This window comes from Podarcis vaucheri (assembly GCF_965113315.1).
Source record: "Podarcis vaucheri genome assembly, chromosome: 2".
In the NCBI taxonomy this organism is placed as follows: Eukaryota; Metazoa; Chordata; class Lepidosauria; order Squamata; family Lacertidae; genus Podarcis; species Podarcis vaucheri.
This window is the reverse complement of record NC_138760.1, coordinates 5,629,836-5,772,199: the sequence shown is the minus strand read 5'-3', so window position 1 is coordinate 5,772,199 and position 142,364 is coordinate 5,629,836. Positions and strand designations below refer to the sequence as shown.

At 46.4% G+C, this 142,364-nt stretch overlaps 4 protein-coding genes across 5 annotated transcripts; 3 read left to right on the top strand and 1 right to left on the bottom strand.

Annotated features, from left to right (window-relative positions):
• Positions 1–1,102: 1,102 nt before the first annotated feature.
• On the bottom strand, positions 1,103–20,568 carry PRKAG1 (protein kinase AMP-activated non-catalytic subunit gamma 1). Of its 2 annotated transcripts, none has more exons than XM_082206153.1 (12): positions 20,438–20,568; positions 14,594–14,642; positions 12,329–12,438; positions 12,010–12,091; positions 11,842–11,900; positions 11,185–11,230; positions 10,189–10,243; positions 7,831–7,957; positions 7,493–7,658; positions 5,523–5,560; positions 4,319–4,465; positions 1,103–2,537 (listed from the first exon to the last, which is right to left on the bottom strand). In XM_082206153.1, exons 1-12 carry the CDS (start codon positions 20,444–20,446, stop codon positions 2,433–2,435), a joined length of 993 nt encoding a protein of 330 aa, XP_082062279.1. In that variant the 5' UTR covers positions 20,447–20,568; the 3' UTR covers positions 1,103–2,432. The 2 variants fall into 2 exon arrangements, with proteins under 2 accessions (XP_082062279.1, XP_082062280.1); XM_082206154.1 differs by having other exon boundaries at positions 12,329–12,435.
• A 2,615-nt stretch (positions 20,569–23,183) lies between these two features.
• INPP1 (inositol polyphosphate-1-phosphatase) lies at positions 23,184–38,026 on the top strand. Its single transcript, XM_082205998.1, has 6 exons — positions 23,184–24,223; positions 26,412–26,618; positions 28,077–28,137; positions 28,634–28,834; positions 31,757–31,931; positions 33,633–38,026. The coding sequence occupies exons 2-6, from the start codon at positions 26,415–26,417 to the stop codon at positions 34,126–34,128; spliced, it is 1,137 nt and encodes a 378-aa protein (XP_082062124.1). The 5' UTR covers positions 23,184–24,223; positions 26,412–26,414; the 3' UTR covers positions 34,129–38,026.
• Positions 38,027–50,366: 12,340 nt separating this feature from the next.
• Positions 50,367–113,885, top strand: ESYT1 (extended synaptotagmin 1). Its single transcript, XM_082205469.1, has 31 exons — positions 50,367–50,774; positions 79,823–79,864; positions 79,972–80,106; positions 81,557–81,630; positions 82,366–82,438; positions 83,064–83,153; positions 84,292–84,347; positions 84,834–84,957; positions 85,044–85,220; positions 85,432–85,514; positions 86,077–86,125; positions 86,432–86,521; positions 87,222–87,314; positions 88,751–88,822; positions 89,837–89,923; positions 90,006–90,155; positions 90,886–91,038; positions 92,069–92,245; positions 93,780–93,862; positions 95,445–95,493; positions 95,582–95,671; positions 96,920–97,015; positions 98,351–98,422; positions 100,052–100,138; positions 102,225–102,368; positions 103,213–103,376; positions 105,879–105,977; positions 107,414–107,545; positions 108,251–108,353; positions 108,442–108,491; positions 111,439–113,885. The coding sequence occupies exons 1-31, from the start codon at positions 50,424–50,426 to the stop codon at positions 111,470–111,472; spliced, it is 3,279 nt and encodes a 1,092-aa protein (XP_082061595.1). The 5' UTR covers positions 50,367–50,423; the 3' UTR covers positions 111,473–113,885.
• Positions 113,886–121,261: 7,376 nt separating this feature from the next.
• Positions 121,262–139,295, top strand: LOC309524397 (myosin light polypeptide 6-like). Its single transcript, XM_082209035.1, has 8 exons — positions 121,262–121,400; positions 121,568–121,772; positions 130,310–130,337; positions 132,391–132,534; positions 133,475–133,648; positions 136,214–136,291; positions 138,037–138,075; positions 138,974–139,295. Exons 2-7 carry the CDS (start codon positions 121,587–121,589, stop codon positions 138,063–138,065), a joined length of 639 nt encoding a protein of 212 aa, XP_082065161.1. The 5' UTR covers positions 121,262–121,400; positions 121,568–121,586; the 3' UTR covers positions 138,066–138,075; positions 138,974–139,295.
• The last annotated feature ends 3,069 nt before the right edge of the window (positions 139,296–142,364 follow it).

Here is a 142,364-nt window from a genome sequence, read left to right as displayed (position 1 = left end):
GGTGGAATCTCCTACTTTGGAGGTCTTTAAGCAGAGGCTTGACAACCATATGTCAGGAGTGCTCTGATGGTGTTTCCTGCTTGGCAGGGGGTTGGACTCAATGGCCCTTGTGGTCTCTTCCAACTCTATGATTCTATGTAACCAGTCAGTCCTGGTGCAGTTTCTGTCCCTCTCAAGGGTTTCCAAGTGTTGCAGCCTCTCTTTCAAGTCTGTTTGCTCAAGGCCAGGCAAAGTGAGCTTCCTGGGAGATTTGTGTAGCTGGAGATCTATGCCAGTGCTGTAGTAGATATCAAGGTGGTCTGCATTTCAGGGGATCCCCATCATGTCCACCATCAAATTGTGTGAGAAGTGCAGGACCACATCCAGCCCCCTGGGTGTTCCCAGACACGCTGTTGTGGCCCGAGGCGCATGTCTTCATCTCCACCCCCTCCCACAATGACACCTACTGGGACCACTAGTGCTTCTTCACCAACGTTGACTTTGAGGATGGCTGGTGCATGTGGAACACCACAAAGGACCTCCTGAAGGGGCTGCCCATCCCAGGGGTCAAGGTGTATTGCATCTATGACATGGGTTACCAGCTCTGGAAAGCTACAACGACCACTTCCCCTACGAGGACCCCATCAACTACAATGCACTTTGCATAGCAATATACATTTTAGAGAAGCAAATTAATAAAATGTCCTGGGCATGGCAAAAAGAGGCTGGGATGGGGGAAGAGAGAATATAGGTCAGGCTGCTGGATCTCAAAACTATCCACAAACCCCCATTGCCTCTGCTGCTTTGTGTGGGAGAAGGAAGGTAGGTTGATATTTTTAGAGTGAGGCAGCTGAAAGGGCCACAAATGGTTATTTATTCTTAACTGCATACAGAGAGGCGCTTGTGGGATTTTCTGTCTCCAGTGCCAAAGTAACCTAACTGACCTTGGGTATTTGGGAAGAGGGTCACCTCAGGCAACATACTGCCTTGGTCTAGCCCTGGGTGTTTCCCGCTTAACTCAACCCTAGAACTGGAGTCACCGGAATCAGGAAAGAGTTTTCATCCCTTGTGGGAAAATATTTGTTGTTTGCGATGGTTCATTTGCTCTTAAGACAACACAAACTGAAATAGGATACCTCAATTTTTTAATAAGTACAGAATCTCAATAAAACAAATAGTAGTTGACATCACACAAAGGGAAGGGCCCCGGAAGGATCCCCCGCATGGACCTGAAATCATTTTTAAAAGTTCCAAGTTGAGGCAGAGCACGGAGAACGAGCGCTGCCCCCCTCCCAGCCAAAGAAAACAGGAAGTGTGGACGGAGCGTCAGAACCGTGGCTTTACAAAAATACATGTTGTACAATTTACATGGGGAGCAGTTGTAGGAATGTACAAAGAGGTGAGTTTTATGGCAAGAAAAATACTCTTGTGCAGTGGAGGGACAAGGCAACTGCCTCTGGTTTGGTAAGGAAGAATTACGTGCCGATTCTCAAAAGCACTCATGTTTCTGCCTCAAAAGGAGAGCTTGAATGAATATGCCTATGGACAACCACATTTCTCTCTGCCAGAGCACAGATACAGAGTCCTATCATTGCTAAGTTGACAGGCAGGACTGATAGGCAATATATTCAAGACCAAGGTGAGCAGGAGCTACTGAGGCTGTCCCAAAACAGATCAGCAGGAATTCAGGCACTCTGGACAGCCAACGGCCACCGCAGGCTCATCACAAGGACCTGGGAAGTGGTTTTCAGCTCCTGCGAAGATCTCGTTTGCGCCATTCAGGAACTTACGGAATGGGGCTTGGTTCTGCTGCTGGGAAGGACAGAGCAGGGGATGGCAACTCTGAAACAGAAACTACCCCCTCAACCTGTGCAAAGACTAGGAGGGAAAGAGTATTGCTTGGTGGAAGTGACAAAGTGGCACTAGGATGGAGACTTCCCACCTACAATTCCCTTCTGTGCCCGTATGGCATGCAGAGATACAGGGGTTATGCAAACACACAGTTCGCCCCCTCAAGAGTTGCCATGGCTTATGCTGCCCACCAGGCACCTGCAGAGGTCCACCTCCTGAGTGTGTGTTTGGGCTTTTGAGATGGCCCCTTCCCCATGTATCTCCTTTGCAGTCGTCCCAGGAAGCCTGTTTCCCTTTTCTTCCCCTCCAAGCGTGGCAAGTACAGCCCACCTGAGCCTGCAGCCGGAGGGGCCCCCTCGATACACTTAGCTCAAGGGAACAAGCAAGCCAGGGGGCTCCTTTGCAACCAAAACGGGGAAGGAGGAGACACACAGCCTGGTGAGGTGGGAAAGACCATGGGAAGTACCCACAGAGGGTTGGTTGATGACTGGGCTGGCCGCATAGCCTGCTCTGGGCTTCAGCTGGTTGGCCAGAAGGGCGATGCAGAAGGGACAGCTGCTCCACGCTTCAGGTTCACGGTGGGGGGCTCAGCCCTCCTGCAGTCAGGGCTTCTGACCGCCAGGCAGGACCAGGGCCTGCAGAATATCCGAGAGGGACACGATCCCCTTCACCACATTGCTTTCATCCACCACAACCAGCCGATGAACCTGTGGGTTAGCAGAAAAGGCCTGTGAGGACTTGCTTGACACAGCCAAGATTTAGGGGTGGTAGTGATTTAGAGAGCCAGGTTGGTTTAGAGAGCATTGGGACTGGGAGCCGGGTCCAAATCCTCATGCAGCCATGAACTTCACCAAGTGACACTGGGCCAGTCGTCTAACCTCCCTCACAGGGCTGTTGTGGGGGCAAAATACAGAGGGGAGACACTGTATACTGACCTGAGCTCCTTGCAGGAAAAAGTGAGGTGTGAATGTGGTAAATTAATACATAAGTACAAAATTTGTATCTATTTGTCCCCAAGTCTATATGAAAAAGAAATTTGGTGTTTTGGTACTCGTCCTCTTCCCTTGCAAATATTCCCTCATGCTATTCAAAGCCTTCCAAGTTTCTCCATGGAAATGAGAATCCCATCCTTCAGTGATAAGCAACCTTTTACATAGCAGCTTTGTGGTTAAGCAGCAAGTCATGGGCACCGTTGGTTCCTTGTCAAGTCTGAATAAGGTTGTATAAAGTGTGGACTTCACTAGCTGACAAATGCTGTTCTGAAGTCATCCTCACATCCCAGGTTTCAGGCAAGGCTCTTCCACAAAAAAGCCCCACTGGCCAACTTTTCCTCGTATTCAGTTGTCAGATTATGTGCGCACCAAATTTCAGCTGTTGTAGAAGCACCTTCATTTAACTACTTCCACAAAGAAACCAAAATAACTATTTCAATTTCATCATTACCTTTTCCAGGAGGTGGGGAAATCAACCCAGACAAAATCTGGTACTTATGGGTACCCTGAGTTACCCTGTATTACCATTGAAGTTCCCCGACTGTAGGAGTGGGGGATCTTTAGTCCCTACAACTCCCATCAGCCCTAGAAAACTGGGCTCACAGCCAGGGATGGTGGGAGTTGTAGTCCAACAACATATGGAGGCCCAGAAGTTCCCCACAGCTGCCTTATTGAAACAGAGTGGCCAAGGAGCAGTTGGAGAGGAAGGGCTTGTTGGAAGTGTTGTGCCACAACTCAGCTTGCACCGGAGGCTGATGTGTCTGTATGGGAACGAGGTGGCAGAGAGAGGAACCTCCAAGTTTCCTAGACTGTTGTCCTTGCTGACCTAACCTGTGCTGACCTTCCATCAGGTGCTAGACTTGATACTCAATTCCCACCTCCTCCGTTGTCCTCAACTTGGGAGAGGAGACACCTTTTGTGTCTCTCCTGTGAAGATGTAAGAGCAAGCATGGCTCAAGGAATCTCCACCGCAGCTAGAAAGAACAGTATCTTTCCTATCCAACATATATTCCCTGTAATAAATGTTGCTTTCTTATTTTCCTAAACTCAAGACTGTCTCGGTGTGATCATATTCAGGGTAAAGTGTGCTCCTCCCATCGGGATTCAATACAGGCAACTCCCCATTTATGCACATTCAATGCACGTGCAAACGCGTATCACTGTAAACTCGGAAGCTATATGAAAAGGGGCAAAATCAGCCCAAAAAGAGTGTGAAAATGGCAGAAAACAGCGCCCATGAGCCTTTGCAAGTGTGCAATCCCAGGAGCCCTTTGAGGCCTGTGGAGAGTTGGAGTCTGAGCAAGGAGGCTTGGAGGCAGCAACTGTAGTGTTTGCAGGTTTTTTCAACCGTGTTCCCAATATACGTGATTTCACTTAAACACACGGTGCCTCGGAACCTAATCCCACTGTAAAATGGGGAGTTGCCTCTATTAAGTTCAACTTTGCTGAGCGCTTTAACTCCAGATAGGGAGTTACCAACTCCAGATAGGGATTACCTCGGCCTCCACCAACCGGTTGATTATTGTCTCCAGAGTCTCATGCTTGTAACACTTCAGCACACCCTCAAAGTACTGTGAGCGATGCTGCAATGCCTTGGTCACCGTCACATCCAGGTTGTTGTACGTTTTCTCTGCTGCCAGGTTCTAGTCACAGAGAAGACAGACAAGGTGAGGAGATCTGGCGGCATACTTGACCTTCATGCGACTCCCAAAGTCTGTTCTCCCCACGTCCATGTGCACCCTGGGCTGCAAGAATGTGGGAGAATGTTTCTCCCCACTCTGTGAAATTTGAATCTGCATGGTGTGCTTCCATGCTAGGGCTGCTTGCAGTGCATTTACAGAAGATAAGACAGAAAGACCAGAGGCACATTCCTTGCAACGATACAGGATCATTCTTTCATCAGTGCTCTGTGATGCCAACACAAGTTAGACCCTGTTGTTTCAGCAGCCAGCAGCTGCATTGCAGAATGTCAACAAAAGTAAATTTCCACAGGCGATTTACGGGAGTGAGCCGAGTCATGTTCCATGGAGGAAAGGGGTAATGAAGAGGTGGGACTCCAAGGTCACAAAGACCACATTCACACCCTACATTTAAAGTACTGCAATGCCACTTTAACTGGTCATAGCTTCCCCCAAATAATTCTGGGAGCTGCAGTTTGTCTCCTAGCAACTCCCAGCACCCTTAATGAATTATAGCTCCCAGAATTCTTTGGGAGAAGCTATAACTGCTTAAGGTGATCCCATAGTAACTTAAATGTGTGATGTTAATGTGGTCTAAGCCAGCATGAGCCAAGGAAACATTACTCTGAGGAAAGCGCCACCAACCAAATCCTATTGGCTACTAGCCCACATCACCAGCACTTTCTCTGCTGTGGGAAACGGAGGCTTCCTGGCCCCTTTAACATCCAGAGCTTAAAACCACACCAGTTTTGCAGGTATGCCTAACACCCAAATGGAGCCCCGTGAAAAATATTTGGGGAGAGAAAGGGCCTGCAAGCAAAGCAAAATGTACTCCCATGCATAGAAACATAGAATTGCAGAGTTGAAAGGGACCCACGGGTCATCTAGTCCAACCCTCTGCAATGCAAGAATCTTTTTGCCCACCGCAGGGCTCAAACCCACGACCCTGAGATTAAGAGTCTCATGCTCTACTGACTGAGCTATCCCAGCTGCATTCATCAAAGACTGGGGAGATACTTACAATGACATCAAACTTGGAGTAAATGTCTACAACCCGGCCTGAAAGACAGAGACAGGAGTTTTGAGAGGTGATCTCAATATTTTACTCGCTTCCCTCCCCTGATATCGTATGTTGTTCATATCTCTGCTGCAATGACTGTATTGGCTGCACTACCCACCACAATTTGGAGTGCAATGCATTACAAGCAAAAAGCAGGTGTGTTAGAAAACGCTGCTTATAGGATCAATGGCTGGAGGTGGTTCCGAGAAGAATAGCAACCCACACAGGGGGAAAACACTCTTAGGTCACTAGCCAATTAGAACTTGGCAGAGGAAGAAATTCTTTTCTGACCCCACACATAGCAGCCAGATCCTGAACGTGAACAGTTATTATTTCATGGGTGCAAACCCTGACCTTTCAACAAACAAAGAAAAATGAGCACGTAAAGCATTCTATAATCATTTTTAAAAAATAAACCAAACTAAATAAACAGCCAAGAGAAACCACACATATAGTTTTATAAAACACCAGTACAGAATCTTCCTAAAATAATTTCCTAAGCTCCATAAATCCATATAATTTCCAAAAATACAGGTTTCCAAGCAAATTTTCTTCCTTTATTTAATTATTATAAAAGGTATTTAATTATAATAATAATTATACTATAGTACTATAACATTACAATAATTATAATTATAATTATAATATAAAAAATAAATTATAATTGTATTATAAAAAGGTATTTAATTATTATAAAATGTATCTTCCCTCTGCTTATAATGTACACCAGTTATTCCGCATAGCTGATATACATGGGTTTGAGCTAATCCTTTCTTTATTAAATTGTGTACCACACCATAAGATATTCTTTAAACTTGCTAAAATATTAATCTGTTCTAAGACCAATAACTTGTCGGGATAGAACCACATTCTCAGGTGAGCAATTATAGCCTCTTCATAATATATTGTAATAGGTGGAACGGCTATCTCTCCATTTTTATTCCTCTGAGTTTTTATGGCTACTGTTTTCATTTGCCAAATAAAATCCTTAAAGCTCTTTTGCTAGTTATCAAGAATTTCAAGAAGAACTCTTATTGGTAAATTCAATAGTATGAATATAACTTTCGGTAGGATTACCATATTTAGAACCATGGTTTTCTTTAGCCAAGGTGTATTCCACTGTGACCAGCAGTTCAATTCACTTTTAACTTCAAGTATCAACTTTTAATGATTGTATTTAGATGGATTCTTTAGATCTTGTGTTATCTATCTACCCAGGTATCTGAAAAAGTGTGCATGCACACAAAAGCTCATACCAATAACAAACTTAGTTGGTCTCTAAGGTGCTACTGGAAGGATTTTTTAAATTTTGTTTTGTCTACGGTAGACCAACATGGCTGTATCTACCCAGACATTTGACTGGGGAATCTTTCCAAGGTATTTTAGATCACTTTGTAATTACAGTGGTGCCTCGCAAGACGAAAAGAATCTGTTCTGTGATTCTCTTCGTCTAGCGGTTTTTTCGTCTTGCGAAGCAAGCCCATTGACGGATTAGCGGATTAGTGCTATTAGCGCTATTAGCGGCTTATCTGCTGATCGGATCAGCTGATAAGCGGCTTAGCGGCTTAGAAAAAGGGGGGGAAGGAAAAAAAACCAGCAGGAACTCGCAAGACATTGTCGTCTTGCGAAGCAAGCCCATAGGAAATTCGTTTTGCGAAGCACCTCCAAAACGGAAAACTCTTTCGTCTAGTGAGTTTTCCATCTTGCGAGGCATTCGTCTTGCGGGGCACCACTGTATATCGTTGGGAAAGTTGTTCAAGTGAAAAGGCTTTAACTTATCCAGTTCTTATTTTTAACATAATGCAGCTTCATGTTCACACTGCTCTTTCCAAGAGACTGATTTAAAATATAACCCACTGATAGACACGAAATGCTTGAACCTTAACTGTCTACAATGGCTGAGCGCCACTCACTGCAGAGATGCACCTTACCTGACTCATCCACCACAGGCAATGCAGAAACCCGCTGTTGTACAAAGATGCCCAGAGCCACATAAACAGGGGTGTTGGTATGGACCATGGCAATATTTTCGTAGGTGCCAATCTTCAGCTCCTCGATGCTTTTGGACATGAATTCTGGCTTGGGAAACTCTGCAATCTGCAGGATAAGAAGATACAGTTTCTTATAGCAACCTGGAACTCTGTGGACAAAAAGGAACAAGATGGCACCTCACAGCTATGCCAAACAGCTCCAGGGCAGAGGGACGGGTGAGGAATGCAGCAACGCCAGCCGTAAATATTCGAGCTGGCCTGCGCCAGGGGTCACTCACAAACAGCTTGAGGAACTTGAGGATGCGCTTGTGGGTCAGGATGTACAGCGTGTTCCCAGAGTCAGGGTCGATGACAGGCAGGCGGTGGATCTTGTTCCGGATCAAGGAGGTGACTGCATCATACAGGCTGGAAGTCACAAGTTTGGGGGAAGCATATCACAGGTGAGAAGCAACAAGGGCACTCAGGAGCCTGGCTCCACAAGGGATGTGTCAAAAGCTCAGGGAGAGGGAGAGAAAGAGAAAGAGAAAGAGAAAGAGAAAGAGGAGGTGCATCTGGGGTTCTTGGAGGACAGGCAATGACTTCTGGGTTTTGCTCTATTTAATTGATGGTCCAACCTATCCCAAGGAGAAGACAGAGGGAGAAGGAAGACACCAGTGAGAGCTGGGAAGGAAGGCTGCCACAAGTGAGAGGTGTAGCTACTATTTATCTTGCTAAGTGACTTTGAGACTTTTGTATATAAGTGACTAACAGACATAATAAATACTAATACTTAAAGAATAGCACCACCATCTGAGGCATGTAAGTGAATTGTGGTGAACCACAGTGGAATGACAATTACTGTACTCACAACTGTTCATTTGATATGTTGTAATCCATTTTGGGCAACATTTTGTGGGAAAGTCACTCACAAACAGATGATGAAAATCAGTTGCATCTACTGTATGTAACACTAATGTCTCACAACAAATGAAACATCTGTAGAAAACACAACTTGGAAAAGAGACAATGCACATACTTTTGTAAACTAAGAAATCTTTAATAAAAAACATTTTTTTAAAAATCGGTTGCATATTGGGGGGAACCCATCTCACAATTCCTTCCTCTTGACTGGGAAAGATGACAGGATGGGAATCCAAGGAGTCCCAGGAACATAATAATGAGTTAATATCATTATCTCATAGACCTTATGGGGGGCCTAGAACAGGAATAGCCTAATTCTCTATTCTCTGGGGCTGCTCTAGTTTCCAGACAGCGGCCAGGGAGGGAGGAGGGCAAAAGTGTATTTTGTCACACACAGAAAATCCATACAGGTTGCCAGGTTTCTAAAGGAACTTGGCGGAACTACAGCAGGGATGTGGAAACTGTGGCTCTGGATGCCCAACTCCCCTCAGGAATTATGGGAGTTGTAGTCCAACAACACCGGGAGTACTCAAGGTTCCCCACCCCTGCAGAAAGGGCTTTCTTTCATGCAGCAACGCATGGGATCAAGCACAGCTGTGACATTACAGAGAAAAATCAAAGAGAGAGGTGTTACACTGAAGTGCAGCCCCTCCTTCTCTCTTGTACGTATCGCTGTGAGTAAATAGTTTACCACACCTCAACTGAAATTTGGTGGGGCCACCAGGGTTCAAATAAAAATTGCTCAGAGGTAGCCTGCGGGCCGCTAGCTGCCCATCTATGCCATAAAGCAAGTTCACCATCTTTCAGCCTCAGTTACTCATCTGTAACGCAGCAGTAATAGTCACCTCCTTTTAACAGGACTATTGTGAGAGGAACTCTAATAAAGACTGTAGATTGGTGATATCCACTCAAAAGCATTTAAATGAAGTATCTGTGTATTCTGTAATTTATCCTTGTCTCTTAAGGGACCATTCTTTTCAGCTTGTAAATAATTTTGTAGACTTAAGGTGCAGGGCAGAAAGCTTTCTAGGGAAGAACTATGTAGAATCCCACTATTGTCTAGCCTTCCCTAAAAATGGTCCCCTTGTTTCTAAATTTCTCCTCATAACCAAGCGAGCTAGAAACTTGGTTCATAAAAGAGAAGCTGAGGTTCTCAGGGTGCCAATATTGCATGTGGATGCATATAGTACCCACATGGCTCATAGTGTATGGGGTTGTATCCATTGAGGTTGCCTGGTTTGCACAAGGGCTTCCCCCTAACCAGTGGAATTTCTGCTCCTTCTACAACCCCATGCGCACACACACAAATTATGTGGGGAGAAGAGGGGAAGGGGAAGTTGCATTGCACAAGGGGATGTCCTTCCACCAATAGGAGAGCTTTGCTAGATACAAGACAAAGCCCTCTCTTTATGCATTTAGCTTGGCACCAGTCACCTGCTTTTCTGTGGGTGCTTTCATCACAGGACTTGTGGCCTGAGCAACTCAGGAGGTACTGGGGAAGAGAGGAGATCAGAATGTGTTTGTGCAGAGGACCACTAAGGCACAGGAGGCAAAATCACTACAGTCCAGGGGCAAGAGATGACTGAGGAATCCACTGACCGGTGGCGGCTTTGGCAGGGCAAAATGAGGAGGCTGCTAGATGGGGCGATGGTAGAAAGCAAGAACTTGGCAATACTTTTTTTTAAAAAATGCAGACACAGTTTAGCCCCCAACCACATATTGGCAGAGCTTCTTACCTGGCACTAGGTGAAATGCAGACCAGGGGCTTGAAGGAGTCCTGCAGGTAGACTTCTGCATGTGGGAGAGAAAGTCTCAGTTATGCAATGGAACCAAAGTGTTGGGAGGTAGCAGAGGAAACACAGATACTGCGTTATCCTCAGGGTCCCGTCCAACTCTACATTTCTATGATTCTATGCCATAGCTGTCAACTTACAGATTTGAAAATAAGGGACCAGCAGCCAAAATAAGGGACCTGCAGCCTCACCTGTTCCAGGCACTCCAGTCTTCCTGTCCTCCTGCAGTCTGGTCAAACTCATGCTGGTAGCTTTGAGAACACTGTCCAACCAACTTTGTGACCAGATGTTCAACTGAATAGAATCTGAATCACATGCACCACAAGGCCTATGCAGCCTCAACTTAAGATGGCTCCCCGGCCTGGCTTTGCACTGCAAAGTTTGCAGCAGCACGTGCAACAAAATGGCGTCCAGCATTCAAAAAACCCCTCAGCTTGCATTAACTAGCCACACACAAGGCATGCAAGCTCCACCCCCCCCAGTCGTTCTTAGACTTCTTATTGGGTGAGCAACACAGTCAAGCAACACAGTTGGAGCCTCCCTCCTCCCTGGCCGACAGGGAGGGAGGGAGAGGAGCTGCTTCCGTTGAAATTTAAGGGACATCATTTAAGGGACATTTAAGGTACATCCATCAATAAGGGACAGCAGCAGGACATGGCGCTGGAATAAGGGACTGTCCCTTCAAATAAGGGACACTTGACAGCTATGTTCTATGCATGGGGAGCAAGAGAAACCTACAGCTCCTCCTGCTGGCCAGGGGAAGGAGGGCATGAATTGGAAACCATGGAGGAAGAAAAGCGCTTTGCCAAATGCATAGCAACTCCTTCTCCACCATGGCTGGATACACTCGACACACATTCTTCTGGTTCTAATTCTTCCCCTCCAGAAGTGCTCCGTATTGTATTTGCCCCACATCCTCACCCTCCTCCTCCTCCTCACCTCGCCATGTTTCGATCTTGTGCTCCTCCAGCTCATAGATCTGCACCTGCAGACACCAGAAACAGAGCAGATCCTCAGTGCAACGGAAGCCACCTCTGGCCTTTGGGCCACCTCTGGAAGTGTTGGGAGCTCCAGCTTGCTTTGGGAACTCGGGGTGGAATTTAAGATCCCAGCTATGGAAGAAGTCGTTCCCCCACCAGTATCAGAGGCAGGACCCAGCTGACTAGAGCTCTGGACTCCAGAGAGTAACATCAGTGTCCACAATGAGTGAAGAGCTTATTGCTGCTGTGTCTTTTTTCTTTTCTTTTTACTGAATGTATTATTTTTAGATTTGTTACGCTCTGTTTTGTACTGCTAACCATCCTGGAACTGACTGGAGCATAGAAATTATTGAACAGAAAAGAAAAACACCCCTGAGACCAAAACTAAAGTCCATCTCCAAAACTCACCCTCTCTAATCTGTATGTTTCCACTCACTCATTGCAGAGGAAAACTTTCAGAAGTCCTAGGGGCTAGAAACTTGTTCTTGGGAAACTCAAAGTAGTCAATGGTAGCTGACAATTCTGTATTAAAGACCACTTTCCAGACAAAATCATCTCAGTATATACTGGCTTTTTTTAACATAGAAGGGGATGATATTGCCCAAAATGTACTTACCATGGCTGATTTGTAATAGCGATGAAGGATGTTGATGAAATCCGTGATTGTGAGCATTCCTATACGGCAGAGAAAAGGGAGGGAAGAGTTCAGCTTAAGCAGTCAACTGGGGGTGGGCAAGAACGCAAAAGATATCTGCCTTGTGTGCTTCAGAGGAGATACACTTACCTACAAAGCTTTGTGTTTTGCTGTCCCAGAGGGGGGCGGCTCTCACACCATTAGTCACCAGCGCAAAGAAGGCTTTCTTGACCTGAAGGTCAAACAAAAAAGTACAGTCACACAGCAGGGCCAATTCAACCACTTGATTCCGTTATTGGAAGCCAGCTCAAAGACTCTGTCCCACTTACGCAGAAACCCTGCTCTTGTCTGTGGGTGTCCCCACTTTGTGGCCAACTGTTAGGAAGGAATGAGGCTTCAGCCAGGAATCTTGGAAGCTTGCTAGAGGCGCCTCCTCCTCTGCCCTCTGGAAGAACATGGTGCTACCCACCTGCAGAGAAGTGTCGAAGACCACAAGCTTGGAGCTCGTTGGAATGAGGTCGTAGCAGCGATGCGATTTCATGAAACATGTGTAGATGCCGCTGCCGGAATCCTCATCTGCTGCGGAAACAAGCACAAGGGGCCTATGAGTGCAGACTGCCAAAAGGCTCTTCGCCTCTCAAAAGGGAACACAAGGCAAAGAAGGAGCATGAGATTTGGAGTTTTCTATGGTGAAGCAGTGGAAGTCTGCAGAGCAGGAGTTCCCATTCATCCAAGGGTTAGAATGGGGAACTTCAAGCTCTTTTATGTCTAATTCTTATTTATTTTTTTGTATATCCTCATTGCTTTACAGAATAATATAAGCTGGTTGTGGGGAAGAAGAGCGAGCCCTGCCTCCAGGAGCTTACAATAGAACAGTAATGATATTATTCTCAGGACTAAATCCGCCATGCATTAAAACACCCATGGAAATCAAGCAAATCTGCTTTTCTTTGTATAGCCTTTTACACCTTCCATTCTGCTGTTTCTACCCACCAAGGAATTAGTCAGAGCACCCATGACTTCTTCCAACCACCCCGTCCTGGTTCAGGCCTTTCTCCTGAGTTTCCCAGCTTATCTCCACAGCCATTCAATATCATTTGCTTTCAAAAACTGGAGCTAGAGATTCTCAGGATGCTGAGGCCACACTACCACTAAGCAGGAGGCTCAAGGCCTACCCTGGGAAGGAAAGCGTCTTAAAGAGACGAGAAGCTATGAGCCTAAAAAGGGGTAGTGGCCATTCCTGGAAAGGCAGCAATTGCATCCTTTACTTCTGCTCTGAATTGCTCAGACAGCCACTTTGGGTGGGAAAATGATATTTTGGCTTGTTCTGGAGAGAAAGACGGTGATGAAGAAACCCTGGACATTTGGTGAAGTGGCAATGCCAGGCTCAATGGCCTAGAGCAGAAGGGCTGGACCACAGCTCCCATCACTGCTGACCATTAGCTATGCTAGCAAAGGCTGATGAGAGCTGGAGTCCCAGGGCCACAGGTTCCCCCTGCCTGGTCTAGAGTGACCCACTCTGAGGATTGAGGAGTAAGCTTGAGGGGTGTAAAGGTAAAGGGACCCCTGACCATTAGGTCCAGTCGTGACCAACTCTGGGGTTGCGGCACTCATCTCACTTTATTGGCTGAGGGAGCCGGCGTACAGCTTCCGGGTCATGTGGCCAGCATGACTAAGCCGCTTCTGGCAAACCAGAGCAGCGCACAGAAACACCGTTTACCTTCCCGCTGGAGTGGTACCTATTTATCTACTTGCACTTTGACGTGCTTTTGAACTGCTAGGTTGGCAGGAGCTGGGACCAAGCAACGGGAGCTCACCCCGTCGCGGGGATTCGAACCGCCAACCTTCTGATCGGCAAGTCCTAGGCTCTGTGCTTTAACCCACAGCACCACCTGCGTAGGAAGGCATATATAAAAAATGTCAAACTTCAGTAAGTCTCAGAGTGCGAAAACACATGACAATGAGTCAGCCTATGGCCAAGGGCAAGTGTCCACAGACCACTATCATACCAGCGACAAGTGATCCCAAGCCAAAGGAATGCCCAACAGCCTTATCCACCCTTTCACTGGGCCTGGGACTCATGTGCACGGTGGTTTGGGAAGAAAAAAATTGCAGTGAGTCTTTCCCTTCATTCCTTTTCGTAGTCAAGCCTCTGTGCAAGTGAGATACAACTCCACTTCTCCAGGCCTTACAATCATAGAGTTGGAGGGCACACAAAGATAATCAAGTCCAACCCCCTGCAATGCAGGAATCTTTTGCCTTACTGACAAACCTGAGATTAAGAGTCTCATGCTCTCGTACCAACTGAGCTATCCCTGAAGGCACAAAGGAGCACCTAAGACTTGGGAGTGAAGTCTTTTCCTGCTGTTTCTTATTTTCTCCCCGCCCCACCCACCCAAACATGAATGAGGGAAATCCCCGACTTCCCCCCCAAGACCTTTAAGGATGCCAGAAGACTTGTGGATGGTGATGGCAAGGAAAAATGGAGGCTGGTTTGTAAGCCAAGCAAATATTGGTGGAGCCATATTGGTGGGAGTTAGAATCCCTTAGGAAAACTTTAGCGATCTAATAGGGCCTGTGAGCCTCCTATCATCCAGAAGGGTCTTGCTGACTGAAAGGTGAACAGTGCTCTCCAAAGGCACATTTCAAGCACCATATCTTCATAATGTCATCACACGCATAGACCATCCTCTGCTCAGCACCCCAGAGCATCCTCCCAAGGTGTGACACTCACCTTCTGACGAGGGCAGGCTTTTCTCCAGTCCACTCTCAGGAACAGTGGCCTGCAAAGAATAAAACACAGAGAAATAGGAGATCAGGGGTGATTAGCTACAACTCCTCCAGCATCCTGCAGCTGCCAACATGGACAATGGTCAGGGATTATAGGAGGTGTAGCTGAATGTCACCTGGAGAGCCACAGCTTCCTCAAATCTGAGCTAAGGGAAGATTGATTGATTGATTGGTTGGTTGGTTGGTTGGTTGGTTGACTGACTCACACACACAAAGACAGACGCATGCAAGAGAGACGCTTGACTGCAACTATTGTATGAACAGTTCAGAAAGGAAAGAAACAAGGGTCTTGGGCATCCAGGCTACCGGGATTTGAATGGGTTCATATTCCTCTTCAGCCATGAAGCTCACCTTGTCGCAATTACTCAGCCTAGTTACTTCACAGTATGATTAGGATGATGCAAGGAAGAAAACTTGTGTCCACACAGATACAGCCCATGCACACACAAAAGTGCACAAAGCACGTGGTGGCACATCAGGAAGACATCCCTCAGAGAGCGCTTGGGTGCGTGAAGGGGGAGGACATTCTCATTTTTTATGTCCAGGATGCAACTATGCATCCCATAGCTGACCCCGAACAAGACTGCTGGCAGTCCCTTTGCTGTCCAATTAAGACTTCCAGTTCAGAAGACCCACCTCCTTCAAGTCAGGGAATGTGAGCACAGCATGGGGAAATGCTGACAATTGCACTTCTTGCAGGCTCCTTCCCAGCAGCTGGAAGGGTGGAACTGTGCCCTTGGTGACTCCTGTCCCCTCTCCCACGAAAACCTCATTATGTTCCCACAACGGTCAGCATAGTTTCCAGGGCATGACAAACCCCAGCTGTCGACTTCCAAGCTGGGAAGGAAGCTGCCACCATTCAAAACCTGCCCGGAGACCCTGGTCATGTTAAAATAGGAAAGGTCTCCACGGCAAAGGGAAGTGTGGCCAAGCCTCACCTGAGCAACAAAACCTGTACAGTACAATTTAAAGCTGAACTCCGGGCCAAGATTCTTGCTGCAGTCCAACCAGGAGTCTGCCTACAGAAAGACGTCTTTCTACCTCACACACAAAACGGTGTTTACAGGAGAAAATGTAAGCCGAAGATAACCAGAAAAGCAGGCTTCCTAAGCAGATTGCACTGGTTGAAACCAAAACCAGCAAACATCTTGCTGCAGGTGACAAGGAGGTGTTCTGAGATGAATTTGCGCTGAACAAAATTATTTCAGAAATGTGAAGTGTGCAAAATTCTTCCATGTTCTCAGTCTTAAGGACTGCAAGTAAATCAAAGAAAATCCAGATTGTTGAACACACAAAAGTTCTCAAGAAGCGTGACTTTCACAGCAGCATTCAAGCTTCATGACAGTTTTATTAACATACATTCTGCAGGATGTGGGTGATCAGCCTGTAGCCTTCAGTACAGACATGGGAACTCCAGAACAATTCTACATGGCCTCTGGCACCCGATTAAACGTTAATCAAGAGACCTCCAGGCATAGGGCAGTATATAAATTCAATAAATCATCATCATCATGGCATGTGAAAACATCTGCACATAGCCTCTCATGTAAGGATGTGGGGGGAAATATTTCTAAGAAAGAGAAGGTTTCCACAGGGTAAGTTTGTCTTTCCATTCTGCATACCGTATTTTTCACTCTATAAGACGCACCAGACCATAAGACGCACCTAGTTTTTGGAGGAGGAAAACAAGAAAAAAATATTCTGAATCTCAGAAGCCAGAACAGCAAGAGGGATCGCTGCGCAGTGAAAGCAGAAATCCCTCTTGCTGTTCTGGCTTCTGGAATAGCTGCGCAGCCTGCATTCGCTCCATAAGACGCACACACATTTCCCCTTACTTTTGAGGAGGGAAAAAGTGAGTCTTATAGAGCAAAAAATACGGTAATTGAAGCTGCTCCAGAAACCTACTGAAGGGCAAGATACTACAGGAAGGAAGTAGCTGGAGGAACGGCTTATGGTTTCAATTGTCTGTCTCTACACAAATGCACAGAGTATGGGAAACAAGTAAGATTAATTGAGTTTTTAATACAGGATGGCAAATACGACCTGGTAGACATTACTGAAACCTGGTGCGATGAGACTGGAATGTAGGAATTGAGGGATATAACCTGTTCAAAAGGAATAGACCAAATAGGAAGGGAGGGAAAGTAAAGGATATGTAAAGGATGTGTACACTTGTGAAGCACGATTTCTGTTCTCATCCTGAAGCAAAGTTCTTAACCCGAGGTACTATTTCTGGGTTAGGAGAGTCTGTAACCTGAAGCATATAGAACCTGAAGCGTATGGAACCCGAGGTACCACTGTAGTGAAGTTTTTAATATTTGAATGTTTCACTGTGTTTTTATATTATTATATTTAGTTGGAAGCTGATCAAAGTGGCTGGGCAACCCAGGCAGGACATTATTATTTTTATTTTTATTATTACTACTACTACCACCAAGTTCATGCTCCTTGTAACTATAATTCCTTGAATGTCAGTTGCCATCACCTTTATAATTTTAAAAAGGATTATTACTTTTTTGTTGTTGTTTCATGTCTCATTTAAAAATATAATTTGCACTACAGAAGCCTCCATATACTTGCACATACTCCCAACTCAGGCACATATGTGCAGGGATTCTTTAACTACAGTCTCTGTATGAGTGTCTATCTGTACATAAACCCAGCATTTAGCTTCAACACACACTCTGGCTTCAAACACTACAGGCAGACAATCTCACATAGCGTAAGCAATACAGATAAATATCTGCATTTAAAAGAAAACTGTTCTGCTGCAACCCAGCACTTCCCCGTATATACATAGCCTGCAAACCTATTGAGGCATCATCACCCATGTGTGCTAGCTCTCTTTGCTTGCCAGTGTCCAGAACTGGTGGGCTGTCACTCCTGCTGTAGTTCCACACCAGTTTGTGCGTCATGCAGGAGGCACCATTGGGGGATATAAATAAGAATTGGGATTAGACTAGGGAAGGTCACGGGCTCAGTGGCAAGAAGCCTCTGCTCACATGTAGCAAACAGCAACGGAATCAGAGAGGAGACGGGCTCTCATGAGCATAGATAATTGGATTTAAAGGCAGCTGGATAAACTGCCCTCCTCATGGACTCTGAAAACTGTAGACTTTTCAGAGAACTTGAACATTTGCTGTTACAGTAAAGGCTTCTGCCCACAATTTCACCAGTTGGTACAGAAAACAAGCTGAACAGGCTTTATAGCTTCCTATTCCTGGCCACGCCTGAGCACACCAATAACAATTTCTACCATGCCATTGTTTCTCCCACAGCCTCCACAACACAGGAAAGAGGCACCCGGCAGCCAGGATTTTTGAAAAAAATTAAGCCAGCTGAACAGGGCAGAGGCAACATTTCAAATTCCTTCCAGGGGCGCAAAGCTTTGGCAAATTATCAGGTTAGATCAAATGCTTCCAGTGAGATACACCGCGACTTAAAGATTTATTAGTAACGCTTCAAGTGAGAATATCACAAGACCTCCAAGGACAACAGACTGATACTTACAAAGCAAAACAAAAAGGGGCATGTTATTATGCTCCAATACCAATAAGTATTCTTCTTCCTGGGATTCTGAATGCAACCCAAACTTGAACCACTCTCCTTTTTATATTTAATTTTTACTTTTAACTAAATTGTATTTTCTTTCTCCAATTCCTTAGTTCTTACATGATACAGAATTCCATGTTTTTTATTTAATGAAAAGAAATATTAAAAAGAAAAATTGAGGTGGATTAAAAAAGATTCTTCTGGCATAATAATGCCTCATAACTATTTTTACAAAAGAATGTTAATGGCATATTGCATTATGCTTGTTGCACTGAAGCATCGCAATGAATAGAACACACATTACCTTGAAAGGAGGATAAGTACAGAGGCAGAGCAGATATTTCATGATGCTGCAACATGCTAGGCCACATCGCACCACATACTCATGTTTACGCAGAAGTAAATCTCATGGAGTTAATCTAACTGTGCAAAGGACTGTGACCTTTGCCTGCCCCACGTTCCCTCCAGGAGGAATCAGAAGACACTGCTGCTGTGCATCCCATCAGTGCACACAGTTCTCAGAGGTTAAGGCTGTATTCGCAGAGAAGTTACTTTTACTGACAGCAGTTGCTGCCAAGGCAAATGGCTTCTTTGCGGTCACAGTGGATGGGAATCAGCTCTGGCTCTGCCTCCTTTTCATTCCCAAAGAGGGAAGGAGGTGGCTAAGTTAACTTGCAATCCTATACCCAGTTAAAATAAGTGGGGTTTTTCATTGTGGTCCAAGGTATCCTTAAGGAGAAGATATGCAACAGAGATCCAGATCAGCAAATGTACTTGAGGAGTTAATTGCATCTTAAAGCTTTTCAAATCAGTCACAGAAATAGCTGCTAGCGTCTTTATGTGCCCCCAATATCCCAGACATTCTTTTACACCCCTATAGATCTGTCTTAGGGACGCGGGTGGCGCTGTGGGTTAAAGCCTCAGCGCCTAGGGCTTGCCGATCGAAAGGTCGGCGGTTCGAATCCCCACGGCGGGGTGCGCTCCCGCTGCTCGGTCCCAGCGCCTGCCAACCTAGCAGTTCGAAAGCACCCCCGGGTGCAAGTAGATAAATAGGTACCGCTTACCAGCGGGAAGGTAAACGGCGTTCCGTGTGCTGCGCTGGCTCGCCAGATGCAGCTTTGTCACGCTGGCCACGTGACCCGGAAGTGTCTCCGGACAGCGCTGGCCCCCGGCCAATAGAGTGAGATGGGCGCACAAACCCCAGAGTCTGTCAAGACTGGCCCGTTCGGGCAGGGGTACCTTTACCTTTACCTTAGATCTGTCTTAAGCATGAATAGTTACAAGCAGGCTGCAGTAACATTTGCACTGACAACCAAGAACAAGTTACTGTCACTCCACCTCAGCCCAACCATTTACAATTTCGGGATAGCAGCCAACTTATCTTTAGTGTCATCACGCAGGTGCAGGTTACTAAGATAAGTCACATGGAGCTTTCTGCACACTCTAAAAGTGCTACACAAAAGCAGCAATTACACACAATCTATACACACACATATACACATATATAATATATACATGTGCTCACTCGACCATTTTGATCAGCCTATATGGTACTACTACAGGTGCCACGTAATACCCATTCTGCACTTGTAAGAACCGGACCATTTCGTAATATGGCAGCTACGGAACTCCCAGCCTATTGAGAGCTCAAGCAGGCGCCACCACTGTACTCTGGAAAGACCCAGCACCTGCTGAAACCTCTCCTGTTTAGACAAGCCGACCCAGATGCTTAGGAAATTGAAGTGATTGTAATCTGTTCTAGTCTTTTAACTTCTGCTTGTTTTAGGAGGGTCACGAACCTTTCTCGATTTCACTGTTTTATCTTTTTGTGAACTGCTTTGAGGCTTGATTTGGTTTTTTCACAATCAAGCAGCGCATAAATTTTACGAAATAAAGCAGACGGAGACATACAGCCACAGGTATTGACACCACACACACCATCTAGCCCTGATTTGATAGCTCAGTCGGTAGAGCGCGAAACTCTTAAATATCCGGGTCCTGGGTTCGAGTTCCGCGCTGGGCAAAAGGGGTTGCACCAGACGACCCTCGAAGTCCCTTCCAACTCAGCCATGATTCTGTAGCCTCGCTTAAAAGACCCCCCACCCAATGAAGTCCCTGCCGGGCGGCCCCCAGAGCTCTCTCTTGAGGGTGGGGAAAGGGAGGCGCAGCAGGAAACCTCCCTCCGAGGAGCCGAGCGAGCACGAGACGGAAACTCCCGAGCCCCGCTGCCACTTACCGCCTCCATGATCCCCGCCGCTGCCCCCAGAGAAGGGGCGGCAGCTCCCGCTCCAGTTACCGCCCAAGCATAAACCTGAGCGTCCGCCTTGACGCATCACTGCCCTCACTTCCGCCAGAACGCGGCGTCACGTGAACGGAAGCGGAAGGAACGAAAAGAAAAGGGCGCCGCTCCACGTCCGGCCGTAAAAATAAGGCGGTTTCCGCGCCCGCCCGCCCGCCTCCTACCTCTATGGCTCCACCCACCAAACCTGGGTACAAATCTTACTCGAGGCGCAGAAGTCTAAGGGGATCCTCACGGTCATCTAGTCCAACCCCCTGCAATGCTAGCAGTTAACTGCTGGGCCACACAGGCTTGCGGCTTCTCTGAAGGTAATAATTAACAGCAACATCAGTTGTCCTCACCACACAAAATAAGACCCAAGTTAGAAAAAGAATAAACTCCTGGCTTCTAAATTCTCCCTTGATGTTTCCACTATTTCCTGTGGGCAGCTGCCTCCAGGGGGGAATGGTGCCAAAAGTAACCCGGAAGCCCCCACTTCCTGATTTTAATCTAATTAAAACCGTGAAATCTAATCTAAAACGGGTTAAAATCACCTCAGTTTCCTAAGCATCTGAGTTGTGACTTTCACTGTGTCAACCACCCAAGGGATCAGGAGGCGGCTGTGGCCATCCAGATGTTGTTGGACTACCAGCTCCCTGGGGCCAGTGAGCACTTGGACATTCCCTGTTCTAGCCCAATTGTATCCCCTAATTTGGTCCTTGTAGCCCAAAACACCCGAAGAGCACCAGTTTCAGAGAAGGATGTCTTACAGTTGCACAGCATCCAGTCTTTATTAAAACATCCACTCTAGGGCTGCAATCCGAATCCAATTTGCCTGGGAGTAAACTCAGTTTATTTTTTTTTTATGAGATATTTATTAAATTTTCACAAATTATATAAACAAACACAACAATTCAAACAAACACACATACAAGAAAAAACAAGCATAATTTCAAATCCTTATTTTCTTAAAACTTACTTCCCCGACCTCCTCGTACCTTCCCTTTCTGCATTCCAATTTCAAATATTCAGTTCAGCAAATCCTCACCCTTACTTTTATATAATTATTAACTTTCTTTTCTTTTAACTTAATCTTTACAGCTGTAATCCATTTAATTTCTAAAACCGCATCATTCTAGCACTCATTAATTTTACAATATTTCTTAAGATAGTTCTTGAATTTCTTCCAATCTTCTTCCGCCGTCTCCTTTCCCTGGTCTCAGATTCTGCCAGTCATTTCTGCCAGTCCCATGTAGTCTATCACCTTCATCTGCCATTCTTCCAAGGTGGGTAGATCCTGTGTCTTCCAATACTTTGCGATGAGTATTCTTGCTGCTGTCGTAGCATACATAAAGAATGTTCTGTCTTTCTTTGGCACCAATTGGCCGACAATGCCCAAGAGAAAGGCCTCTGGTTTCTTAAGGAAGGTATATTTAAATACCTTTTTCATTTCATTATATATCATTTCCCAGAAAGCCTTAATCTTTGGGCATGTCCACCAAAGGTGAAAAAAGTACCTTCAGTTTCTTTACATTTCCAACATTTATTATCAGACAAGTGGTAAATTTTTGCAAGCTTGACTGGAGTCATGTACCACCTATAAATCATTTTCATAATATTTTCCTTTAAGGCATTACATGTTCCCAGTCAGCAAACATAATGTTATGACCAATATCTTGTGCCCACTTTATCATAGCTGATTTCACTGTTTCATCTGGGAGTAAACTCAGTTTAATTCAATAGCGCTTACTTCTGAGCAGGCATGGTTCGCGTTGTGCTACAGGTTAGCAGATTTACCATATGTAACTTCCAAAGCAAATTATAGGTTTTCCCCCTGTAAAAATGCTAAGGAATAAAAGTGACATCATCCCACACCCATATGAAATCACGGCTAATTATAGACTAAAGCCTAACCCTGCTTGCCTGGGAGTAATTTTGAATAGATGTTGTTAAAAAAGGTTCAAATTTCCATTAAGCCATGAAGCTCACTTGGTGGCCTTGTGCCAGACACTATCTTTCAGAAAAAATTAGAGAACCACATATGCCACCTTGAGCGCCTTAATTAGTAAATAAACCTTAATTCTTCATTCAGACTGTATTGGCCGCTCTAAACTGATAAAGGATCTGTGAACTGCCAAATAAGGAACTAGGATATCACATACACAGCCCAACAAGAAGACGGCATACGAATCAATCTGGCTTACCTGACCCAACAAGCCCCCCCCCCCCGCAAACAAACCCCACTGCAGCCAACCACAGACAACTAACCACACCCTGCCCCCTAATACCTCTCACTACCAAGGAAATGTAGTATACCATGGGTAGGCAAACTAAGGCCTGGGGGCCGGATGTGGCCCAATCGCCTTCTGAATCCAGCCCGCGGACAGTCCAGGAATCAGTGTGTTTTTACAGGAGTAGAATGTGTGCTTTTATTTAAAATGCATCTCTGGGTTATTTGTGGGGCATAGGAATTGGTTCATAATTCCCCCAAAAAATGTATTCCGGCCCTCCACAAGGTCTGAGGGAGTGGGGACCGGCCCATGACTGAAAATGTTTGCTGACCCCTGTAGTATACGAATAGAAAGAGAACATACCCAGTTGATGCTGACACAAAACCCCACATGTACACTATACAAAAGAATATAAGCCTCAACACCCTACCCCTCTTCTCCCCCCCTTCTCCCCCAACCTTATAATGTACTCAACACTAATATCTCACAACAAATGTAACTGGTTTTTAAGAAAGACTGTACAACCAGAAAAAAGAGACAAGGCATGTACTTTCGTAAACCAAGAAAATCTTTAATTTTTTTTTTTTTAAGGAACTAGGAAACAACTCACCATTTTGACTATGTACCTACAGAATATGTTTTTCTACAGCAGTAAATAAAACTACAACCAATCTGGGTTTAGGATATTCTAGCTAAAGTTCAAACCAAAGCTGATGTTGTTTTTAGGATAAAATCATAAACATAATCACTGGGAGTAGGAAGTGAACCCCACTGAGTGGGACTTAATTCTGGTAATCCATGTGTAGGGTTGCACTGTCACTTTTTCTACAGCACCTGGAAATTTTAGGAATAATATACCAAGAACTTTTGCTTGGCATGCAGTGACTTCTGGGCAGGGATGAGCCCTGGCACTACTTCTGCTAGAAGTTAATACTTACCTGCGACAAAGTCCACTGAACTCAGTGTGACTACTGTATAGGATTGTACTACAATGCTGCCTGCATCTCTTTGCATAATGTATTTACTCAGGGGTTGTATTCTATTTCACACAGTGGGGCTTTCTTCTCTAGACGAATGTGCACGGGAATGGGCTACGTGCCAGTAATTTGCAAATGGTATGCTGAATGAATGAATGAATGAATTCAGTTATCAAAGACTCGCTTGATCCCCAAGTTGATGGCACCGTGTCTCGGTATGATTTCCTGCTCTTGCCTTGCCTCTTCCCCCATCAGCCCTGCAAAGCCCTTTTCGGTGTCAGGGTGAAGGATGCCTTCGGGGAGATTAAAACCGCGCGCCGGCTCAATTTAGGAGCGCCGCGTCGCCTGAGGTTTCCCCGCCCCTGCGAGGGCCGAGCACACAATCACATGTGTCAGGTCGGTCGGGGCAGAGTTGGGCAGCCGCCTCCTGGCCCGGCAGGCGTGGACTCCAGGAGCTGCGAGCTGCGATCCAGCCGGCGGCGGTTCCTCCCCTGGAGCAGGCGCTCGAGCTGCGCGGAGCCCTCGCCGGGAGACAGGTGAGGAGCGCGGAAAGATGCGCCGCGGGGCTTGCCTTCGATCCGCGGGCTCCCCCCTCGATTTGGCCCGGTTCCTCCAGGTCTGCCCCTCTCCTGGCTCCGGAGCGGGTGCCTCGCCCGGCCCGGCCGGGGAACGGAAACTGGCGCGGGGCGCGGCAGCGGGCGGAACACCGAGCGGCTTCTCATCCGGCGGCGAAGGTGTTAATTTCCGTGACGTGGCACGGCGGGGGGTCTTGGGGTCGGGGGGCTTCTTTGGGGTCCCGCGGGGGTGTGGATCCCCCCCCCGCGCGCCCCAGTCATAATAAGCGAAGTGGGATGGTGCTGAATAGGAAGGTCGACATTTAGAACACCTCGCCCTGGGCACATGGTTTACATGGGCTATGAAATAGGTAGTCAAGGCTGCTTTAAAAGTTCTAAAGTCGATGTGGGGAACCTTTGGTCCGCAAAATGTTGCGGAACTACAATTCCCATCACCCCTTTTCATTGACTGTTCTTGCAAGGGCTGATGGGGGTTGTAGTTTGGCAACCTCTGGAGGGCCAGAGGTTTCTCGCTATTGTGCTAGGAGAGAGGGTCTGGCAGTTCATAGGAAAGGACTTCCAACTCCACGGTTTCCTGCTCCATTTCTCCCACCCTCTGACCCCCGTTTCCTCCTTCTGTGTTTCTCTGTCTCCTGTGGCTGTGGACTGTGGCTGTGGACAAGAATATTGCCAAGGGTTTACTCCGGAATGTTCCTAGTGTTCTTCTCCTAGCTACCTAATATTTGGCATTATATCTTTTTATGTTGGGGTTGCAACTGAGAAATAATCATAGCAAGAGAGGTGTGCCAGGATACTGGACGCTGTTGGCACAAGGCATCTGTAGCACAGAGGTGCTAATTGCAAGAAACACCAGTGAAAGGACTTTTAAGAGCTCATAAAAATGCAAAGTGCTATGCTTCCATCCATTATTCTTATCAGATGATAGAAGCCTGGGCAAAATCCCAGAGATTTTGTTGGTCGTTCACTCTAGCACTGTTCTCAGAGATGGGAAGGAGCACTATGTCTTCCTTCTGTTTACATCTCTAACTCCCTTTGGTAGGAAGTACATGTTCCTTCCTTTAGTGCTGTGCAGTGCATGCTTTCTCAGAAGTTGAGTAAACATGCATAGGGTCGCACTGTTAATCTTTCTCTCTGTCCCTCCATTTTCAATAGGTAGCACTGTATTTTTCTGGGTTTATTCTCTTCAGGCTGGCTAGCTAACTGAGTTAAAAGGTAAAGGGACCCCTGACCATTAGATCCAGTCGTGTCCGACTCTGGGGTTGCGGCGCTTATCTCACTTTATTGGCCGAGGGAGCTGGCGTACAGCTTCCGGGTCATGTGGCTAGCATGACTAAGCCGCTTCTAGCGAACCAGGGCAGCACACGGAAACGCGGTTTACCTTCCTGCTGGAGCAGTACCTTTTTATCTGCTTGCACTTTGACGTGCTTTCAAACTGAGCTAACTGAGTTACACTGGAGCAATTAAACAGCAACACAGAATTCCCCCACCCACCCAAAAAAAAAGGCTCCTTACTGGTCTGTACATAGGTGACTTTGCAATCCTATGCCTTTTTACTTGGCGCAAAGTCACCCTTGTTCCATAGGGCTTGCTCCCCAGGAGTATAGGATTGCAGCTGTACTTGTTCATATTTTAATCCTTTCTATGGGCTGCATACAAGGTTCTTCTCCCCATCCCTCCTTATCCTTCACAACAATCTTGCCATCTCATTAGTAGGTGGTGCGGACAGCTTGGTGCCTGACTGAGGATTTGATCCTGGGCCTCCGTGGTCCAATACTCTAACCACAGTACCATGCTGGCTTCCAGTACACTCCAAGCGATGGCACAGTAACCTAGGAATCTTGCCTCCTGCCAGTGGCATAGTGTGGGGGTGCAGGGGGGGGCGGCCGCACCGGGCGCAACATCTGGGGGTTAGGGTTAGGGTGCGCAAATCCACGGGTTAGGGGGCGCAAATTACTTGCCTTGCCCCGGGTGCTGACAACCCACGCTACGCCACTGCGTCCTGCACCACTGCCCCTTTCTCTCCGGGCTTCTCCAGGCACTGTAACCAATCAGAGAGGATGGGGTTTAGGATGAAGGAATGTGACTCTTGTGCCTGCCTCTTGAATTTGCATTCACGGTTGCTTCTGCCTTCCTCCTTCCCCTGCCCCAGACCATGGCAGCTCTTCTGAAGAGCCTTCTTGCGGCATCGGAGAAGGCAGCCTGCATTGCCCAGCTGTGCCGCCAAGAGGAGGCACTCTTCAGCTTGCTCATTGAGGAGAAGAGAGGGGCGGACAAGAACAAGAAGTTCCTGCAGGACTTCAAGACTTTGGCCGACGTGCTGATCCAAGAGGTCATCAAGCATGATGTGGGGCAAAAGGTATCTGCTGCGGGGAAGGGGCCCCATCACTGTAGGATACGTAAAGAAGGGTTTATATAGCAATCGCAGGCCAGAGCTAGGGGAAATGTAGAAGGGGGAAAGCTGATAGCGGCTGCTGCACTTATCCTAAATTGGAAGCAGGACCTGGGATTGAGCTGGAACCATAAGACTATCGGAAGCTGCCTTATACTGAGTCAGTCCATCGCACCATCTAACTCAGCATTGCCCACACTGGCTGGCCTCGGTTCCCATGAGCTTGAGACAGGCTCCTGTTCCAGGCCTGCCAGGAAAAGCCAGAGATTGCACCTGGGACCTTCTGCATGTGAAGGAGATGGGCTGTCGCTGACCTACGGCCCTTTGCAGTGGCTAAGCCACCCTGCTCCCAATGGTTGTGAAAGTGGGAACAACCTGGTGCCTTCATCCTTCACCTGTTGGAATAATAACAGCTCACATCTATAAAGTGTCATATATTGCATGGTCTTTGCATAATTTGCCCAGCAATCCTCAAAATTACTCTGTAAGGCTACCTTACGAAGGTAGGCCATCATTACTATCCGCAAATTAGATCGAGAGAACATTGGCTTGCCTAAGAGTTGTGCGGTGCAGAGTGTTAGACTAGGACCTGGGAGACCAGGGCTCAGATCCATGAATCTCCTTGGGTGACCTTGCACCAGTTTTCCTGTGTCAGCCTATCCCACTTCACAGAGTCACTGTGAGGATAAAATGGGGAGAGAGAGAACCAAGTACGCCTGCTTGAGCTCTTTGGAGGAAAGGCAGGATATAAAGATAATAATAAAACAATGTCATCAAATGGGGGAGGGAATTTTTTAGGCCATAACTCAGTTTATTAGACACATGGGAGTGCCTGTAGAGAGGATTCTTTCCCTGGGGTTAAGGGAAGAATTAGATCTAGCCACAAGCCTGTGTGTGTGGTTGCCCAACCTACTAAGGACATTACAGAACGCAGACATGTCAGAGCAGGACCAGCCATTCAAATAGTGCTAGTGCATTCAGGAGAAAAGTCTAGGTTATTATTACTATTTTAAATACTCCATTCCGTCAACACAGACACACACCAATTACGAACTTAAAACATAAAAGCCCTAAAGGGTTAAAGAGCTAAAAACACATATGAGAAAATCAACTTGAAAATGAATTACAAATTGTTCAAAATTCTGTCATAAAATGAACATAATTTATGTTCAGTTCACCTGACAATTATGGAAGCTGCTCTCACGTGCAGTTTAGAGATATTTGTCCTAATTCCATGAACATCATTAAACCGAACTAATTCATTCCAAGCACTGATGCACAGTTGTCCCTTTCTGATCCAGTGGGAACTGGGGATGATGGGGCAGAAAGACCAAAATAACCTTCTCTTAGACCTGACTCATCAGTGTGACTAAGCCACTCTCTCTTCTTCCTTTCCCCTTCCTTCTCCATTGTTGGCGCTACCAGTTTCCAGAATTACAAGATCATATCCGTGGTGAGGAGTCCAACAAATTTGAAAATGGCCTCGGTGAGTGATGGCGTCCTTAAGTGGCAGGGAGAGGGCAAATTTTTATTAATTGCTCTATCAAACTGCTGGTTCTCTTTCTCAGCTTTATCTTAATTGGAATCATTGGCTGAGCCATCATCTTCTGTTGCTGCAGACTCTGATGTACTTTATGCTTGAAATTAGACTCCCTTTTCTATTCCTAAAGTCAGTTCTCCCAACTCCAGGTCCCTTTTGTTGCCCGCGAAAGACTTTTCTGAACCGCACTTGACCTTTTTTATTGGCTACTGTTCTTCTAGGCTTATATTTTTCAAATCTACAGTTTCCCCAACAACTAGTCATCTGAGGAACCCCTGTGCATTACCGCTTGTAGTCTCTCTGGGATGTGTTTAGATCAGGGTTCGGCAACCTAAGGCCCAGGGGCCACAAGCAGCCCATGGGAGTCGTTTTACCAGCCCGCAAGCCGCCCTCCAAGGAAAAGCCCTCCAGCATACTAAATTTTGTTTTTTTGAACTTCTAGGGGAGACGGTGGTGGTTCAGGTTTGCCCCACACAACAAGAAACTGCTGCCCTGTTGGAAAAAGTCCTTGACCGGAAGCAAGCAGCAGCCGAGCTGCTGGCTGCAGCTATTCATCAGGAAGTGGTGCTTTCAGACCCAGCGCTGGATGATGTGGCTGTGACTATCTCCACAGAGAGCATGGCTGTGTGGATTGATCCCATAGGTAAGCCATGCGTCAAGGGTGGATTTTGGATTGAGCACTCGATGGGGTCGGGAAATAAGAGTTTGGGCTCGGTTGGGCAAGGGGATCTTCCTCCCAGAGGATTTCTGCTTGCTTGCTTGCTTGAATGTATCTCCGTGAGGGTGTTTTATTTTTAGGGGGTTGGTGGTAAGTTGCTTTGAGTTGCCTTGGGCAAAAAACTCAACCAATAAATAATAACAACAACAACAACACAGAGCCGTAGCTAGTGGGGATCTAGCCAAGGTTTCTGCCCTGGATGAAGCTTCCAGAGGGGCACCGTTGAGGCCCCTAGCCTCCCAGTACGTCTGGGCTTCAGCTGGAGAGAAAGATGAAAAAGAGCATGGCATCCACAAGCTCCTTCCCCTTTCTCCATGAAGCTGAAGAAGGCTTATTTACAACACAATTTCAGGGAGAGGGAGAGTTGGAAAATCTGGAGAGACTGATTGGCTCTCCCCAGTGAAGCAGAAGATAGAATCCCCTGTGGATTTGCTAGTGTGAGAAAGAAATTCTGGAGGGGCAGAAAACTGAGGAAGAGAATCAGTTGGACTAGATGATTCTTAGGTGCCTTCCAACTCTACAATTCTATGATTCTATGATCCCTGAACTTTGAATGTTTTTCAATAGCTAACGTTGAGTCATTTTCAGACTGTACATGATCTACACACAGGAAAGTAAGGTGTGTGAGAGCATTTTTCCTGCCAGAGGCAAGCGCTGGTCAGCCTCGCTGCGTTAGGATTGTAATGGAAGGGCGCTTTCTACTTTAGACTTGCAAAAAGCATTTCTTCACCTTACCTGGAACCTAAATTGACTACAAAATTATCATTTCCTAAAATGAGTAATCAAACAAAAATAAAATTGAAAGGAATCTTGTTGATGCTTGGGAGTAAATTTACACGTCAAAACTTGAAAGGGTTTGCACAGAACCAAGAGGAGGGGTGGGTGGCAAAAAGCCTAAAATGGGGGGGGGGAATATTTTTTTAAAGGAAACCAGAGGGTCTTGGCTGATCTTATGGAAATGCAAACTTTTAATATGACCAAATAAATCCAATTCAAAACCTGACTTCAGATAGACAATTACTGCACAAGGAAGTTCTACTTTTGACAAACAATTTGCTTTTACTGGAAAGGATGCTCGTTTTCCCTTTGGCCATACAGTCATAATACCTCTTAGGATTCCTTTGAATTCAAATAATACATTGCCTACTTTTTATGCCCTTTACGAATAAATGTGTTGAGGGGTGGGTGTGTTTGCATGTATGTGTATGTATGTACACAAACACACATCCAGGGGGTTGGGTGCCAAATGGGGTCTTTGACCCAATTTAAGAAAGCCTAGTTTCGGTCCTGAACAACAACAGCAACAACAATAATGTAAGACAGGAAAGGGATAGCCAACATCAAGTTCTCAAGGCATTCTTGGACTGCAGCTCCCATCAGCCCCTGCCAGCATGGCCAGTTACTGGAAATGATGGCAGATCCTGACATTCAGAAGGTGGCTCGTTGGCTACCTCTCAAATAGGAGTTACTTTTACACTAAATCAGACTATTGGTTTGTCCAGTCACTGTGTGCTCTGATGGAAGTGCTCTGATGGCAGGCATCTTTTTCTGCTGCCTCAGGTCATTTGCCCAGTTCTGCCTCTGCTCCCACCCCTGGCTTACGGCCCTCGGAAGGGAATGCTGGAGGTTCCTCAGTCCTGGAGATCCCAGGGCTTGAACCTTGGAGGTCCCATAGGTGAAGCACGTGCTCTCTTGCTGTGCTGCAGTTGTTGGGACAGGGAGCCCAGGCGATACAGCTTCTACTATTCTCCCTCTCTGGGGACTACTAGCTTTTGGCGAAAGTTAGCGGAGATCCATTCAGCCACCTCCAGCTCCCTTCTCACGGCCTTATGCCACCAGGCCCAAGTACCATATTTGTCCTCCTAGCCCAGTACTGTCTTCTTCAGCCTCTGCCAACCCTGGTTCTCTCCAGATGTTTTGAACTACCACTCCCATCATCCTCCACCAGCATGGCTGTTCTGATTGAAACGGATGGAAGCTTTACTCCGAAGCAGCTGGGTGATGCACCAGGTTGGCAGTGGCTGCTCTGCTCTGACTAAAAGTGGCTCTCCATACATGCATACAAACACACCCACCCCTCAACACATTTATTCGTCAAGGGCATAAAAAGTAGGCAATATATTATTTGAATTCAAAGGAATCCTAAAGGAGAATGTTAGCCGCTTTGAGACTCCTTCGGGTAATGATAAAGCGGGATATCAAATCCAAACTCCTCCTTTTCTTCTCTCCAGGGTCTCGGGCCCTTAAAAATCAATCAATCAATCAATTTTGTTAGAGTTTATAGAGAAAAATACAAAACTTAATATCAAATATCTTTTTAACCCAACATTAGTCTAAACAAGATAAAAATGTAGTGGAAAAGGACAAAAAAGAAAAAAGAGAGGGAGAGAGAGAGATAGGGAAAAGCTTTAAAAAGCTGTAAAAAACAGGTCTTTCCTTCACCTGCTTCCTCCTTTTTTACCTCCCTAGCTGGAAATGCTAAGGAATGAACCTGGGACCTTCTGCCTGCAAAGTCTGGGCTCCAGACACAGAGAAAGCTGCCCGACACTTGGGCGAGACCCTTAGTCCATCTCACCCAGTGTTGTCTGCATTGGCCGGCAGTGATTCTCCAGGGTTCCAGAAGTGGTCTCTCCAGGCCTACGTTAAGATGCTTGGGATTGAACTTGGTACCTTCTGCAAACCCTCAGTGCTCTGCCACTGAGCTAGGGACCTTCCGCCATGAAGGGGGCCTTCTGCTGCCCATTTAAAAAATGGCAATTCTGCCGTGAGGAGGAGCTCTCTGAGCCTTACTCTGAACTTTCTTCAACAGACTTGGAACTGGCGATCTCACGGCTTCTCTCTCCTCAGATTCCACCAATCAGTACATCCGTGGGCGTGGAGATGTCCTGCCTGTGGATGGCATCTACCCCTCAGGGCTGCGCTCGGCGCTGGTGCTGATAGGCGTATACAACCGTCACTCAGGCGAGCCTGTCCTGGGCATCATCAATGAGCCCTTCTTCCAGGAAAAGCTACCAGCACGCAGGTAACAGCACCACCACAGGGCACTCTTCCACAGGTGGGCTAGCCCATTGGGTACCCATTGAGTGCACGCGGATGGAAGAGGCTTGACCCAGACTCACTACTGTGAAGCTTCGCTTTAATCCATGTTTCATCTAGCGAAGTTGTTGCTTTTCAATTCCACTGCTCAAGTTGGGAGGCTTGGCATCAGGGCCGTCTTTACCCTGGGGGTGCTGAATTCTGGGGGGTGCCAGGCACCCGCCGCTGAAGCCGCCTAAGCTCTTAACTATCTACCTGTTATGAAATAACATTTTCAAAGCCAGCCGCTGCTGCCGCCTCCACCCTGGCCGCTTTCTCCTCCCCGGAGTCCCACCCTGCGCGGAGAGGCGTTGCTCTCGCCCACCATTGGTTCGATTACTGCATCCCTCTTCTTCTCCTTCCTCCTCCTGGGGAGCTTTTAAAAGCCCCTGGGCGTGAAGCTGCGTGCCTTTGTGGAGCTCGGGCACTCGGTTCGTGAGGGACAACAGCAGCGAGACTCAGAAGAGCAGGATGCCACCGCTGCCGCCATGGCCTCACCTGCAACCACGGAGAAGTATATCTTGGGGGTAGATGTGGACAGCACTAAATTTGGGGGCACTGGGCGGATCTTTGCACCCTGGCGGCACATACAGTGGTGCCTCGCAAGACAAAAAGAATCCGTTCTGTGATTCTCTTCGTCTAGCGGTTTTTTCGTCTTGCAAAGCAAGCCCATTGACGGATTAGCGGCTTTTAGCGGCTTATCTGCTGATCGGATCAGCTGATAAGCGGATTAGCGGCTTAGAAAAGGGGGGGGGGAGAAAAAAAACCAGCAGGAACTCGCAAGACATTGTCGTCTTGCGAAGCAAGCCCATAGGAAATTCGTTTTGCGAAGCACCTCCAAAACAGAAAACTCTTTCGTCTAGCGAGTTTTCCATCTTACGAGGCATTCGTCTTGCGGGGCACCACTGTATTCTAAAGACAGCCCTGCTCGGCATTATCAGCTGATCTAGCCCATGTCTGCATATGAACCCCTCTCAAGCCAGGTGTGTGTCTCAGGGATAGAGCGCATCTTATGCAGCAGCAGGTCCAGATGCCATCCCCAGCATCACTTGCCTGAAACTCTGGAGAACCCCTGCCCATCAGTGGGGACAATCCTAATCTAGATGGACTGAGTGTCTATCTTGGTATAAAATTGCTTCCTGCGTTCTTAATGCATGCCGACCGCACCCGTGCAGACACATCTTGCAACATGCAAGGAGTGTACAGTGCCTCATCACTCACAAAAACTCCAGCTCTCAGTCTGGCTATAAAAAATACCCTGCTGAGCTGATTCCAGGGCATTTTGTCCCATCCCTTAGAATAATAGAACCGTTGAATTTTAGAGTTGGAATGTACTCTGAGCTCATCTAGCCCAACCCCCTGCTCAAGACAGGGTCTAAAGGGCATCCTTGGTCGTCCTCTTATCCCAGGCCTCCATCCCAGTTGTGTTTTTCTTTTCTAGCAATTTGTCTGCTGCAGCCTCTCACTTTGGCTTTCCACTCACACAGCACTGATGACCACCTCATCCGTCTTCCTTGCATCAAGGTTCTTGTTGGGGATGGTGAAAGCAGCATCAACCGGTTGCTGTCTCCACCAGGTCCTAGCGTGGCGTGACTCTCTGGTGCTTTTCCTGGCTAGCCTTCTCTGACACGTCCCTTTTTTTTTGCAGGTGGCAGAGCAAATATCACTGGGGCATCTCCTATGGGGGCACCCCCCTGAGCTCGCTAAGCCGGCCCCAGCTGCGGACTTCCCCTCGTGTGGTCCTGAGCAGCAATGAGAAAGTGGCACTGCAGGAAGCCCTGGCCCCCCTGTATGGGCAGCAGCTGTGCTTTGCCTCCGGTGCCGGGTACAAGATGCTGTGTGTGGCGCTGGGGCTGGCCGACGCCTACGTCCTCTCGGAGGGCAGCACCTTTAAGTGGGACTCCTGCGGCCCCCACGCCATCCTGCTAGCCCTTGGCGGAGGCATGGTTGACCTTTCGGAGGCCTTGAAGTCCTGGCAGGCTGGGCAACGCAAGCCGCTACCGGAACTGACCTACAACCAGCCTGTGGAGGGCGCTCTGGGTGCTGAGCGCTGGGCCAACCAAGGAGGGCTTGTGGCCTACATCCACCGGGAGCACCTGGAGGCTGTAATGGCCACTCTGGCAGCTGCAGCAAACACCTTCTAAAGCTCCTCCTCCTCTTCCTCCCTCCAGGGCATTTGCATCTCAGCACCCGGGGAGGAAGCCAGTCTCTGGGCAAAGGGCCCCAGCTTCCTCACCTACCAAGGGACCAGCCGGTTACTGACAAAGGCAACACACCTGGATCAGCTAAGGTTGTACCTTTGACTTCTGGCGTTTCTGTGCCCTGTTTCCGCCATGTTCCAGTGGGGAGGAGCAAAGAGATCACAAATCACTCATGCACCACAAACCATGGTTTTTATCTTAACTGTAGCCAGGAAATGTAACCTCCATGCATGCAGAGGGGGTCGTGGTGACCTTAAATTGTGCCCTTCTCCCCACCTGATCCTTGGTGCTTTGCTCCTTTTACATGAATAATACGTATTATGGGTAATGCAGTAGACATGCATTGGGACCATTATATAGCTTCCAATTTGGATTTTCTTTAGCCCTCTCTGCTTCTGGTATCTTGCACAGGGCACTGTGACCAGCACTGTTTTTAGCTGTCCATGGCACAGGCCTGTTTTCTGGGGTGCATCAACCACTCTCCTTGCTTGTGACATGTGATCTGGATCATCTGCAGCTTGATCTGTGAGCGACTAGTGGTTGGTTGGTCAGTCCTGGTCAGTCCATGTTATGAAGACAGTCTAGGTGGCCTTCAGCTCTGTGAGGAGCGTCTGCACCAATCGTGCTTCTGTGGTTTGTGGCATTTACTCTCTAACACGGAATCTGGTGGGACAGTGTTTTGTTGAGGGAGTTTAGGCTGCATATCTGTAGCAAAGAGTTTCCTCAGGATCATTTGTAAGGAGCCGTAGCAGCTGAAATAATCAATCAAAGTATGTGCTGTGATTCTGGGAATACCCTCCCAAAAATTGCTATTGTATCAAATTGCAGCTTATCCAGACTGAATCATCTTTATATGAGCTCAGTTTCATGCAGAATAACTGACCGTTTCCTGAGAGTCCCTAAATCCTACCTCCAGCCCCCTTGACAGGGATGGGGAACATGGCCCTTTGGATGTTGCTGGCCGGAGCTGGTGGGAGTTGAGAGCCCAGCAAGATCTGAAGGCCACAGGCAAGCCACGTCAGGAATGCAATTCCGGGTAGGGAGGGAAGAAGACATGGCCGCAATTCACCCATTCATTGGCCTTGTCCTGTGGCCACCCATATTTCAGATGTTTCTAACACATTGCTTTAGAAACCAACCAACTATCTTTTAACCAACTCAGCTTTTAAAAAAATATTTGGAATCAGAATAAGAAAATTAAGATTGACCAACAGTATACAGATGAACACACAAACTTATATATGGTTTCTGTAATTTACTTTGAACACATCATGTGAGTGTGCATCTTCAAGCAGAATTTGAATTTTTAAAAGTTTCTTTTTACTTGTTATAGCAGTTGCACACTATTTTAATAGTAATAAACTGTACCTAAGATTCAAATTGCATAGAATATGCTCAGAATTTTTTTTAAAGTAGGTGAATCTGAAATATTAAACACAGCTGAATATTCTGATAACCGCTGAAGTGTGTGCTTGGGAACACAAGTACCAGTTTTTCTTCTACCAAGGAATCTAACTTGCAGTAAATAGATTTACCACCTTTTCATGAAATGTTCAACATAATTTTACCAACAACAAAGATCAAATATAAAATTGGTATATTAAATAACGAGATCAAAACTTAAATCAAACTAAAACAAGGAATATGTAGGAGCAGCAATAGTATAATTGGCCAAAATACATCCTCACTTTAAAAACACAAATTGTATCTCCTAGAATTTTGGGGGCAAACTGTGTTTTGTTTTCTAGAGTGCTTCAGTCTCACTGTGTACTACCTGAGAGGAACACAAATTGGAGTACTGCTATGTATGTTTGTTGTTTTACCTGTCCTTCACCAGCAGATCCCATGGCTGGTTACAACAATTTAAAAATCAATATTAAAAAATGCTAAAACATATTACAGTCACAAGAATAGGGTGAGTCCTGAAAATGCAAATGTCAGGTGTCAAAGGCCAGGTGGAAGAGGTGTGACTTCAGCATTTAGCAAAAGGTTCCTGGTGAAAGTGCAAGACGCACCTCTGTGGGAAGGGAGTCCCACAGTCCAGGGGCTGCCACAGAAAATGGGCTGCAACTACAGCTCCATCTGCCCCAGCCAAGGGATGGGGAAGGCTAAGCTACGAGGAACTGCCTCTCTGGTGGGATTGATTTTTAACAGCATTTAATTGGAATAACTAAGAATGCTGGGGATGTTGTGGTATATCGCCATCCTCCCTGGGCACAAGAAATATAATGGTTTGGAAATATTAATGAATACTCAAAGCAGCCCTGGGGCCACAGATGCCTGTGCCACTCCTTCGCATTAAAACAAGCTGGCAGTCTTGCAATACTCTTATGCCACTAGATGGCACGATAGCCCCTGGGTGATATTTATTTACCAAGAGTTGGATTGAGAGGCCGGAGCTGAGCTTTCACCTATGACAGAGTATTTTATAACATAAACCTGGCTCAGTTCCATATTTGCTTGTTGCATATTCTGTAATCAGATCTGCTACAAGCTTCTTCTAAAGGAAAGAGCACAGACTTGGTACATAAAAACACTTTGCATCTTGTAAAATGGAGCCACATTTGTTTTTACTGTTCAGCTGATGACTTATATTGACCCCTAATTATTCTGTGCAAATTCAGGCTTCTAGTATTGTGCAGCCTGAGAATTCCAGCTGCTGCTGCTGCTCCCGCTTCCTCCTCCTCCTCCTCTTTTTCTTTAAAAAAGCTTCTTTGAATAAGCAAAATGCAGCACAATCCTAACTGTGTCCAGAGAAGTAGGTCCTATTGAATTCATTGGGGCTTACTCCCAAGTAAATTGGCTTCAGATTAAACGATGGTGAAGAACAGGTGCCTTTTCTGGCTGCTTTGGAATACAACTCCCATCAACTCAGCCAGCATGGCCAATGATCAGGCATGTAGGGAGTTGCCATCCAAGAATATCTGAAAGCCCCCTCCCCCCCTTGTCAGATCCTTATGGCTGAGAAGATAGGCTAGGTGTTGTAAGAAATCTCAAAAACCTGCAAGGAGATTGAGTAAAATCTCTAAATTAGACGGAACATCGTCAGGATCAGGAGAAAACAAAAGGGCCTGACTGAACATACAATATTGCATCCCTAGATACTCCCAGTTGCAGAAATTGAGCATGTCTTTGCTTAGAGTAGCCATTGACACTTGGCCAAATGAATGGACACCAATTTGCATGTGCTGCGTGTAGATGCGCATTAAAAAATATGAGTAGGTTATATCCTACTAAGTCATAGTCATTGATTTGGTTTCAGTGATTCAGTACAACTTAGTTGGGCATATGATATTACCCTGATGTGTTATGTCACTCTATAATTCTACATAGGAATACTATACATCTCACTGTATTGGGGAAGACTGTGGCCTGTGTGTTTGTGCTTAGTCTGCTGCCAAGGTGCTGTCTGTTGATGGGCAACTTCAGTGCCCCTGCTCTTCCTTCTGTATCTTTCAACCAGACCTGGAATGCACGGCCATTCACCTTTGTACAGAGAACTGCCCCCTGTCCTCATCCTAAGCCTCTGATAACTCTGAAAATCGACAACTGTCTTCTGTAAAATAGGACACCTGAGCATCTGATAGTTGCTGTTGTTCTTCTGCTAATGAGTGAACGTGCTGCCATTTCTCTTTCATCCCGGCTTTTTCCACATTCTGCATAATCTAAATAGGATCCATTTGTTTGTATATTTAGGTTACTTCCTAAACAAACAATGCAAAATTAAGAGACAGTATTTTTTATATATAAAAAGACTAAGTATCCCCCCCCCCCCCCATGGCTGGGAGTGCTAGGATGGGAAGCATCCATGTAATCCAGCTTATCTTGGACACACATCAGAGGAGCACCTTACTTGATTTAGTAATGACACTGACAAACTGGAACGTGTCCAGAGGAGGGCAACCAAAATGGTCCAAGGCCTGGAAACGATGCCTTATGAGGAACGGCTAAGGGAGCTGGGCATGTTTAGCCTGGAGAAGAGGAGGTTAAGGGGTGATATGATAGCCATGTTCAAATATATAAAAGGAGGTCACATAGAGGAGGGAGAAAGGTTGTTTTCTGCTGCTCCAGAGAAGCGGACACGGAGCAATGGATCCAAACTACAAGAAAGAAGATTCCACCTAAACATTAGGAAGAACCTCCTGACAGTAAGAGCTGTTCGACAGTGGAATTTGCTGCCAAGGAGTGTGGTGGAGTCTCCTACTTTGGAGGTCTTTAAGCAGAGGCTTGACAACCATATGTCAGGAGTGCTCTGATGGTGTTTCCTGCTTGGCAGGGGGTTGGACTCAATGGCCCTTGTGGTCTCTTCCAACTCTAGGATTCTATGATTCTAGTTTTTTTTTGGGGGGAGAGATAGATAGAGAAAGGGGGTGCACTGGAAGTAAGCAGGGACACCGCAGGGGCCTGAACCCCGTCCTGGAAACCAGGAGTGCCAACCACCAGCGCCTTTTGCTTTTTTTTTTTATGCAACAAGGTGAAAAGCAAAACCTGAGAGAACACTCTGAATACAGAATGTTCTCTCAGGAAAAAGAAAACCCTTAAGAGTTATAAAGTTGCAGAGAGAACGCAACCGAGCAAGGGATATTCACCTAGATGTGTTTAAGTCACAGAGTGCCATTTTGACTGCCGTCAATTTGCAGGGCAGAAGAGAGAGACTGGTTCCAGTCTTAAAACTCTGCCTTTATGCTCCCCTTTTCGTTTGTCCCCCTGAAGTGTGAGTTCATGGGCCTGGCAGTTCCTTCTGCTGGTCTGTGAAAAGCAATCTGGACTGATTAGTCTGTCCCCGGCCCATTCCCGCAAATTCCAGTGAAATGGAGCACAGCTGTTCTTACTGACCTGACTTCTGCAGGAAGAGCTGGCTTCACCTGAGTGTGGTGGGCTCCTGGACAGAACTGTGAAGAGATCAAGCGAGGGGAAATTGAGAGGCCAGCACAAAAGGATTGTACTGAAAAAGATCACTGAATTGTGGAGTGTGAAGTACACTTGCCATTAAGGTTCCTGAAGAATTGCAAAATTCTATTTCTTGTGTCACTGAGATGCACCTGGAAGACTAGGGTCTTCAGCAGCCCTCCCCTCCAGACACAAAGGAACAAAAACTGGGTTACCTAAAGCAGCGCACTCAAGACGCAGGTGTCTCTCAGTCCTACACTGCCAATGTTCACTTGATGTATCAAGAACTCTGACACTGCCTCTTACTTGTCAACGGAGCAGATCTGCTTCAGGCACAGGTCTGAAGGTCTGCAAAAAAAAAAAGAGCTGGAACAAAGCAAGGATGACTGTCCTACCAAAAGATGTACCTTATTGTGTGGTGATGGCACAGGAAAGAGCCTCCCTTGCAGCAGTGGCCCGACAAGAGAAGTCCCTCCAGGTAGAAGCACAGAGAGCGACCGCATTAGGCTTTCGAGTTCGCGGCTCTTCTGAAAAAGTGGTTGAATAACCAACATTGCTCAATACAAACTCTTTGTAATATTTAGTTTGCATATTTGATGTATGATTCCATTTAGAGCCTACCTTTTCTCCAACAGGCTCAGGGTGCTTGAATGGTCCCCCTCACTGCAACCTGAAAGAATCTTTATACAAAGAGTTGCAGGCAGAACACAACAGAGATTTTCTCCTCAGCCAAGCACAAGATACTCACCTAGTTGACCTTCAGCCAGAAAACACACACCTGTATTGCTGCTATAATTACAATGGAGCATTTAGAGATCACTTTTTAGTTATTAGTGCCTATTGCCCCTCTGATAATTCAAAAGTTTTCTTATAGAAGCTACAATTGCAGTTGAAGGTAACAAGAGATTACATGCAAAGGAAGTAGTTTGCTACACCAGGTTTTTAAATATATCACATTAGGAACGGAAGTACTGGCGAGGATCCAAATTTTAGTATTTGTCAGAAACCCAGCAACTATCAATCCTATCGTGCAGGTTTTCACCAAAAAGCCAGTAATACTATTTTGGTCAGATTAATTTTTTAATAAAGTCTCAGCATTAATGGATCATGTTTCCTGCATTAAAGAGACATACATGTACCCCAGACAAAGAAAATTGGGAGCTACATGCCTCCTTTATCTACAGGAGATAGGGGCTGTTTAGTTGTTTAGTCATGTCCGCCTCTTCGTGACCCCATGGACCAGAGTACGCCAGGCACTTCTGTCTTCCACTGCCTCCCGCAGTTTGGTCAGACTCATGTTTGTAGCTTCGAGAACACTGTCCCACCATCTCGTCCTCTGTCGTCCCCTTCTCCTTGTGCCCTCCATCTTTCCCAACATCAGGGTCTTTTCCAGGGAGTCTTCTCTTCTCATGAGGTGGCCAAAGTCTTGGAGCCTCAGCTTCAAGATCTGTCCTTCCAGTGAGCACTCAGGGCTAATTTCCTTAAGAATGGAGAGGTTTGATCTTCTTGCAGTCCATGGGACTCTCAAGAGTCTCCTCCAGCACCATAATTCAAAAGCATCAATTCTTCGGCGATCAGCCTTCTTCATGGTCCAGCTCTCACTTCCATACATCACTACTGGGAAAACCATGGCTTTAACTATACGGACCTTTGTTGGTAAGGTGATGTCTCTGCTTTTTAAGATGCTGTCTAGGTTTGCCATCGCCTTTCTCCCAAGGAGCTGGCATCTTTTAATTTCGTTGACTGCTGTCACCATCTGCAGTGATCGAGATAGGGGTACAGACCTCTATTCTAAAATGTTTCACAAATGTGGGTTATTATTATTTTGTATGGGCCCACTCTCGTCATTAGTGGAACAATCAGCCACCCCCTTATGTGTGAGTAAAAATGGCCAGAGCGTCAGGATTCATAAGATTTCAAATATTTTCTCAGTCATTTCAGCCTTACCATTAGCAGACAAAATTTTCTGCCCTTTATGCACAGGAAAAAATGGTCACGGCTCATCTTTCCTGATTACGAATATGGATTTGCTGGACTTTTTTTGCTTAAAAATGGCCGACAAAACGGCGAAAACCTCTACTCACTCCAATGCCACCTCTACCGTTGCCATCAGTGGATTCACCCTCAAAATGCCTTATTTGCTTATTCACACTGAAATTAGAAAGGCAACGGTTACAGACAAAGGGAGCAGTTTGATGCATCAGGTTTTAAAATGGGTATTCTAAATGTATTACCTTAGGAACAGAATTACTGGCGAGGATCCGAAATGCTGGCATGTTTGGAACCTTCTGGATTTATACACAACTGAAGGAACAAAAACTCAGCAATATTTTGGTGACCCTCTTCTGCAGTTGCCCAGTAACTACAGTTAGGTATAATACTCTCACCCTTGGTTGCTTGCTTTTTGCTGCTGCTCCTTGTGGCTTTCTCAGTTATTTCCCCCATTTATGCTTCCCCCAGAACCAGTTCTTGATCCTAGTGGCTTCCAGACCTTTTCTGGTTCAATAGTTCTTTCTCTTTCTGTGCCTTCATTCTTTTCTAGCTTCACCAATCTGAAGTGGCTCCTGTTGCCTTTATTCCCATCAGGGAAAAGGGTGGGAAATGATGATGATGAAGATGATGATGATGCCTCTTCCTAGCTTCCTATGCCAAATTCCACCACTTTTTAGCCAGCTGCTCAAGAGGGTTTGTTATTCTACTCCTTGGAAGCCACATTATAAATAAAATGAAGTTCTGCCCATTAGCGAAGGAGCTTCTCTATAGTCCCCAAGAAGCTATCACAAAATGGCCGCAAAGTATTTTTGTCAACAAGCTAACATGAAATTAGAAGGAACTATGTTGCCTTCTCCCCCTTTGCTTTGCTCTTTATCACAGGCACAGCCTTCTTTCCCCCTGGATCTCCCTCCCCTTCTCCCTTCCAAGTCTCACCCGTGTTAAAATCTTCCCAATCTTGGTTTTTCTAACTTCTGGAGCGAGTGGTTGCAGACTAGATCCAGGGGCTCTTGGAAGAAGCTGGTTTTCTGGTTCCATTTCAATTGGGTTTAGGCCTGGTTTTGGCACAGAAACTGCCTTGGTCGCCCTGTACGATGACCTCTGTTGAGAGAGACAAGTGGCCTGGAATACCTTCCATCAGCTTCGGCTGGTGGTCCATCTGCTCCCCTATCTGGACAGGGATAGCCTAACCACGGTTGTCTATGCTCTGGTGACCCTTTATTGGGTTATTTTTGTTTTGATTTTGTGTATTTGATATTTTATGTGAACCGCCCTTAGACCTTCATGTATAGGGCGGTATAGAAATTAAATTAACGATGATGATGATGCTAACAACTTCAGCAACAGAAACCCCAGCCTGTTCTTTTTATTAAATGGCTTTTCCAGTTGCCTTTTAAACAAAAAGCCTTCTATTTTCTGTATTTATTCTTCACTCTGCTTGAAGCAGACTTCATATCCACCTACTTGTCCTTTCCTGTGCTCCTTTTCACATCCAAAGATTTGTTAGTCGAAAGATATATAAACTTGATTTCACCCCTCACATTCCTTCGCCTTAGTTTTCCCTTGGCCTTTCTAGTCATCAGGTGTTTTCGTTTTTCTTGATTCTCTTTAAAATCTTCATCTTGGTATTTTCAGTTTAAATTTTGCTTGGCTAAGCTTTCTTTTGGGGGTTTTCTCAAACTCCATCATCGCTCCACAATTTACTTTTCCTGTTTTATTAGGATTAATTCTTTGATGACCTTCTATTTTCTTTCAGCTTCCTTTAACTTAAAATTTATTGCCTCTCCTAACACTTTTTAGGGAGCCACTAAATTAAGATTTGTTGTATCTCTTTTTAAAGTTGTAAATAATCATTCTTCCGTGCCGTACGATTCCTTCGTTTACTTAAAAAATAAATATTAACTATAGTTTTAAAAAGAAATATAACCTAAGCTGGTTTTAGTTTCCATTTTAAACCTATTCCCCCAGCCTCCCTCTCCTAATCCTTCGGCCCATTAGCTCCTTCAGTTCTGACCAGTGAGAGGGCTAAAACCAGTACTATAGCCAGGGACAGTCTCACTCACTAGAATCTGACTCACTCCTTCCACCACCTGTTGGTCATAAAGACACATTAAAAAGTCCCTTAGCCCATTAATACAGTGGATACAAATGTGTTTGTTTTCAACATGGGATCATTGCGCATGGGTAAGAAATTAGTGCCCACTCCACTCCCTAATAACAAGGTTGCTGGGGTGCCAACTTGAATAAAATATTGGGGGGGGGAGCTACTCCCTACATGATCAATCACATGACCTGGCACACACACACCATTTTAATGGCAATACCTATCAACTTCTTTGGGGGGGGCAGTCTCCACTGGCAGAGCTTCAAGCTCCTGCGGGGGGCGGGGGGCAGAGAGCAGGCGGGGGTGTGACTGGCGCGCATCTCGGGGGCGTGGCACGCGTCCTGGGGGCATGGTGCGCCGCATGCGGGGGCGTGGCACCTAGCGCAGGGGGTACCAGCCACGATGGCACCCCACTGGGATCATGCTGCCGGGGACGGTGCGCTCCCCCTACACCCCTGTTCTTCTGCCAGTGCTCGTCCCTTCAAATATTTTATTGGAGAGGGGTTTAAGAGGGGTTAGCTCCTAAGTTGGGGTATGTGTCATTCCTGGATCAATGTCTTTGGTTACTTGGCTATGTGTAGCACCTGCTGTGCCTTTGGACGGCATTTTGCCCATGTATCACACTGATCTGAGAATTAAAGATTTTGGTAGACGCTGCAACCTGAGTTCGAATTCTTCATTGAGTGGGAGACAGGAAACTCTCCTCCACAGCATGCTTTTCTGGAGTTTCTCCTGACCCTTCCATAGCCAGCTTTTGGGGAGGGGTGTGTGGGTGTCTGTACTCTTCCCTTTCCCTATAACAAGATAGAATCATAGAATCATAGAGTTGGAAGAGACCACAAGGGCCATCGAGTCCAACCCCCTGCCAAGCAGGAAACAAGATGTTCTTGTTCCTCCCATCATTTCTACCCGGTTGTAATTGAAAGTGGCAGCATGAGCAAACATCTCCTAAGGGATTGCAAGTAGAAAATTGTCTTCTAGCTTTTATTTTTTGATTGCTTGGAAATACTCTGGAGAAGAAGGAACCTAGACAGCTTTGGGAAGATGGGGACCTTCAGTCCTTGCAACCTACTGGGAAGAGTTGTTGAGAGCATTAGGCCTGAGTTGTTTTGGTTTCTTTGAACAAGGAATTAACATCACTGACACTGGTGTTTTTATTGCTGACCTGCTCCTGACTCCTGCTCCCCAGGGTCCTTCCCAACCAATTGGAGACTGCACTGCTATGCCCGCCTTTGCTCCTCTCACTTCATGCCGCTCCAGGTCCTGGGGGAGAGGAGGCTGTCACAGCAGGAGGGGAAGACACCCTGGCTTCTTCACCAGCCTGAGTCATCTCGGCCTCTTGGCCTCCGTCGTCCTACTTTCCTGCTTCAGCTTCTGCTTCCAGACTTCTCTCTGCCACAGACTCTCCCTGCTCACTAAATCCTGTTACCTCTCCAGCTTCCAATACCACCTCCTCCCCATCTTTTTCCTCTGACCACTCACTGTTGTCCCACCACCACCGCTCCCTGGGTTTTGATCCTTCTTCCCTTGGGGGTTCCCCAGCTGGATCCTCCCAACATTCCTCTGTGTCCAGCCAGTCTATGACACTAATTGTATGGCAATTTAATACAGAGCTCTGAATTTCATTGCCAGTAATATTTGATGAAGACCTCAGTAAGTTGGCATCGTTAATGGTGCTTTTTCTTGTGTTGTAACAGTCTTCTGGAACGGTCTGTAATTTAGGTTAAACAGTAAAATGAGTAAGCCAAGATGGCCTCAGCTGCCGGCTGTGTATTAAAAAGCTTCTTTGCACATCCTGTGATATCTGCTCGGCAAGTAACAGCTACTCTGTTGCACAAAAAAATGCTTTTAGCAAGATAAGCTTATGAGAAATGCAATCAGCTAATGCAGGAAGTATTTATTTATTTATTTGTTCCTGCCAAGCCCCACATGAATAGTCTATAAATGTGCAAAGGGAATGGAGCCTGATCCTGTGCAGAAATTAGGATTCAGTGCCTTAGGGGTGCACACCTCACTCTGCATAAGAATAGGGTTACTGGTGCGCATGGTGACCTTGGGAGGAATCCTGTCCCTTTCCTGTGCTTTCCTTTTGCTTCAGACAGCAATGACAATGCAGAGCCTTAATGGCTGACCAAACCAAAGCCCTCTTTAGCTCTGTAACGTCTGTGTATTCTGTGACACAATTTCTAGGTCACGAAAGTAAAAATGTGGACTTCCCTGGGATCTGCACCACCTCATAAACCCAAATAGGTTAGCCACGGAGAGAAAACACGGTGGTGTTTTCAGTCCCCGCACCCCTTACTTCAAATCAGACATAGGCAAACTCGGCCCTCCAGATGTTTTGGGACTACAACTCCCATCATTCCTAACAGGACCAGTGGTCAGGGATGATGGGAGTTGTAGTCCCAAAACAGCTGGAGGGCTGAGTTTGCCTGTGCCTGCTTCAAGTCTGGTGTAGGTAAGGAAGGAGCCCAAAGAATCCAATGCAGAAGCTGCCTTATCCAATGGTAAGCAGAGACCGTGGTGTTATGCCACAGTAGTAATCAGCAGAGCAAAAGCAAAATATACATTACTGCCTAAGATGGAAGATCCAAATGCTACACACACACACACACACACACACACACACACACACAAACACACTAACACTTTTCAGTTGGAATTCCACAAAATAAATCCCTGCAGGAATGTGTTTTTCATGGATTAGCCTGTTCATCTCTTAACTGCTCTGTTTACTACCTTTGCATGTGTACAATTGACTTGCTTCCCGGCAGGACCAGGCCAGATAAACAACTGCAATATAATATACCAAACATATTATCATTGTCAAGGAGTCAATTTAGACCTAGGTTCAAATCCCCACCCAGTAACGTGACACCCAAATATCAAATGTATTACTGTAGCATTCCTTGGCAGAATGGTAAGACAACACTCCCAAGCAGCAGGTCAGTGTAGCTCCTATGAAATTTGTAGGACTTAATTCTGCCCATTTATATACCTTTTTTTGCAGGGGGAGGGGAGGACTCACTAGAAAAGTGGTTCTGAAGGGAACGTGGTGCATCACACTGGTGTGGCAGGAGAGGGTGGCAAGTGTGGCAGGGAGATTCAAGGACAATCAATATTGTATTTTAGGAATAATTCATGTTCTTATGTAGCTGCATTGTTTTAAACTTTCTGTATGTCCCCATTATCATATTATAAGGTAGTTGTGTTCTATGTTATAAATCAAGCACTGCTAGGAGTTGTTTCTTTTTGTTTTCCAACGTATTTCTTATCAATAAAAAATTTGGTGTGGCACAAGCAAATTTTTATTCTGAAATTGTTGCCCAGAGAAAAAAGCTTGAGAACCACTGCATTAGAGGAATGCATACAGCTGTTTAGCAAGCATGTCTTCAGGCAGCTTCCTAGATGATGAGCGCAATAGACGTGGAAAGAGGATGCTGTTGGACCACATTTGTTTAAAGAAGGGCAAGAGAGATTATTTCTGAAAATAAAGATGCAGATCTTCAAGCCTGTTTCAGAAGGTCTCGCCCCCTCTTCTCCAGCGTTTGTGACCTGCGCATTCGTACCTGGTAGTAAGGAAAACAACTTTTTATATGAATTTTTGCTCTATTATCAATGTGTTCTGAGCCTCAGTGTCCTGCTTAAATTAAACCTTCTTTGACAGAGCACGAAGAAGTCGCACAAATCCTCATGGACAGTGTTTGTATTCATAATAATAATAATAATAATTTATTATTTGTTCCCCAGCCACTCTGGGCGGCTTCCACAGAAACCAAAAATACACTAAAATATCACACATTAAACACTTCCCTGAACAGGGCTGCCTTAAGATGTCTTCTGAATGTCAGGTAGTTGTTTATCGCTTTGACATCTGATGGGAGGGCGTCCACAGGGCGGGCGCCACTACCGAGAAGGCCCTCTGCCTGGTTCCCTGTAGCTTTGCTTCTCGCAATGAGGGAACCGCCAGAAGGCCCTCAGAGCTGGACCTCAGTGTCTGGGCTGAACAATGGGGGTGGAGACGCTCCTTCAGGTATACTGGGCCGAGGCCATTTCGGGCTTTAAAGGTCAACACCAGCACTTTGAATTGTGCTCGGAAACGTACTGGGAGCCAATGTAGGTCTTTCAAGACCGGTGTTATGTGGTCTCGGTGGCCGCCCCCAGTCACCAGTCTAGCTGCCACATTCTGGACTAGTTGTAGTTTCTGGGTCACCTTCAAAGGTAGCCCCATGTAGAGCGCATTGCAGTAGTCCAAGCGGGAAATAACTAATACAGTGTTACAAGCAGGCAAATGCACCAGTCTTAGGAATTCAGATGTAGGGAAAGTGTGTTGTTTGTTTGTGCTTCAGTAAGTAGCAGGGAAGTGGGAAATGACAGAGTTGTTAGTGTGGGGGTAGTGGGAAAGAGGAGGAAATGTACGCAGAGCTGCAACATGCAAATAAGATAAAGCCAGTACAGTTTGCCTGATAAAATATAAATTGTTACTATGTTTTTTGTAATTGGACATTCAGCCCTTGAACTTGCAACTGGTCTGTGGAACCCATCTAGAGAATTCACCAGCATTAAGGATACCCGTCAACATGACATTAGAATTTTACTACAAAAGTTGTGGTTATTTAACATAATCACATATGTTCTCTCGAAGAAGGGGTGTAGTAGAAAGCTGAGAAGCCACAATGAAAGGGGTAGAGTCAATGAATAAAAACTAATTGGAATATATACCTTGCCAAGAATAGTTTTGAGCGCTTAAAAATTTTGGTTACTGAGGTTTAAAGAGGAATGTATGTATTTCATTTATTTTTTAAATGAAAATCAGTGGAAATATACTACCCAGTAATAAAGGTCCCTGAACAGTTTACAGAATTGGACTTTAAATGAAGCCTCAGACTCCAACTAGAAATATTGGTCTCACTGAATTCTCATAAGTCTAAACAAGTGTTGTTTAAAGGGAGAAGTTCTCTAACTTTACAGAGAGGGTATTCTAGAGGCTCCTCATGTCACACTTCATGTTTTGGTTCAAGACTAAATGAGATTTACATCAGAATTATGCAAAGGCAACAGATGTGCTTGGGACACATTTCTAAAATACCTACAGATACAGGATCGCCTTCATGAATCAAGAGGGGCTAGCAAAGTTTGGACTGACAGCTAGTGGTTAAAATGAGGCAAATATTGACAAGGCCCTCAAAACTGTAGCATGCTGTATGGATAGTTCCTATATATTTAGACTTCATTTTTAAAAAATGAGTGTGAAATTAAACCATTTGTATTAATATAAGCACTTGGTGCTGAGAAAAGTACAATACCAATGGCCTATTCAGTCATTTCCTTTCTCTCAAACTGTTGAGTAGCTAATTCGAATAACATTCCAAACTACACTTTTATTTTCATATACTGTAATTCCAGAAACAGAAGGATAGCTCTGGTTAGTGGCTATAAAGAGCAAGCAAGCAAGATTCAACACCATCTAGAAGTCTTGCTACACTGGAAAAAAGAAGTGTAAAAAGATGAATGTGGTTTCTTGAATCACAGTGGGGAAAATTAACTCTGCACACAATAGTCACTATTGCACTGCCCAGGGACAGAGCCCTCCAGATGTTGCTGGACTATAAGTCTCATCATTCCTCCCGCTTGTCTTGCTGGCTGGCGCTGATGGAAGTTGGAGTCCAGTAACATCCAAACTTCTTCAGAGAAAAGCAATGACAAACCTAGACAGCATCTTAAAAAGCAGAGACATCACCTTGCCAGCAAAGGTCCGTATAGTTAAAGCTGTGGTTTTCCCAGTAGTGATGTATGGAAGTGAGAGCTGGACCATAAAGAAGGCTGATTGCCGATTGATGCTTTTGAATTCTGGTGCTGGAGGAGACTCTTGAGTCCTATGGACTGCAAGAAGATCAAACCTATCAATTCTGAAGGGAATCGGCCCTGAGTGCTCACTGGAAGGACAGATCCTGAAGCTGAGGCTCCAGTACTTTGGCCACCTCATGAGAAGAGAAGACTCCCTGGAAAAGACCCTGATGTTGGGAAAGATGGAGGGCGCAAGGAGAAGGGGACGACAGAGGACGAGATGGTGGGACAGTGTTCTCGAAGCTACCAGCATGAGTTTGACCAAACTGCGGGAGGCAGTGGAAGACAGGAGTGCCTGGCGTGCTCTGGTCCATGGGGTCATGAAGAGGCGGACATGACTAAATGACTAAACAACAACATCCAAACACCATTCACATGCGGTGCCTCACCTTTGCTGCTGCTGTAACACAGGTGTGCATTGCTTTGATTTGTAGTTTGTGAAGATTCTCTGTGTGGGGAGGATATTATTTTTGTTTGTTACTATGTTATGTAATTTTGTGCTTTTTTATTTTAAACTGCCCTGTTCTGCTTGGGTGAAGGGCGGTACAGAAATTAACTATTCTTCAGGTGTATCTGAAGAAGTGTGCATGCACACGAAAGCTCATACCAAGAACTACTTAGTTGGTCTTTAAGGTGCTACTGGAAGGGGAAAAAAATTATTTTAACTTTCTGACGGTAATAGCTGTTCCACAGTGGAACAGACTCCCGCAAGAGGTGGTGAATTCTCCTTCCTTGGAGGTTTTTAAGCATATGTCATGTATGATCTAGTTAAGATTCCAGCATTGCAGGGGGTCGGACTAGATGACCCTTAGGGTCCCTTCTAACTCTACAATTCTACGATTCTCTGAATGGGCTGGAATAGGGCGAGGAAGCCTCGCGTGCTGCTAATGTGCTTGGAAACTTTGTTTTGGAACCTCTTGCAATTAAAAGCAGCAGGAGCAGCAGCTCGACTTGCGCCCTGAGGCTCAGGAACCACAGAAGGGCTACCGCGCCTCCCTCCCTCCCTCCCTCCCTCCCCGCCCAAGACCCAGCGGAGCCCTTCGAAGAAAGAAGGGTCAATTCTCTTGTCCGCGGGGCGTGTGGACAGCGGCCAGCCCGAAGGAGCTGCAGCCCGAGAGAGAAAAGGGGGCGGTGCCAGCCTTTCGTTACTTTCTTTCTCTCGGAACGGCAGCTGCCCAATCGGAATGGAGGGGCGCGGCTTCGCTCCGCCGCCCGGCTCCTCCTCCTCCCCCTCTGCCCAATCACGGGGCGCGGCGTCCCGCCCAGCTCCGCCCTCGGAAGCTCGCCTTCCAATCGGCGGGCGGAGCGAGCGAGCCTCGTTCCCGGACTGCAGCAGCCGCGGGAGCTGGCGAGTTGCAGGCTTCGCCGCAGTGCGAGACTGGCGGGTTCCTGTGGCGGGAGCGCCATGGAGCGGGCCCCGGAGCAGGAGGCAGCGGCGGGGGCGCCGGATCCGGGCGCGGGGGTCTCCTCGGGCTCCCGCTTGCCCGGCGGCATCGGCTCGGCGGAAGCCCTGGCGGCGCTGGGCGCGATCGGGCGGCGGCTGCTGTGGCTGCTGCCGGTGTACCTGGCGGGCCGGGCGGGGCTGAGCCTGGGCTTCGTGGTGGCCGGCGTGGCCCTGTACATGGGCTGGCGGGGCCGGCGGATGAGCAAGGAGCGGTCGCTGCGAGCCGCCGGGCTGTTCCTGGGGGACGAGGAGGCGGCGCTGAGCGCCACGGGGCTGGGCCGAAGCCTGGGGCAGAGCGAGCTGCCCGCCTGGGTAAGAGCTAGGCTATGCCGTTTTACATGGGGGGGGGGCGGGGAGGGCTCCGGGATTCCCCCTTGCGTCCCGTAGCGTTGAAGAAGTTCCCCAGGGAAGAAAAGGAGCAGCAAAACAAGGCGCGAGCTTTGGGATCGCAGGAGCTCAGCCATGCCCAAATCCTCTCGCCTTGGATGCGCTCATAGGGAATATTTGCGCATTCCCGGTTTCACATGCGTGGCTGCTTACGTGGGTGTCGGTTTCCTGCTCCTGCAAGCCTTATTTTGAAAGGGGTGGGTGAGTGGGCAAATATTGGTAAAAATACAGTTGCAGGGCGGTGATCCCGCGTCCAAGAAGGACCAAGTAACGTTAAAGTTACTTGCCCACTAAAATGTTTTCTCAGTTTGTCTGCCTTGACACACATGCCTGTACCAGCTGCCTCTAAAGCTTCTAATGATTTGATTTTGTAAATCTTCCATGGTGGATCTCATACATACTGTCCAGACCTGCTGAGGGCTGCACGGTGTGGCCCCAGACTGCCCTCAGAACCTACTTTCTTGCAACAATCAATCAGGCGTCTTTTAACCTGCATAAAGTGATGCTGAGTAGTATACACTGTTGCACTCCTGCATTTTTGATGCCTAACTCCATGCCCTGCTCCATCCTTAGTTTCCTTGTGGGTGTCTTGACCAGGCCTGTGGAAAGCAAAATATCTGTAGGTGAATCTCACTGCTTCTGTTGGCATCACAGGTTTTTCCTTCCTCTTCTCCATGGCAAAGAAAACAGGGAAGAAGTTAGCCTCGGGCTTCATCTGCAAAATGGGGATAATACTGGCCTATGTCACAGGGCTATTGGAAGGATAGCAGCGGACATGCAAAGATTCTGAGCAATAGAAATGCTACATATTATTATGCAGTAGTAGTAGCATTATTTCCCTCTGCTCACCTTCCAGCTGCTTTGTCTTAGAAGGGTGTTTGCAGCCATCAACCTGTAACTTTCCATGTTTCACTGCTCTGCATGAGGGAAGAAATGAAACTGCATCTCCAGTGGAAGGAAGAAGGCAGCAGCCTCTGGCTAGATGCTGTGGCTTGGGGAGAAGCGCATGTTCACACCCTCTTGCAAAACGGCTGCTGCATTTAGCACCCTCCTGCAATTTGTAACTGCTCCTGCTCTCTTGATAGCTTTCCTGCTTTCCAAAGCTCTCCTTTCTGCATCTTTAACTATTTTGATCCATCATTTTGTCATCTGCTTCCCTATTTAGCTCCCCTTAAAACTTCCTTCCAGAACCCTCCTCCCTCCCCCTTGAGGGAACCCTATGTGATTTTCCTGCTTTCCTGCCTCCCATCTCTCTGCAGTGCTTCTCTATCTGTGTAGATTAAGGTTACCAGATTTTTTCTAAGAATCCGGGGACACTTAAAAAAGAAAGAAAGAGGAAAAAGGTTATTTTCAAAAAGTTATTATTATTTCTTTAAAAAAGAAGTAACATCTTCTCTTCTGTGGTCTCACCTGTCACGCGACTTTCCTCTGGGCCCCAGCCTACTCTCTTGGAGCACTAGCTGCCGTGCAGTAGTCCTTGCCCTCCCGATGCTCTCCTACCTCTCCTCCTCAGTGGCACAGCAAGGTCAGGGCTCCCCTCTTTTCCCCCCTTCCTCTTCCTTCTTCTCCTCTCCTCCCTCCCTGTGTCGGCTCTGGGGTTTTCCTGGAGTGCTGCTGGGCAGTCGGCCGGGTGCTCTCACTCCCAGCTCGATTTGGGTCGCGGGGTGTGTGTGTCAGTGGTTCCCCCAGTTGATGCGCCGGGCAACCACAGTTCCCCCTCGGCAGTGGCTGTGGCAGCAGCAGTCTCAGCAGCCCGGAACCAGCCTGGTAGCACAGTTGGCTCTGGCTGGCTTCAGGAGCAGCTCACTGCTGTGGCGCCTGCCATTTTGCCTCACCGTAAGTCCCCATATGATGTGTCTTGTGCTGTTGAACCAATCACGCAACATTCATTCCCTACTAACAAATCTACAACACTTAAAGTTTAAATCCGGGGACATTAAATGAAATCTGGGGACGTATTTTGTCTGGGGACAGATTTGTAGATCCGGGGACATCTGGCAACCATAGTGTAGATGCCCTTCCTGGAGAAAGGTACCTTTTCCCATCCTCCTGTTAACTAGCTCATGCACAAATATTGGCACTGTCTTCTGCCATGCCTGTCTTGCTTCTTTCTTGTCTTTTCTCTGCCCTCCCTTTACATAAATACTAGGGAAGAGTTGAATGAGCAACCCTATAAGGGACAAGAATATCTAGCCAAGAAAAGGAGTAAAACAGCAGGAATTTAGTTTTCTCTCTCTATTTTTTTCTGGAATCTCTTTGTGTATCGCAATATTCTTCTATCTTATGTTGGTGTCTTACATGGCATCTTACATGGGCATAGCCAGGTTTTTTTGTTGGGGGGGAAGGACTTTTGTTGGGGGGGCAGAAATGACGTGATTGGTCAGTTGAAGTATTTTTATTGTTTTACTTTATGGGGGGCAAGTGACCCCCCTAAGCCCATGGCTTCTTACAAGAGAAACACAACTCTCCATACCTTTCACTCACTCTAGCTAGTATTTAGTTGGGTGTGATGGTGGAACATTTCTAGTCCCATATCTGTGGTCCAAAAAGCAAAGAACCACAGGGGAACAGAACAGACTGCCAACAGGGACGAAAACAGGCGACAGGGTGGAAAAAGGCCGCCCCTCTGTTTTTTTTACTGTGTCCCTGATTTGAGTTCTGTTGTAGTTTCAGGGGATGTTCAAAGAACCTGAGTATTTGGAAATCGATGATAGTATCTTTCAGCTCTCAGTTCTGCAATGTGGCTTTTAGCACCCTAATCTAAAGTGAGTTCACAGGTTATCATTTTCCAAGTGGTAATTGCTGTTCTTATGAGATAATGTGGATGTGCATAGCTGGTGTCAGCATTATGGAATAGAATGTTGTCTCTTCAGGAAATCAGCTAACATTGGGAGACAGTTTTGGAATGTGATACCTTAGCTCTGCTCTTGCTGTCAAATGGAACTTGTGAACTTGCCCTGGGTTAACTGTAGCCTGAAACCTCTGCAAGCCCGTGCACAAGCTGAAAGATCCATACTGCTTCAGGGGCTGCAACCCTTGCTGGTCCTAAGGGTCACACTGTTAAACTAGTTCTCCAGCGGGGCACTAACATTGGCCGAAGTGCATGCTGGCTTGCCTTAATTCCATTTTAATTGTATCTTTTGTAACTGAAACTGGGATTGCACATCACACTGAATGCTTAACGGTCACTGAAAACAACAACTGTTCAGTTCCAAGCTCCTGCGGCTCTGCAACACCCAGTGTCCAAACTTAATGGCATTTGTGGACATCCCTAGAGATGTAAAGGTATGGGGAAAAAATGGGGGGACCCTATAAAAATGAAGAGAAGTGGTTAATTCCACCCAGGTTTTCCTGTGTTTATTCTAGACTTATAGCTACCCCATTCCATCAGCAGAAAAAGCAATGTGGAAAGCCATGATAAATTGCCCTAAATGTGGGAAGGTAGAATTAAATGTGTTGTTGCTGTTGCAAAGTGTAGGTGTGGCCAAAAGATGCCTAGCAGGGTTGAGTTATATTAACAAATATAACTCCCAAACCACCTTGCCTCCTATTATTGGCTTTACTTGCTTTCACCTGGCTTGTCCCTTGTCTCCTCTAACTCTCCTCTGCTGGAACTTAAGCAAAAAACCAAAAAACTCCTGTCCATTATGTTTTGCTTCCATCCTTCCGATCTTGTGTTCTCTAGCGCCTGATCATCAGTCTCAATTCTCCTTCTATGTGATGGGTGGAGTAAAATAAGATAAGGTGGAGATGCAGCATGTTAAAATCTATTGTGGCAGGAAGTGTGCTGAGGCTCCCCCTTCAGCCCTGTGTCTTACTGATAAGGAGGAAAGAAAATCTTACAGGAGATACAGAAATGTACTCGCTCCTGAAGGATGGCTGTACTGTTAGGGCCCTGGGTAAGATAGCTACCCAGTTTTGCTGCGGCTGCTGAAAATGGAAAAGTGAAATATTTCTCTTTATAGCCTGATGCAACGAGTATGGCTTTGTTGCATAGTGGCAACAGAGGACCTGATTCTATAGGGATATAAGCAAGCATTCTCTGGTCCAAAGTCTAGATGTGACAAATGAACTAGCACCAGGGTGCTAGGTTCCTTGGACTCCGGGAAGCTAAGAGATGAGGAGTGGGTACCTCAGAGCTATTGACTAGTATGGTTATGGGCAGGAATGGGAGCATTGGAATGAAAATTCTGTGCCAAAGTAATCCAGATTCTATGGCAAAAGAAGCTAAAATGTGCAACCTGTGCCAATAATGTAACCTGTTTAGTATTACTTGCAGGGCCCTCCCACCCATGAGGCAAGGTGAGGCGGCCACCTGAAGTGGCAGGATCCACGGGGCAGCGGATCCTGTTGCTTCTCCCGCAGTGGCATTGACAGCTGTGATGTGCTCCTTGGGGTCTCTGCCTCCTCCTTGGCATTCCCGTCCCCCATGTCACTTCCGCAGCAGCCTCTTGGAGAATAGGGGGCAGTCCTGGGCTCTTCCCACCCTTGTTCCCAAAGTAGATATTTATTCCCTAGCGAGGAGGGACACCATTATGTGGTTTGCCTTAGGTGCCAATATGTCTTGAGCCAGCCCTGGTTACTTCTATTCATAATAGGGGAGCACAAGTAATTTCAAAGCGTTGATCAGTTTTGATGATGCAAAGATGTTAGCATATGTAGCCAGCCTGCATACTTCGAACTCTGTCTTTGTAGGATTGAGGACTAGAAACCTATAAAAACAAACTGAGATTTCCAAGTTGTCAAATGCAGTGCAGGTAGCAGTGTTGTCACTCTTTTTAAAAAAATGATCTACTGGGGCACAACAAACTCCAGGGCCAGGAAGGTGGAACTGCTGACTCTGAAACTATTGAAGCCACAATGCCTTGGTGGATATATTTTAGTATCTTGCTGAGGGTGCAGAACTGTTAAAGATGGAATAGGTTTGTCCATTTGGATGTGGCTTTCAGCAAGAAGGAAGGTCATGTTCCAGGTACTTCAAAAGCTTATTGTCCCTTGAAATTGATTCTGTAGTGAAACTGTCAAAGCACTCATATTGCATGAAACTCGCTGACTTCACTTTGTTAGGATAATAACAATAGCCCTTGACCCAAGACAGCAGTAAACATGGGCAGTACATTAAAAAGAGGGTCTAAAATTCATTCTTTTTCCTGTTGTAATTAATAATCCAGGAGGGCAAAACTTAAGGATGGTGTCATCCTAGCTGAGATTGTGAATCTTCCTTAAATAAATTAGTGCTGCTCAATGTCTGTGCGAAACAGCAGACTTATTTTTGTTTCTGAGTTAAGAAAGAAGTCAAAACCAGCTTTTCCCCATCACACTTTAGAAGGTTGGCTGTGTCTGTGGTGAGGAAAGAGTGGTTACAGTGTGCATGTGCACTTAGTGGTGGAAAATAAAAACGATTCATTGCATGCCATAAATGGAGAGTTTTCTGCTTTTGTTCGTCGCTGCACTGATGACATCAGGCTCCTAAATTTGTTCACAGATGCCCAGAACTTGAACTGCTGCGTTGGCCAGCTTCATTTGCTGAGGCCTTTGGGTTGCAGTTCTAACATCTGGAATCTTGCGTTAAAATAACCGCTTGCGTTAAAAATAAACAAGTTTCATTCCTAGCAGTAAGTGGCTTGAATTGACTTTTGGCTTACTTGCCTTTTATAAGAGATGCCTGAAAGTCAGAAGCAAGGGTGTCTGGGTGTTAAATCTCTGCTGGAAGCATGTTCCCACAGCATGGAGTCAGCTCTAGTTGAGGCCAACTGTGCCTTTGTAACATCACATCTCTGGATGACCTCTGTGAACAAGCTGTGAAAGGAGAACCCAGGTGGGCCTTAAGGCATCCTAACTCCATGTTGCAATTTATATCAGCCCAAGAACCATTTAGCACCAAAGGAGGAGGCAGCTATATATTGGGCCAGATTGTTGGTCCACATAACTCACTATTATCTACTACAGTTGACTCTCCAGGAAAATCAACAGTCATGTGGCACCTTTATGACAGCATGAAGTCTGTTGCATGAAGTGTTATCCTGACGTCGTATTTTCTGGGGGACGTGAGGAATTGTAAACAGTGAGGCCGGAAGGAAATGTAATGCAGAAAATAGAGACAGTGGTAATTATTAAATAAACAGTGGTAACTCACAAAACCAGTTTTGGGTGGCAAGGCATGGGCTCTCCGGGGTCTCAGATAGAGAAGGATCCTGTTACCTCAGGAGTGGGGAACCTCCTTTAGCCTAAGCGCCTCATTCCCCCAGGGATGTTTCCGGACCACATTCCAATGGTGGGTGAGGCATGAAGGAAAAGTGGACAGAACAGTGGAGGTGACACATGCCTTTTTTATAGTAGGCTACATTTCATCCGCACACCCCCCTTCCAAGCAGGTAAGAGGCATTATTGCAGTTAAAGGAGAGCCATAGAGAGGCACTGGAGGAGGGTGTGTGGCCTGGGGAGAGTCCCAGGGGTCAGGTCGATGGGCTTGGAGAGTCATATTTGGCCCACTGGGTGTGAGGTTTCCCACCCCTGTGTTTATCTGGTATTTTTAACTGGAAATGTCAGGGATTGAACCTGGCACCTTCTTCATGAGAAACATGTGCTCTACCAGTGTGCAGGGTTTAGGATTATGGTGTTGTGCAGCCCAAACATGTTCAGATTTACATCAAAATCCCACTCATTTTACTTCTAGCTAAGTGTGTATACAATTGAAGCTTGACACCATTTCTTAAATGTGATGCGAGTATGTTTTGCTACTATATTTCGCTCCTCAAGCCTCAATGGCTCTGCATCCTGCATCCCTTCTGGTTTTCCCCTATTGGCTCTTCAGCCCCATAGCTCCTACTGCACTGATCCACCCACTGCGTGCCTGTCTCCTCCTGGGAACCCACACACCACACCGACGTGTTTCCCCAGCTCTTACACCCTCTCTCTCACTGTACTACTTCCTGTGGCTCAGCAATGATTAGGCTAGCAATGCCCCCCTTTCTCTTTGGTCAGTTTTCCTCGTGGATCCGCTTTTGTGAGAAACCCTGAAGCTTTAAAACCTGCAAAATGTCTTGTGTGTTTTTGTGGAGATGCATTATCACTCTCTCGGTAATATTTTTGTGCGTGTTGAGAGATAGAGGAGAGAGATAATTGGATCGGACTTGAACCTTTACAGCTAATAGGAAGCAGCTAGATTGGGTTCTGAGTGTTTAAACCAGAAGGCAATATATTATCTTACTTTGGGGTGGGAGGGGGAGGGGGGAACAATTCTTGCATGTTTTGAAAAAAATAAGGCTAGTCAGACACTGTTCTGAGACTGGCAGCCGCACAAAGAATTCTCTGCATTAATAGTTCATCTGGGCGGCAAGCCCCTTTGCAGATATGACAGCATCCTTTCTCTGATGGATTTTTCCTCTAAGCTGGGATTAGCATGGGTCTGTCCAAAATGACCCATTTCCCTGGATTTAATATTGTTTTATTATTTATTAAATATGGATATTGCCCTCCACCTGAAGATCACAGGGTGCTTCACAACATTAAAATACAAAATGAGAACACGCAATACATAATAAAAACAAGATAAAAAACAAAGCCTCTCCTACGAACATATTTAAAAAGCCATAGAATGATATAATCAGTTGAATGCCTGGTTGAATAATAATAATAATAATAATTTTTATTTATACCCCACCCTCCCCAGCCAAGGCCGGGCTCAGAGCAGCTTACAAGCAATAATAAAAACAAGTTGAATGATTACAACTATAAACAAAAATAAAATACAACATTAAAATAATGGAACATTAAAATATTAAAATGTAGCCTCATTGCAGGAGAAGGAAAAGAAAAAAGAAAATGGGGGGGAGGGAATCAAATTGGCTCCAAGCCAAAGGCCAGGCGGAACAACTCTGTCTTACAGGCCCTGTGGAAAGAAATCAGATCCCGCAGGGCCCTGGTCTCATGAGACAGAGCGTTCCACCAGGCCGGGGCCAGTGTTGAAAAGGCCCTGGCTCTGGTTGAAGCCAATCTAATTTCCTTAGGGCCCAGGACCACCAGTTAGGGCAGTTGGTCCTTGAGTGTGGGGAGGTAGCAGAGATAGAGAGAGGAACATAAGATTAAGAAAGTAAAGAGGAACACCCTTTGGAATGCTGTAAAAGTTTTGTTTTATGTCTGAAATAAAATACATTCTTCTTTATTAATTGAAAAGCTGACTGAGACTGAAGTGATTTTTACCAGGAAGGACCTGGTTGGTGGCAGCGGATTAGTGGTGTATGGGTCAATAGTCCGTGAGACGACTGGGGGCTCCGCACAAACGCCACAAATGTTTTCATCTGTTTTCATCTGGCGCCTAAAGACGTGCTATGAAGGCACCAGGTGAGCCTCTCTGGAGAGAGCATTCCCAAAACTGGGGGGGGGGGTACATAAAGAAGGGCCTCAGGGGATGGTCACAGCGCCTGGGCTGGTTCATATGGGGAGAGGCGGTGCTTGAGGTCTTGTGGTCCTTAACTATCAAAGGCTTTATAGGTCAAAACCAGCACTTTGAATTTGGTCCAGAAACCTGTTGGCAGCCAGTGCAGTTGTGCCAGGATCAGTTTAATATGCTCAAACCGTCTTGCCCCAGTGAGCAACCTGGCCGCTGAATTCTGCACCTGCTGAAGTTTCCAAACCATTTTCAGAGCCAGCCTTGTGTATAATGTGTTGCAGTAATCTAACTTAGAAGTTAGCAGGGCACAGAAGACAAAGTTAGCTATCCCTGTCCAGGGCCACCAGCCAAAGCTAACGGGAGGCACTCTATCTTCTGAATGCCTTCTATCTTCTGAACCCACACCTTCCCTGTTCCAAGATTGAACCAGGAGGCTACATGTTGTTTCACTTAACTGCAGAACCTTGAAGAACCAGTAACTGTATGAGATTTGCTGGTGTGCCATCAGAAATACCGTATTGGCCTGAACATAAGCCTCACTTTCCCCCCAAATTCTGATCATGAAAAGTTAAAGTGTGGCTTATATTTGCAACCTTGCGGTATGCAGCCAGGAGCATGGGGCAAACAGCGGCAGGAGCGTGGCAAAGCGGTGCCTTGTCCCACGCACGCATAGTCCCCAGTCCTCTCCCCCAAGGCGGGAAGGGTATGCAGCCAGGAGCAGCGAGGAATGGAGAAGCTTATATGTGGGTATTTTTTCTGTTTATTCTTCCCCCATTTTAAAGGTGCGGCTTATATTCAGGTACAGCTTATATTCGGCCCAATACAGTAGCATTTGATTTAATACTCAAGGCTCCTAAAAGCTTCACCTGCCTGTTGTATATCTGCATAACTCACTGCTCTGGACACGCCTCCACCCAGTTGGGCTCCCTTTCTGAAGAGAGCAATTCTCTGTCAGTTACATCTCTGCTCTACCATCCGCTGCAATGATCCGGTTGAGTTACCTGTGCTTTCTCTGCCGCACCACCTTGCAGAGAATATATTGCTTATTTCCATGAGTCACTCCTGTGGGCTTTCTTGCTTCCAGTCATGGAGCATACCTAGTGGATGTGACTCTTTTGACCAGATGGTTTCTTATTTTTAAACTGTGAAAGTACCGGTAAATCTTTTCAGCAGTAAACATGGAGCAGCGCCTCCAATTTTAATTCAGAAGAATAATCTCCGCTATCAGAAGTTTAGAAAATCTCAGATTTGTCTCCAAATAGCCTTTGTGCCAAAGAGTTGGATACTTTAAGGGGAAGTTGGAAGGTTTTTAAAATTGATATTATAGTCTTCTGAGTTGCATGGGATGAGTAGGAATTGTGGTTTTAAAAAGCACAACTATCTAAAGTCTAAAGTCGGCGGTTCAAATCCCTGTGACGAGGTGAGCTCCCGTGACTCGGTCCCTGCTCCTGCCAACCTAGCAGTTCAAAAGCACGTCAAAGTACAAGTAGATAAATAGGTACAACTCCGGTGGGAAGGTAAACGGCGTTTCTGTGCGCTGCTCTGGTTCGCCAGAAGCGGCTTAGTCATGCTGGCCCCATGACCCGGAAGCTGTACGCCGGCTCCCTCGGCCAATAAAAGCGAGATGAGCGCCGCAACCCCAGAGTTGGCCACGACTGGACCGAATGGTCAGGGGTCCCTTTACCTTTACCTATCTAAAGTAGGGGTCAAATTCAGCTGCTATCTGGGGCTAGTGCAAGGGCTTCTCCCATCTCCTCCCCTTGCATGCCCTCGGTCAGATCTGGGGGTTGGGGTCAGGAGAACCCCCATAACAGAACGCAAGGAGGAGAAGGGAGGTAGTTCTGTTGGGCAAGCCAAAATGTTTGTGCTGATACAGACACACAGTTTTCCAAGCAAGTCCCCCGAAGTTACTAGGTCACCCTTTTTAAATGAGCTTGTCTGCCCACATATACATTTATTATTTAGCTATTCGTACTATAGATGACCTGAAAGATTTAAAAAAATGGGCCAACTCTTCTAATTTTATAAGAACCTCCCTGCCAGATTACCTGGAGGCTATTATGGTCACATGCAAGCAGGCAGGTGGCTGTTACCGAAGTGTATGGCAAGGCTGGTAATTTAGATCCTGTTAGGTGCCTGTCTAAGCAGATCAAAAATCTCACAGTATAGGAAAAAGATCCCCTTCTCTGTGCCACGGAATCTGTCTTGGCAGGCCTAGCAGCACCGGCATTTGGGGAATGCTTCTCTCTGACTCACCACCTACTCCTCACTCTGTTTTCTCCTATACAGGAAATGCTGCTTCTGCTGCTCATTTGAGGGCCACACGATTAAGAATAGTGGGTGTAGCATTTGGGGCAGGCTGTCGAAGGGAGCTTCTAAATATAAGCTGGTCTGGCATCTTCCTACCATTTTTTTTGAAGACCTTTTGAGCTGGATGCTGCCATTTGCAGCTAAGCTTCTTTAAGAAGAAATGAATAACACTTCTGAGTCAGTGTGAGCTGTGTTTACGGGAACTAGCGAGCCGTTAGATGAACTCCATCGAAGTGATGTACCCACATCTGTCTGTAAGGAGTCAGATACTGGAGACATTTGGCTTAGGAATATGCCAACCGTGTTCAAGGGTCTCACTGTGACCTGTGCTTTCCACACAGACCCTGTCCCTCCTCCCTAAAAGACTTCCATTTGAAAGAGGGAGGCAGAGTGACTCAGGGCCTGAAGGACCCAAGCAGCCTTTGCTTTTTGCCTATTTATGCCCTGGCTTGATGAAAACTGCAAAGTGCTCCATTATCTGAGCAATGTAAAACATTACAAATGTGTCACTAGTCTTGTAATCGATAACAGCTTAGTCCAGAGGTCAGCAAATTTTTTTCAGCAGGGGGCCGGTCCACTCAGTGGCGTAGCGGTGGGGGATGCAGGGGGGGCCGGCGGCACCGGGCGCAACATCTGGGGGTTAGGGTTAGGGGGCGCAAATCCACGGGTTAGGGGGCACAAATTACTTGCCTTGCCCCGGGTGCTGACAACCCACGCTACGCCACTGGGTCCACTGTCCCTCAGACCTTGTGGGGGGCTGAACTATATTTTTTTGTCGGGGGGGGGGATGAACAAATTCCTACGCCCCACAAACAACCCAGAGATGCATTTTAAGTAAAAGCACGCATTCTACTCATGTAAAAACACCAGGCAGGCCCCACAAATAACCCAGAGATGCATTTTAAATAATAGGACACATTCTACTCATGTAAAAACACACTGATTCCTGGACCATCCGCGGGCCGGATTTAGAAGGCGATTGGGCCGGGTCCGGCCCCCGGGTCTTAGTTTGCCTACCCATGGCTTAGTCACTAGTCTTGTAAACGGTAAGCAGGGTGAAAGGGAGCCTGTCTGCTGCAGTGGTTGGAGTGTTGGACTAGGGCCCAAGAGACCAGGGTTCAAAGCCCCACTCAGCTTACTAGGTGACCTTAGGCCAATCACTCTCTCAGCCTAACCTACCTCACAAAGTTGTTGTGAGGATAAAATGACAAGGTGGGGGGGGACCTGTCTACCACCTTGTGCTCCGGGCAGTAAAGATGGACTGTAAAAATAAATACATAAAATAAAAGATCAGTAGCAGAAACACTCTGCTGAAACACTCCTGTAACTTCATTGAGACACACTGAATGCCTTTAAGAAATAAAGGAGACCTTGCGTGGCTTTCTAAATGATTGCAAACTTGGGCTGAGGCAGGTCCTGCGGGGGGGGGGGGTATTGCTTGTTTGGACCAGGAGGAATATACTTGCTTAATGAATGTGAGTACAAATTTACTTTTCCTCCTCAGTTTAACAGGAGTGACTTTGAGGTAAGCTGTTTGTTTCACTGCCACTTGTGTGTACAGAGCCCCCAAGACCCCTTCTGCCTTGCATTGCTCTGGGGAGGGGGCTGTTCAGAGCGCATTCATTCGTAGGATGAATTCATTCCCATGCAAGTTGCACTTCCAGTTGAACTCTTCCCTCCCCTTCCACTGGCTGCTTTTGCCTCGGACCTCCTTGGGGTAAAAACATCTTGCAGATGGGTCAGGAGTGCGTGACAAGGGGAATTTCAGTTGCTTCCTTGTGAGTAGGTAATTTTAGTGCCTCCTTCACTTAATCCGCCTGACTCATTTCATCAGTGCAAAGATTTCTGCTTGCACAATGGACTTCTATTCCCTTTCTCTCTCCACATGTGCCTTGTGTCCTCTGCAAATCTGCTCCAGAAGGTTGGGGGAACCCCCAAAACAGATCTGGAGGGAGAGGTGGGGGAGTTCCATCACGCAAGCAAAAATCCCTGTGCAAACCAAACTAGTTAGTTGTATACTGCTCAATATCTTGGGGGTGGGGGGTAATCGTTCCACAAAGTGATACAGAAGTATTCAGCTAGGCAATAGTTGTCACAGCTTGTGAGCCAACCTTCTGGCACTCCTGTTGCCACAATAAGATTTGAGGGTGGGTTTTCTTCAGTATTGTCCAGAGATCATATTGTGTTGCTTTTTGTACTGACCGAAATGACAGCATATGCAGTTTCTGGCCGCGGTGGGAGAAGAGTTGGGTGGAGCAAATTTCCGAAAAATCTGTACAAAATTTAACCAACAAATGCAAAGCCCTTACAATTAAGCAGGGACTGATTCCCAATATCCTTATTAAGGCTGTTAACTCCTTTAGCTGCAAATCTGTTGCAATAAAAAAGAAAGAAAACTAGACTGGGGCTGTTGGTGGAATGGGACTGTTAAGTAGACGTTATCTTCAAACGATGCAACGTTCCATTGTTATGTTCTGCGAAATCTGCCAGATTAGTTTATGGAATGATCTGTCAGTGGAATAAAGAAAACATTTACTCTTTGAGGTGCCACAGTATGCCTGCACACTACAACATGTTCAGAGAGGTGACGTGTTTGAATACATAAAAAGTGTTTATTCATTGCTGCCAAGGAGGGGTGGAAGATATTGTTCACTATGTACTGTATTGTTCCCTGTATGATTCCCCTAGGGATAGGTTTTTGAAAGAGGCTTTTCAGACACTTTCATTTTATGATGGTGTGGTAGGGAGAAAGCTTGTTATTTATGGGTTGATGGGGATAAATTATATTGGGTTTCAGGGCCGGCCCACCTATGAGGCAAAGTGAAGTGACTGCCTCAGATGGTAGAATCCTCAGGGGCAGCAGATCCTGAAGTTGCTATTCCTTCCCTCCTGGTTCCTGATGTAAACCGCCCGTCACTCTTCCTTCCCTGGAAGAAGGGAGGGGGGGCGTCATTTTGGGGTCTGCCTCGGGTGCCAAAATGTCTTGGGCCAGCCCTGTTAGGCTTCTATGTTTTCCTCTAGCAGCCCGTGGATCAGACATCTCTCCATTAGGTCTGTATTTTTGTGACGACCAACAGTTTTTAGCAAATATGCTTAAGCCTGTTGTTTGTTCTTAGTCATGGGCTGCTCAGGTCATTTGACTTTCTGCATTTGAGAAAGCCTGAAGCGGCAACGTTCCTGCTGTTCTCCTTTGTGAGATGACTGCGTGAGGAAGGCAGATGTTTGCGCACCAGCAAGCCCGCCCACACCACGTATCCAGTGATCTAATATTGTCAGGTGGCACTGCAGCTGAAGTCTCTGCAAAAATCGATTTCCTTCTGCACGTAGCAAAGCGGACTGAGTCGAGCATCTGCTTCTGGTGCATTTGTGGTACTTGCGGTGGTGACCAGCGCAGGCATATGACCACAGACCCCAAACTGCAAGAACGGTTCATCACGTGGCTTCTAGCTCCTTGCTGCTATTGCCTTACAGTGCGCTGTCCCGAGGCAACATGGGGAGGTGGCCAGAAACAACTTGCCCAGAACAATGTTAGGCACCGTATTTTTCGCTCTATAAGATGCACCAGACCATAAGACACACCTAGTTTTTGGAGGAGGAAAACAAGAAAAAAAATATTCTGAATCCCAGAAGCCAGAACAGCAAGAGGGATCGCTGCGCAGTGAAAGCAGCAAGCCCTCTTGCTGTTCTGGCTTCTGGGATAGCTGCGCAGCCTGAATTTGCTCCATAAGATGCACACACATTTCCCCTTACTTTTTAGGAGGGAAAAAGTGAGTCTTATAGAGCAAAAAATACGGTAGTTGATACAGGAGCTGAAGCGTGATATCCCGAAAAACCACCGTATTTGTTAACCTCAAAAGCTACTTGTATGTTCAGCTCAGGTTTCTTCATTTAGGAAAGCAAACATCTTGACAAGTTCTTCAGTCCCAGAACAAGCCCAGCCGGTTTGGAAGTGGACCTGGGCAAACTTTCTATTTATTTTAATAGCTATGGGGCAGAGTTAAAAGGAGGAGGGTGGGATGCACCCTTTGTGAACCATCTTTGGCATTGCACTGTTGCATTTAGTTGGGTTATTCCTCTCCCTGCAACCAAGCTGGTTGCCAAAATTTGGTGAGCAATTTAAGTATACCAGGTTTATTTATTTAGATCATTTCTATACTTCACATTTCCAAGGGAATCTCTCAGCAGGCTTAAATAATCAAGTAGTGGAATATTGCAAGATAATCAAATCAAAACATTACAAGGGAGACTCAGATGCAAATAATCCACCTTATCATTAACAAGAAAGCACAATATTATATTAAGCATTAGAGAAGAAGAAGATGAGATATACAAATCAAGCACACAAACACAATGAAATTCCACATATAAATATAATTTATAACTAAACAAAATGGATGAAGTGGAAGTTGCACCCTCAGTTCTCTCCCATCCCCTACCCTTCCTCCACCAACAAACCCCTTTGTTAGCATAAAAGAATAATTTACAGCCAGCTCTTTTTTTTTTTAAAGATAATATTTTATTAGGTTTTGATAATAAAAGAGTTTTTTTAAAAAAACAATAGGAAAGACAAAAAAATTACAAAATTATGAAATACAAAAATACAAACATTAAACACAAAAAAGAAAAGAAAAAAACAAATATAAAAAAGACAAAAATTCCCTCTTTCTTAATTTCTCCTCTTTGGTTAACTTATTTTCCTGACTCCCTCACGTCTCCCATTTTTGTATCCCCTTTAAAAGTTAGTTCAGCAAATTCATGTCCTGTTAATCTATCTGTTATTAATCCAATCTTACATTTTACCTTGTTGCTAAAACCCCTGCAATTCATTTCAATGTCCTCAACATTCAAAAATTTTACAATATTTCTGCAAATACATTTTAAATTTCCTCCAATCTTCTTCCACCGACTCTTCTCCCTGGTCTCGTATTCTGCCAGTCATTTCCGCCATCTCCATATAGTCTATTAGTTGCATCTGCCATTCTTCCAAGGTGGGTAAATCTTGTGTCTTCCAATGCTTTGCGATGAGGATTCTTGCTGCTGCTGTAGCATACATAAAAAAGGTTCTATCCTTCTTTAACACCGATTGGTCCACTATGCCCAGGAGGAAGGCCTCTGGTTTCTTCGGGAAAGTATATTTAAATACCTTTTTCAATTCATTATATATCATTTCCCAGAAAGCCTTGATCCTTGGGTACGTCCACCAAAGGTGAAAAAAAGTACCTTCAGCTTCTTTACATTTCCAATATTTGTTATCGGGCAAATGATATATTTTTGCAAGCTTGACTGGGGTCATGTACCACCTGTACATCATTTTCATGATATTCTCTCTTAGGGCAATACATGCCGTGAATTTAATCTACAGCCAGCTCATCCACTCTTCTACTTGTCCTGTGCCTAGAAAGCAGCAACGTCTCATTTGTCGTGCTGCTTTCCAACCCAGGGAGGTCCTTTTTCTATACTGGTTCAGTCTATCATGCTGAGAGGTATTAAGCAACTATAGAACACTCTCTTGGTTCATGAAAGGGCTTTTGACCCAGAAGGGTGAGGGAAGGCCATTTATCCCAGTTCCTCCCACCTGCAATTCCTGTCATTCCCCCCACTACCATTACAATCTGCTCTGGAGGGTTAAGAGGAGTAGGAGTAAATATTCCTTTTTTGGAAAAACCCAGAAGCCTTCCTATTGGGAATCATAGATTCGGATATTCCTAAAAACATGAGAGAGATATTCCTTTATGCCGCAGTGGCTGCCACGATGCTTATTGCATCAAATTGGAATAGTGACAAAGTTCCTTCAAGGACAGAATGGACTCAAAAACTTTGAATATGCGCAGTTGGATAATCTATCTGAAAAAATGAAAAATAAACCAAAACATGTATTTATTTCAAAGTGGGAAGTAGTTAAAATATATTTGAAAAACAGTTGTCACAGTCTAAACTCTGTTGTAGCATTTGAATAACAACTGTAGTAGTTGGTAGTAACAGTCGAGACCACAGACAATTACCAGTAAATGTTTATTTCTAAAAAGGGGGGCAGTAGGAGGGGCTGGTTTTTTTTTGGGGGGGGGAGATAGATAAAATTGCCCTCCCCCTTCCGTTAGTGAGGGCTTCACTGGCTCAAAAGGTCTAACATTATTGTGTTAGTTTTCCTGATTATGATACTAATGCTTTCTATCCCGGATTCTAACCTTCCTTCTACAGCGCATTGCCTGTTGCTTTATGGAGCTGTAGCTCGTTGATTGATGTGTGCCACCCTGTCACACTTTTAAATGGTGTGAAATAACTATATGCTGAACATTGCATGAAATTTCATTGCTTGAAATTACAATGTAAAAACTCCTCATGATTTTCCAGGTTAACAGGGTTGCAAATGTTTGGGGGTGTTTTTTTTTGGGGGGGGGGAGCAAATATCCTGAAATGAGTGCTAAACTCCTGATAGACTCTGCTAGCTTTCCAGAAGTGGTTTGTATGTTGTGTGAAAGATCACACACACAAAATGAAAATGTTCAGGTGAGGAAACGTTGGGAAAACAGAATAAAGTGCTGCTGCCTGAATTCAACCAGAAATCTTTGGGATGTTGTGTGTTAAGTTGAAGAAGAGGGAAGAGAGAAATTGCTGCATGTTAATCTATTCCCAGGTTTGGTTTATGAAATACTGTAGCAGTTTTTAAATACTTTATTCTAGCAAACCCTGAGGTTTTTGGTATTTTCTTATTGGTATTTTCCCAGTGAGAAGATAATTAATGGACAAACTTCACTGAAAAACATCTTGTCTTCTACTCCTGATCTACCTATTATAATATGCAGTCACAGGGGGGTTGTATTGTAGGGCACACGTTCCTTTTTCAGTGAAAAAGTCTTGCCAGTGTACACCCCTGCTCTGGGAGCCCCCGGGGATAGCACACAAGTGTTCTAGAGAAATGTCCCTGGACTATTGTTTTTCTATGAGCAAATTATTTTATGGGGCAGCTTTCAAGTATGCAGATGCCCACCTGCAGCTCGGGGTGGCACAGTCTGGAAAGGCTCTATTGCTTGATTCTCCTGCACATACAAACTAGACCTCTGCCATCCGAGTTCACAGCCACATTCCACTAGGATGTAGAGGAGCTGTTACAGCTCAGTGGTAGAACACCGGCTTTGTGTGCATAAGGTCCTGGCTTGAATTGCTGGCACCCGCTGGGACAATTTGGAAAGCTTCCTGTCTGAAAGCCTGTAGAGCCTCTGCCAGGCATTGTGTAGACAGTACAGTGGTGCCCCGCAAGACGAATGCCTCGCAAGACGGAAAACCCGCTAGACGAAAGGGTTTTCCGTTTTGGAGGTGCTTCGCAAAACAAATCTCCTATGGGCTTGCTTCGCAAGACGACAATGTCTTGCGAGTTCCTGCTGGTTTTTTCCCTCCCCCCCTTTTTCTAATCCGCTAAGCCGCTTATCAGCTGATCCAATCAGCAGATAAGCCGCTAAAAGCCACTAATAGCGCTGATCCGCTAATCTGTCAATGGGCTTGCTTCGCAAGACGAAAAAACCGCTAGACAAAGAGAATCACAGAATGGATTCTTTTTGTCTTGCGAGGCACCACTGTATTGCTTTAGATAGACCCGTGGCCTGACTCTTAAAGTGGGGTGTGTCTCCCTGTCTCTGTGTTGCTCTTTTGCCACACACGCCATTCACGCACGCAAGGAGGAATTAACACGAGGGTAGCCTTTAAGTAGCTGCTCGCCTATGGGGAGTAAGAATTGCTTCCAGCCAACCAGGTAGAGAAGCTTTGCAAATGTTCTTATTTTTTTAAAAAAATTGTTCTTTCAAGGGACAAATGGCAAACAGAGATGTGTGCTCGAGTCAGAACACTTTGTAAGCTACATGCATTTTTGGATGTACAGTATTTGCCTGAGTGCTTGAGAGTTGGCACTCTGCTGTGTTAACCCAGCATGGTGTAGTGGTTAAGAGCGGTGGACTCGTAATCTGGGGAACCGGGTTCGCGTCTCCGCTCCTCCACATGCAGCTGCTGGGTGAACTTGGGCCAGTCACACTTCTCTGAAGTCTCTCAGCCCCACTCACCTCACAGAGTGTTTGTTGTGGGGGAGGAAGGGAAAGGAGATTGTTTGCCGCTTTGAGACTCCTTAAAGGGAGTGAAAGGAGGGATATCAAGTCCAAAATTATTATTATTATTATTATTCTTCTTCTTCTTCTTCTTCTTCTTCTTCTTCTTCTTCTTCATCTTCATCACCCATTTAGGAGCAGGTGTTGCAGCGTGATGCTTAAAATGTTTGGCTGGAATGCCTACAAATTGACCTACTCTTTTCAAGTGGTGAGCTTTTGGAGAACAATGTGTCCTCCAAGTGATACTCAAATCCACAGTGGGAACTCTGTGTATGTGTGTTACGAGAAAAGGAACGAGGCTTGATTTTAACCGCGTGCTTTTTATGCTTATTGAGCGTCATGCATTGATTCTGCATTATCCTGGTATCAATAGGTTGATGGAGCTCCAGGCTGGCTTTAGCCCATCCGGCTTGCTATCCCTTTGCTTGAGGGTTGCTTAGTTTCCTTTCCCAGAAGCAGATGGCCTTTCCTCTCTTCACTGCTTCTCTGTGTGCTTTCTGCCTTTGGCTCATGTTTAATCGGAATAACACATTAATCAGGTGCTCTGAGGTGACAGAAAACAGTCCTTCTCCCACCCCCACCCCCCCGCCTGCTCTCTCCAAATCTTTTCTTGCTAAGCTGTGGGGTGACTCTTTTCCACCTGGGGGAACTGGGGGTCAGATTTATATGTGCACACCTTTGTGTATTGTATTGTACTGTTGTCTGTTTTAGGGTGTATTGAACTGGGTTTACAGCTGCCTTGAGAACTCTGGTGAGTAGGTGAGGCTATAAATACCAATCAATATCCTTTATTCGACTGATAGTCAGAAATAAAACACAATAATTATAAACTATAACATCATAGGGGTACATAAATAGGTAGGGCCACAGTACTAGACCTCTCACAGATAACCCACATCAAGGCATTCAGTTATACGTTTCCAACACTTGAGTGCCAGGAAAAGAAATTTAGCCACTGACAAGGTTGTTTTCCCAGAAGACTTATTTAGCAGATATGCTGTCTGCTTTCCTCTTTGTCGGGAACTGAGCTGGGGTAAGTATGGGGTTATAAGATACTGTCTTAAATCGTTGTAGCTGGGACAGCTCAGTAAAATGTGCTCTGTGGATTCTACCTCGCCCAATGCACAGTGGCATAATCTCTGGTCATATGGGACTCCTCCATATCTTCCCTTCAGAACCGCCGAGTCAAGAACATTCAGCCTAGCCGCAGTAAATAGTCTGCGGTATTCCACGTAGTGGATATCCGCCAGGTAGCGAGCTGGAGCAGCCCGATACAACTGCTCCCCCAGAAACAACCCAGGTTTCACACGGGCTGTGTCCTCCTGTCTGGCAATATCCCTTAATCTTTGAGCGATCACCGCCTTGGCGTGGCTATACGTCATGGACTCTATATAAAGGGAGGACAACCCGCACTTCTGCACTTCCTCCACTATCTCCTCTTCCCATGGAGATTTAAAGTTATCCCTCAGAATCAAGGGGGCCAAACTGGTCTGAAACAGAACTTGAGCCATAGAGGCTATAAATACTTCTAAATAAATATAAATAAGGGGAGAGGGGATACTTTAATTCTGTTGGGATTCGGCTTTGATATCCAGGTTGTTTCTTTCTCAGCCCCAACAGCAACACTGAAAGACAGTCACTGTCTCTTTGAAAGTGTTTAAAGATAATGGAAGAGAGCTGTTGTCATGTGCTTGGTTTCCTATCTGCCTCTGTATGTGCCACGGATGGGGAACAGGGTGTCCCACCAGTTCATCTCACAAAGCACCTAAAAACTGTGGATACTGTGTTCAGGACGAGCCCAATACATTTTGGCACCTGAGGCGAACCACAAAATGGCACCCCTCCTCCATTCCTGCCAGGGAAGAAGGGGAGAATGAAGGGCTACATCAGGAGCAAGGAGGGGGTATGAATTGTCTCATAGGTGGGTCGGCCCTGACCGTGTTTCATGATCTGGGACTTAACATGAAAATCAGTGCATTCCAAACTCCAGACATGATCCCCATGCAAATCATCTTGTGCCACTGTCGAGAAGAGAGGACCTTTTAATGCTGACCCTGTTCATCCCCCTGGCAAAAGTATGGGTTCTTTATTTCCAAAGTGCTAGTCTTACTGCCAAGGAGGATCTTGCCGCTATCAAGAAGCATGTGGGTAAATGTCTGGCAGCCCCCTCTATCCCTAACCCTCGTATCTCCTTTTCCCACTTCTATATCAGTAGTTCAACAGTATTTTCTTTAAACAAACATTCTACAATCCTTTACAAAGACCTCTGACCCTCTCCTGTTTTTCATTTCCTTAATCTTGTGCGCTTAATGCCTGTTTTGCCATCTGCAACACAAGTGTATTTTCAACACTCTCTCCCTTCCGGGTGTTGCACACCCACTGGTGTGTTTAGCTGTGCCCAGTAGTGGCACATATCTGGTGTGCATGCATGCAAATATGATGCGTCTTAAAACCCAAACAAAGGTGATTTTCCTGTCAGCTCCTGCCCACACACACACACACACACACACACACACACACACTACAGAAATAACAGAGCCCTGATTACTATGGAAGGAGGAAGTGGGTAAACTGGGTACAAAACCACTGGGTTAAAATAAATCACCCAGCTATTGAGAAATAAGCATTGTGGGCTTGTATGGTGATGCAGATGGCTTGCCTTTGAGCTGCAGTTGTATCATCTGTCCTTGAATGTCTGCAGCAGGGTGTTAGGTTATCTTAAACAAGCAGTGCTGTAAAAAGCCTTTCTGTCCTTGGTCTTTTCTCTCTCTTTCCTACCCCCCTTTGCCCCCCTGCCTGCAACCTTACTATTTCTCTGCACAGAGAGGAAGCGGAAACAGCTGCCCAGGGATGTTCCCTTCTGGCTTAAGGAGCCAGGATTGCTGGCTCCTCCCTCGCCCAAGGACAGTGTGGTTTTCTTCTATTGCTCTATAGATCTAAAAGAGAGAGAGAAATTACTGCAGGCGCATGGATGACAGCCCGAAAAACAACTGTACTCCCCCAGCTGGTAGCAGGGTTAAGAGCGAGGAGCATACTCAGCCAGAGAAGTGGATGCATGCAGCCTCCTTTTTAAGAGTTTGGCTGGCCATGCTGCTTGCATTGTGTACTGCTGGAGGCTTCACACCCACGCAGCAGAACATAAGGTCCCTTTTGTCCAGAGGATAAAGGCGTCTATTGACTTGCTCCCGTCCTAGTTCTCCTCTTGACAATATTATAGAGATCAAATTGACCTCGAGTAGCTGCTGTACATTCAGGGGCCGTGATGGGACAGCGCACACAAGGGAGAACCTCTTTTCTTATATTGGAGAGATACAGCTTCCCCAGTTGGGCAAAAGGGACTGAATCTCTGCTGCCCTCTTCACACTCTCTTCCCCACCTCCCCTTGCCCGTTGTCCTGGGAGCACATGAAACTACTATTCTGAGTCATGAAGGTACAGCGGTACCTCAGGTTACGTACTTAATTCGTTCCGGAGGTCCTTTCTTAACCTGAAACTGTTCTTAACCTGAAGCACCACTTTAGCTAATGGGGCCTTCTGCTGCTGCCGCGCCACCAGAGCACGATTTCTGTTCTTATCCTGAAGCAAAGTTCTTAACCTGAAGCACTATTTCTGGGTTAGCAGAGTCTGTAACCTGAAGCGTATGTAACCCGAGGTACCACTGTACTTGATGCTGAATCACCATCCATCTAGCCCAGTAGTCTTAAAGGTCTTCAAACTGGGGCTTGCTTTTAACTCAAGCCTGCATTTGGGGGGGGGGGGGGCTTCTTAATTCTTTGACAGATGGGAGTTGTGCTGCTGTTCCAACCCTCCTTCCTGTGACCTGGCAGTGTGTTCTGACCCACCAGTTAAAGACCAGTGATCTGACCCAGTATGGACTATTCTGACCTTTATCAGTGTGCTCTGCAAGCATTGATTTAGTTTATCTCAACTGGAGTCCTCAAAGCATCATTTACAGTGGTCCTCGCAAGACGAAAAGAATCCGTTCTGTGATTCTCTTCGTCTAGCGGTTTTTTCCTCTTGCGAAGCAAGCCCATTGACGGATTAGCGGCTTTTAGCGGCTTATCTGCTGATCGGATCATCTGATAAGCGGCTTAGCGGCTTAGAAAAAGGGGGGGGGAGGAAAAAAAACCAGCAGGAACTCGCAAGACATTGTCGTCTTGCGAAGCAAGCCCATAGGAAATTTGTTTTGTGAAGCACCTCCAAAACGGAAAACTCTTTTGTCTAGCGAGTTTTCCGTCTTGTGAGGCATTCGTCTTGCGGGGCACCACTGTACATAAATCTGTACATTTTAGGCAGCAGTGGAAATAAGACCCACAACCACACAGCCTCTCCCAGTTACAATCCATATGCTTTTTCAAAAAGGCAGACTGAGAGTTGGCATGAGAGCTATTTAAAGATAAATAAAAAGGAACACAGCTTTTCCACTGTATTCTTAATCACCACACTGTTCTGTATCTGACCTGTCTGATATCAATTAAGTCCTCTGGGCTGGAAATGCACCACTGCCTTAGATACCAGTTGACTCTCCAGCTTGCTCCCTCTTATTTCTTCTTTCCTGGGGAGAACCCCCATTGCATCTGCCTACAGAAGGAGCTGAAGGTCAGCCCAGAGCTCCCATCCTAAAGATCCCAGGCCTCAGAGAGGTTAGGCTGGCCTCAACTAGAGCCAGGGCCTTCTCGGCCGCGGCTCCAATCTGGTGGAACGCTCTGTCACAAGAGACTAGGGCCCTGCAGGACCTGACATCTTTCCGCAGGGCCTGCAAGACAGAGCTGTTCCACCAGGCCTTTTGTCAGGGCGCAGCCTGACCCCCTCCTCTGGCAATCTGCACAAAACTTTGCTTGATGGTTGCCATTAATTTGATTTTAATTTGATTTAATTAATTTTATAATGAATGTTTTACAATGTTGAACCATTGATTGTTGTTAGCCGCCCTGAGCCCGGCTTCGGCTGGGGAGGGCGGGATATAAATAAAATTTATTATTATTATTATTTATTATTATCCACTGACCAGAGGACCACTTCCTGATGGGAAACTCTGTGCCTTGCCCCTCTGCGAGGGCCCTGCTGTTGTGGGGTGCAATTTGTGGAAGGTTTAGGGCAGAGATGGGGGGCCTGCATGGCCCTTCAGCTGTTGTTGGACTCTTAATTCCCACTAGTCCCAGCTTGCTTGGTCAACAGCCAGGGACGATGGGAGTTATAGCCCAGCAACGTCTGGCTGGCCAAAGGTTTAGGGCAAACTCTTCTTTTGACATTGCTTTTCTTGACCTTCTTAATGGTGTAAATAATTGTGTGAGCTGCTTCAAGGCTACAGTGGAATGTAAATACGGAATAAACATGAGCTCTTCTCCAGACCAACAGTGAACCTTTTTTTGTGTGGGGTGGGTGGGAATTGAGCTGGGTCTTTCACACATCGGTCCCCACTTGTTGAAGAAGTGTGCATGCACACGAAAGCTCATACCAAGAACTAACTTAGTTGGTCTTTAAGGTGCTACTGGAAGGAATTTTTTATTTTGACTATGGCAGACCAACACGGCTACCTATCTGTAACTAGTCCCCACTTGTGTTACTCATGCCTGCTGTATCAAAAGCAGAGAGCAAGAATGAAAGAGTTCAGGGTCTGTGCAAAATAGGTGGCTCCAGGTAAATCTGAATGAGTAAGGCGACATATCTGTTTCCCCACCTCCCCATTCTAATACTTTGACCATTATTCTTTAACTGTTTGGAAACCAAAATATAGGGTTCACGAGTCCTAGTTCTAAAAAAATAATCTGAAATTACACGGAAGTGGAGTGGGTGGGGGAAACTGGCTGCTTTCATTTTCACTGGCTGTGGGTTTCCGACTAAGGGTGGTGAAGCTTGTGGTTGTGGCCTTGTTGTGCTAGGCCATTCCTGTTTGTGTTAGTTACCATGGCAATTTAACTGAAGTTGGCTGCAGTGAACCAGGCATCGCACAGGAGTGCAAAAGCCTAGCTGAGTGGGAGTAAGAGAGAGCAGGTGTCTGCAGAGAGGCAGGAGTTGTTCTGCGTCACTGAAGCAGATTTCTGGTATCAACCATCGCATCATTTCTCTTCTCTCTGTATGAGGCAGACTTAATTCATCCATTGTTGTTTTATAATCTGTTTTTCCAGCATTGCATGAAGTCTGCATTCCTTCATTACCTAATAATTGTCACAATTGTGGAACAATCGATTTTTTATTTTATTTTATTTTTACTTCAGCTTGTACTTCCTTGGTAGTCATGGACAAGAAAACTCAAACTTTACCATTCTGTACAATAGCTTTTTTAAAATCATAAGTCAAGAGGGAGGCAAAGGTTGACATCTGCTTGCTTGATCTCCCCTCCCCATCCCCAAAAAAACTCCACAACAATTTTTACTTGAGTAATTGAAAGCTTTGTGCTTCCTGTGCTGTAGATAGGGACACCTCAATTTCTGCACTACTGTGATCCACATTCTGTGTCAAGGAATTTGCTTTGCTTCCACATGCTAGTTCCTCATTCATTTTAATCTGCACTTTAAAAAATAGAAATCTCTGAGGGGGACAAAAAGGAGTTTGGGCCAGACTTTGAAGAGGAATGCGCTGTGGAATAGCGGCAGGGTGTGGGAGGCTTCTAGTGTTATGCAAGGAGGTTTGGGGCTGTTTCTTCTCCTACATTTGTGCTCCAACACTGGAATTTCTGTGGACTTCATTAGGTGCAACCTCACCCATGTGTACTTAAGCTTTTCTTCACAGTTGAAGAAAAAAGGCAGGAGGATGCATTCTTGTGTGTGTGCATCAACAAGTCCTGATGCTGATTTATATCTTAGCCATGTATTTTCACCATTCTCCTATGAAACTTCTCAAATGCATCTATAGCTTAAAACAAAAAAAAGATTTCTCATTCAAATTTACCGGTATCAAGTTTGTTGGAAATGATGTGGTTTTCCTGTGATACTGCGTCCCAAAATAACATGTACTTGCTATATGAAAGTGTCAGATCACTCTGTTCGGTGTGAGCCATTGAGAATGAGGAGGTGTCGTGTCTTTGAAGTTCACCTTTTGGGAATGGAGAAGATAAAATTGGGGGAATAAATTAATTTTCCATTTGTTTTCTTGTTCACATTAGTATGTTTAAATTCAGTTTTTTAGAAAACAACCAGATTTTTTTTCAAAAAAGCAGAACAAGAGCAGTAGAATAAGATATCATTCACAATGACTGAGGCATCATAAAACAGCTGGGAAAGACAATTACGATCCTAGCATCCTGATTAACTAAAGCAACAGCAGGAAGACATTAGCATTAACAAGCATTAACAAGCCACAATCAGAGAAGGTTAAAGCAGGGCTGGCATATATTGGGTTCCTGACAGTTAAGTCTGAACAATTCTGGGGTTGTCGGCATTTTCTGGATCATGTTGCCAGCGTAACTAAGCTGCTTCTAGCAAAACCAGAGCAGCACACGAAAATGCTGTTTACCTTCCCGCCATTTTATCTACTTGCACTTTGACGTGTTTTCGAACTGCCAGGTGGGCAGGAGCAGGGACTGAGCAACTGGAGCTCACCCCGTCACAGGGATTCGAACCGCTGACCTTCTGATCGCAAGCCCAAGGCTCAGTGGTTTACACCACGGCGTCACCCGTGTCCCTCTATATATAGGGTTACCGTATTTCAAACAGTGAAAATCCGGATTTTTCAGGACATCTCGCCAATTTTTACCTGGACACTGCTACCAACTGCAGTATTCTGGGTATGTCCAGGAACCCTAGGCATACATCATTATCATTCGAAAGGAAAGGTCGTTTCCACCTGGCAGAAAGAAAAGAGGCAATGTGAGTCCCTCTGGGGAGGGAGTTCAGAAGCTCTGTCTTTCTCCCTGATCCCAGCCCCACACAGATTGATGGAGCACATAAGAGGGCCTCCACTGATGACCTTAGTGAGTGGCAATTTCCTCCGATTCGGTTCATACGTGTCTGCTTAGTTTCATGTGACAATCTAGTCACAGGCTCCTCACCTATTTCCTACTAACAACTGAGCTCTGAATAGGGCATCTGTAATCGGGGGCGTAGGAAGGGGGGGAGCGTCCCAGGTTCCATCATTGGAGATGGGTGACAAATTATCAAGGAACAATTAATTGCCCTACTAGGGCAGTTCATAAAAAACTTTTTTTTGAAAATGCCTGCTCCAAATCTTACTACATGAGGGATTATATAGCTATATATGAACTTTCATGCATATCTGTTAATATCGTGACCCTCCTCCATGAAAATAGCTGTTTACTTGGCCGTTTTCCTATGTCGTGAAGGCTGAAATTTCAATTCAGTGGAGCACCTACTGTTCCCAACCCTACCCTGTGGAAAGCCATCTAATTAGACTTTAATTTGATTTTGACATGTTTTTAGGGGGTAATTTAATTATTGTTTGATTTTATACCAACGTTTTGTATCTGATGTTAGCTGCCCTGAGCCCGACTTTGGCTGGGGAGGGCGGGATATAAATAACAGTTGTTTATTATTATTATTATTATTATTATCATTATTATTATTATTATTATTACTTCTTATTATTCCTTTGTAAGAAAATATGAAATAACGTAAAACCATTTTTTGCAGGCAAAAAATATATATCAATGTGGGGGGGGGGTGGCAAGAAATTTTCCACACCGGGCACCACTTGACCTTCCTCCGCCTCTGTCTGTAATGTGCCAGGCCTCTCCTCCTTTATCTCTCTCACTTGCGCATATATACTTGCGCATAGCAGCGGGCTCACACCCTCTATGAAACTGCAGGCTGTGCTCAAGCTGCCAGTAGCATGATTCCCGAGGAAGAGGACGGGCGTGTGCTTGATAACCGTGGCCTGAAGATCAGCTGCTTTCCTTATGTCCCCCATCACCCACTCGCCCTGCAGGATTTCAAAGAATCTCTTGCAGCCGCTCCTCTTCAATTCCACCCCACTCAATTCTGAGCAAGCGGATTAAGAAAATGCACGGTCAAAGATAGAATTGCTTCACCAAGCAGCTGACATGGGGATGGACGATGACTAAGTGTGGCAGTGTCTCATCCTATCATCCCAGGGTCTGAACTCCAGCCTTGTGGTCCCCTTGGAGTTCTGCCTCCCCCAAAATTGCTCCACTGAACAGCTGACATGATGGACAATGACTAAGTGCAGAACTGTCTCATAATATGGTCCAAGGGTCTGAACTCCAGGCTCATGATCCCCCATCTGGAGCTCTGCCTATATTCAGTGACATATTTTCCTGATAACCTTCCTGTTTGTTCATGAGTCTGTTGTGTGGAAAGGCTTCTAAACTGTGTAACGTCAGCTAATTGTGTGTGCTAAAGGGGATCTGGTGTGTTGGAGGTTTCTGTGCGTGCAACACAGAGCAACACAGCTCTGTGCGTGAATACGCTGAATTAAGTTCAGGTTTGTTGTTTTAGCGATAATCTTAAAAGTTTCAAAGAGTGAGTTGAGACCTCTCTTAGCTGGTGGCTCAATTTGTCTTTGCTAGCGGAATGTTATGGTATATGCTTTGAAATACTGTAGCCAGCTGTTGAGAACTCGCATTGCTAAATACTGCAACCTGCTTTTTAAAAAAATACTGGGAATTTTACGGTGCTCCTTCCTGCACCAGATATCCAAATTGTCCTCTCTTTCACGGTTCACAGTTGTAGTGTGCCCTTCAAGAAGCACAAATGATGTCCTCCCATTTTACCCTGGGTTAGAGATCAGGAAGAGAGATGGTGGCTAGGCCAGGGCGCCTCGTGATCTTCATGGCTAAACCAGGATCTCAAGCCCAGCCTCCTCAGTCCACCCATCACTCGCTTCTTCCATAGGCACACACATCCAGACAACAATAGCCACTTGCAGTTCAAGGGCACATTCCTGCCTGGCAGAGGCACTAAAGCAGGGTGTGGGTCAGGGAGGGCTGTGTCCTGGGGAGGAGGGTCCCAAGGACCTGATAAACCTGGAGGCCACATTGGGCCCCAAGACCTGAGGTTCCCTTCCCCCTGCCCCACACCACACTGATCTTCTGTAGTAAAGTCTCACCAATTCCTCTTGTGAAGTAATCTTGCCTAAGAGTGATGCACAATCTCTCTCTCTTTGTGGGAATGAGGGAGGTATTTCCTAGTCTGTCTAGGAACCCACAGCAGGTGGGTCCCTTGCAACTGGAGCTAATCTATATATATTTTTTCTTTTATCTAGGTCAGTTTCCCAGATGTTGAAAAAGCTGAATGGCTCAACAAGGTGAGAATCAGTCGGCTGAATTGTTCCTGCCCAGCCATGGCAGCATCATGACAGTACTAACATCTCTCTCTCTCCCTCTCCCTCCATGCTTCCCCACGGCATGGTAGATCCTGGCCCAGGCTTGGCCCTTCTTTGGCCAGTACATGGAGAAGCTGTTGGTGGAAAACATTGCTCCAAGCATCCGAGCCTCCAACACCCATTTGCAGACCTTTACATTCACCAAGGTTGACATGGGAGAGAAGGTAATTGTCAGCTGAAAAAATAAATTTTAAGGGAGAGCATGGTCCAGGGGACAAGTCCATAAATAAGGGAAAAGAAATAATTAGATTTCATCCCATATGTGCAGAGGGTTTCCTCCCCACCCCAGACACACCTTGGGCTAGTATTTATTGAAAGCACTGAATGATATATTTTTTTAATGCATCGCTAGTGCCATGGATTTTTTCGCCTATTGGGATGCTAGCAGTAGTCTGTACATTTTTTCTTAGTTTATTTGAAACCTTACATTATAATCCTGCAGGAACATTTTATGGTCTTGCATTTTGTATCGCTGCGGAAAATCCAATAATAAGATTTTGTGAATCCAATCATTCTGCTGCGTAATCATTATACTTACTCCTGGGGTGGTGGTGATTCCTTATTAATGGACCAAGGACCACAATCTTATATCTTGCCTTTCCATCCTAGTCTTATCATCGCTATCTTATTTATTTCCTTCCAGCTTCCACATTTGAGTTAGAGCTACATATGTTTTGCAGTTCTGTGATTGTTGTGTGTTTGTTGGAGGGTTTAGTTTCTAGAACAGAAGCCAGTGCTTTATTAATATACACATTGCGTTTATTACACTGCCTTTTTGCAGGGGGGTTGTTAGGGTGGGTGGGGCCTCCTTACTCAAATCCAAGGTCCTTTGTGCTGGCCTCTAGATCCTCTGCCCCTTTTCCATTTATTTATTTACTTACAACCCTTTTGCTGGAAGCACTGTAAAGCTCCATGCTGGTGGAGACCCCAACCACCCAGTTTCATTTGCCCAGAAACACGTATGCATATAATCTAACTAGTGTTATCCAAATTTGCGCCGTGGGCCTGTATCCAAGGTGTTTAAGTAGCAACAACATTTTAGTTAATACACTAAAGTTTTTTTTTATTTCTAAATGACTTTGACTGAATGTTGTTGAAAGCTCAGGTTCCCTGGGGTGGCTGGGCAGTACTGTCAATTGTTCAAGTTACAGGGATCTAACCTAATTCTGTGTTTCTCCCTCTTGGCTAATGTTCCCTAGCTCCTGGTCCTCTGACCTTAGGGTTGCCATATTTCAAGAGGTAAAAATCCAGACACAAAGTTGCTGAGCCCCCCGAGTCCCGCCACCGAGCCCAAGCCAAAGCCTGGGTTGCCCACGCCTGAGCCTGAACCAGAGCTGAGCCAGAAATGTGCAGGAGCCTAATTTCAGTCCTTCTAAAACCATTTTACCTCTTGGTGGGTCTCAGTCGACCCACTGAGCGGCAGCAGTGTCTTGGAAGAGGGATCAGAGGGTTATCCCAGAGGCAGGTATATCGTTGGCAAAGCTTTGACATCCATGGACCATCAGTTTGCCTTAACAGAGACTGCTGGGGAGTGAGAGGTGGGGCATTGCCTCCCTTGGTTTAGTCTATTTTTATTTTTATTTACTTAAACAACGACCCTTCTTCTGCTCCTAGCCCCTCAAGGTCATTGGAGTGAAGGTTCACACTGGCGTGAACAAGAAGCAAATCTTGCTGGACCTAAACATTAGGTAAGTTCTAAGGTTTTCTTACGTTCCTGTGTTAGCTTCATAAATGGAGCGGAATCAAGGCGGGATGGGGCGGGGGGGGAGCGGATTGTTCTTTATTGAATGGCCCACAAGCTGCAATTTGGTACCTGAGCATTTTTCTACACCCTTTCCTGGAAGAGCGCATGATCTGAGGGCAAGTTGTGTCCTGCACTGCGGAGGTTGAGCTGCACTGCAGAGGGAAGGTGTGAGCGCTGTTGTTCTCATCCCCTGCTTGTGGGCTTCCCAGAGGCGCCAGGTTGGCCAACGTTGGCACAGGTCATGTGAGCTGATCTAGCGGGGGCCTCCTTGCGTTCTTATGTCCCTTTCCTTTTTTGCAATCCCTCTGGCCCTGTCACAGCTGACTTTCCTTTAAAGAGACAAGTCACTTGCAAGGGAGAGACAAGGGAGAATCCCTTGCTCTGCTGTGAGGCTCTGCTTTGGGTGAAGATAATGTTTCTTCCTATGCAGAGCCTGCATTCACGGACCATGCTGGATATCTGCAGTATCTCTTCCCCACACACCTCTTGGCCAAGAGAGAGGGCCAGGGTGGGACAGAAGAGCATACAAAATCAGCAACCCCTGAAAAAATGGTCCAACAGGGGGGAACTGTTCCCTTTTAGGGCCTTGGTGTTTCATTCTTGCAGTGTCTTATGGCTTTATTTGGTTTCTGGGAGCCTCATGCTGGTCTCTTGCTCTCTCCCCCTCCCTGTAACACAGCTATGTGGGTGACGTCCAGATTGATGTGGAGGTCAAGAAATTTTTCTGCAAGGCCGGGGTGAAAGGCATGCAGGTAAGGTGGTCCTGTTTTTGACTTCATAAAGGTAGGTCAGAAATCTCAGAGGCTGATACGGTTCCCAGTAATGGATTTGGGACCTCTGCCTTTTTAGGGACAGTTCGGCTTCTTCTTCTTTTTTAACCCAAGGAACTTCTCCTTTGCCATGGCACAGGATCAATCCAAGCTCCCAGCAACTGCAGGCCTTCCTTCTTATCCATGGCCTTCCTTGAAAGGGTATCATTTCCACCCAGTTCCTTAATTCCTTTGAGCTACTATTTAGAAAGCACTGCAGCTGCAGGAAGGCAGTGATGAAGGCCTCCCTAGTTACTCCTGGTAATTAAAAGCAGAAATCTTTGGGCGCCCCTTCCCTTCCCTTCAAGAACCCGCATGTGGAGGCAGCCCTCCCTCCCTCCCTTTCCTCAGCCTCCCACAATCCCTGGATTTAAGCGTCAATCTTGCCGTGGGGCTGTGGTTTGTGTGAGGCTGCCCCTGCATTAGTGGCTGGCATGGTAGGTGGCATCATTTGTACCAGATGCTGTTGCCTTTGTGTCCTCTGCTTGTCCCAGAGCACAGGAATATGATAAACGACTAAAGCAGCATTGACTGAGAATCCGACCTCAACCTTCTCTTTTTCTCACAGCTCCACGGCATGCTGCGGGTCATCTTGGAGCCCCTCATTGGGGACGTCCCAATTGTCGGGGCGCTCACCATGTTCTTCATCCGCCGTCCGGTAAGTTTTCTGCCACGTCCCGTTCTGGTTTTGCAAATGTTGGGAAGGGGCACTGACCTGTGCATAAGGTTGAAGCCAAATCCCTCACTATGGAAATGTTGGGCAACCGCTCTTTGGTTATTATCAGTACTTTTCAAGCGTATCTCTTGAGACCACAAAAGCTAGAAATTTGCCCACCCCCACATTAATGAAAGCTTTTACAGCCGCAGGTAACAGCACCATAGGCAGAATTTTCATGCTGTCTCCCTAAAAACATGCAGGGGATCAGTTCCTACATTCAAGGGGCCAGTCATTCCAGTGCAGATGTGATGCACATGAGTAGAAGTATTGGTTTGCAACTGGCAAAGTCTCTTATTAAAATGAAGTACAGGAGGATTCATGCATTTTTGCAGCTGTGAGATCTACCAAGTAATTTTGACAAACCCCACAGGAGTTATTAACTGAATTTATTTATTTGTCCAAGGAGCTCTGGGTGGCTTTGCAAGTATCTCAGTATCTCAGCTCGCAGTCAGAGGTTAACTGGCCTCCCCCGGGCAACCGACTGAGATACTTGTTGACCTTCCGATCTGCGTCTCCCGGCAGGATCCAGGCAAGGCCATAAATGGGCGATCCTCCTCAGACGTGAGAAGAACACACCATCCTCCCTCCTCCCTGCATTCCCCCAGGGAGGGGAGAAGAGACAGACAGGATACTATTTACATGGCTTTATTCCTGTCATTTCAGCAGTACAGAGAAACGTGTCTGCACTCTCCAGACTCCAGCAGTAGAGTCACTACTCCACCCCTGTACTTCCAGTACAGATCAGATGACACTCTGAGCTAACATCCGGGGCTCAGTACAGAGAATAGACTGCCCCCTTTCTCCACTAGTGCAGTTCCAGACAGCAACAGCCTGTTTTGCATTCCAGCCACCTGCAGCTGGCTTTTGCATTGCTGCTTTTTCCTGACAGTGCGGTAGGTTAGGCTGAAAGAGAGGGCGAGGGGCCTGAGGTCACGCAGTGGGCTTGAAGGCTGAGTGGAGATTTGAACCTGGATATCTTCAGTCCTGGTTGCTTCTTCCCAACCCCCCACCCAAATCCACCCCCACACCCAGTATTTCTGTAACTGGTTCTAAATCACACCTCTCCCTTCTTTCCCAGACTCTGGACATTAACTGGACTGGAATGACCAACCTCTTAGACATTCCTGGACTGAGGTAAATGCTTGATGATTGACGATAAAACCAGAGATGGGGAACTTCTGGCCTCTGGACTTGCAGCTCTTGTAGGAGGTCGGAGAGGGTGTTGTCTTGTTTGCTTCCTCCATCAAAATTTATTGCTCTGGTAAAAGAATGAGGCTTCTATGTTCTCAAGTGCTTCTTCTCTTGGAGATAACCAGAGCAGCTGAGTGTGCAAGAAGGGTAAAGGGGGGAGACTTCAATCCTAACCCCAGTGGGGTTGGCTCCACTGAAGTCAATAGGACTGGTGAGGAGTGCAATGGAAAAAAGGTGAGAACATTTGAGAAGAAATTGGTTGGTGGGAGAACTGGGTCTTGCTGGAGAAGAACTTTCTGGGGTGCAGTGGGACAGAAAGGTATTCTGGGAGATTGGAGGGGCTGCAGGGTGGCAGAAGGATTTGCTGGGATGTCTCCACAGAGGCAGGGTGGTGTATACTGCATTAAAACAGAAGGCTTTTCTCTGCAGCTCATTGTCTGACACAATGATCATGGACTCCATTGCCTCTTTCTTGGTTCTCCCCAACCGCCTGCTCATTCCACTGGTCCCCGATCTCCACGAAGCAGCTCAGCTACGCTCCCCGATTCCCAGGGTAAGGCAGGCCCTGGGGGAGGGGGAGGGGGTTATCCTTGTGAGTGGGCCAGAGCCCTGCGCCTGACGCATGCCTCTCCCCTGCAGGGGGTCGTCCGTGTCTTTCTGAGGGAGGCCAAGGACCTGCAGTCCAAGGATAAGTACATCAAAGGGATGATTGAGGGCAAGTCAGACCCATACGCCGTTGTGCGTGTGGGAACCCAGGTCTTCACCAGCAAAGTCATTGATGAAGACCTCAACCCAAAGTGGAATGAGATGTATGAGGTAATTGGCTGCCAGCTGAGGTGGCAAAATTGAGTGCAAACTTTCAGGGGGACGCTCAGCCCCCTTTCTTTCTATCCTCCCTCCCTGGCTTAGCTTGTCCTCTTCACGCAACACAACTGTCATTCCTTTCCTTTCTCTGTCTGAAGAGGGCCCCTCCGGCCTGCACAATAGGTGGTGTCTGCTCTGACCCCCCACCTCACTATCCCCACAGTTCATTGTACACGAGGTACCGGGGCAGGAACTGGAGGTGGAGCTGTTTGACAAGGACCCTGATCAGGATGACTTCTTGGGCAGGTGAGAGGCTGGATGGGCTCTGTTTCCAGCTCTGTCAGGGGAGTGAGACCTAGCGGGGTGAGTAGCTATGGGGAGGGAGGAACTGGAGCTCCTCTGCTCTTTTTTCTGATGCTGAGAGGACTTGGGGGCTAAAGAGTTAGGCAGAGCCAGTTCAGGCCCCAGAGACATTGGTTTCATCCCCAGCTCTGGAAATTGGAGAGCCAGCGTGGTGTAGTGGTTAAGAGCGGTAGTCTTGTAATCTGGTGAACCGGGTTCGTGTCTCCGCTCCTCCACATGCAGCTGCTGGGTGACCTTGGGCCAGTCACACTTCTCTGAAGCCTCTCAGCCCCCCTCACCTCACAGAGTGTTTGTTGTGGGGGAGGAAGGGAAAGGAGAATGTTAGCCGCTTTGAGACTCCTTCGGGTAGTGATAAAGTGGGATATCAAATCCAAACTCTTCTTCTCTTCTTCATGATGGGAGATGGGATCTCTATGGATGAGGGTCACTTGATCTGCTGCACCTTGGGCTTGAAAGCGAGGAGACAGCACTTATGCGAATGTTACCACCTTCTTTTCTTCCTCAGGATGAAACTGGACTTTGGGGAGGTGTTCAAGGCTCGTGTGCTAGAGGAGGTGAGCGCAGAAGGGGGGACAGTGCTGGTTTCATACATGGTGCCAGACAACAGGATAGCCTTTGAGTTTGAGATCTGATCTGTGGGGAAGAAGGGTGTTTCATCATAGATTGGTAAAGAGGTGGTGTTGAAGACTCTCGTGAGAAGAGTGGTGGGACAGAGGGAGGGGGGCAGAGTGGGCCATATCATGTAGATCTGGGCAATATAGTTAGAGGGAAGAGTCCATTGGCTGTAAGTGTGATGGTACCTCAGACTCAAAGTCTGTCCCTGTGCTCCTAATCCTCTCCCTCTTTCTCCCACCTGGCAGTGGTTCCCTCTGCAAGATGGTGGCCGGGCTCGTGTGCTCCTGCGCCTGGAGTGGCACACCCTCATGTCAGATATCTCTAAGCTGGAACAGGTGAGTGTAACCTTGATCTAATTTGACCTGGAGGCCAATTCAGCTCAGGAGATGTGTCTGGAGTTGGCTGGGCCTGAGTTGAGGCTTTTCTGAAAAAAGCAGGAAGATGCCCAGTATTGTCTATTCTGATTGGCAGCAGCTTTCCAAGGTCTCAGGAAAAGTTCTCCCTACCCCCTTTAATCCTGAACCCTTTTAAAATGGGGGATGCTTTGGGTTGGTTGAGCAAGTCTAGAGCCCCCCCCCATTTTTTCTATGAGGTATTTCCTTGAAGAAGAGTTTCCTCAGAAATGAGCAATATGTGAGGAGTGGAGAATGACCCTGGATGGAGGATTCCAAATTCAGACTCCCAAGTCATATCGTAACTACAGCACGGAAATCAGGACTCCTGGTTCTGTTTCCATGAGGCAAGTCGGATTCTGTGGGAAACTGGCTTGGAAGACCTCGGGGCAGAATCAATACTTGGACCTCTTGTGTGGTCTGGGCTCAGATGAACAAATCAGTAAACGAGAGATGGAAATAAAAAGATATCCTTTGGAGAAATCTGTGTCTCCCATTGTTTGTGTCTCCCCAGCTTGTTGGGTTTTTTTGGGGGGGTGGCGTGGGGGGAGATGTCCTTCAAGGTGAAAGACAGCAAGGTATCTTGGGGGAAAATAGTGGAGCTGACTTTATGTTTGTTTTGCTTCTTGTGTGCCGTTTAAAGGTTCTCCAGTGGAACAAAACTATCTCCTCCAAACCAGAACCACCGTCAGCAGCCATCTTGGTTGTCTATCTTGACAGGGCACAAGAGCTCCCAGTGAGTAGTCAGAAACCTTGATGATACAGGCTTCCTGATCTCTTCTAGTTGGGTCTGGTTGGGGTGGATAGGTTGTGTGTTTAAATGTCTTACTTTGTCATATCCCAAAACAGATATAAGTGGGGGGGGGGGTTAAAACAAGTATTGCAATATTCTTCTTGATCAGGAATGAGGAACCATTGGTGCTTCATTGTTGGACTCCAGCTCCCATAGTCAGGAATGATGGGAGTTGTAGTCCAGCAACATCTGAAGGGCCACAGATTCCCATTCCCTGTTCCAAATAATAGATGTTGAAAATGCGAGCCCTTTCCTGTATTAATAGGTTTTTCCCACCTCCCAACTCGGTGCACAGCTAAAGAAAAGACTCCACACACTCCCAAATTTGATGAAGAAGAAAATATTAAAGATGGCCCTTTCCCTTTAGCAAAAGTGGGAGCTTGTTGTTTATTAAATTGTAAGCCACCTTACACTTAAGAGAAGGAGTCCCAAGTCTCCAGTTCCTTGGCAGCCCTATTTAACCTGCTTTTAGATACAGTATTTGGGATTTGGCAAATAGCATGGCATAATTGTAAGGGGGCCACCCAAAATGTGCTTCTGTGTGCTCTTGCTGTCCAGCTTCATAAACTGATGGCAGTTTTAGGGGCTTCTTATTAGGCAGCACCAGACTAACAACAGGTGGGTTCACACCTGGTGGCCTAGAAGGTGCAAAGTGGCACTTCTATGCAAGCTGAGATATGGGCAACTGGCTCTTTAAAACAACCCTCCTCCCCAGGGTAAGTAGCAGTAGAGGCTTTGGCAGAGACTACCCCTTGTTACACAGCAGTGCTGTTCACTTCCATTTACTGGAGCTCAGAAATCAGCAGCCAGGCTTCGTAAGGGAAGAACTCGTGACAGGGCCTGTGTTTCTGTTCATGTGGGAGAGGCAATAAGGAGCCCTTTCTGTCTCAGACTGAATGAAGGAGGGAAGGGCTTTGCCAAACTAACTTGTTTTGCTGATGCTGCGAAGGTGAAAGAGCCCTTTGCTTGTATGTCAGCTCACGCAAGAGGCTGAAGCTGGAGCTGGTGGCCCTTCAGCTCTTACTCTGCAACCCTTGAGGTGTTGGACACCAGTTCCTATGAGCCCAGCCAGCATGGCACCATGATGGGGCTTGTAGTCCAGCAACATGGGGAGCGGGCAATGGGTTCCCTGTCGCCACCTGGCACAATTTAACCAAGGAACTGGATGTTTCATTGAGCCTCATCTTAGGCCAAGAAGGAAAGAGTGGGGCCTCTTAGATATGTTGGGATAAACCTGAGTGCCTGGCGTGCTCTGGTCCAGGGGGTCACGAAGAGTCGGACACGACTAAACGACTAAACAACAACAAACCTGTTAAGGGCGGTACAGTTCATGGATATGTTCTGTGTCCATCATTTCTCTCACCTCATCGTGTACGTAGCTGAAGAAGGCCAGTAAAGAGCCCAACCCCATGGTACAGCTCTCCGTTCAAGATGTCACCTGTGAGAGCAAGGTAAGGGCTTAATTCATTCTTGTCTGTTAGTTATTGCTCATTGGACACCTCCAGGTGTAACCACTTGGGGTGCTGATGATGGGGTGCATGCAACAGTCACAACGGAGGTGGCAAGCTTAAGGTACCTGGCAGGTTTTAGCTCCCCTTCTCTCAGTTTGGTAACATCCCATGATAATCCAGGTCTTGTTGCTTGGTGCACTGTATCACAGGCCAGGATGGATGGTGCAGGGGGGTTATGGCTATAACCTCCATTTACTAATTATCGTTTAATAACAAGTGAGACACTTATTGGGACGCGGGTGGTGCTGTGCGTTAAACCACACAGCCTAGGACTTGCTGATCAGAAGGTCGGCGGTTTGAATCCCCGTAACGGGGTGAGCTCCCGTTGCTCGGTTCCTGCTCCTGCCAACCTAGCAGTTCGAAAGCACGTTAAAGTGCAAGTAGATAAATAGGTACCGCTCCGGTGGGAAGGCAAACGGCGTTTCCGTGCGCTGCTCTGGTTCGCCAGAAGCGGCTTAGTCATGCTGGCCACATGACCCGGAAGCTGTACACTGGCTCCTTCAGCCAGTAAAGCAAGATGAGCGCCGCAACCCCAGAGTCATCTGCGACTGGACCTAACGGTCAGGGGTCCCTTTACCTTTACCTAAGATACTTCTTTCTTTATTGTGTTTATTTCCCACCTTGTCTCCCCTGCCCCCTCTGCATTTTATCCCCACAACAACCCTGTGAGCAGGGTTAGACTGAGAGAAAGTGTTACCCAGGAAGCTTCATGCCTCAGAGGGGATCGGAGCCCTGATCCCCCATTACCCAGTCCAGCACTTTAATTGACAGCTGCTTACTGAAGGGCTTCTCTGGTGGAGTTGGGTCAGGACATGGCTCATGGCTGCTCCTTCCTCTTCTTTTGAGTGTAGCAGCTTCAGGAAGTCTGCTGCTTGAATGATTGATGTTCCACAGAAATGGGTGCTATTTCTGTTTCTTACCTCTTCACTGTCATTCTCTCCCTCACACCACCAGGTTGTCTATAACACGTCTTCTCCTGTCTGGGATGATGCCTTCCGTTTCTTCTTGCAAGACCCAACCACTCAGGACATTGATATACAGGTAGGCTCCCCCACCTTTCCCAGAATGCTTCCCATAGTTCTGCCTGCACAGAAATGCAAAAGCTGTTTTCACCCTCCGGCAGGTCAAAGACGACAACCGCCAGACCACCCTGGGCTCCCTCACAATCCATCTGTCCCGTCTTTTGAGTGCCGACAATCTGGTTCTTGACCAATGGTTCCAACTGGAGAACTCTGGACTCAACAGCCGCATCTACATGAAACTCGTTATGCGGGTAAAACACTTGACGATTGCGGACTTAAAGACTTATTGCATCTCTGATGATGATGATTCACCTATTCACCCTTCCATGCCAGCTCAACAATTACTGCTCAATGTTCTTTATTTAAAACAAAACAAACAGCATTTTGAGCTTCTTTTTCAAGAGTGAGGAAGGGAAAGATATACTCTACAGAATGTATGAGCTGCCTATTTTGATTGCGGGTAGAGGCCAGGTGGCTTTCTGAATGGCTGTTACTCCTAGTTGGATTTTTTTTGTCTCCTTCCCTTCTCCCCAAGATGGAACCATGGATGGGGAATCTGTGGCCCTCCAGATGTAGTTCAACTCCCATCAGCCAGGGCAAGGATGGAAGTCCACCACCCCTGCCTTATGGACATACAGGGGCCACAAAGGAGTGAAGAAAGGACCCGGAATATAGCATGGGGCTACTAAGCATTGGGCATTAAACACAAGTGGAGTCTAAGGGCAAAACTTTGGAGATCTATGAGTGAATCTCCAGCTGCATTTTCTTTTTTGAAAACCAGCTGTTTGAGAGAGGGTTCTTTGCCCTGAGCTACCCGTTCCCCTTCTTCACTGATTATCCAGAGTCAGTCAAACATGCCAGTGTTTGTTATCTGGCCCTGCAGTTACGTTTTGTCCTCTTCCTTCAACAGGCCGATGCTTCCTAACTATTTTGACTTTGCTTCCTAACCTCCTGCTTCCCTGTATGCCAATATTTCTGTAGATCTTGTATCTGGATGCCCCTGAAGTTTGCCTCAACACCCGGCCATGCCCCCCAGGAAATCTGAATGTCACGGAGGGTACTTATGTTGGAAGCAGTGTTGACAGGCCTCCTCGCCCCACCAAGGCCAGCCCAGATGCTGAGTTTGGCACTGAGGTAAGGTTGTCTCCTTGAGAGAGTTGATGTTTCCTGAGCAGCAGCAGGAAATGATGTAATGTATGTATTTATATATGTCCATCCTGCCCTTCATTGATTTTACGATCCCAGGATGGGTTATATATAAAACCACAGAAGAATAACAAACTACAGAAAAGTTCATAAAATCAGCAGGAGCAGACAGAAATATCTAAAACAAAGATACCAGTCACAAACAATGGTGCTGAATAATAATGCTATAGACAGTCTCATCAGTTAACAGTTCAGCTTCTTTCAGTAAAAATAACAGTACAAAGTTGAAGGACCCTTCTGAATCACCAGTTTTATGTTCTTTATTTATATATTTTAAAGATATGAAAGATTTTAACATAAATTGCATAAATTATGAATTTCCCCCTTCATATTTAGCTTGGCTTTTTTGAGTTTTGATGAAATTTTAATTGATTACAGCAAAAATAATGGTATTACAGAAGCTAGGTGCTCCAACCTCTAATCTTAGTTGATTTCTGCCTCCTTCAGTTACTGTGATGAAAATTATTGTTCCAGTTACAGATAGGTAGCCGTGTTGGTCTGCCATAGTCAAAATAAAAAAATTCCTTCCAGTAGCACCTTAAAGACCAACTAAGTTAGTTCTTGGTATGAGCTTTCGTGTGCATGCACACTTCTTCAGATACACACCTTAAAGACCAACTAAGTTAGTTCTTGGTATGAGCTTTCGTGTGCATGCACACTTCTTCAGATACACACCTTAAAGACCAACTAAGTTAGTTCTTGGTATGAGCTTTCGTGTGCATGCACACTTCTTCAGATACACAGAAGAAGTGTGCATGCACACAAAAGTTCATACCAAGAACTAACTTAGTTGGTCTTTAAGGTGCTACTGGAAGAAAATTATTGTGTTGCTCTCGTAAAAACCTAGGATGGTTTGGGGACCCCAGAAAAGCGAGATAAGAGACCTGTTGCTTTGTAGGATGATGACTGCAGTTCCCTCAGGCAAATTCTTCTTCTTTTTCTCTCATCTTCCCCTCAGAGTGTGATTCGCATTCACCTGCTGGAAGCTGAGAATCTGATTGCCAAGGATAACTTCATGGGTGGGATGATAAAGGGCAAATCAGACCCTTATGTCAAAGTGCGCTTGGGGGGCCAGAAGTTCCGAAGCCGTGTCATCAAAGAGGATCTCAACCCGCGTTGGAGCGAGATCTATGAGGTGAGAATGCACGCAGACACGTCAAGCTTGGATCTGCTGGACCTTCCGCCCTTGGCTGGTGGTGGTGGAGTGTGGGTTTAATGGGGAATTGTTCTGCAACAGAGTCAGATTATCTTAATTGAAACAGAACTGATACATGTCTTCCTTGCAATCAGATGGATGAAAGGAAAGCACACAACAGAGCATTGCATATTTCTGATTTGGACACACACCTGAGAATAACTACAGTATAACGCAAATTGTAGAAAACCCAAATGAAGCCTGCTCAGGTTTTTACTTTGGTTCTGTACAGAGCAAGGATAGTGAACCTATGGTTGTCTAGTGGTTGTTGGACTCCAACTCCCATCAGCCCCAGCCAGTATGGTCAGGGATGATGGAAGGTGGAGTCTACCAGCATCTAGAGCGTCTGTCAGTCAGTTTCAGCATTTTTTACTTCTGCCTAGTAATTACATACTTGGAAGTTCTTTACATATAGAAGTTTCCACATCAACAGGCGGTGCTCACTCACAGCTGGGTGGAGTATTTGGGACGCACAAACGGCCCCAGAATGGAAGGCCATAAAACCTAAATGCAGTGTTTCAATCTCAGCTTACCATAGAGGATTCTCAGTGCTGTATAAATGCCACTAAGACCAAAAATACTCAGAAATGTCATACCATCTAAAGGGTACATTGTACAGGAACGTGTCTTGTCTCTCAACTCCCTCTTCCAAAATAATAAAATCATCTGAAAGATCAACTTGGATATGTCTTCTGCAATATGCACTCAGCTTCCATCTGCAATGTGCCAATGGGAGCCTGAAGTGAAATATTTTTGCATTGAGCTTCTGTATGAATTCCTGCCAAATCCCACTTCCTGCTGGAGCCAAAGATAGAAACCAATAGTCCCAAATATATGCCCTTCATCTTTTGCTCCCTAGAGGATATAGATCTGTCACCAGGAATCTTAAAATGTTATTTATACACACACACACAATACAACACATTCATTTACTGAATCATGCACAGGCACCCATTGCCAAGAAGTCTAAGATAGATGTCAGCAAAGAATTGTCTCCAAAAAAATCAGCAAGATAAAATAGGCAACAGATCAATAAAGCATTACTCACTCTCAGTCTCAGTTAACACCCAGCCTCTTCAGTGTATGAACCTAGTTTCACAAACTTGGCCCATCGATAAAGACATAAAAGCTATGGTTTAAAAATATTTGTAAAAATCTGTCTGGTCTTTTTTAATTAATTGATTCACATCATAGTGCTGTCCAATGTTTGATTGGCTAATCTAACCAATTATTTGGCCAAACATGAAACCCTACCTAGGCCCTTTCAAAGAGGTAGGGGACAGAATCCAGGAAACCAGGTCCCCCCCCCCCCGCCACCTTCCATTGCTGGCCTAATGAGTGTGTTTGCTTTCCAGAGCCAAGATCAGAACAAACATTGGCTTTCACTCTTAATCTACTAAAGTTGATCCCTGAATGTGTGCTGCTTCTGGTTTGTGTGGCTCTGTATGGTGATCCACTTTGCTATATCCTCCAGGTCATTGTGAGTAACGTCCCAGGGCAGGACGTGGAGTTTGATTTATATGACAAAGATGTTGACAAGGATGACTTCCTGGGAAGGTAAGTCTGGAGCAAAATGAAAAATTGTACAAGCCAGAAACACTCTCACCTCTCTTCCTTTGAGTTGCCCGAGTACCCCGTGACATGGGAGGAGGGAGGAAAGCACTCCCCTCCCTTCCTATCGACGTCTTCAATCCCACGGCCACAGAATTTATACTGGTGAGCCTTAGTAAATCAGAGTGAAGCAGAAAACACCTAAAGTCAAGGCATTTAAGGGTGCTTCCAGATGGGCGTTTGTTGCGCAATCGGTGCTCTTTGTGCATTCAGAGGTTTTTTTGCAGCATCTACATAATGTCATTGGCATCAATGTGCCAATCTTGATTTATACTTTCCTCAGAAAATTTAAGAAAAACGTTGCCAATGACTTGCTTTCAAAATGTGAACCATTCCTTTGCAATATTAAGACCCCATCTGGATGCACCCATAGTTATTTATTAATTTACAGCTTTATAGGTGAAATACAGCTGCTTTTCAATCATCTCTATGCATTGGCATTAATTGGGAGTGGATTTTGCTTCTTACACGGACATTGGGTAGAATACTGCCTCTACATTTGTCTTTGTATCTTCATTAGCTTAACAACTAGACTTCGTTTTCTTAATGAAAGCTGAACATTCATGGTAGGAGCCTAGATATCTCCATAGCTCCCACTCCCGGTGGATCTGGGCTTATTTTTAGGGGGCGCCAAGGTGGTTGAGTTTTTTCTAGGGAGCCGCTGAAAACACGTGCTGCACCGACAACCTTTAAAAGCGCTGAAAACGCACGCAGCACCAACTCCCAGTCCATCCAGGGTCTGCCTCAGGGAAGGTTCTGGAACTAAGTTCCAGAGTGTTTCGACTGAAATAAGGGCCTGCCCTCCACACCATACTAGAATTGGAGGACCCAGGGCTCTGAATGTGAAGCTTTGCAGACTGGGTTGTAAGTTTATGCTTCCAAGAAATCACTAGAATTGAACACTTTGGCATTTTTTACATCCTTCTTTCGCATCCCTGCATCAAACCACTCTCACTGGCCCACCTTTGGGCCTGTGAATCAGGGCAGGCTAATTGAAATCCTGGAGAGCTGCAGCTAAACAGTATATGGAGCAATTGTCTCGCTCAATTTAAGGCAGTTTCCTATGTTGTTGTTGTTGTTTAGTCGTTTAGTTGTGTCTGACTCTTTGTGACCCCATTGACCAGAGCACACCAGGCACTTCTGTCTTCTTTTGTCCATGGAGTTTTCTTGGCAGGGATACTGGAGTGGCTTGCCGGTTCCTGCTCCAGGTGGATCACATTTAGTCGAAACTCTCCACTATGACTTGGCCGTCTTGGGTCGCCCTGCACAGCATAGCTCATAGCTTCTCTGAGTTATTCAAGCCCCTTCGCCACGACAAGGCAGTGATCCATGTTACCAGACTGCAAGTTTACACCTTCTGTCGACGTTTAGTAACTCCTAGTAACCTGTGCATGGATTGCAAACTAGGACGAGGCCCTGTGCTTCATGTCACCTGGATCATGGTGTTAATTCAGTTTAGTAGAACCTGTGACAGAAAGAAAGCCATTTGTCCTTCTCACTCACCTCTTCCTCCTCCATCCCCTTTCAGGTGTAAGATCCCTCTGAGACGAGTGCTAAGCCAAAAGTTTGTTGACGAGGTAAGTCAGTGGCACCAATGGCACTGGAGAGGGCGGGCAGGAGATGTGCAGCAGCTGTGCTGGTCTTACCCCCTGCTCTTGGTTTCAGTGGCTCCCCCTAGAGGATGTGAAGTCAGGACGGCTCCATGTGAAGCTGGAGTGCTTGCCCCCCACGCCCAGTGCTGCTGAGCTGGAGCAGGTAATTGGAGAGAGGAGGGAGGAGCCTTGAGAGAACTGCCCCATAGGGGTGGAGGTTGGGGTTGTTAGCCTCTAGGGCAGCTTAACGCTACTAAAAACTATACAAGCATTAAAAGCAAAGCACAAGTCCTCCCCAAAGGCTTTCAGACTAAGGTTAGGCTACTCCACTCTGAAAGGAGAGCTGCTCCTCAGATTGCCTGCTCTAGAGGAACTAATGCTGGGTTTTCAAAGAATGCTGGTTTTTCAAAGAATGCTTCACTCTCAGTGAAAGAAGTACTCTTTTTACTTCTTGCACAAGAAGTAGGAGGACTTTGCAAAATAATAACAACTGAGGGACAGGGCAGGATGCGTGCGCTTACCTTGGGAACATGAGGTTCCTTTCAGGGCCTTCTGGAGTGACCATGAGAGCATGCCATGTCTCGTGGTCACTTCAGAAAGCCTTGCCAGTAAAGACCACGCCACTGCGAGGGAACGTGGGTTTTTCTAATGTTTTAAGAGCTTGTTTTTGGCTTTAGGAAGGCCTGTCGCTTGCTCATAGCAGTTTGGGGTTATTTGAGCACAAGATTCCTGCCTCACAGGGCTTCCTGGAATGAGCATGGTCCCTCCAGGAAGCCCCGTCCATCTTACCAGCAAAGAGTCCTGCAACTTGTTCAGTCCCTATGTTAAGCATAACCACCTTCCTCAAAAAAAACAGTTTTTTGAGTTTCTTGAGGGAGGTGGTGGTGCTTAAGCAAAACCATGTTTTTCTCCCAATACCCTTATAGAGGCATAAATGAAAATACTCTTTTCTGTTAGGTCAGACATTTGGAAACTGTATGTCCAGCTCCAAGGATATTAGAGCTGGGAGAGGGAACTTGGGGCAGCCACAGGTGGTAGGTTTTCAAAGGGTCTGCCTGTCAGGCCAGAGCTGTTTTCCCTGACCTGGTGCCCTCCATATGTTTTTGGGCTACAACTCCCATCATCCTTGGCCATGCTGACAGAGGCTAATGGCAGCTGGAGTTCAACAACATCTGGAAGGCACGAGGGGAAGGCTGGGTCAGAGTTACAAGAGTTACAAGAACAAGGCCAATTCATGTGACCGTTGCCGGGGATCTTCCCGCTGACAACTGCCTCTCTTTGATGCAAGAAGGCCATCTTGTGATGAATTGTTCACATGATGGGTGCAGATTACCAAACTATCATGTGACAGTCATAGTTTTGATGGATGCTGTGTCTAAGCATAGTCCTTAATGTGTTCCACTTTTCACAGGTATTGATGGTGAATAGCTTGATCCAGACACCAAAGAGCGAGGAGCTGTCATCCGCCCTGCTGTCAGTCTTCCTTGACAGGGCCACTGACCTGCCGGTGAGTGGCAGTACAGACCCCCTCTCCCTGCTGGGGCTCTGAGCTCCTTTCACATGCCAAGAGAGCTGGGAAGCTGCCAATCACTCCTTGGACATCCTAAAGAGCTCTCTCTCCTTCAGGTCTAGCAGAGGACTAATGTGGAATATTGTATTGGACCTTAACTAAGGATCCTTTACTAAGTCCCAGCTCAGCTGCAGACTCCTGGCCTAATTACACATCCTGTTAAATGTATAATGTACAGCTTCATCTGTGGTCCCCCTTTCCCTTTTAATACTAAGCGGGGGCACCAGTGTATGTTGAGATGGTTTAAAATCACCCCCATAAACATTGGGCGCCATCTGGAAGTATTTTCTTAGCCTAAGTCTCATTGCTGTGCTGGTGGAGGCAGGGTGATTTTCACTGGGATCCTGGCTGAGAAGGGCAGGGTTTTCAGTTTATTTTGCAAATTTATAAACCACTTCACAGCTGTGAAAGCAGCATATAATAATGCAAAATTAAATGCAGCAATGCAGACTTAAAGCAATGTTTCTACAATTGTTCAGTTAGACCTCCCTCTCCCTTTTGCTGCAGTCTGCACTTCATATTAAATTAAAAGCAAGCCAGGAATGGCTCACTCAGTGGGGCAGAGCCACAGCAATGGGCTTCCAGCAGCAGCAGCACTGATGCTGCTGTCCAGAGGAAGCAAGGTTGGGGTTGTGTGGTCCTACCAGTGGGAGTGCTGGATGGGATTGGCCTGAGCACCTGCACAGCCCAGATCTCTCTTCTTCCTCCCTCTTCCTACCCCTCCTGGTCAGCAACAGTGATGCTGCTGCCGGGAGGCTATTGCCACAGTTCTGTTCCACCCAGCAAACCACTCCTGGAGGAGGAGGGAGCAAAAGGCAGTCCTTTCCCTGTCTGACCTAAGCCATCCTAGCTCCAATATAGGAAATCAGCCAGAAGCGTAGGAAATTGATTAAAGCGAGACAGGGTGCAGCAAGATAAGGCTGTGGAGCTACGAAAAACAGACTCTTTCCATCACCACTGTACAAATGAACAGGGAAGGCACAAGGATTAAAAAATTATGCACTGCTGTGTCACCATTACATCAGTTTTGCCCCACGCTTGCATGCCTTGGGAAAGCCACTTGCTTCCTCCGCCTGTATGAAATCAATAGTGTATAGAGGTGTTTGACAGTCATTACGAGAATACATAAGGCATGTTCAAAAACAGAATATAGGGCTTCCCACTGGAGCAAATTGTTGGCCTGTGCTACGTGCTTAGACATGCTCAAAATACACACTGTGTCTGCTTATAATTGAGCATTCTAGAAACTCTCAACTATTTTCTCTTTCCCAGCTGCGGAAGGGTTCAAAACCCCCAAGTCCTTACGCCAGTCTCTCTGTCCATGGTGTCTCCTACAAGACCAAGGTGAAGGCAAGGGGGAAAATATGGTGGTTGTTTTAATAGGGAAAGGGTTGTGCTGGAGTGAGCAGTAAAGAATTGCTTCGGGGCAGGATGTGGGTAGGTGGCACATGAGCAGTCTAAGGAAACTGGCAAAGAGGGTGAGGTGGAGGGTTGAGGGTGAAAAGACGAAGCCACGATATTACATTCACCCCTATTTAAAGGGCAAGGACTTCTTCTTGTCAGTTGATCTCCATTGAGTCATTTGGGTCAATTCTGTGTCTGGGGCAGCTGTCTACCAGCTCCATCTGGTACGCAGGCTGAGACCCTACCTGTCTTGCCAGAGTGGTGCATGCTCTAGTTATCTCCCACTTGGATTACTGCAATGCGATCCACATGGGGCTACCTTTGAAGGTGACCCGGAAACTACAACTAATCCAGAATGCGACAACCAGACTGGTGACTGGGAGCGGCCGCCGAGACCATATTACACTGGTCCTTAAAGACCTTCATTAGCTCCCAGTACGTTTCCGAGCAAAATTCAAAGTGTTGGTTCTGACCTTTAAAGCTCTAAACTGCCTCAGTCCAGTATACCTGAAGGAGCATCTCCACCCCCATCATTCACCCCAGACACCGAGGGCCTTCTGGTGATTCCATCACTGTGAGAAGTGAGGTTACAGGGAACCAGGCAGAGGGCCTTCTCGGTTGTGGCATCTGCCCTGTGGAATGCCCTCCCAGAAGATGTCAACTATCTGACTTTTAGAAGACATCTGAAGGCAGCCCTGTTTAGGGAAGTTTTTAATGTTTGAAGTTTTATTCTGTTTTTAGTGTTCTGTTGGGAGCCGCCCAGAGTGGCTGGGGAAACCCAGCCAGATGGGTGGGATATAAATAATAAAATTATTATTATTATTATTATTATTATTATTATTATTATTATGTAACAAATAAAACTTTAAGAGCACTTGATCATTTGGGGACATGGTCATATATTAGTGTATGGTAATGTAACAGTATTTTTTTCTTTTTTTATTCTCACTTTTTTCTTTCTTTTTCCTCACACTGTCTTTTTACAAATGAAATTCTCTTAATAAAATATTAATTTAAAAAAGAGCACTTGATCATTAGTCCCAAAATGTGACATCAGTATTTACGTATCAATCCTCATTTATAATCTACAAAAAAGCACTGATCACATCAGATCTTATCCTAAATTGGTAGCATAAAGATGGGAGAACTAAGGTTTGAGCATATTTTGAATTATTTTAAAATAAGAAGTATTTGGAAACCCTTACTGAGCTATGGATAGCTCTCCTTCAGTGATAGTGAAAATGAGTGTTGATAGAAATAGATTAGCCCACAGGTGGAGCAGAATATCTGAAGGATTTTTACCTGGCTGTTTAGCCAAAAAAGACTCCCAGAACAACACATCATAAAAATTTGGGAGGTGGGGTGAGAAAGTAAATTCAAGTACTAGTGCTTAGTTAAATTGCTGTAACTTAATCTCAAGGCAGTCATCTAAATATGGTTTGAACTAGCTTTCCTCCATTCTTAGTGGGATTTGTTTGATACTGTCTTAGAAACAGCTGGCTAACCTCAAATTGTGATATTTTCTAAATGTGGAGAGATTTTATCACGGCCTTGTGTCTCTGCCCTCAGGTCTCCTCTCAGACTGCAGAGCCAGTGTGGAATGAAGCTTTCTCCTTCCTTATCAAGAGGCCCCATGTGGAATCTTTGGAGTTGCAGGTAGCGCTTTCTCGCTCTCCCTCCCCCCAGAATGCCTGTCCTCCTTGTTGGGTAGAACTTCTGGTCTCCCCTGCTACAGTGGGGCAGTCTGCAAGCAGCAAAAGCCACAAAGCCACTTCCAGCCTGCCCAGGAGGTGAGGTTGCGGGCTTCACGCCCACCCCCCACGTGAGCGGGGGCTGGTTTCAGCCCCCGCGAGAGCAGGGGAATCCCGGCCATGTCTGCCCTATTTAGGGCCGGCGCAGAGGGGGCTCACCCTCTTTTCGCCAGCTAGCCCCCACGTTTTCCCGTCCTCCCTCCCTTTAGGTAGGCTTTAGGTAGGTCTCTGACTTTGCTATGGACTTCGGTCTGTCGCTGCATGGGGCATGGTAGGAATTTTTCCCAATTGGCAATTTTTTGCCTACCTCGTAGCAACTCGTCACAACTCTTCGGCATTGGCGGTAGGCATTGGTAAGAAGGGGTTAAGAGGATGTGGGGGGGAAGGAACGCCATCACCTCCCCCCAGTGAGCGAAGGGTGGTCCGTTAAAGGACTCCGGGGGGCATGGCCCTGTCTGAAGCCTATGGAGGTGTGGGCCAAAGGCACGCCCCCGAGCGGTGACCTGGGGGAGCTCCTAGTCGACGTGCCTCGGCGGGAGACTCCCCCGATATAGTGTTAACCCTTCCCCGTGTCTCCAGCAAATGGGCTGGAGCCGGATAGTCGTTAGGACCAATGCCTAAGCCAATGCCTCTCATTCCTGAATTCAATAAAGTTGTGGCCTAATTCGCCCATTTAACCTTAAACCATGGTGTCTCGTGTCTTTATTTATCCTGGTGGGGGGCGGGAACTCGCCACGCAAAAGATATGTTTACGGCCTAATTCACACCACATCAGGTGAGAAAGTCAAAGCCATTCTGGGAGCTGAGCACTTCATACCTCAAGAGTGGATTTCTGTGCTTCAGCCAAAACTCACTGGATGGAGTTACGCAAACAAGTCACTATACTCTGAGCCTTAGCCCTCTTACTGGGTACTTGTAAGGATTGCTGAGATAATATACCGTATTTTTCGCCCTATAGGGCGTGCCTAGTTTTTTGGGGGGGAAATGAAGAAAAAATATATATTCCCCCCCCCCAGCCGCGGGGCTGGGGTGGGGGAAGCCCGAGCTTCCCCCGACCCCAGCCCCCAGAACAGGCTGCTATCCGCAAGCTCAGAAGGCTTGCGGATAGTAGCCCGAAGCCCGGGGTGCGCTGCGGAGCGCACCCCGGGCTTCGGGCTGCTGTCCGCAAGCCTTGGGAGCCCGGCGGGAACTCCTGAAGCCTGCATTCGCCCCATAGGACACACACGCATTTCCCCTTCATTTTTGGAGGGGGAAAAGTGTGTCCTGTAGGGTGAAAAATACGGTAGGTGGCTTGCCCTGAACTCTGAACCAGTGGTGGCTGGTGCCCTTTGGGACTTGTAGGTGGAGCCAGAGCAGATGACAGGCAGAGCCCCCCCCCCCCAATTTGTCATAAGTAAGAAGGCAGACAGGTGGGAGCTGGCTGGGAGGAGACTGAGCTTGGTGGGGCAGTGCCCCACACATGCTAATGGGCCAGCCTCCATGGGCCAGATCCTTATCAGGAGCATGTTTGCAGGCCAAATTTGAGAGGTGGGTGTGGCTTTCATTCCATCATGTTCAAAGTGTTTTGAAGTCCTCATGTTAGGACTTCAAATACCTTGCAAGGAATGAAAGTATTTTCTTTTGTGGTTTAGCAGCAGATGCCATGCAGGTTTGCTGCCCGGGAACCCAAGAGCACAGGGGGTACGTGTGAGCTCTTGGCAAGCCAGGACAGGGAGCGATGGCTTGCAACTTGCTTCCTTTCAGCCCTTCCCTCTTCTGTGAGCTACATCCTTGCAGGGCAGGGAAGGGAGAAGAAGCCTTGGAGATTTTGCACGTTCTCTCAACCCAGTTCCCACCAGAGGACCCTTTACCAGTCTGCCCCTTGATAGCTTCAAAGATTGCAGAGTACGGAAAAGGGTTATTCCAATGCACACCATGTGTGACCCACATGCTTCCTGCCTACTTCACCTGTGAAATTTTGATCGGTCCTCACCTGTCTGTTGTTCCCACAGGTGAAAGATGATGGGCATACCCTGGGTACCCTGTCACTCCCACTTGAGCAGCTACTGTCAGCAGAGGGGCTTGTCCTTGACCGCTGGTTCCAACTCAGCAACTCTGGTCCTGCCATCCAGGTCCTGATGCGAGTGCAGCTGGGGGTAAGTGGCGATGTGGGGAACAGCAGCTCTGAACAGCCTAACAGACTCTGACCTGTTTTCCTATGGATTATTTCCTTATTTATTTATTTATTTATTTAAATATTTATTAAAGTTTTCACAATATTACATAATGAAAAAGAAAAAAGAAAAAATAGGAAATAAAAAACAGTTAAAAATAATTCCATCTTTACATCACTTATCTTTCATTTACTTGTTTCCCGGACCTCCTCATACCTCCCTTTTTTGTATTCCAGTTCAATTTATTAGTTCAGCAATTCCTTTCCCTCCTTATTATCCTGATCTTTAATCTTAATATATTATAACATTAAATTTTTACCTGTTAAAAATCCAATTTTTCCATATTCTTTTAAACCATTACAGCTAGAAACCACTTAACTTCAATCCAACATCATTCTAACATTCCTTAATTTTGCAATATTTCTGTAAATAGTCTTTAAATTTCCTCCAATCTTCTTCCACCGACTCTTCTCCCTGGTCTCGGATTCTGCCAGTCATTTCCGCCAATTCCATGTAGTCCATCAAGATTATTTCCTTTTTTAAATTATTTTTGTACGTAACAATATGTAAAAAATTGCAACACAGAGAAGTCAGGTGTGGTCTGGTTCTTCTGGTACATAATACTACCTTTTGTGCCATTGTTCTTATTTTCATAATATGTAGGGGGAACGTGAAGAGCCGGTGTTTTGTTTTATCTTCACCTATCGGGTCTCTCCAGCAAAGTTCTGGTGAAGCTGGTGTTGAGGTCCCCGTTCTTGACCACAGGATGAATCCGTACCACTGTCCTGGGAAATCACCTTCCATGTTTGTTTGCCTCGTCCCGCAGGTTCTGATCTCTCAGCACTCCGGCGTGGAGGCCCTTCATGCTGTGGCAGGAGAAGAGAATGAGGAGGGATCCCAGAAGGGATCTGAGACGGAGCTGTACATCCGGGAGGATGGAGACTCTGGTTCCACGCAAGAGCTGCGCCAGCGCCTGCCACAGGCCAGCAGGTAAAGAAGGGCCACCCTGTGGGGTGTGAAACCCAGCAAACAATTTGATCTTGCACAATAAAATTGAGCTCCTCAGTCCAGGGATTGTCCTCCAGGGCTTATTGGACTACAACTCCTGTCATTGGCTATCCAGGCTAACAACATCAGGAGGGCCACACATTCTCCGTCCCTGCCTTAGCTCCTTGCTAATAAGAGAGGCTGAGGGTCCTTAGATCGCTCTCCTGACCGTCTTGACTCCTCCTTCCTCCACATCTGATCACCTGACTCTCGCTCTCTGTCTCCTTTGCTTGGGCCCCCTTTTCTTGACATGTTTGGCTGATCTGCTCTGCTGTCCCACTGGCAGGAGGGATGTTGGTGGGGGTCACAGCCTTTATGGCTGCTATTGGCCTGTCTTTGCTGATCTCACAGAGGTCTGTTTAGAGGGAGGCAACTTTTGAACAAGGATGGGGAGCCCTGGCTCACAGGCTGTCAGATTTCATTCAGTCCTGCCATGCAAACTTCACAGTTGCAGCTCTTTCCTCAGCAAGAAGATCAAGGTGGAGAACAGCCCTGGCCACACACACCATGAGCCATTCTGAGCCATGTGGCTCAGAGAGAAGAGGATTACGCTGCCACAGGGTTGGCCAATGCTGTAGCTGATAGCTGCTGGTACTTTACCCACTCCTTCATTCCTGCCACAGCTGCTGCAAAGAGGAGGCAGTATCAGGGTAGACTGCCCACATCATGTGGCATCACCTTTTGTGTTGGCCCTGGCAGAGAGGTAGACTTGTGTTCCAAAATTTGTCTCAGTTCATTGTATGCATTGTTTCACATCACCAGAAGTGGTTTGCAGAGACAATAAGATACAAATATGTAATAAAAATAGATTAAAACTAAATCTATACTAAAAAGTACAGTGGTGCCTCGCAAGACGAAAAGAATCCGTTCTGTGATTCTCTTCGTCTAGCGGTTTTTTCGTCTTGCGAAGCAAGCCCATTGAAGGATTAGCGCTATTAGCGGCTTTTAGTGGCTTATCTGCTGATCGGATCAGCTGATAAGCAGCTTAGCGGCTTAGAAAAGGGGGGGGAGGGAAAAAACCAGCAGGAACTCGCAAGACATTGTCGTCTTGCGAAGCAAGCCCATAGGAAATTCATTTTGCGAAGCACCTCCAAAACGGAAAACTCTTTCGTCTAGCGGGTTTTCCGTCTTGCAAGGCATTCGTCTTGCGGGGCACCACTGTACTCATCCACATAAGCCACCCTACAACAAAATAAGTGCCCCACCCACAACAGCCAAAAGCCGGGTCATTACAGCTGTCCAAATGCCTGGAAGGTCTTTTCCTGGCATCAGAAGGAAGGCAAAGTCAGCGCCAGGAAAGCTTCCCTGGGGAGAACATTCCTCAAGCGGGGGCCACCACAGGAGAGGCTTGTTCTCACCCTCCAACATCTTTGGGAGATGGACTGAGAGGAGAGCCTCAGAGGTTAATCTCTGAGCCTGAGTGAGTTTATACAGGGGAAGGTGGCACTTGAGGTGTTTGACTGCCCAGCTGAGCAAGGCTCCATAGCTCCAAAGCAGTATACGGTTTTGGGGATGCAAATGTTTATTGAGATTTGATGCTTTGGATAGCTCTAATGTGGGACTTGTTTTCCATCTGTTTATTGGTATTATTTGCATCATTCTACCGGGAATACTGAGTTCCTTTTGCCTTTTTCACAGTTAAGACAGATCAAGGGTGTTTATATGTGTTACAGTCCTTGTTTTTTTTAAAAAAAAAGTCTACGGGAGAAAATACCAGGTGAAACTTGCATGGAGTTACTAAGAGTTAAATATAGGCCTCTGTTTCCATTGGAAGTAACTTGTGGTGTGGATTGTGTGTGGCTGTGTGGGGGTCTGGCCCTACTTGCTGCTGGAATGGATCCCCCCACACCTTTCCACCAGAGTAACACAGTCTTTGCCCCAAAGAAGGTTCCCCACTTCTGCTTTAGAGTCTGAATTCTGAGGGTCCAGGGTCAGCTTGTGAAATGGAAGCCAGTACACTGTGGGCTTTTGAATAACATCTTGTTGATGCAGATCGGCTGAGGGGCCTTGGAGCTTTTTGCCAGAAAGGGAACAACAACGCTTGCTGTTTATGTACGTAATATATTTAATACTTTAAAAGATGGGAGCACTATTCTGCTCCATGTCTTGCAGCACGGTGCTCATTTGGGCTTTGGGAACACCAGCAAGTCTGCTCCCCCCCCCTCACCCCCCTGCAGCAATGAGAGCTGCAGGGAAGTTCTTAACCACCCTGCTTCTTCCGCCCTCCCTCACCGCTGTACCTAAGCATACTCATCGCTCATGCATTCTGCTCCCTTAGCATCTGTGGGGACAACACGGACAAGGCTTTGACCATCACATTTCCTTCCTCCAGCTGCACGTGCTGCCAAAAAAGTGTCAAAACGTCTTGCCCTTTCCTCATCCAGCCCCATGTGCTACCACCATTCCCCTAATAATCAGCTGCGCTCGTGTCTTTCTGCCCTGCAGTAACCTGGAGCTGTCAAACTCGCCCCTGGGCCAGATGAGTCTCACTGTCTGGTACAACATGGATGCGCGCAAACTCATTGTCATCATACACGCCTGCAGGTAAGGGCTGGAGGGTGGCTTGATTTGGGAGGAGTGGGACAAAGAGATGGCTTTGGCATGAGCCCCCCAAATGAGGTTTTCTTAATTGCACATAGAAAATGGGTACATTAGAAACATAGAATCATAGAATCATAGAATCATAGAGTTGGAAGAGACCCCAAGGGCCATCGAGTCCAACCCCCTGCCAAGCAGGAAACACCATCAGAGCACTCCTGACATATGGTTGTCAAGCCTCTGCTTAAAGACCTCCAAAGTAGGAGACTCCACCACACGCCTTGGCAGCAAATTCCACTGTCGAACAGCTCTTACTGTCAGGAAGTTCTTCCTAATGTTTAGGTGGAATCTTCTTTCTTGTAGTTTGGATCCATTGCTCCGTGTCCGCTTCTCTGGAGCAGCAGAAAACAACCTTTCTCCCTCCTCTATGTGACATCCTTTTATATATTTGAACATGGCTATCATATCACCCCTTAACCTCCTCTTCTGCAGGCTAAACATGCCCAGCTCCCTTAGCCGTTCCTCATAAGGCATCGTTTCCAGGCCTTTGACCATTTTGGTTGCCCTCCTCTGGACACGTTCCAGAGGATTCTCAGCCATCTTGCTGAATTTTGTGCTACCACACAAAGAGGGTTTTTGCTTTATGTATGCTTTGACTCTTGGCTTCTACAACAAGTGGCAGTAAAAAAAAAAAATTCTGTAAGGGCACTCCCAGGTGACCTGGTTATTGAACACTCGTCCCAGTTCATTTGCAGAGAGATCTGACAACATTGGTTACTTGATGAGCATTCATTCTGATCTAGTTGCAAAGATGTTATATAGATGCCTGCTGCATCAAAACAAGCTTTATCCCACACCTTCCAGAACGTTTCCCCGTCACTTTCCTTATAGCTAAAAGTCTGATCTTTAGGGAAGTGGTCTTGCTGCACAAGAGCTCCAGATCCGCTATAATTGTGCAACCTGAATTTGCTGGTACATGGTTGGAATAATAATTAATAAAAGACAGCCCAACGTGATTGCTATAGTTAGCATAGAGTTGTATCTAATCTTAGTCCTACTCAGAACAGACCCATTGCAATGGATTGACATGACAAACTTCAGTGTGTCTACTCTGAGAAAGGACCAGGATTGGGCACAACCCCTAGAGAGGATTTCACTTCCATGCTAATTTGATTGTTGCATCAGAACAAACATTTCTGCCTGCCAGATGGAACAATCTCCCTTCTCCTCTCCCCACACTGTTCTGGGGATTCTATGGGCCCTGACCCCCAACTGACTGAGAGGAGGGGAAAGTCCTGCTGAACCAGCTCCCACTTGCCCAAATACTTCATTGAATCTGGCCCAATATGTGCCATTAGCTTCTTCAAATCCCTCCTTCCATTTGATTTAGGGGCACTGAATGTTCCCACCCATCCTAATAACCCTCTCTCCCTTCATTTCAGAAACCTTAAGTCAGGTACCAAGGACACACCTGACCCCTATGTCTCCCTGATCCTACTTCCTGACAAATCCCGTGTCACCAAGAGAAAGACAACCGTGCGGAAGAAGACCCACAATCCTGAGTTCAATGAGAAGTAAGGGAGGGCGCCATTGTGTGAGGGTGGGTGGGTGGGTGTCTAAAAGGGTCACCAGCTCCAGGGAACTGGAGTTGCCTCTAGCTTATAGTGAACAGTCAGGCTGTTTGGAGAGGACCAGAGGGTGGCGACACAAGAACGGGCCTTTTCTGCAGTGGGATACTCTCCCCAGGGAAGTTCGGCTGGTGTTTTCAGTATATACCTTTAGGCACTAGGTGAAAATGTTTCTTTTCAACCAGGCCTTTGGCTGATTAACATTTTATGTCCTTTTAAATGGGGGGGGGGGAGTTTGTTTTGTTCTGTGTTTTTATTTTTATGCTGTGAACTGCCCTGAGATATCTAGATGAAGGGCAGTATACAGATTTTAATAAAAATAATTTCAACATCACTACATAAAAATAATAGCTGCTGAAGTGGGGTCGCCATTACCAAGCTCTATCCATGACATCAGATAATTTTATTTTGGGTTACTTAACTCAGTGCTAACTATTACTCCCTGCTTCCCTACTGGCAGTCACTAACACAGATTAGATTCCCTGCTCCAGCCCTATGCATGCATTCGTATCGAGTGTGTTTCATCGGTGGGAGGGTTGGGATTCACAGCTTTACCATTAAGTAACTCTTCTGTTGGCCAAAAAGGGCAATTAAAATTTGTGGGGTAATCTATGTGAAACAGGCCTTGATACTCGCTTGCCCTTTCCACAGGTTTGAATGGGATCTGACGTTGGACGATGCCCAGCGGAGGAAGCTGGAGGCCTACATCAAAAACAGCGTGTCTTTCATGTCCCGAGGGGAGCCGATAGGAAAGGTATGGACCTCGGGAGGAGCTGCCGTTTCAGGCTCCTCATTGGAGAGGAGCCGGCATGTGACTGCTTCTCTGTGCTTTCCCCTCCCAGGTGCACATTGACCTCTCGCAGAAGGACCTGTCGCAGGGCGCTCCCCAGTGGTGAGTACAGCCGGAGGGCCAGTTTCCCCATAGCGTCTCCAGTATCACTGGGCAGGCAGAGGAGGTCTTGCTACCTGGGCCGTCATTTTCATAGAGGATGCAAAACGTGATTTGAAGGAGGGATCCTCTCATTCTTGGGATTAGGGTAGGAAAACAGATGGTTCCGTATGCCGTGGCACTGAGGATGGACCTGGGATAGCTCCGTTGGTAGAGCATGAGACTCTTAATCTCAGGGTTGTGGGTTCAAGCCCCACATTGGGCAAAAGATTCCTGCCTTGCAGGAGGTTCAACCAAAAGACCCTTGTGGTGCCGTTCAACTCTACAATTCTATGAGTCTAGATTCTAAAATTTAGTCTCTTGTCCCTTATTGACTGGGACACGGGTGGCGCTGTGGGTTGAACCACAGAGCCTAGGACTTGCTGATCAGAAGGTTGGCGGTTCGAATCCCCACGACGGGGTGAGCTCCCGTTGCTCGGTCCCTGCTCCTGCCAACCTAGCAGTGGAAAGCACATCAAAGTGCAAGTAGATAAATAGGTACCGCTCCGGTGGGCAGGTAAACGGCATTTCTGTGCGCTGCTCTGGTTCGCCAGAAGCAGCTTAGTCATGCTGGCCACATGACCCAGAAGCTGTACGCCAGCTCCCTCAGCCAATAAAGCGAGATGAGCGCCGCAACCCCAGAGTCGGCCATGATTAGACCTAATGGTCAGGGGTCCCTTTACCTTTACCCTTATTGACTACGTGGAGCAGTGAACCATAAAGGTCTTTCTCTGTCCAAGGGACAGTGCAGTATTCCAGGTGGAATCCACACTGAAGCCCCTTTACTTGCAAGCCACTGTGGTGGCTCTTACGTTTTTCACCAATGCAGTTGCTGCTTATTGGGCACATTCTATGGAATACAACATTGTGCCTCCCTTGTCTTCCCACCTGCTTGGAGCGTTAGTGCAGGGTAATGGAGCAATCCCTCCATTGACTTGCATAGGAGGAAAGGAGAGGCTAGATTCCTAGAAGAAACTGGTGTGGGTGGGGGAACTTCACCCACACAGCAAAGACCCTGTTTACCCCCAGGATCCCTCTTGGAGGAGGGGTAAGATTTCTGGGGTTCTGGCCTCTTATTTCTTTCCCTTATGCAAGTTGCACTGGGAGGAAGAAGAAGCTGAATCCTGGGAAACAGCTGGTGGGAGGAGAAGCCCATTGCCACCAAGGACCTTTGCAATGACAGGGCCCTTTCTGAAGAGGTGGGATTCGCACCAACCTCAGCAGCTGTTTCTTCAGATCCAGCCTCTTTCCCCCCGCTGTGAAGGTGAATGGAGGGGGTCACGCTCTCAGTGAACTCGCATAGGAGGATGCACCCCCAAAAGCACTGCAGAGTGAATGCAGCCACCATCACAGTTACATTCCTACTCACACTGAAGGTTTTGGGGGGAAAGAGCTTTTAAAGGTAACCACAGTTGCACAAGTGCACTTTAAAAGAAGCAGCATTAAAAACAAAACAAAACAACCCCATGATGTCTTTCCAGTCAAAGAAAAATGGGAGGATAAAATGCCCACCTACACAGGGTTAAGTATTAAAGATGGAGCAAGGGAGGAAGGGGGGGAGGTGCCAAACTAGTTCTGGAAGCCACGCCTGTTGATAGTAAACAACATGCAGCTGTTTTGTGTGGAAGTACCCAGTGAAAGAATCATGCAATAGCTAAAAGAGGTCCTGAAGGGGTCTGGAATTCCTGGGGGGCGGGGACAGTAGTAGTGGCCTCATGAGCAAAAGGAACCAGAATACTGAACAAAAATGAGCAGAGCTAATATGGATTGGACCCTAGTCCTGGAGGCACTGTCCACTATTTTCCTCACTCCCCTATCCCTTTCCCTTACACCCCACCTTGAATGTGGCTCTTTCGTAAAACTCTCTCCTGAACTTGGAGCCTAGGCTGCAAGTACATATACAATCATTCATAGAAATTTAGATAATCATAGAACTGTAGAGTGGGAAGAGACACCGAGAGTCATTTAGTCCAACTTCCTTGCAGTGGAGGAATCTCACCTAAATCATTCATGACAGATGGCCATCCAACCTCTGCTTAAAAACCTCCAAGGAAGGGAGTCCACAATCTCCTGAGGAGGTCTGTTCCACTGTCAAACAGCTCTTACCCTCAGAAAGGTCTTCCTGGTGTCAGAATTTCCTTTCTTGTAAATTGAATCCATTTGTGAACACCCAGATCAACTAGCAAGCATAAAAATAAGCCCACAGATGTTGAGATCTCTAGAGTAAAGCCACAGTTGTCACAAAATCACATTGAGCATTAATTCTGTGGTTGGAACAGAGTGATACAAATTGGATGACTACCCAGGGTGGCAAGCTGGGACACCCCATAGCTGTCAACTTTTCCTTTTTTAAGGGAAATTCCCTTATTCTGAATAGGATTCCTCACAAGAAAAGGGAAAAGCTGACAGCTATGGGACATCCTGATTCACTCTCTCCCTGTGTAGAAGACAGGGGGGGGGGCGGCAGCTTGCACACAACCATCTAGCAGTATGGGGGCATTTCTTCTGGTGGGCATGTTGGAAGAAGGAGGGTAGCGGGAAGATGTGGAACATGAGATAATGTACCAAATTCCCTCAGACTTTGTTGTGAATTTTCCACAGTCACAATTAGGCATTCTTGAGCATCCTCTGTGTATTACAAGCGGAACAGATGCTGCTTAGCCTATTGACATGCAAGGACAAGGAAAGGAGCTTGGAGGAATGTGAGCTCCCATGGTTCTTTTTAGGGTGCATTCAGTGACTTACAAAAACCAGGATTTACATCCTCCTGCCTCCCCCAAAGTGGTATGAGATGTGGTTTCCCTTATTGTAGTGATTTGGAGGGTTTCAGAGTGCCTTTAACAGCCTGGGAACCCTTCCTTTGAGGTGGTTTTGTGCCAGGTCTTCAGCAAAGGCTCTCCTTATCTTGCAGGTACGATTTGAAAGATGACAAAACCAGCTCCTAATCTCCACGGTGCCTCCTGTCTTGAAACTTCACCATCCAGGGAGTTGAAGAGCTGACACTGCTACCACCGTCACCTTTCGCTGGAGGATCCCAAGCTCACCCGCCTGCTGGACGGACTCTTCAGTTGTATCTGTTTTTTAAGCAATCATAGTGTCGTGTTCTTAGAATCTTCTTTTTTCACCGAGAAGTGACTCCTGGGTGGGTTTTTGAGGCGGTGAGGGATTCGCACCCTGCATTCACCCTGTGTGCTTCTCTCAACACTGCATACCGCATGCTGCCTTTTTTTTTATTGACCAAAGAAGTGGACCTTTTTCATCCTTCTGTTGAGGATGAAGTTCCTTTCAGGCTCTACAGATGCTGTAGGCTGACGCTTTTTCAGCAGCCACTGGAGAAGAAGCTAAAAGGGCCGGGAGCGAAGGGAGCCTGGGGCGAGGGGGTGAGCTAGAGAAGTATTAGGAGCTCCGCAGGGAGGGGCCAGATATTTCCCCAAAATAACACTTGGGCAAATAACCTCCTTTGGAACAAAGGGTTCCACACCAGATCTTTTATCTAGAAAGGGAACATTCTGCAACAACCCTCGTCCTGGGCTTGTTTGGCTGGGAAAAGCAACTTGAATTCAGTTGTCCTGCTAATACACTTTTCAAATGGCGTTCAGCCGTTTTGAGTGACGGGATTTGAGGGGTGGAGAGTGCAGTGGCCAAGCCATTTTTATTTGCCTTTTTATCATTCTTTCCCCATTATGGGGAGTCCATGGCTGTGACCTCTGTGCATTTAGCTGATGCCTGTCAAGTGTCCTGCCCTGACTGTGTGCAGACCCACAACCTCCTGGTAGCAGTTCATGCTAACCTCGCCAAACATCACCTGCTCTTTCTGATTCTGGCTCCTTTAAAGCGAATCAGTTTGTTTTTGGCTTCTTGTCCCACCCAGCATTATGCTGCTGGTCCAAATGGACAGACAGCTTTCTTGCAGTATTGTTATTTGTGCCACTCACGTTGCTGTTTTAAAAAACGAATGTTGTTTGGTGCCTTCTTGCACTCCAGTCCTGGAATCGGTGTGTGGAGTGTCAAAGCTCCTCCACCCCAACCTCCCGCACCAAGTTCTAGGTCCGTGTGTATTCTGTAGCAGGAAATTCATATTTTGTGCTCCAAATCAAGATTCACAGATATGCAGAATTTATCTACCTGTACACAGAATTAACTTGCAATATTTGCATTTTCTGACTGACTTTGAAAATATATAGCAGGGAAGGATAGGCATGAAGGCTTTGGGGAGGGAAAGGCGATTTGCTTCAAGAAGCAAAAGGACAACATACACCGTATGCATGATTTTAAGGTTTCCTCTGCTAGCATGAAATTTTTAGAGCTGAGCTTTTAGGACCATTGCACACATGAAGACTAAAGGGCCCTTAGACACCCCCTCCTTTTTCAGAGCGATAAATCACTGCTTGCAAATTTCAGTGCTGTCCTACTGTAGTGCTGGGGAAATGGCTTGATTGCTCTTTTACAAAATAGACCCCTCCATTTATTCTTTGCCTTTCCCGTATCCCCAGGCTATTCTTGCTTGAGCTGGGCTTGGCGGAGGCCCCTTCCAGAGGGCTTGTGGGCAGCATGGACTTCCCCCTCACGGAGCTCTTCAGCAGCTGCACTTGGGGCTGTTGTTGTTGTTTGCTTTTGTGGAGGATTGTTGTCTGCAGTGTTGCTATGGGAAAGAATCAAACCGCTTTGGCGATTTTTAAAAAATCCACATGGCTAAGCCCACAGGAAGCTAAATCTTGATAGATGCCTCACAGTGGCTAGATTTATTCCGCCTTCACAGACCCTGTAATCTGGGCCAGGTGGGCAGGATCATTGTGGCAGAGCAGCTAGACGGCAGGGGCGGGCTCTAGCCTCTCCAAAATATGGAGGGAGGGGGAGCACAGTATTTGCTGCTCTCTCTGAGGCTCCACTGCCGAGCAATCTTGCCTCTTTGCTCGCCTTTTTCCTACTGTTCCTTTGCTTCACAACTGGGAGCGACCAACATGGAACTCTCCAGTCCTAGCCCCCAATTCCTTTCCACGCATGTGCACTCGCTCTTCCGTCTCTGAAGAAGCCAAAACCATTAATTGTGGTCTATTTATGAAGAGTTTTTTAAAGTGCTTGTTTCTACGCGTATGACCATAGCGAATGTGTCTGACACAGCAAAAGCACCTCCTTGTTGAATCTGCGCTGCTCCCCCCCCCCAAGAGCACGTTGAAAGATTTGGGGTTGGGGGGTGCCGAGTGTGCCTGCAAAGAGCTCAATCACTTGCTGCCTTCCATGCCAAATCAAAGCTCCCGAAAGCACGGCTTCACTGCACAAGGGTGTTTCTGGCACCTGTGCCTCTTGTAGCAGCCACTGTAATTTGTTGTAGCAAATAAAGAGAGGAGGAATCTGTGACTCTGCTCTAGTTTTTATTTACTCTGCTGCTGCTCCCGCCGCCGCCATGACCCAAGCACTCCCAAACAAAAGCTTGGTAGGAAAATTGATTTTATGCATGCAATCAGTTTGAGCTCCTGCAATTTCAGTGCTCAGAGTGTGCCTTCAAGATTTGAGAGTTTGCATGCACATTAGGACAACGAGGTCCAAAGAGCGACTGACAACATTATTCGCATTTTGAAGCACCAGGGTATTTTGGGGGGTGCGCTACCTCCTTGTGATGATGTCTTAAAATCTCTTCAGGCTGGTTCTTACACAAGACGTTGTGTGCATCCCACAGGGCTTGCCTAGGCATCTAATGTCATTCTAGGTAGCTTTTCAGTGTGGAGCTGGAATCAGAGGACCAACTGCACACTGAAAGCGTGTTAGGCAGCAAATAGGGTGAGGCTTGACCTACTGTGCCACTAGCACTACTGCTGTGCCTCTCCCGCAACCCCACCTGAAGCATACCACTTGAAATTCACTATTTTAAATAACAGAACTGGCACAGTAGAGCTGATTCACTCTACGGCCTTCACAACTGCCGCACCTTGTTCAGGATGAGTTATTGCGGTTCAACAAATAAATTCTCTTTTTTGGTCCAAATGGCTTGAAAAAACACCATGACCTCTTGCTAAATTTCAGACTTGTTTCTTGATATTGAGCTTATGCCACTCTCAGCGTCTTTTAGAGCCAATAAAACATGAAGCTCACTTCTCCAGTTCACCTGCATGCTGAAGCCTTCACACCTGAAGCTTGCAGTATCCGACTCTCCATTCTGGGAGTGAGACTAGCGTGGCACCATCAAATCAGCTGGTATAAATTTTACATGGGTGAAGTTGGTGGTTCTGAATTGTGGAGGAACAGGGCCAGAGACACTGAAGCTACAATTGCTGCGCTTTCTTAAACTTGTTTCAGTATTTAACTGTGTTACAAATTAATTTGCCCATTTGTCCCACATTTGGGGAACAATCTGGACTTTTAAATATATATATTTGATACAGTTCAAAATAGTATGTAACCATTTCCCTGTGGGAACAGTATGTCTGTGCTTTAGCAAGCTGGGAGTGTGACAAGCCCTTGGATGTAGGGCATAGCAGATAACACATGCATTCTTTTCTGCTGGCGTGAAGTCAAAGCAGGTGACTTGATTCATGTTCTGGAAGGAAAGAAGAGGACTGCCCTTCAAAGAGACAGACAGACATACCCCACTACTCCCGGACCATTACTTTACCCCTGAGGAATCACCACCATTTCTCATGTCCACTCTGAAGGTCAACTTCTCCAGGATAAAAGGCATCCCATCACTTAACTACCGTATGTTCTTGTGTATAAGACGACTTTTGAACCCCGGGAAATCTTCTCCAAAGTCGGGGGTCGTCTTATACGCCGGGTATGGTCGTGGCAGGTGGCGGCGACAGGCGTGAGAGAGTTAACCCGTGTGGCGACGGCTGCACAGGAGGCAGCCAGGTAGCGGCTGCGGGCTCGAGAGGCGGCAACTGGGGCAGGAAGAGGCTGCCTCTAGTTGGCTGCAAACAGGGGTAGTCTTATACGGCAAGTATATCCCAAACTATATCTTAACAGGAAAAGTTGGGGGTCATCTTATACGCCGGAATATACGGTAGTAGCCAAGCGCCATCTCTTGGAATCTGCTTCTGTTTCCAGCCTTGAGCTACAATATAATTTGCGTGGTTCTGTGCTCCCGCAGTCCCCTCTTATTGGTGACTTCATCAAAATTAAGTGGCAAAAAGGAACAAGGTTCCCACCCCCAGTATGGATAAGGGTGCGTTTGTACATGCGGATCTGGCAAGGCAGCTTTGCATCTGGGGTCACTTCCAGACAAAGCATTTACTGAGCAAGCAAGTTTTTTTCACAGATTTGAGTGGAGGTTACACAACATCACCATCACACAGTAATTATCTCACACTTTCCATTTTCCAGTCACTTTTCTTACCACAAAATACCATTTGCTGTTCTCTTTAAAAGTGGATCTGTTGTGCAAAAGCGACACATACACGTATCTCTGTCTGTCTGTCTGTATGTCAGCCAATCCATGACTTGTTTTTAGCTGATTTGCCTCAAATTCACCAGCATTTTAAAAGCCACCTGCTGTTTTGAGATTTATAGTGGTGGTTCTGTTCCCTAAACCAATGTTTTTCCTAGTCTCCTATGTCTCCTTTCCCTTCCTCAGCAGACAAGGCCAGCTCTAGAAGGCGTTATGGGCAGGCACTTGCCTGGGGTCCAAGTTCAACAAAGGATCCACGCTCCAAACACTATTGCTATTCTCATTTTGCGTGGAGCAACCAGTGTGAGCAACGGGATCAGAAGCCACCAGAACTCTCCAGTTGGCAGGCCCTCCTTCTTTTTGGCCCAACGATCCTGAAGCCAGATGCAACCCACTAAGGGAGGGAGGGGGGTTTCCCAGGCCTGTGAGGAGCAGCATTTCCAGGAATCATCCGGCCTGTATGTCCATGGGGCAGGGCCTCCCCAGTTGCTGAACCCCACATAAGAAACAGCAGGCTATGTTACGGCAGACAACCAGCAGGACCGCAAAAGGGAGGCTTTTCAAAGTTCACCCTCCTTTGGTGCCTATACAGTAATGTCTTTCACCCCGGCTGAGAAATGCCTGCACTGCCACTGGCTTTGTCACCTGTCAAAGAACCCTGCTAGGATCTTAGCCAGCCTAAAGAATGACGATAATTAGCATGCATGCCCGCACACAAACACACAAATCTGATTAAAGGGAAGGCGGTGGAGAGATGTCTGCACCAGCCTAAAACCTCCTTTAATAAAGTTGTTTCTGGAATGTGTGGAGGAGGTAGTTTTGGCAGGACAACTGGAGCCATCAATCAAATCCTCCTTAGCACTCCGGCAGGAGGCTTGCCCTGTGCGTCTCAGCTGCCCTGTCACTCCTCATCTCTTTTGTTAGCGGCTATAGGATAATGTGTCCGTTCTGGAGTGGGCACCTGGCATTCCCCAAAGGGCATTCCCCAAGCCTCTTGATTTGGACAGAAAATCAACACATTCGCGGGGACTCAATGGCTTCTTTTAGCCAGTGCTGGCTTCTAGCTGTTTCTGAGCACCAAGCAGATGCAGCTACATCTGGGGTGGCGCAGCTATACATGCACGAGGCGCAGCTCAGGGTGGCATTCCGGAGGCTGTCTCCGTGGGCAGCTCCTCAGGTTCCCCTGCTTTTTTGGCAATGGGCTGCATTTGCTCTTAATACAATAGCAATTGTTTAAACACGTTTCTGCTATTCCGAACACTTCAGCTGGCTTATCACAACATCCTTACAAACGGCCTGTGCAACAGGTCACTACAATCACCCCTCTGTTACAGATTGTGTTGTGTGTGTGAGCATGGCTGAAGCGAAGGCCGACAGAACAGTGGCTTGCCTAAGGCCATCCAGTGAAAGAATGGCAAAAATGAGATGGAAGCAGGGACTCCCTGGTCAACAGCTCAGCCTCTTAGCCACCACTACCCTGCACTGCATGCACCTGGGCTTGTCTCATTTTAAGTTACAGTAAAGGTAAAGGTAAAGATAAAGGGACCCCTGACCATTAGGTCCAGTCGCGGATGACTCTGGGGTTGCGACGCTCATCTCGCTTTACTGGCCAAGGGAGCCGGCGTACAGCTTCCGGGTCATGTGGCCAGCATGACTAAGCCGCTTCTGGCAAACCAGAGCAGCGCACGGAAATGCTGTTTACCTTCCCGCCAGAGAGGTACCTATTTATCTACTTGCACTTTGACATGCTTTCGAACTGCTAGGTTGGCAGGAGCTGGGATCGAACAACGGGAGCTCACCCCATCGCGGCGATTCGAACCGCCGACCTTCTGATTGGCAAGTCCTAGGCTCAGTGGTTTAGACCACAGCGCCACCCACGTCCCTAAGTTACAGTAGGAGGAGCTAATGCTCAAGGCTGGGTATTCTCCCTGCTAAAACTAAAATGCAAATCCTGCCCCAAGAAAAACTCAGTTCTACAGCCTCCATTTATTCTGCATTTTTAAAACCATTTATTTCTAAACTTGCTCCGGCTTTGCTAGTCATTGAGGGGCAGGGGGAGCGATTCTGTGTGGGTGCATTAGCCCCGCCCACAACCACTAGATCTCTTGTTAAGACATCACTCCTGCATCAGCAAGCATTGCTCAAGCACAGTTTCAAGTGCATCTTCACCACTATAATGGCTGGAAACTTCCTTTATTTAAATGGAAAGGGAGAGCTGGATTCTGCAGCCCCCTACCATATTCTGCAGTTTCCCTAAACTGATGTGCAAATGCAAGCCTACATGTAGTTCTGCCAGCAATCTGTTTCTCCTAAGCATAACCTTACCACCAAAGTCCTAGGAGTAAAGCGAGTCAGTTGCCAAGGGAGGGGTCGGCTGTGTGGCAACATTTTTTTTTAAATCCCAGAATCAACTAAGGAGGAGCCTAGATGGCCTCAATCTCCCCAAATGCCTGCCCCTGTGCTTTTGCCACTTCCTGCAAGCACCTCCGGGAGAGGGATGTGGTATCTGCTTACGTCCAGTGGATAAAAACAAAATGATGAGAACCAAAGTAAGTTAACAAACTGAGATGAGAGCCTGCTTTGAAGTTGGCCTTTAGTATCACCCTAAGGACAGAACCAGAACACAGGTGGTGCTGTGGGTTAAACCACAGAGCCTAGGACTTGCTGATCAGAAGGTTGGCGGTTCGAATCCCCGACGGGGTGAGCTCCTGTTGCTAGGTCCCTGCTCCTGCCAACCTAGCAGTTCAAAAGCACGTCAAAGTGCAAGTAGATAAATAGATACCGCTCCAGTGGGAAGGTAAATGGCATTTCCATGCATTGCTCTGGTTCGTCAGAAGCGGCTTAGTCATGCTGGCCACATGACCCAGAAACTGTACACCGCCCCCCTCAGCCAATAAAGCGAGATGAGTGCCGCAACTCCAGAGTCGGCCACGACTGGACCTAATGGTCAGGGGTCCCTTTACCTTTAAGGACAGAACCACAGAAGAAATATTGAGCCTGATAGCTTGATACATGAGCACTGTGCTGCATCATAGCTGCTCATTTCCCCCCCCCATGGGCCACATTAATAATCTTCTATGCATGCTGTTGATATGTATAGAGGATCATTCACATGGCCCATGCCACCTGAATGCAAAAGATGTAAGGATTTTTCTTCTTTGACATAATTTATTTTGGATCCATCAATAATAGAAACCCGCATTCCAACTCCTATTTTTACTGACACCACAACAGATGGGGGGACGACGACATCTGTATAGACATAGTATGAAAAAGTTCCTGTGACTCCTTCCAGTCCAAGCCCTTCAGAATCAAGAATCTCTGCTTAGACCCAAATTGCTTTTGCCTAGCTATCAGGACAGAAGATGAGAAGACAACAAGTGCTTACGGGCGCAGAACCATCTTAAATAACAATCAACAGTGGTCATCCATCCTGTTTCACTGAATGAGGCAAAACATGAAGGTGTCACCCAGTGCATGCGCTCTGTGTCATGCTCCCCCACCAAAGCTTATTGGGGTTGCACAGCTGTGGCTTCTGTGTTCCAGAAAGATCTCCTTGCGCTTGTTGTCGAAGAGACAATGGAGTGTGCGTATGGGTGAAGTCACACTGCTGGAGAATCGCAGCGCCTGCTGTGGCTGCAGAGACCAGGAACTCGCAACTGCTGCCTCCCATGTTGCTTTTGCTGCACTAGCAGCACAGAAGTGATTTCGCAGCAGAGCAAGATGTTTGACACCAGCTGGGCTGCAGGAGTTGCCGGAAGGAGGTATATAAGGCACCATCCCACTGTTTTAGGGATTCCACTCTGGATTTGTGTAGAGTTTACTCCCTAGCCCAGTGATGGCGAACCTTTTAGAGACTGAGTGCCCAAACTGCAACCCAAAACCCACTTATTTACCGCAAAGTGCCAACACGGCAATTTAACCTGCACAGTGGTGCCTCGGGTTAAGTACTTAATTCGTTCCGGAGGTCTGTTCTTAACCTGAAACTGTTCTTAACCTGAAGCACCATTTTAGCTAATGGGGCCTCCTGCTGCTGCCGTGCCACCGGAGCACAATTTCTGTTCTCATCTTGAAGCAAAGTTCTTAACCTGAAGCACTGTTTCTGGGTTAGCAGAGTCTGTAACCTGAAGCGTATGTAACCCGAGGTACCAGTGTATCTCATTTTTTCTGTGTCTTTCACGTTTCTTCTTTATGACTGCTGTTGTAATAAATAATCCTTCATAAAAGTTATTGCATTACATTCTTCATTAAATTATCTTTCCATTGATATATAATTTTATGGTATAACTCAGTGCTTTTTTTCTTAAAAAATGTTTAGGAGCCTATGGCAACCCGTATTACTCCATTCTCTTACTAACTATCCTGACCTTAAGTATTAATTATAATTATTGAGTGTGCCAACAATGCCCTTCATGCGGAAGTGAAACTGGTAGGTGCCTGCCCCAAGCTGCTCAAACTCTAAAATTGCAACAGCAAGGGAGGGAGAGAGAGGAAACAGAGTCAGGGGAGAGTCAGGGCCAGAAACAGATGCATGTACACAAAGGCAGACACATTTGCTGCCAGGAATTTGGGGCACTTTCAGACTGTCACTATTTTGGGGTGGAATTCAATCGCAACCTGGCAAATTCAGGCAGCACAATTAAAGCTCATTTAGGACTCTTGCAAAACAAACCCAAAAGATCAGATATTTTGCAATAAGGGAGGTGATGGGGAAAAGCTCTGGGATAAGACTTAGTTGACACAGTGTCTAATCTCACCACAAACAAATTGGGATAAACGCTCATTAAACTAGCTGTTTTGGAAGCGATCTTAGTCCAACTTTTAAGGGCAGCAGAGGGAAACCCACCCCAAATAAAACACTTCTTGCAGACAGACAGAGGCCAGGATCACAGCATCGTGCAACTAATTCATGTGAAGTATGCTTTACATCCATGTCTAAGTAGCTCCAATTTCCATCCAACCCAAACCGAATATTTTGCAGAACGAAAAGCATTGTGTTTATTGTGCCAATCAGGCTGCAATGATTCTAAAACACCCTCTAGCTAAACAAGTTGTTGCTTTTTCCAGTGTCTGTATTGTGATGTGTGCAGTCCCTGCATTCCGAGTTGCCAAGAATATGTGTGTGTGTGTGTGTGGAGATCAGTGCAACTAGAAGAATCAACATACTCCACAATGGAGAAGCTCCTAGATAATTATGCCATAGTTACACCCTCCCCGCAATAGATTGGGTCCTACGCTGCTGCAGTTTACTTAGAACAGCAGTCAAGCCAGGCTGGGTGCAATGTTACTAGAAGGAGAATCCCACCCCCGTTTGCCTTCTGCTCGCCCATATGACTGGTGCGGAGAGCCAGAGGATTTGCTGTGTGAGCTGGCTGGCTTGGAGCCACAAAGACACGTCCAAGGCCTGGCTATTCAGAAAGGATGCTTAGCTGTAGCAAAGCCCTCTGAGATCTCTCTGTCTTGAATGGAGGGAGGAACTAGCATTGCTGAAGGTGACTGATGCTCCCATTTTTAGACGCATTCCCACTCCATACCCAGCTAGTCCTCTTGGGCTGACATCACAGGATCCACAGAGCTATTTAAACTGCAGCCGGGCAGAGCCAGCCTGAGCTGAGGATCCCGCCTACATCTGCTGACTTCCCCTCTGCTTCATTCCCAGCAGGAGACACGGAGGGAACATGCCCCCCAAGAAGGATGCCCCAGTGAAACGGCCAGTACCCCCGCCTGCCAAACCAGCAGCGAAGCCAGCTCTAGCGAAGCCAGGAGCCCCGGCAGCTAAAGGCAAAGCACCAGAACCAGCACCGGCAGCACCAGCAGCACCAGCAAAGCCCAAGGATCCCCCAATTGACCTCTCCAAAGTTGTGGTGAGTGAAACATGGTTGAAGGGACAGGACACCTGCGGGAACCCTTCTCTTCTTGGGAAGAAAGCCGGTTCAAGGCAGGAGCAGGAGGGAGTGGCCAGGATCTTAGGCTATTTTATCTGGCTCTAAAGTGTTTTCTATCCTTTTACTCAATAGTGCTTTGTGGGGTGATGTTATTGTAGAAGAGAACTAATTTGAGAAGTGTTGCAGCAGGGCATTACAAGTGGATAAAGGGAGGTTACAGGTTGCAATAATTAATTAGGCGCACCCTAATAGGAATTAGTGGGTGCGAAGAGGGGGCTAAATAAATCAAGGCAGCTATCACCATTTTAGAAGCCAAGCCTAGCCCTGTTCCACTCACAAACACCCACCCAGCCCGACTCCACAGAAGGTGTTTGGAGTATTAAATGCTTTTGGGCTTGAATAATATCCTCAGCCCGGGCAGAGACAGACGATAGTTTTTAACAGAATTGAAAGTGATTTGAAAGAGGCTTCACTTCTCGTGGTACACACGTTTCGTTTGCCTGTTTTTCTTATCAAACAGATTTTTGAAACGATACAAAGCTACTTTATTTGAGGCAAATGGTGGGATGAATGAACAACATACCATGAAAAGAGATTCTTCTTTCAGACCACCAGCTCTCTGAAAAACTTGTCAGGCTCCAGACGTCCGTAAACTACTTTCCAACTCCCTTGAAGCAGTCAGGTATTTCCCCCTGGCAGAAAGATCAGAATGAGAGTCAAAGCCAAAGTAAAACTGAATTGACAGGGGCTTGGCAGCTCGATAAAGATGGAGCCGCACGTGCTTATGCACACACATTATCTATAAAGCTGGCCCCCAGACAACCCCCTTCCTATGGGATACCCAAATAGCTGGCAAGACCCTGCTGCATTATCTCCAAGCTGGACAACCCCCTCATGAACAGCAAGGGACCAAGTAGGTGTCAACTGGGTGTCAATTGAAAGGCACTGATGGCATGCATAACTCTTATCTGATCTGTTTATTTCCATTGCTTTTTACTGAATCCCCATATTCAGTTTTACATTTTGCAGAAACTTCATACGTGTTTAAATCTGCCCAGCTAACTCTGGCTGGAACCAAAACATGGGAAATCTGGCCTCTCTTATGGAAGTGGTCAGCACTGGGTCTGAAGCAACAGAAAATCAAATGGAATGAACTACTGTAGGATTTAATTGCAACTTATTTCGTTGTCTCCAGATGAGACAGCTGATCTCCCTGAGTTTTGCTGCTCTTTAAAATGATTTGTTTCATTTACCCTCACAGGTATTGTTCCATATTTTTCAGAGAGGCGGCTAAGGAGCACAGATGCTTGGTTAAAAAGCTCTAGTGAATTGTACATCAGCAAGGATCTAAGTCTCCTTGGTTCAAGGCTAACACTATCTGTGGACTAAATGATACAGTGTTGGGAACTGGAGCCCCATATGGGAAATGAGAATGTCTAAAATCAGGCATGTTTCTTTCTCAGCCCATGCTGAGTTCATTGTGTGCCTTCAAGGCTGATAATGAATTCTAGCTTTAAAAGGAAAGAAAAGGCAGGACAATGACTGTGCAAGGTGTGGATTTGTGTGAAGCTAAGTTGGCCACTTGATCACACTCTAGACTTTAAGTCATGATAAATAATTAGCCCTCCATGTCAAGAGGTAGTATGTTTTGGGGTTCCAAGTGCTGGGGGCATCTAGGTTTATCATGATTTTTTCCCTGACACAAGCTTTTTGCAGGCACAAATTCAACAGGTGCCGCTTCCCCATCACTATCTCTCTGTGCTGGGGGAAAGCTGTCCCTGCTGGATTTTGGTCTGCCATGCAGCTGGGTAAGGCTACAAATAAATGGTAACAAAATTAAGAAATGGGTTTCCTAATGCATGTGAAACATCTGAAATAGCTGAGGACTATCAGCCTATGCACAGCTGCACTACAGTGTGCTAGGTAACTAAGCATAGAGTTGCGTCTGGGTCTTTCATACAGTATTTAAAAGGAAGTTCCTTCCTTGACCTCTGCACCACACCAGACCTCAAGGCCTTTAGGGTTCATAGCTTCATGGAAAGCTGGAGCTGCTTCTTCTGCTCTTAGTGTAGGGCTGCCTGCCATACATCTGGACATAACCCGGATCAGGCCCTCGGAAGCAGCATTCAGGCAGAAAGTGTTGAATTGTCTGGCGAAATCTGGAAGTGTAGCTTTTGGCGAATTTTCTTTTCTCCTTAACAAGATTTTGCAAAAAGAAGCTCAAGAACTTTTGTGATTGGGTTTTCACTTTTTGAAGTATGGCAACCCTGTCTCAGTGCTGCTTCTAGGCAGCCAGGAAATAAAGTCCATTTCCCCATCTCAACAGACAATGGTGAGTGTTAAGGGCAGCAAGCTAAGGTTAGCGGGTTAGAGGGGCAAGATAAATTTAGCAATTGAAAGGGCTCCTGTTATTTTAACGACAGGTCCGAACAGCAGGCGCAAAAGCCTGGTATTTGGCCTGCATTCTCAGAAAGCCCGGCCAGGGACAGGTGGCCACCAGCGGGGGTGGGACTTAGCATATTCCCCGCTTTTTACAGGGAAGAGTTATTTCAATCCTACCTCTATCCCTTTGCTGGGATGCCACCTTCTGAGACTGGGAGGATCAAGTTGCGGGAGGATTGGGGCATTCAGTCAACAGCCATGTCCTCCTAACGCTGCGGGATTCCTGAAACAGTGAGGTAGGGGCTTCAATAAGGAGAGTGATGGCAGAGAGGGGAAAGCGAGCCCTTATTTAAACCCACTCTAGATTCCAGCCCTAGAAACCTCCTGCTGAACTGGCCTCCCTGGCGCCTTAAGCATCTCCTCCTCCTGTCTTTGCTGGTCACAAGGCTGAAGGAGCCAGCGAGAAGCCGGCCTCTGACGCAGGGAGAGGCAGTCTGGCCAAGCAGTTCCAGGCCTGGCCACAGCAGCACCTGCATGCGCGGCAAAGAACCGTTCTTGGTCCACGTAGCACGCAGGGCTCCTTTGCACTGCCCACGGGCCACAGGACAACCAGAAAAAAGAGTACCTGTAAAATGTGCAGATCCACAATGATAAATAGAAATACTTTATTGTCTTTTTTAAAAAAAATGAATATTTATTAGCATTTCCAAAGTAATACAAAGTACAAAAACAAACACAAAAACAAAAAAGATACAAAAATACAAAACTTAAAAAGAATTAAAAAACAACATAGAATTTCCATTACTTACTTTTCTGTTAACTTATTTCTCAGACCTCCTCACATCTCCCCTCTCTGTATTCCAATTCAAATTATTAGCTCAGCAAGTCCTCACCTGATTTAATTCACCTTAAAAACCAATTTTACTTTATCTAATCTTAGCTCTCATCCAAACTTATTCATCAATACTTATTCTTAAAACATTTTCTAAGGTCGACCATAGTTCCCTTCCACGAATTTCCCAATTTTCATACAAATAATAATGCAAATAAAGAAATACTTTATTGTCACTTGTACAACTTGTATACAGTGAGATTACACGAGCACCCCCACTCAGCTCTCCTAGTCTTAATTCCCCTCGTTTACTGACGCACACCCACCAAACCCGAAAGTCAGTTGCCCAGTTGTTATCTTTTCATTCAGCAGCCTAACAGCTCACGGATAGAAGCTGTTCATTACCCTGTTGGTGCGACTAATCATGTTTCTATATCTTCATCTGCAGTGTCTCATGTCGCAAAACTAAAAATCCAGAGTTCACCCTGGTTTCCCTCCACTCCTGCCCTGTGCTCCAAGCCTCCCCATGAGCCGGCCAGCCTTAGGCTGGGTCCCATCTCCAGCCACACATGCGTAGTCTTGGAGAAAACGCTTCCTGTCTCCAGGATCTACTCCCAAGGCCTGTGGGAAGCAAGATGAACAGAAGCAAGAGTTGTTGCCTTTTGTAAACCTTGCAGCTGGGGCAGGCCAGGACGGAACAAATATATGGAGCCCTGTATTGTACAGTGAGATGCCTGGATCACAGCCTTTTTGCTCCCCTAGGAGCTGCCAAAGGGGACTGAGGGGTTTGGGGTGCTTTCAGACTCCGGGTGGAATACACCTAACCTTTACACAGAGTAGACCCATTGACATTAATAAGTGAAGTCATGCTCATTAATTCCATCCTCTGGTTCCAAGATTGCTCCTCTGTTGTAAGCAATAAGCGGACACGGAGCAATGGATCCAAACTACAAGAAAGAAGATTCCACCTAAACATTAGGAAGAACTTCCTGACAGTAAGAGCTGTTCGACAGAGGAATTTGCTGCCAAGGAGTGTGGTGGAGTCTCCTACTTTGGAGGTCTTTAAGCAGAGGCTTGACAACCATATGTCAGGAATGCTCTGATGGTGTTTCCTGCTTGGCAGGGGGTTGGACTCAATGGCCCTTGTGGTCTCTTCCAACTCTATGATTCTATGATTCTATGATCACGAGCCTTCCTGCACATTTTCTCTGTGCGCAATCTTCCATGTTCCATCCACACCAGCTCCTGTTAGTGACAAAGGGGAAGCTTCAATTCACCATTTGGAGCTCAGCACACCTTTGTGGTGGGCAACATTTTATCACCCTGCTCGTTTTCCCCACTGATCTTTTTAGCATATAACACTTTTCTGGCTACATTTCGTTCAGTTTTTAAACAAAAAATGTGATGCATTAAAACAAACAAACCAGAAACACATATTAGCCTAATTAAAAGGATCAATTTAAAAATGAATAAATGTGATAAAATGACACCCATTGCAAAGTTTATAGTGAAAGTGTGCTGCAAAGCTGTGAGAGATGCGCCTGAGTTGTGCACTGCCCACATGCAAACTCTGCCCTTTAAGAGATAGTGCTAAGGGAATCTGCAGCTACAGAGAGTGCTCTACTCTTCTGTACTTCTGAAAAAAGCAAAGACTTTGTCTGGAAAAAAGGCATATATAATGCAGGGAAGACAGAGGATAGACATTAATGGACAGTGATGCCATGTGCATGTCCTGTGAAAAGCAAGTGTATGGAGAGTGGCAATTCCACACCTTGGTCTGCAAGCATCCCTGGACAGCTTCTGCATGAGGCATTGAAACTGGAATTGACCTGCCTTCTTCACTGACATTTTATAGGGACCCACGTGCGTCATCATCCATTTGTAATACATCTGTGTTTTCTCAGTGATATACATGACTTTCCCCCTAATGCATAGAATTCATTATTAAAATTTTAAACCCGGAAGAGAAGCACAGTCTCCAGAGGGAAAGATGCTCACAGTTGTACTCTTCCAACTTGTGCAAGAGATGTGGTTTCTATGTGTATAGCAGCATTGGGGGGGGGGCAGAAATGAGCCCTATCACCCTGCTCCCCACCACTTCCCATACCTAAGCACGCTTTTACTATCTGGTAAGGCCATTCCACATATTTTAAAACACTGGTTACTATTTGAATGAACATGCTGGAAATGAACATACAGTAAGCTCCTATATCTTATCTACCGTAATTGCTCTGTGCTGCTTTAAAATGTGGGGTTTTAACTGTGTAATTTGTGAAATGTTTATAACATTGTAAACAGCTTTACCTTGCACAACTCTGAGAAAAGCTGCCAGTCTCATTTTATTTATTTATTTTATCTTAAAAACTCTTATACCCTTTTCATTAATGCACTTATGAATCTCAAAGTGGTTCACAATATGCAGCAGTCCCAGTAGCGTAGCGTGGGGGGTGCAGGGGGGGCCGGCCGCACCGGGCGCAACATCTGGGGGGCGCACGCTCGCACTCGCAGCTCTCTGCCCCTACCTGGCTCACTCACTCTCTCTCACTGCAGTGCTGGCTGTGCGAATCCGATCCGAGCTGCTGGGTCGTCGCCCACTGTGTGTGGGGGGGGTGCCAAGCGTGCGGTGCGGAGAGAGAGCGCGGGACTATCTGGGGGAGGGACAGTGCAGCGGCCGCCCAGCGCAGCGCTGAGCGCGGGAGAGAACCACACCAGACCAGACCAGGCAGCAGCAAGAAGAATCTGGCAGCGGCGGCAGGTTAGGGGTTAGGGGGCGCAAATTACTTGCCTTGCCCCGGGTGCTGACAACCCACGCTACGCCGCTGAGCAGTCCTGCTGTCCCATTGGAACTGAACTCAGGAAGAGAATTAGCAGATGAAGAGGCAAGTGTAGAAATCCAGCAGCCGCTGGGAGACTCTGAATGAACATGTGAAGGCTCAGCAGGCACCATCACTAGAGAGAGAGAGAGTGACCTGGCCTGACCACTGGCTCCTCTGGACTCTTCAGTGGATTCAGGTTTTAGCATAAAATTTGGAGGAGTTCTGGGGAACTGAGTCTCAAGCATATTTTTCCCTCTTTGTTCGTTTACTGACAAACAAAGTACTTGCGCAACATTGCAGGAGAGTGAGTGTTTTTTATTTTATTTTATAAGGCTGAGGAAGCAAGTTGCCCTTTCTCAGTGGCAGGAAGGAAAGTGCTGGATCTCTCATCAGGAGTCCAGCCAGTCAGTCAGCAGCAGACCTCTTGGCCCAAGGCTTCAGAGGAGCTGAGTGGGCAGGGAGAAGGCAAGATGAATTGCCTCCTTGCAGAGTGAGGGGGGAGAGGTGAAATTGCAACTCCCCAACTGCCTTGGAGCTGAGGTAGGAGGGGAGGGCGTGGAAATCTCCTTGGCATCCACTGCCTTCACAGCACTCTGTTTACTCTCTCTCTGCCTCTCCATCCTTCGCTCCCCCCCTCCTGCCCTTTAATAACCTCAACTGTGAAAAGCAGTCATCTCTCAAGAACCTAGACAACATTAGAAAGTAGCTGGGTTGGCTCACAAGGAAAATTCCAAAACCCATTTTAGGGCAATGCCTTTAAGAGGCCAACCAAAATGATACAAAACAGTGTGAAAGCTTTCAAGTTCCACAGAATTGTTTACCACCTGGCCTGATGAAGAATGGTGGAGAACTTGGAAGCTTGCATGCTTTTTCTGTGACAGATTGGTTGGACTAAAAATGGTATACTCCAATATGGAAGTTCTTTAAAAGTCTTGGTGTGAGAGTGATAGAATGGAGGGAGGGGAAGGAGAATGAATTGTCGCACTCAGCTGTGTCTCACCCACTGATATGAATGGAACATAGCAGAATGTGGACACACAAAATAAAATCCCTGGTACTTGGGGAAAGCAATTGCAATTCCACTTCTGGTTTACCACAAAGAAACCAAGATTGTATCTTTCTAGGCGCTCCTTGTCTTGGAAACACCCTTCATTTGAGCAGATTGAGAGACAGGTCTGAGGAGAACTGAAAATTGGAGAAGAAAACAGACACAGAGAAAGGGAGTAAAAATGAACCATTCAGAGATGACCATGGAGGAGACATTTGTGATATATAGACACACAGGTGGCGAACCTTTCTTAGTGTGAGGGCTGCATTGTCTCATGAGGTAACTTCTGAGGGCCACCTAGTGATAGGCAGGGTCAAAGTAATGAGTGTGACTCTTTTCTTTGTACAAGAGATTGCATTCCAGCCATGGGTGTAGCCAGGATTTTTGTTGGGGGGAGCAGGACTTGGGGGGGCAGAACCGACGTGATTGGTCAGTTAAGTATTTCTATTGTTTTACTTGATTGGGGGGCACCCCCCCTTGGCTACGCTCATGATTCCAGCCACAATAAAGCCAGAGATTTCTACACTCATCTCAATATCCAGGCTAGTAAAGGTAAAGGGACCCCTGACCATTAGGTCCAGTCATGACCGACTCTGGGGTTGCGGCGCTCATCTTGCTTTATTGGCCGAGGGAGCCGGCGTACAGCTTCTGGGTCATGTGGCCAGCATGACTAAGCTGCTTCTGGCGAACCAGAGCAGCGCACAGAAACGCCGTTTACCTTCCCACCGGAGTGGTACCTATTTATCTACTTGCACTTTGATGTGCTTTCGAACTGCTAGGTTGGCAGGAGCAGGGACTGAGCAACGGGAGCTCACCCCGTCGCAGGGATTCGAACTGCCAACCTTCTGATCAGAAAGTCCTAGGCTCTGTGGTTTAACCCACAGCGCCACCTGCGTCCCATATCCAGCCTAGCAAGAGCCAATATCACAGTTAAAGAGTTTGACGAAGGCACAGAGCAGGACTGGTGAGGAATTGTGGTCTGCAGAAAGGGGGTGGCCTAGGGAGAGTCCTGAGAATTTGATCTGAATAAGCAAAATTCCTAACCCTGATGGATTGTATAGGTATTTTTGAAAAATGCAACAATACAAATGTCCAGTATGGCCATCAACTCTAAACAGGTTGACCATTTTTTTACACATCTACTCGCCAATGAAAATTAAATGGTCAAATGTTAAAATGGACAAAATACATAGCATAGCTGCCCTGTTCCAACTTTAGTTTTTCTTTGGGAGCTTTAGCATCTGCTCTGGCCACTCATCTCTGGCTGAAGAAGTTTTCTGCGAGTCCTAATGCTTCCTTTTTATAACTTGGCATTTCTATCAACAACTTGGGCTTGACCACCTTCCTGTCACCTTGCCCAGTCTCCCTCTCACTTCAGTACCATTGCCCCTTTCCTGTGACTGTCATGATCTCCAACCACTTTCTTTCTTCTTCGTAGATTGAATTCACCAAGGAGCAGCTGGAAGGTAAGCCATTTTGATTGTCCAAAGGCACCAGGAGCAAGCTTTCCTGAGATAGATGCAGAAGCACTGACATGGCATGCCCCCCGCAGCATGCTGACACTGTGCATGCATGCCCCCTGAACCCACAGTCACGGGCTAAGCTGGTGTGCCTGGATGCACATAAGTGCATGAACTTTCACCTGGTGGCAAAACTTTTTTTGATTCACTCCTACAGCCCACCTCAAACAAAATAACTGCTTTGTGTGCATCTTGGTGTTTGCTTTTTACTTCCTAAAACCTCTTAGTTTCTTAGGGACTGGGACTGGGAGCTATTATCAAATGCAATGGCCCCGTCTCACCTTCTCCTCTCCCCATAACATTTAGAACACCAAGAAGCACAACATGATGCCAGTGTTCTGCAAGGTCTGCCACCCCGGCTTCATTTAACTGGCTGCTGGGAAACCTGAAGTGGTGATGAGATCACATCACAATTTTTGTAGTACTAGATATAACCGGGAGTGGGAGAGGAGTTACAGCTACTTCTGGTCTCATGGCATAAGCAGCGGAGAACGGAGTAGCTAGAGTCGAGAGACTGGAAACACAGAAGCCTAGTCCATCCTCTTGGACAGTCACATAATGTATCCCTGCCCCAGCTTCCTCCTCACGTAGACTCCAGCAGTGGCGTAGCATGGGGGTGCAGGGGGGGCCGGCCGCACCGGGCGCAACATCTGGGGGTTAGGGTTAGGGGGCGCAAATCCACGGGTTAGGGGGCGCAAATTACTTGCCTTGCCCCGGGTGCTGACAACCCACGCTACGCCACTGGACTCCAGTCCTCCAGCTTCAGACTGAGCAAACAGTAATTACAATTGTCCTTTCTTTCCCAATACACCTTTGTAACCCACCCAGTATCATCACACCTTTAGTTTCAGCTTTCTGATCTGACACCTCCATGCACAAGTGCACACACACACACACTTTTATTTCAAAGGCAGTCATAATTTCCCTCATGACACAAAAGAAATTATATATTTTTTCTGGAAGTATGGTTTTCTCCATGACCACTTAACAGTAATTCTTATTTTTAAATCTTATATCAATAAACTGGTTTTCTGCCCCAAAAGCCCTGATGCGGATTACAATATATGTGGGTTCTTTAGCTAGGAGCAGCAACCGTTTAGACTGCAATCCTTGCCACACTTTCCTAGAAACAAGTCCCATTTAACTCAATGGGGCTTACTTCTGAGTAGACATATACAGGACTTCAGCATTAATAAACTTGGAAAGTGGTTTTACATTTACACTTGTACTGCAGGCAAGTCCTTAGGAAGCCTCACCATGCTCACCAAACCATCCCTCTATTCTTTTAAAAGCTGCCCTAAGCATTATGAGAGAAAGAGTGTACATATTTCCAACAAACAGGACATTGTAATCACCCATAGGTGCCTGATTCAACTATCTTGCACTTTCAGTTGCCCTTACCACTGAAACCTTCCTTAGCAACTTGAAGGAATGTCTCATTAGCTCAGTTAGTGGAGGAGTTGGGGGCCTGGGGATCTGAGAGATGCAGTTCCTCTTGGTGTGCATGATTAGCCATGCCTTTGTGCGGTCCAAGGTTGCTACGGGATTAGAGGTGCTGTCTAAATATAAAAATGATTCCTTGGCAACTAAAACCCTCCCAAGATCAAGGTGATGCCCCTTTGGAAGGAAGGTCCCTGAGATCCCTCTTTCGTTTAGAGCAAGAATAGCCAGTGTCTTCCTTTCAAGATCGTCATCATCGTTTTCTTTAGACGCATCCCAAGCAGAGCTTGCCCTTTGGTAGGCAGCAACCTCCCTCCCTCCCCCCCTCCCTCCCTCCCTTCATATTGGCTGTGATGAGTGATAGAAACTGGGCAGGTTAAACAGACCTTGCAGATGGCGGTGTCTAGTTTCTTGGGATTATGTGAACCATCAAGTTGACAGCTGGCATGGCAAGCTTGACACTTTATCCCAAAAAAACCCTCCGGTCCCCGGCAGCTTGCCCAGTTCTGAGACCTCATCACAAAATAACCACATTAAAACTTTGGTCTAATCTTCCTAGATTACAAAGAGGCCTTTGGGCTCTTTGATCGGGTTGGTGATGGCAAAATCCAGTTGGGCCAGTGCGGAGATGTAATGAGGGCCGTGGGACAGAATCCCACAAATGCCGAGATCATGAAAGTCCTGGGACACCCCAAGCCGGATGGTGAGTCTTGCTCCTTGTCTCACAAGTAGAAAGGGAAACGGACAGGGTGGCCACTTGAGGGCAATAGATTCCAAATTCAAGCAAGTACTAGGCAAAAACTGCATACAAAAATGTGTCTATCACGAGAAAGCGCTGCTAAAATGCTGGTGAATTTTCTTGAGAACTTTTTTTAAATAGAAAAAATAGCAAGTTGATGTGGAAATATGGTGAACTGAATTTAAGATTGGGAAAACAAATTTGAGAGGTTTGTCCATCTTTAGTTAGGAATGGGGGAAAGGGTGGGAAGCTGCGCAGGACACATCAGCCCTGAAGGGTGTTTTCTGACGTGAGGCTGACATCCCTTTAGAGCTTCGGCATTCTTACTAGTTCTACTATTCATGCTTGAGTGCCGATGCTTATGTTGCCAAAATGGCACCACCCACATGCAAGGAGGAGATACGTGTGCATGGATGGTGCCCTTTTGGCTGCATTCGCCTAGGCACTCATGCTGAACATCAGAAGCAGAGATATCGTATCAATTAAAGGAGAAAAATAAGGGAAGAAAATAGGACAATAGTAGAAACATAAACATAGAATATAGTATTCTCTCTTTCTTTACTTCTGTATAATTTCCATACTTTATATAATTTAAGTATGTATTACATAGAAACCCAGTATAAACACTGAAGCAAAAGAAGCTGATGTGTGACCACCTTCTTCCAGTTCTGAGCCTGTGCTCCATTCTCCCCAAAAACCATATACTAAGCAATTTTCAGGATGCCAAATACAGTTTCGGGTTCGCATTCCTAGTGAAAGAGTGCAGTCCTCATGGAATGCATACAATCAGCGGACACAGATTTCTGAGGGTGTAGGCTGGGAAGTGCCCCATGAAATCTGTGAGGCAAAACACTTGAGACTAGTTTGCTGTTGACAGTCTTTCCTCTTCCTCCTCCTCCACTAGAGCTGAATTCTAAGCGGGTGGAGTTTGAAGAGTTCCTGCCCATGTTACAGACTATTGCCAAGAACAAAGATCAGGGAACCTACGAAGACTACGTGGAAGGGCTCAGGGTCTTTGACAAAGAGGGAAACGGCACCGTCATGGGCGCAGAATTGCGCCACGTCCTCGCCACGCTTGGTAAGTGCTGCCAAGTGAAAAGGCAAAACTTTCTCACCAGTTTGTTGCCAGAAGGCCCAAGCAGCTCTGGGGGCACACCAAACATGAGGAAGCCATGCTAGAGCCCAGAGCCCAGAAGGATCCAATTTTCAACGCAGCCATCATCCCATTCACTTACTTCAGCTTTGGGTGCAGGTGGATGTGCTAAACTAGCCAATGGGCAACGCTGCAATTAATCCTTGTTTGAAATGATTGTTCATTCATAAATGAACTGGATGGCCTTAGGCAAGCTGGTGTTGCTTAGGTTAGGTACTGTCTCTCCCAGTGCTGGATTTACGTATAAGCTAAACAAGCTATAGCTTAGGGCCCCACTCTCTTGGGGGCCCCAAAAAAATTTAAAGGAAAAAACAACTGGATGTACATTTCCAACATATAAGATAAAAAACAAATAAAAGAAAGCCTACATACAGCAACAGTGTTTCGTGTTGTGTAGGCTCCTATTTGTTATGTGCAAATGGCTTTAGATACCAATTAGGTCAGTGTTCCCCAACCTTGGGCCTCCAGCTGTTTTTGGACTACAACTCCCATCATCCCTCGCTAGCAAGACCAGTGGTCAAGGATGATGGGAATTGTAGTCCAAAAACAGCTGGAGGCCCAAGGTTGGGGAACACTGAATTAGGTCAATAAATTACCATATAGCATATATTCAACCTAAAAAACAGTGACAATTTGTTGTTGACAATGCTGGACATATAAAGGGCCCCATTACCTTCAGTAGCTTAGGGCCTCATCAAACCTAAATCTGGCCCTGGTCTCTCCAGGTACGGTTTTGCATCCTGATTTCCCCTTGCCTTGGTACTAACACTAGCCCCACTGGAGACTCATAGTACCTCTTCCCCATTAAGGTTTGGGGGAGTGCCCTTTATATAGAGAGGATGCCCTCGTGGCAGGAAGTTGTTGCACTCTCAGCCACTATTAATAAATAAGGACTTGCGCTTCTGTTCCAGGGAGGTGCAGTGCACAGCCTGCAAAGAACTATTGAAAAAGTGAAAAGTCTATAAAATGGAGAGATACTTTTGCTGCCCTTTGTCTCCTTATTTTATTTTAGAAGAAAGGATACATGATCATTGCTGCCCTTCAATCTAAGCCTATAATATGTTAGAGGGGTTTTTTTCTTCTGGTGGCAGACAACAGAACCGCAAGACCGGTGCAAAACACTCAAACAAAGGTTTTATTACAGCTATACAAAAACAACAAACACAAAGCATGTGGGTGTTCTCTCTCTGCAGGCAAAATTCAAACTGCGACTTCTGTTCTTTTATACACATTACCAGCTGTGTCTAATCAGCCTAGAAAACCACACCCAGAACTCACAGAAAAAGTTCTTAAAGCTGTTTGCACCCTTTTACTGTTTCTTGATGAATGATATCTAACATAATAATGCAACTGAGTTCAATGTGGCTTACTCCCAGGTAAGTGGGGTTTTGGTTGCAGCCTAAAGAACTAGTCATGCTGATAGACTAGAGCATCAGGCTTGAACTGGGAAAAACTGGATTCAAATCTGAGCTCAGTTACACAGCTGTGTCCCAGGCTCATTCCAAGGAGCTCACAATGGCATATGATAGAATTTGCTCTACAATCCTGTGAAATGGGTTAGACTGAGAAATAGTGACCAAATGTTACCTTGTGAGCATCGCAAACAGCATGGATTTGAACCCAGGTCTCCCCTTCAAAGTATGGTCCTCTAAAAAATAAAATTCAAATACCTGTTTATATACATACACACACAACACATACCAACAGTTTGTTTTGAAGATCAACTGTAATTGATTAGAATTTTAAAAAGGTAAATATCACAAATACCTCAAAATCAGATTTGATTGTTGATGCCATTTACAGCAAACCACCTTCGGTGCCACAAACAATGTAGTTTCATACACATTCTTGAGGAGTTGTTTCAGCGCAAGATGCAGATTGAACTACTTGGTATGCTAGGACTATATGGAATTGGCAGAAATGACTGGCAGAATCCGGGACCAGGAAAAAGAGTCGGTGGAAGAAGATTGGAAGAAATTTAAAGATTATTTACAGAAATATTGTAAAATTAATGAATGTTAGAATGGTGTTGGATAGAAATTAAGTGGTTTCCAGCTGTAATGCTTTAAGAGAATATGAAAAAAGGCTTATAAATGGGTAAAAGCTTAATGGCAAGGATTTGCTGAACTAATAAATCTAAGTGGAATACAAAAAAGGGAGGTATGAGGAGGTCCGGGGAAATAAGCTTAAGGAAAATAAGAAACGGAAAATTAATGTATTTTTAACTGTTTTTATTTTGTATTTTTCTTTTTCTTTTTCCATTTTTATTGTAATATGTTAAAAAATCTCAATAAATATCTTATATATAAAAAAAGAAGGGAACTACTTGGTATGCTAGGAGCAGCCACTGCAGTGCCCTCCAGATGGCGCTGGGCCACTGCTCCCATCATCCTTTGACCATGTTGGCTGGGGTTGATGGGGACTGAAGAGAATGTAAAGAACCTGGCTCCTTCTTCCATGTGCTGCTGTTCCTCCTCCTTCTCTTTCCAGGTGAGAAAATGACCGAAGAGGAAGTAGACACTCTATTAGCTGGGCACGAAGATGCTAATGGCTGCATCAATTATGAAGGTGAGAGACTGGGTCTGTTTTTGCATGAGCAGGTAGGCCCAGTGTCAGAACACTCATAATGGACTCATCCAGACTTCCTACGCACAGCGCCACACTTTGAAGTACTGTATCCAAGCACTCTTCCCTCCCCCCCTTTTCTTTCTTTCCCAGAGAAACCCCGCTCTTTACCACTGAATCAGAGCAAATGGCAATCTGTGGGTAACACAAATTGCCATTTGTTCTGATTCAGCATTAAAGAGCAGGTTCTCACGGGGAAAGTGGTGGGAAAATAAAAAAGAGTGCTTGGACACAGCGCTCTAAAATGTCGACCTGTGCCTAGAAAGTATGGCACAAAAGGAGGTCTGGATGAGCCCATGACTTTGGCGGGGGGGGCATCTCCCCCCCCAATCAAGTAAATAAATAAAAATACTTAAGTAACTGATCAATTGCATTGCAGATAACTCAGTTCTGCCCCCTAAAATACAGCCTGCCTGTGGATGATCACTTAGAACAGGTCAGTAGACAGTTTAGTTTGATTCAAGGGAAGCAGCGACACTTCCCAGTTTCACAGGGAAATGTGGTGATAAAAGTGTAGATCCTGCAAGCTTGTATATCGCAATTAACTAAATTTATATATCACTTAGAGGTAGAAAAACCTCTAAGCAGTTTACAAATGAATATTAAAAAGCAGGTAATGTACAGAACATTGCACACATTATCTACAAGTTGTGGTAAAGCTTTGCATGTGAAAAGTCTCAGGTCAATCCCTGGCATCTGCTGCTAGAGCTGGGATTATACCCCCCTCTGAAAGCCTGGAGAGATACAGCCTATCAGTGTGGACAGTATCAAGCTTGCTGGACCAGTGGTCCGTCTAAGTACAAGGCAGCTTCCTCTGTTCCTAAGTTATATGGGATGCTGGACTTTGCTTGTTGCAGTTTTCATATGCAAACAAATGTGCAACACTGTGTGGATGAGGTGCTTAAGTGCCTAGTACTAGCACCTAAGGCAATAGCTTTGCTAATGAAACATCTGTCAGGGAGGGACAAGAGGCAGTAAAGGTAGACTGCTACCTTAAAATATCAGGTGTAACACACATGACAAAGAACTCATAAGCCAATTCCTCTCAGCTGCTTGAAGTGCCATAACTAGACACTGGAGGCATCTATTGGGAGTGAACATGGACCACTGGTACCAAACGGTATGGAAAACAGCCTTCCTAGGAAAGCTAAAACAAAGATGCCTTCACCCAGTTTGGCTCTCCTTCATTGTGTATGCAAGCCAGTAAGGCAATAGCCAATCCCCCCACAACAGCATACAAATCAATATGGTTAACCTGACCCAGCAATACCGCCTCCCCTGCACGCACAGACAAAATACACTGCAACCAACCGACTGCAACTTACCACACCCTGGGCCTTCTGGTCTCTCACACAGCAAACAAAAATAAAGTACCTGCTTGCGTGACATTGAAACAAAAGCTTTGCTTATATACCATGCAAAAGAATGAAATTCTACTGTCTCCCCCTTTACTCTCCTCAACTCCACATTTCCTACAACAGTAATGTCTCGCTGACTTGCTTGAAGGATTCTGTGACTTGGAAACAGAGGTTCTGTATGTACTCTTGTTACCCTAGAAAATGCAATGATGGAAACATATATGGGGGGGGGGGCAGGTGTAAAAGGCTCACTGGACCAAAATACTGAGCATGTGAATGTGGTGGCAGGTAGTTTTAATTTCCTGACAACTCTTTCCTTTCTCTCCACAGCCTTTGTCAAACACATCATGGCAGTCTGAGCAGAAGAGAGTGAGTATGTGCCTCAGAAATGAGTGTGGTTAATTCTGTGGAGTGATGTGTGTTCTTCCCCACCGGAAATAACATTTCCTTCCCTGTAACCTCGTTCAGTATTGAGCCTTGAGCTCTCCTCTGAAGTTTTACGTTTGTGTGTGGTATCTTGGAGCCGTGAAGGTGCAAAATTGAGAAGATCCGTAATTGAGAAGATCCATTTGGGGGCACCAAATTTTAGCTTCACACAGGGTGACATATTATGAAAGATTACGTAGTCCACCCCTGATTGGAGGCCCACTAATATTAAGTGTGCATGGGACGTGGGTGGCGCTGTGGGTTAAACCACAGAGCCTAGGAGTTGCCGATCAGAAGGTCGGCGGTTTGAATCCCCGCGACGGGGTGAGCTCCTGTTGCTCGGTCCCTGCTCCTGCCAACCTAGCAGTTCGAAAGCACATCAGAGTGCAAGTAGATAAATAGGTACCACTCCGGCGGGAAGGCAAACGGCGTTTCTGTGCGCTGCTCTGGTTCGCCAGAAGCAGCTTAGTCATGCTGGCCACATGACCCGGAAGCTATACACCGGCTCCCTCGGCCAATAAAGCGAGATGAGCGCAGCAACCCCAGAGTCGGCCACGACTGGACCTAATGGTCAGGGGTCCCTTTACCTTTTATTATCAAGTGTGCACACTCCAGGAAAGTTACTTGTTGCTGTTGCTTGTTGATATAAAGTCAGTTTGCTATAACTTGCTAGTGCTGATGTTTGCAAAGACTAGCATTGCAGAGCTGATGTAACCAAGCTGGTGAACCAAGAATTTTCACTTTCTCATCAGAGCTCTTGTCTTGAAGAGCTACTTCATACTAACTCTTGCCAACCTTTGATACGGACCGTAATGGACACACCATCTTCTTTTCTCTACAGACCTGCTGACGGTGGGGTTGAATAGCTGCACCCTTCAGGCAGGACTGCTAAACCCATCACTCCCCGGTGAAATCAACTCCCCCATTTTTCTACCTTTGTATAAACACAATCGGCCACCCAACCCCCTCGCTCAGAGTGCTGGCTGCAAATGATGCTTCATTTATACTGCAACGTGGGAACATCACTGAGTGTTCCTCTGTGGAACCAGAAGGGGGCACCATTGAATGCTACAGCCTCTATGAGAAAAACAATTTTTTAAATCATTTTGACTCTCCCAAAACAATACATTTACTCCACTGGACAATAAAGTCGTTGGTTTTCAGCTCTTTCTGGTCTCTGAGTTTGTGTGAGTATGATGGTGATGATGATGAAAACACATTTTTATAGAGCGCTTCACAGCATAAACTCATCAAAAGAGTATGCACAATAAAAACAGGAAAAAAATGTATCTTTGGAATGCAAGGAGGTTCCCCCTAACACCAAGTTGTCAGGGAATTGTGTGACAGCCAAAAAGCTCCGACCCATATTGGAAAGCGGAAGGAGAGCCAGGATCTGTCAACAACATGTGAATTTGCACACACATCCAGATCTGGTTCACTGCTTTAGAACAAAACTCCACAAAGTGATTTCTGAAATAGAAAGGGAGCTGCCATGGGGTCCCCTTCTGCCAGGTGGGCTGCCTGTGCCACACATGCTCATTCCACAAGGCTTCAAGTCTGCCCAGGACCAAACATTATGCGGTGTGGTGTTGTGGTTAGTGTGTTGGACTAGGAGCAGAGAGACCAGGCTTCAAATTCTCACTCAGCCATGAAGCTCATTTGGCAAGACTGTCAAACCTGTAAGGATAAAACAGGCGTTAGGGGAGAGACTATGGATGCCAGCTTGGAGGAAATGTGAGGTGATGATACTACTGTTGTTGGCATTCATCTGTCTCGAACCTCACTGATGTGGTCCAACGGAAAGCAGAGCAATACATTTGGCACCAGCTGGGTTGTAGGAGTTGCAGGAAGGAGGCGTACAAAGTGCTATCCAAGTGTCTTAGGGACTCCACTCTGGATTTGTGTAGGGTTTACTCCTTAGCCTTTTCTTCTCCTGAAGATATCCCACAAGGCAGAGGAGGTTTAGGACCAGAGTTTTCCTTCTCCTAGATGGACTACCTTCCCAGGTGGATGAGCCCCATCCATCCCTCACTTTCCTCTACAGCATGCGCAGAAACTGCCTTCCTTGGCTACTGGATGCACTTTTGATTTCATCCACCCAATCCACTAGAGCCTGTTTTCGCATGCAGGGGAAATCCCTAATCCACTAAGCGTTGGAGACCCATTGGCTACTACCCTCACCTGGTTTTGCCAGCCAGTCAAAGCTGTTTCCCAGGGTGTGGCCGCTGTCACTTGCTGACAGCTTCTGGGAGCTGCAGGTGAGAGCTGAGTTCAGGGTGGGGACCAAAGGCAGACAACTACCCCAGAAGGAGAACGACCAGAGGTAGGTGTCCCCCACCAGAGATACTACCCATCCCCTAACGCCACTACTACTAATACAGTGGTACCTCGGGATGCGAACGGGATCCGTTCTGCAGCCCTGTTCGCATCCTGAACAGAACGTAAGATGCGACAGCACGTCTGCGCGGGTCGCGTTTTGCCGCTTCCACGCATGCAAGTGACGTCATTTTGACCGTCTGCGCATGCGTGAGCGGCAAAACCTGGAAGTAACGCGCTCCATTACTTCTGGGTCGCAGCGGAGTGCAACCCAAAAATACTTATCCTGAAGCATATTTATCCCAAGGTATGACTGTACAGTATCAGGGGTGTGTGCCAGGGGGGCTATGACCCTGGGTGCACAACTTTGAAGGGGAGCGAACCAGGCACCCCCACGCAAGAGATCAGAGCATGATCCAGGCCGGTGCTCTTCTCCGCCCACCAAGGGCCATGTCAGTGTGAGGCAAGGCAGGTAAGGAGGCACCTGGCTTTGGGGAGGAGACAGGAGGGCTCTAGGACCCTGTGAGACCCTCAGGCCTCCTTCCCAAAGCCCAGCCCTAAATCTTCCCCACTGTCTGCACAATGCAGTCACTGCATCACAGTTCTGTATCTTATTTTGAGGACTTTCATGCTTACTTAATAAGTCATATCAATATATTATTTGCCAAGTAAATCATTATTGTAAATAAACATCAGTAGGAATATAAAGTATATTTATATCTCCACCCAGACTCCGTTTCATTGGTCTCATTTGACTCCTGCAGGGCCACTAGACTCAAACATTATCCATGAGTTGCTAGTTAATTTAGGATATTTTTTAATTACTTATGTGTTGCATTTATATCCCACTTTTCCCTCAAAGAAGCTCAAAGTGGCCTACACGGTTCTCCCCATCCTCACCACAACCAGCCTGTGAGGTAAATTAGGCTGAGAGGCAGTGAGTAGCCCAAGGTCACCCAGAGAGCTTCATGGTAAACTGAGGACTTGAACCCTGTTCTCCCAGGTCCTGGTCTGACACTCTAACCACTACACCACACTGCAAATGTATGCAGTGGGAACACACATTTATTGCTGAAAACTATGGTCTAAACCACAGAGCCTAGGACATGCCGATCAGAAGGTCAGCAGTTCGAATCCCTGCGGCGGGGCGAGCTCCCGTTGCTTGGTCCCTGCTCCTGCCCACCTAGCAGTTCAAAAGCATGTCAAGGTGCAAGTAGATAAATAGGTACCGCTCGGGCGGGAAGGTAAACGGCATTTCCGTGTGCTGCTCTAGTTCGCCAGAAGCGGCTTAGTCATGCTGGCCACATGACCCGGAAGCCGTCTGCAGACAAATGCTGGCTCCCTCGGCCAGTAAAGCGAGATGAGCATCACAACCCCAGAGTCGGCCACGACTGAACCTAACGGTCAGGGGTCCCTTTACCTTTACCTCTATCCCTGTTACATGGAACCTCCTGCCAGGTTATGAACTATGGACTGTGCATGAACTGGGGTAGCCCTATGTTTGGTGCTTCAAGAAAAATTAAAAATCTTCACCTTCCACTCTGTAAATGGATCAACAAGGTGCGTTACCTGTCCTGGTTTGAACTCACTGGGTCCTGACATGAGTGCAGGAGGACACTCAAGGGCTTCCCTTGAGGTTCATGCCCAGTAGCTGCCTGTTTAGGTCTCCCTGCTTCTCTCTTTCAGTGGTCTGAACCATCGCCCCTTTCCTTGTATTCCTTCTCTGTATTTCCTGTTTGCTTCTCCTCTCTGTGCTGATTCGTTAGTGTATTTTGTCCATTTGCAACACTTGCAGCGAATACACACATAATATTTTAAAAGTGTGTGTAATGGCTGCATAGGAAGGGTAATGAATACAGTTGGCGCTTGCTTATCTGCCCGACCCTCTCTCCCTTCCCAGAATAAATATTTAAAGT

What these genes read in the sequence shown, in the direction of transcription:
- PRKAG1 (XM_082206153.1), bottom strand. An exon ending in CAAGATCGAAACATGGCGAG is followed by an intron (nt 10,244 to 11,184) that starts GTGAGGAGGAGG and finishes TCCCACATGCAG; the next exon opens with AAGTCTACCTGCAGGACTCC. An exon ending in TCAAGTTCCTCAAGCTGTTT is followed by an intron (nt 7,659 to 7,830) that starts GTGAGTGACCCC and finishes CTTATCCTGCAG; the next exon opens with ATTGCAGAGTTTCCCAAGCC.
- INPP1 (XM_082205998.1), top strand. Translation starts at nt 26,415, where the DNA reads ATGGCAGCTCTTCTGAAGAGCCTTCTTGCGGCATCGGAGAAGGCAGCC. An exon ending in CAAATTTGAAAATGGCCTCG is followed by an intron (nt 28,138 to 28,633) that starts GTGAGTGATGGC and finishes TTGAACTTCTAG; the next exon opens with GGGAGACGGTGGTGGTTCAG. An exon ending in TGTGTGGATTGATCCCATAG is followed by an intron (nt 28,835 to 31,756) that starts GTAAGCCATGCG and finishes CTCTCTCCTCAG; the next exon opens with ATTCCACCAATCAGTACATC.
- ESYT1 (XM_082205469.1), top strand. Translation starts at nt 50,424, where the DNA reads ATGGAGCGGGCCCCGGAGCAGGAGGCAGCGGCGGGGGCGCCGGATCCG. An exon ending in ACAGGGCACAAGAGCTCCCA is followed by an intron (nt 87,315 to 88,750) that starts GTGAGTAGTCAG and finishes TCGTGTACGTAG; the next exon opens with CTGAAGAAGGCCAGTAAAGA. An exon ending in GTCATCATACACGCCTGCAG is followed by an intron (nt 105,978 to 107,413) that starts GTAAGGGCTGGA and finishes CCTTCATTTCAG; the next exon opens with AAACCTTAAGTCAGGTACCA.
- LOC309524397 (XM_082209035.1), top strand. Translation starts at nt 121,587, where the DNA reads ATGCCCCCCAAGAAGGATGCCCCAGTGAAACGGCCAGTACCCCCGCCT. An exon ending in GGGACACCCCAAGCCGGATG is followed by an intron (nt 132,535 to 133,474) that starts GTGAGTCTTGCT and finishes CTCCTCCACTAG; the next exon opens with AGCTGAATTCTAAGCGGGTG. An exon ending in CCACGTCCTCGCCACGCTTG is followed by an intron (nt 133,649 to 136,213) that starts GTAAGTGCTGCC and finishes TTCTCTTTCCAG; the next exon opens with GTGAGAAAATGACCGAAGAG.